Source organism: Misgurnus anguillicaudatus, chromosome 12 (assembly GCF_027580225.2).
Source record: "Misgurnus anguillicaudatus chromosome 12, ASM2758022v2, whole genome shotgun sequence".
NCBI classification, from domain to species: Eukaryota; Metazoa; Chordata; class Actinopteri; order Cypriniformes; family Cobitidae; genus Misgurnus; species Misgurnus anguillicaudatus.
The window spans coordinates 3,801,076-3,945,254 of record NC_073348.2 but is presented as its reverse complement, the minus strand read 5'-3'; the positions used below and the strand labels follow the sequence as shown (position 1 = coordinate 3,945,254).

At 39.0% G+C, this 144,179-nt stretch overlaps 3 protein-coding genes, 3 long non-coding RNA genes and 1 pseudogene across 7 annotated transcripts; 4 read left to right on the top strand and 3 right to left on the bottom strand.

Moving 5' to 3' along the window:
• Nucleotides 1-823: 823 nt before the first annotated feature.
• LOC141368940 (uncharacterized) lies at nt 824-2,343 on the bottom strand. Its single transcript, XR_012372350.1, has 4 exons — nt 2,147-2,343; nt 1,849-1,899; nt 1,404-1,509; nt 824-1,267 (listed from the first exon to the last, which is right to left on the bottom strand). It is a non-coding gene; the product is annotated as an uncharacterized lncRNA (long non-coding RNA).
• Nucleotides 2,344-8,251: 5,908 nt separating this feature from the next.
• On the bottom strand, nt 8,252-10,133 carry LOC129438443 (uncharacterized). Its single transcript, XM_073873784.1, has 3 exons — nt 9,753-10,133; nt 9,366-9,421; nt 8,252-8,866 (listed from the first exon to the last, which is right to left on the bottom strand). The coding sequence occupies exons 1-3, from the start codon at nt 9,781-9,783 to the stop codon at nt 8,276-8,278; spliced, it is 678 nt and encodes a 225-aa protein (XP_073729885.1). The 5' UTR covers nt 9,784-10,133; the 3' UTR covers nt 8,252-8,275.
• Nucleotides 10,134-10,478: 345 nt separating this feature from the next.
• Nucleotides 10,479-11,790, top strand: LOC129447574 (uncharacterized). Of its 2 annotated transcripts, XR_012372352.1 has the most exons (5): nt 10,479-10,875; nt 10,966-11,019; nt 11,117-11,211; nt 11,304-11,422; nt 11,506-11,790. It is a non-coding gene; the product is annotated as an uncharacterized lncRNA (long non-coding RNA). The 2 variants fall into 2 exon arrangements; XR_012372351.1 differs by having other exon boundaries at nt 10,479-11,019; nt 11,506-11,788.
• Nucleotides 11,791-48,695: 36,905 nt separating this feature from the next.
• Nucleotides 48,696-52,939, bottom strand: LOC141349196 (uncharacterized). Its single transcript, XM_073873783.1, has 2 exons — nt 48,981-52,939; nt 48,696-48,861 (listed from the first exon to the last, which is right to left on the bottom strand). The coding sequence occupies exon 1, from the start codon at nt 50,459-50,461 to the stop codon at nt 49,400-49,402; it is 1,062 nt and encodes a 353-aa protein (XP_073729884.1). The 5' UTR covers nt 50,462-52,939; the 3' UTR covers nt 48,696-48,861; nt 48,981-49,399.
• A 4,942-nt stretch (nt 52,940-57,881) lies between these two features.
• LOC129446022 (NLR family CARD domain-containing protein 3-like) lies at nt 57,882-122,597 on the top strand. Its single transcript, XM_055206982.2, has 9 exons — nt 57,882-58,077; nt 59,140-60,889; nt 76,883-77,056; nt 79,609-79,782; nt 104,815-104,988; nt 108,016-108,189; nt 108,522-108,695; nt 121,624-121,797; nt 122,142-122,597. Exons 1-9 carry the CDS (start codon nt 58,041-58,043, stop codon nt 122,161-122,163), a joined length of 2,853 nt encoding a protein of 950 aa, XP_055062957.2. The 5' UTR covers nt 57,882-58,040; the 3' UTR covers nt 122,164-122,597.
• Nucleotides 122,598-128,513: 5,916 nt separating this feature from the next.
• On the top strand, nt 128,514-130,614 carry LOC141369130 (uncharacterized). Its single transcript, XR_012372691.1, has 3 exons — nt 128,514-128,707; nt 128,966-129,125; nt 129,892-130,614. It is a non-coding gene; the product is annotated as an uncharacterized lncRNA (long non-coding RNA).
• A 9,750-nt stretch (nt 130,615-140,364) lies between these two features.
• LOC141369112 (uncharacterized) lies at nt 140,365-141,287 on the top strand (annotated as a pseudogene).
• Nucleotides 141,288-144,179: the final 2,892 nt, after the last annotated feature.

Genomic DNA, 144,179 nt, shown 5'->3' with positions numbered 1-144,179 from the left:
GCAACGTGTGGGTTGTGAACTAATCTAAATGATCGATAACACTTTACAACAAGGTTGTATTTGTTTAGATTAGTTAATGCATTAGCTAACATGAACTATCAAATAACAATACTTCTACAGCATTTATGAATCTTAGTTCATGTTAATTTCAGCATTTACTAATAAATTTATAAAATCAAGTGTTGTAACTGTTAACGTTAATGCATGAACTAAATAATTGTATTGACATTAACTAACATTAACAAAAATTAAAACTTGCTGAAAAGCTTTATTTTTAATGTTAATGCATTTACTAATGTTTAATATGACCTTGTTGTATTACGAAATCATCTGATTAATTCAATAAATAAATAAATAAATACATATAATAATAATAATAATAATAATAATAATAAATAAGACTAGGTTACCTGCCCTTATTGTATGTAAATGTGAAAGCATATGGTGTAAAAATGATATTGCAAATTTAAATGGAATATTGACTGTAACTTTGAAAAGATTCAACCTTTATGTGATAGGCTATGCATTATGCTATTTTTAATGAATAAGCAGACAAGTAGTCTAAAACCAACCATGTGACTTACCACAGTAGAGGATATACAATGTGCTTTGACATTAGTGAAGCATTCGCCTCAACTACATTTTTGTAGAAGATAAATGTAATTTAATAGTCACATCTCAGGTGTACAAGTGTTGTACTCCACTGTCCTACAAGTGTATTTATTGGTTTCTATTAACCCAAATTTAGCAAAATATGCATCTAACATAAAAGAAATCTATATAAAATGTTATAATAAGAAGATATAAAATAATATCATGAATATTTCAAGAACACAAGACTTTAATGGTATAATAAGATACAATAATAAATATTATAAATTTATTTTAAGAACACAACACTTTACAGTTCACACAAACGTTTAATGGTATTTTACAAAACCAATCAAAAAAATCAATATTTACATTAGTCTATCCCCACTAGTAGATTCACAAGACAGGGTTTTTTGTGTAAACAAAACCCACGAATAACTCTTTTGTCTCATATATTTCCTGCTCTTCTCTAAAATATAAAAGGGAAGGGAGTCGACATTTTTTCTTCATTCCTTTCACCCTCATAAAACATGGTGTTTATAAACAAGTCCAACATTGTTATAGCCAACAGGGCATCATCCTTTAGATCTTTTGAAGCTCATCTTCCCAGCAAGTGGTCTCCTTTAGCCACTCACAGGTCAGCTGAATGTTTCTCATCACCGCTGAGTCCTGTGTGCTATATAAGAATTCCAATAATAATATAATTAAAAATGATGTATTGCTCATAAACAAATTCATGAAAGAGGAAAGGTTAATACACACATTAACAAGTTAAACAAGTCAATCAGTACATAAACATTCCTGCTACATACATCTTCCTCTGGTGTCTGGATGATCTCCATGACATCTGACTCAGGTGGAGTGAATTTCATGTTATCTGCATATGTTACTTTCTGGGTGAGTAGTTGTGGGACTTGACTGTATGAAGAGACAAACATTAGAATGTTTTTAGGCATGCATTGCTTTATTTATATATATTGTCTGCATACTGGAAATGCACAGAATGGAGGTTTTATCATAAGTATAGTTATTAATATCATACTTTGTCAGAGGAAATGTCTAAATTAACTGAGCACCACCACTTCATGATTATTGGTGTGTCAGACTGGCAAAAGATAGCAATCGAAAATCTTTATTGTTCATTTTTATGTTTTCTTACAGTCATAACATAGAGTGCATACAAAAAACAAAACAATATTAACAAATGCTGTGTTTAGTACACAGAGACAGGTGTACAGCAAATAAAAGACCACTTACGATCAACATAAATACCCCACAATCAATTCCTCCTAGCTGTAGAGGGGCACCCTGTTAATTATAGACAATACAATTAGACTATATACAATTAATACAGTATATAGCTTTCACATCTAGGGATTTTTTTTTTAAGTTAAGTCTTTCTGTTTGTTTACAGTTTTGTTAAAAATGTGTACTTGGTTTACTTAACTGACCCTCAGTGGGTTATTTGTGACAACTGTGTACTTTGTTCTTTCTTAATACTCCACTCAAGATATCTAAACAAGTTTACAAGCAGCAAGAAGTTAAAAAGCTGTACCTCAAAATCAGTACAGACATGTTCCAATGTCGAGGGGAAGTAAAGGTGGGGATGCTGATGCTGGGGATGAAGGTGGTGCTGCAGCCAATGGAAGGTTGTCCAGAGGCTGGATTTTTACACATTTTAAAATGTTGATGTACGGTAACAGCAGTGAAAGTGTGGGATCGTCTGGACTTGAGAACACGCTTGATGATGATAAAATCCAAAACATAGAAAGAACAAATCAGCATCATTGTCTTGTTTACATGTTTTGTACAGTGCATTGCATATATTGCAAGGGGTTATCCTTGAAACAAAGAAAGAAACAAAACAGCTTTTGTGATGAATCACCTTGCTCAAGAGCACAACATAAAGAGTATTTATATACATGTTTTTAACTTGTCATAAGTAATGCTACGTAGAAAAACTATTATAACAACTGAAATAAAGTAGTTTAAATTCAGACATCCCAAAGGTTTCACAACACAAGAAAATATTAAATGAACAGTATGTTTTTAGTTTTAAATGCAAGAAAGAAATTACTATGACATGCACACACAGAAAGGTTCAACAAACATGATGTTTATCACACACAGTATAATTAAAATATTTAATTCACACACACATACCTTTTTGTTGAACTGCATGATTTTGATTTCAGAGCTCGTGTAAATGTTTATTTACATTAGGCACCGTGATATAGACAGCAGAAGATCCTGTCCTCGCATAAGTATTGTCTGGTGCACCTGTGCAGGTTCAACAAATATTTGAATACAAAAAATAAAAACTACAATAAAAACACTACGTACCACTTGTGGTGGACGGGAGAATGTTAGCACATTAGCTATCTAGTGTTTAACGCGAAACTCAACATACTCCCGAAAATCACGTCGAGACAGTGATAATTGTAAGATTAAGATTTAATATACATATTAAAGCTCAGTTTATCTTTAAATTACCGTTTTCTTCCCGTGCAATACTCCGGAGTACTTGATACAGGCTGTACAGGAAGTTTAAACAAACTCTATCTGCGCCTGCGCACTTGATGCTGCCACGCCCACTAGATCCAGCGAGGGTGCCACGCCTCGCTAGAGCTCCAGCTCCGCCCATTTGGCTATGCAGCGGGCACCACTTGCAATAAACGAAAAACGAATTGACTGAAGTTCAAAGACACTCTTCATTTTTTGTTCAAACAGGAATAACGATAAAATGATCGCCAAAAAACGAAAAACGGGACGTTTTTAATTGGTTTTTCGTTTTTTGATTCTGACACCAAAAACGGTTATTTGGTTTTTCGTTTTGAAACAAAAAACAGAAAAGCGGTATTTTCGTTTTTTAATTACAAACGAATTACGGATTATCCAGAGATCCCCTGACCGCTTTCACACCGGCTGCGTTTGCAGCGCATACTGTCCAGTTTAATAACAGTATAAAAATATCAAGTTCACATTATTTTACATGCATTTATGAGCAAAAACTCTTCAAGATGCTTTTTGACGGTCAGTGTAATTTATATAACTGTGATCTGTATAACCCACATTGTTTTCGTGCTGTTCTGGTCAGTGTAATGACAGATATAGACACAATACACAATTATAGACATTAAAAGCCCATGGCAAATTATTACATCTGTTTCTCTTAAAGTTTTACGATAAAATAAAAAATTCACTCACGATTGACAGCATGAAGCAGTCGATCGTGTTTCCCTTTAACAGTTTAAGATTTATATTTATAGAGGTATCTGTTTCTCTGAAGATTATTAAGCTATATGAGGAGTCATTTGCTGGGCAAAGAGTGAATGACAGAGCAGTCTTCTGGTGTTTTTAAATATTTCAAATATTTCATATTTTCTTTCAAATTGCTCAAAGTTATGACTGTGTTTGAAACACACTTGGAGTCACATTCATGTGTTATGGTAAAATTACACTTTTTCGCGTCAATCCACGACCATTGAAAGCATAAACAATGCACTGTCACACTTTAATTGAGCGTGCTCACGCTTGCGGTGTGAAGAATGTAAGCACATAACTGTTACCAGAAAACATTAGCACGTTATGCCATTCAATAGAGTGGTAGAGTTAGCATGTTAGCACATACCAGGCATGTCGATGGCTTCGGCAATATCGGTCCACTTCTTTTCTTTTTCCACTCTGTCGTGGTATGAATGGCAGTTTACATCAAAAAGACACGGCTGCTCTGCCCACCGCTCGACAAGGCGCTCTTCTTTCTCCACGGTCCATTTTCGCCTACTTGGCGCTCGTGTTTCCACGTCCGTCGACATGTTTGTTATGACTGATGGCTTCCTGTTTCCGGTTTTCGGAGAACGAATTTATTGGTTGTTGGTTGTTTTACGTCATGAGACTACGCTGGGACTTGCAATAATATCAAACATGTTTGATATGAAAGACTGCCATAAATCGGGTCGCCGACTGCAGATTATCACCTCACAGTTAACGATCGAGACAACGGGAGCGCGCCGAGACTCCAGTTAGATTCCTAAAGACTGCCGGTCTTTAGTCTGGGACTGTGAAAATCCTTTGGTGTACGCTAGGCATAAGTGGTAGAAAAATCCTTTTTGTGGCCTACATGGTAACAAAAAATCTGTTTGTGGCCTACGTGGTAACAAAAAGTCCTAACATCTGAGGCCGCATTTACACAAAAAATCGGATTTGGTGCTCACATCTGACACAGATCGGATATTGCTGCACGTGTGTAAACACAGAAAACTTACCGAGATCCGATTTTTTCATATCCGATCTGAGCCACTTCCAAATGTGGATTTTTATCGGATATATATCCGATATCCAGACATCCAAACTGCGTCTAAACACACATATCCGATTCAGCTTGATGATGACGTCAGTGTCGCACGACTTTTTGCGCTGACCGTCATCATTTCGCACCTGAAGTAAGGAGGAGTTACACACCCCGGTACAGTAAAACCAGAAAGAGTGTGTAGTTACAGAAGAAGACAGACGCGCGATTTTCCGAAAACATTTCAGGAGGTAATGGATGGAAGTCAGTGGAGCCAGGAGGAGGTTTCACGCCTTATAAGTTTGTGGGGAGAGGCATCAACCCAGGCAAAAATGAATGGATCATACCGAAATCGGGCTGTATATGAGGAGATATCGAGGGCCATGCATGATAATGGCTACAACCGAACCTGGCTGCAATGCCAGCGTAAAATTAAGAGTGTTTAAGGCAGTGCTTTAAGTGGGCCGGAACGCGCCGGTACTCAGTACCGCCACTTCTAAAAATAGCTCTTGAGCGTACCACCACCTCTCCCTGAGCCCAGAACGTTCTTTTAGCGTACAGGAACGCTCATTTGCACATCTGTTTAAATAAGAGGTTTTAATTCTTTGGCTGCGCTGCCGCTTTTCAGAGCGCTCTTCACAATGTACACTTCCTAATTCGTCCCACCGAGAGCAGAGACTACATTACCCATACACCCTTGAGTTTACAAGTTAAAAGCGTATGCGTCGCCTTTGCTGTCCGTCAGCCTCAAAGTGGTGTGGAGAGATGTGACTCATACCCGTCAAGTATCCCGTTTTGGCAGGGAAAGTCCCGTATTTTACCCTTCTTTCCCGCCGTCCTCCTGTATTAGTATTTTCCCCTAAATCTCCCGTATTTTATCTTCCGTAATTTCGCACGCAAAGGTTGTGATCTATAAAAAGATCCTAAAGATCGCTAAAGATCCACTGATTCCGCTAATCCACTTTGTGTCTTCCCGCCCGCTCCGCAGCATCTCTGTGTGCACTCTCTGCCTGGACGACAGTTTCTGAAGTTCGTTGCATTAACAGGTAGATTTATTACATTATATCAGCTGTTAAACCGCAGAATTACTCATTTGGAAGTTTGTTTATGTATTTGTAAAATGTAAAAGTGCTAACAACTTAGCAAGCAAACAACAACAAAATATCCACATTCTTATCGCTTGTCTAATTGATTTAATGTTCCCGATCAGATCTAAGTTAATATAAACACTAAATTTGCTGTTGTTGGCACACTTTGTAGGCAAAAATACAAAAAACACAAATGCCTTCACAAAACAAAGACAGAGAACGGAAAGGGAGGCTGCTTCTAAAGGCAGTTCAACATTGCAAACATGGATTCAAAGATCCATCAAGCCAGCAGGTAAATCATATTGAATATTTTTTGTCACACTTTAATTCTTGTTATTATATTTCCCATTATAATCACTTGTCTAAGTTGATGCTAGTAATTTAACTAATAGTACCACCCCCTTTGGTGCCCTTTTTGGTTTGGGACACTGCCCAACGAAAATTCAATGAATTTGAACGACGTGCACAGTAGTTTTACCACCCTCAAAATGGAAAACAATGGGAAAAAATAAAGTGCTGACTTTCTAGTTTTAAATTGCCAGTATTTTGTTATTCTTGAACCCATAGACATGGTCTTGGTGTCATTTTAAAGTTTTTGTTTTTAAGCTCTTTCTATATGAACAACTAGTTTTAGCATTTGACCATGCTGAAAATTTTACTTATATATCTACCTTTTGCACATTTTATGTATGTTCAATAGCTATTTTTAGCTCAAGCAAATCCACAAACTTATATAAGGATTTATTATTTTTTACAAGCTCGTCTGTTGACTACTGAATATAAAACCCCTTCAATATAGAAGTCCAGTCAGCAAAAAAAAAAGAAAAATAGAGTACCGGCACTTCTTTTGGGCCACTTAAAGCACTGGTTAAAGGCAATAATTTTTTATATAAGTCCTAACCATTTGCCAATAGATAATAGTGTGGATTTTAGCTATTTCTGTGTTAAATAGTTGGAAAAGACTGCATTAAAATGGTTCACAATACAAATCGAATCATATTTTAGAAATTAAATTGAAATAAAAGCTTTTACTGAGTTTAACACTGCATGAAAAGTGGAATTTTCGTCAGAATGTGGCACTGTAGATTGCTGTGAAACTCCAAGTTTACGACTGCGCACGACAATTTGCAGCCAACACCGAAAACTGCCGTAAGTTGTCAGAAGTTGACGTGGGTCTAGCTTGGAAGTTGTCCCCCCTTCCCCTAATTCTAGGGGAGGCTTTAACATGTAAATGAACATGCTGTGAGCTATACAAATGCAAATCAGGGTAGCAGCTGGGGGAGTTTTACTCAGGTAACATTCTGAGAGGTTTTAATCTTTGATTTTAAGAAAATCTTTGGTATCAGTAAAGCCAAATTACAGACTCTTAAATTTTAGTTTGAATTTATTTATTTTTAAAGTATGCTACACGGTTAACACATTGTCTTCATGATGTAAACATCACTTAATATTTTGAGTTATGGACATTTACTTAAAAATCTTAGTTCATTTAACTTTTAAGTGTATAAAATTAATCAAACTAAAACATTCAAGTGAATGAATTTTAGCAGGACATGTTGTAAGGAACACCCATAATCCTTTGTCTCAGAATATTACGATTATTTAAGCTTTTTTACAGAATTAAGAACTAATAAGAACTTTAACTACTTAAATATTTGTTAAAATGTCATAGAGGTTTATGCTCTAATATTATTCATGTTGTTTAGTTTAAAATGATAAATTACCATTTTTGTAAATGAAAGTCCCCGTTCAGGTGATCAGTGTTTATTGACATAAACAACACATTGTATTGTATTGTGTTTCAGTGGAGAATCAAGTTTATTTAATGACTGACTAAGTCATGAGTTTTGTGTTATAATACCATTTATAACACTAAGAGAATTATAATTATACATTAATTAAAAATATAATTTTTTTCAACTCAGTTAACTAAGTGGAGATGTTGGACAGAGTAATTCAAAATCAACTTTAAGTTTAATGACAATCATTTATCAAACTTTTCTTCACCATTTATCACAATACTTTCAAAATATTTTTTCCTAATAATTTTTAAACTATCCCTTTAAGTAGATTCAATTTCTCCAGGCTAACAGTGTATATTAATTACTCTGTATGTAATTAGCAATAACCAATGTTAGGTAAAAAAGATACACCAAACTATTTATTTCAACAATTTTAATTGTTTTAACAGTTTTAATCAGGCTCAATTTGTGCATTCTATGCAAACACCATCAAACAACATGTTAAACAACAAAATGTCTGTCCGGATGGGAATAAGGCAAGGTAACTTGTGCAATTACATCACAGCTCAAATACTGTGCATAGTGGCATGACTACAGTTTATTGAATTCACATACTGGTAATCCTGCCATACTTGTCCATCATTTACATCTCCTAACACACCCTTTGGCAGTTCCCGCTTTCGCCTTTCATCTAATTTCTCTTCAAATCCAAGTCTTTTAACAAGTCCTCCCAGAGACTGCACAACACTCTTGTAACAGTAAGAATGTATTGGATGGACATACTCTTCACCGCTCGAATATGTAGCCTTTCTTAGCAAGGCAGAGCCATATTTCTTCCTTAATGCAGACCTCTGCTTTGGGTGATTGTAGAACGGGATGTGACCACAAGTCCTGCAAACCTTTGTACCATCCCGTCTGCGCTCATAGGTTTCAGTAAGCATGTACACTGTCATACATTTTGGACAAACCACATACTGTAAGAAGTCGTCACGGAGGATACCAGTCAATTTCATCATGGCCAAAAGTTTCATCAACAAGTGTTCTGTTTTTTCACTTCTGGACTGATCACTTCCATGCTCCTCCCCATCTTGTATGTAAGGATAGGCTTCAGTCTGCTCCTCAGCAAGGATTTCCCCCTCTTCATCCACATAGTCATCCTATGGAAATTTAAAGGACATATTTAAAACACATGCAATGCACATACTCAGCACCACCATTAGACCATTAGAGATTGAAAAGTCCATCATGAATATGGCCATTTGAGATTGAAAACCCCATCGTTAATATGGTCATTTGAGATTTAAAAAGAACTTAATTAATATGGTAATTTCTCATCAATATGGCCATTTGAGTATGAAAAGATTTGAAAACTGTAGTTGGAAAAGATCATGTGCATCTCAAACAGCTAGCTTTATCTTAGTGCAATGAACCAGTTAAGTTCTTTGTGGGAACTTCATCCACTTCAACTTCATTTTAGTTTTTTTTATACTTTATAAAGTGTGTTTATACTTTAGTTGCTTTCATTAGTTAACTAACAGAAATTTGAGAGTGGAAAACAATAATGTGGGTGAAACATGTTAGGTTTTCCCATTTTAGCTCTGGATTAGCATGTAATGAACTTTATACTGGTATATCCAAATGTAATTTCATGCTTACCACACAACAGGAGATGTCCAGGAAAAGATGAATGCTTTGTTCATCTGCTGTTTCGTCTGAAAAACAACAAACAGAAGATACCGTTATGCATTATAACGCGATATTCCTATTTAATTATAAATTAATTTATACTATTAAAATAACAACAACAGTGATAATCAACCACATTTAACTAGACCAGGGGTCTCCAACCTTTTTGTGAGCAAGGGCTGCCACAATGGATAAAACATGCTGGATGGCTACTTTTTGATATAGCGTACTCAAAACGTTTTTGTTTAACTTGTTGATTTTATTTTATTTTACTTGTTGATATGTTTTAGTATTGTTTAAAATGTTAACATACGTAAAGCAAGCCAAGCTTATATAAAAATATGTAATTATGCTCACCGTTGTCTGAACTGCAATTCGCTGGGTGCATTTCTTCAAATTCTTCAATCACTTTTTTTTCTGGGTCCTCGGATTGCACTTTCAGATTCACTTTCACCAATCTCTCTAACTCCAGTAAAGTTATCCTCCGGGTCTTTACACATGACAGGACATCACTCACAGCGAGTTCATGACTGGATAGCAGCAGGCTCTGTACGTTATCTGACCTGACGTAGTCCTTTTGGATTTTTTCTCCCAAACTCCATTTTTGAAATAGCGCTTTCTGTGGTCAAAATACTGTGTATGACACAGTTCAGTGTTGCAATGTTCACAGAAGCGCCCATAGATATGTATATAAAGGCTAGATGGCTCAAGGCGGAGTCCCTAACGGCATCACCTGGCGGCCATCTTGCGGCGGGGCGCTCGTTCACTCGTGGCATTGAGTTTGATGGTGCGGGTGCTTTTGGATGACCATGGCTTGCTCAATTTTCTACCGATTTTCAAACGGTTTGGGTCTTTACAAACGTTATTAACGTGGCTATAATTCTGGATGCTTTAACATGTTTCATAAATTTATTTTTTATTTTTAGTATAGGTATGCAGTGTCATAGGTACATCTTTGACGTTTATAACAAACCAAACCGTTTGAAAATCGGCAAAAAATTAAGCAAGTCACGGCCATCCAAAAGTACCCTCATCACCAAAACTCAATGCCACGAGCGAGCGAGCGCCCCGTCGCAAGATGGCCGCCAAAATGCGGACGTTGCACTCAATTGGCCAGCAGCGCGGACGAGCCATCTAGCCTTTATATACATATCTATGGAAGCGCCAAGGTCGTTTCTTCAGTCTTGGGACTTCCATCTTTCAACTGACAGCACACTGTGTTGATATCACACAGAGCTCCCGGCACATCGCGTTTGTTGTTTATATCATACGCATGCGCGCACGTCTCACAAGATTTTCCTTATATCAATAACCTCGCGTGTGATTGGAGGAGCCCGACAGGCTTCTCGCCTTCGTCCAATCGCGTGCGAGGTCATGGCCACGGCTCACACAGCAGTACAAGAGGAACATTAAGCGATGTTTGGTTGGGTGTTTGTAACTCTCCAAGAAGAGAAGACGGGTGCACAATCCCAAGATTGCGGTAAGAATGATTTTATGTAAAAGCATATTTTTAAGTAGCCCAAGCTGTGTGTTTTATTGCTTAGAGGTGTTTTTGTATTGTAATTTTTAGGAGGCTGTACGGCGTCTCTGAGGTACACTGCAGGCGCTTTGAACCAGAGCAAAGGTAACGTTACGATTTAAAGAATATGCTTTTATTCTTGTATAAGGAAATAGGTACGTTAATAGATCCGATCTTAAACCCGCACATCTTGTTTTCACAGACTAACGTCGCCTCATAACGAAGCCGTGACCTCCTATTTGGTTGGGGCTATTTTAGCAAGTCCACATTTAACTGCTGAGAAAGACGACATTGTTTGTAAGTATAACTTCTAATGTTTTTCCTCATTTCTTGTTTAATTGTACCGTGACTCTGTTTATTAATACCAGTCTCATTTAATTGTTTTCCAGCTGCCTGTAAGACGTATTATGAGTCGGTTCGCCGGAGCTTCAGATACAAACAACCTGAACTCGCATCGCGGGCGGAAAATGCGAAAAGTTTAGCTCGGAGTCGACCCAGAAGAAAAAGTGTAAGATTTATTATATTAGATCAGTTTTTTGTCAATGTGAGTATTTTTCTGGTCACTTATTGTCTTTATTGATTATATTACAGTTGCTGGAAGCGAGACGAAGTGTGCTGGCTGAGGGTGAGATGGACATTTGAAAGTGCGCCACCATAGATCTCATGTCTGATGAAGACGGCATTGTTGGCGGGGTGTCTGGATGGATTGTGCGGCCACCGCCCTCTCGCAGCCTGGAACTTTCCGAGCTCTGTGCCACGCTGCAATTCAGATTAGAGGCGATACCAAAGTACAGGGCAACTCACCATATACGCCTGAAAAAGTGACTTTTTTTTACAACGTTTTTGAGTTTTTTTTTCTTTTTTCAACACTTGATAACTTTGAAAAAGATTTTTAGAGATCTTTCCCGAATGTCTTGGGCACTTTTTGACGTGTTTGGAGGACAACATAAGAGACATTATGCTGCTTTGTACATAGTTGTGTGTTTCTAATTAAAGCTCTTTCTTTGAATAAACAGCTGTGTGTTTATAAATAAACCTCTTTGTTTTCTCTTATATTTCTTGATGGTGTGAATAATGAAGTACATAGCACAATGACATTATTATATAAAAAATTAATATCACATAAATTATATATTTATTATTATTATTATTGGGGTTTACATTTATAATGAGCCAGGGTGCCCAATAACCCCCCTCTTTAGAGTAACGGCCCGACTTGAATTTACTCACTCGGTATTGGCTGAAGCCACTTCTTTTAAACAAGAAAAATCCCTTGTGATTGGTTTGAAGTGATCTGCCAACCATTCACGGGAGATTTTACTTGTTTAAAAGTAGTGGCTTCAGCCAATACTGAGTGAGTACATTCAAGTGGGCAGTTACTCTAGTTTTGCTGCTATTCACATGCTAATTAGACTAGAGACGCTCTACCTGGCCGGCAGAGGTTTCGCTGCTATTCATATGCTAATTAGAGGCATCGTACCCCCGCGGGGCTCTCCACCTGCGTCATGGTTCGTTTACGACAATTTGTGACACAGACGAACGCGACGCTCGCTGCCTGTAAATTGAGGAAAGCTGCCGAAAATTAGGGAAATTTTCGGGAGCCTACAGGCGCTTACGGGGACGAAAATCCCACTTTTCATGCAGTGTAAATGCCTGAGATTAGAGTCTTTACCATTATTTTATACAATTCTATTATGCTTTCCTTCTGATAAAAGTTCCTTCCAAAAAAGTTCTTAAAATCTAATGAATACTGGTCTCTGTAAAATGTATAACTGCAGATAACAGCAGCTTTGATTCAGTTTATCCATTGAGAAAGAGAAGCGTGAAGTGATGATTTGTGATTGGTGATAGAGAGACTGTCACAATCAAATAAACCAAACGAGTAGTTTATATTAAACTTAAGCAACAGATAATGTGTACAGTGGGGCAAAAAAGTATTTAGTCAGCTACCAATTGTTCAAGTTCTCACACTTAAAAAGATGAGAGAGGCCTGTAATTTTTGTCAAAGGTACACGTCAACTATGAGAGACAAAATGAGAAAAAAAAGCCAGAGAATCACATTGTCTGATTTTTTTGGGAATTTATTTGTAAATTATGGTGAAAAATAAGTATTTGGTCAATAACAAAAGTTTATGTCAATACTTTGTTATATACCCTTTGTTGGCAATGACAGAGATCAAACGTTTTCTGTAAGTCTCCACAAGGTTTTTACATATTGTTGCTGGTAGTTTGGCCCATTCCTCCATGCAGATCTCCTCTAGAGCAGTGATGTTTTGGGGCTGTCGCTGGGCAACACGGAATTTCAACTCCCTCCAAAGATTTTCTATGGGGTTGAGATCTGGAGACTGGCTAGGCCACTCCAGGACCTTGAAATTATTCTTACGAAACCACTCCTTCTTTGCCCGGGCGGTATGTTTGGGATCACTGCCATACTGAAAGATCCAGCCACGTTTCATCTTCAATGCCCATGCTGACAAAAGAAGCATTTGAGACAAAATCTCACGATACATGGCCCCATTCATTCTTTCCTTAACTCGGATCAGTTGTCCTGGTCCCTTTGCAAAAAAACAGACCCAAAGCATGAGGTTTCCACCCCCATGCTTCACAGTAGGTATGGTGTTCTTTGAATGCAACTCAGCATCTTTCTCCTCCAAACACAAGAAGTTGAGTTTCTACCTAAAAGTTATGTTTTGGTTTCATCTGACCATATGACATTCTCCCACTCTTCTTCTGGATCATCCAAATGCTCTCTAGCAAACTTCAGACGGGTCCGAACATGTACTGGCTTAAGCAGGTGGACACATCTGGCACTGCAGGAATTGAGTCCCTGGCTGCATAGTGTGTTACTGATGGTAGCCTTTGTTACTTTGGTCCCAGCTCTCTGCAGGTCATTCACTAGGTTCCCCCATGTGGTTCTGGGATTTTTGCTCACCATTCTGGTGATAATTTTTACCCTACGGGATGAGATCTTGCGTGGAGCCCCAGATCGAGGGACATTATCAGTGTTCTTGTATGTCTTTCATTTTCTAATAATTGCTCTCACAGTTGATTTCTTCACACCAAGCTGCTTACCTATTGCAGATTCAGTCTTCCCAGCCTGGTGCAGGTCTACAATTTTGTTTCTGGTGTCCTTTGACAGCTCTTTGGTCTTGGCCATAGTTGAGTTTGCATTCTGACTGTTTTAGGTTGTGGACAGGTGTCTTTTATACTGCTAACAAGTTCAAACAGGTGCCAATAATACAGGTAACAAGTGGAGGACAGAGGATCCTCTTAAAGAAGAAGTTACAGGTCTGTGAGAGAAAGAAATCTTGCTTTTTTGTTATTGACCAAATACTTATTTTCCACCATAAATTGCAAATAAATTCTTAAAAAATCAGACAATGTGATTTTCTGGATTTTTTTCCTCATTTTGTCTCTCATAGTTGAAGTGTACCTATGATGAAAATTACAGGCCTCTCTCATCTTTTTAAGTGGGAGAACTTGCACAATTGGTGGTTGACTAAATACTTTTTTGCCCCACTGTATGTCAAGACCATATAATTATATTTCGTATATATTATTGTTTATAGATGTCAAATATCAATTGACTTTTTTCTCTTTTATTAAAACCTGTCACAGCAAACATCACGCAGGCTTGTACTGCTTGCAAACATGCACACGCGAGTGATGGTTGATTAAAATTGCTGTTTTCTGAGGGTATCTGCGTGCGTGGAATCCGGGCAATTCTCTGCTTTTCATCCAGACCTTGACGCTTTGTGTGTTCGACTGGTGCGGAGCTGACTGATCGGCGTATGACATCAGAGTAACGCGAGAGCAAAGGTAAAGGCGGACCCTTTTGTAACATTTCGCATTGCTCTCGCGGTACTCTGATGTCCTCGCTGCCGAACTTCCTGCGCAGCGCCACATAAAGTGAAATGCTCTTTGACTCTTTGCAGCAAAGTACCAGCAACATGAGAAGTGGTGGCACCTAAGACAGTGAAGGTACGCTAAAATATAAAAGTGTCAGTACTGCGAGCACTGGTTTAGCTACTTACATCGTGCTTTGCGCTTTCACCATCGCGCAGCCGCGCACTCGCTCTCTGTGGTTTGTAGCTGGCGCTGCATCTGTAAACGATAACTCCACCTTCTTTGATGCGTGAGAGTTGGCAGCTATGCAATTGCAACGATTTTTAAGTATTGAAATTTTTATTGCTTACATGGTAAATCTAGGTTTTAGACTTATTTACATCATACAATAGTAAAAACTCCTCTTCTGACAAAAGATTGTCATTTAATGCTAAAAGCAATCCTTCTCTTGCTTTCTTAAATGACTTTTTTTGTATCTCAGTAAATGAATTAATGCCGCGTTGCGCTGCCTAATGTAAACACGGACATCGGATATATGAGGCGTGTGTAAACAGGCAGGACAAAAAATCGGATATGGTCAAAAGATCGGATCTGTGCATTAAGATTTGAAGTGTAAATGCAGCCTGAGAGTGCAAAGGCCAAAGTAAATGTGGTTAAATGTGAATGAAACCTGCAAAACACACAAGCACATAGCTACAATGCAAAGGCCAAAGGTCAAAGTCAGCTCACATGGATGCAAGGCCTACAACAGATGGTGTAAAAGACTTTTACTGTGACTTCATGATCACTTCCGGTTGGAGAGCACGCTGGCACGGTTTGGTTGCCGCTTCTCCTCCCGTGACTAACTTATTTAAATACTGTTGGACTTAATAATTAATCGCTACTGGATTATTTTTACAACTTTTTAATTGTTAACGTTTATTTGCGCTAGCCAGGAAAGTAGTGCAAATAAGCTACATTGATTGGCATCTTGTATTTGATGCGGTCTGCCTGTTGGCTCTGGTTGAAACGTCTTCATTCAGTCGGGATATCCTGTCATTGGTACAGTTTGTCTCTGTTGTATATACTCGCCCTGAAGGGCCTGCTCATAACCGGGCTCTCTACGAAGTGGATCTAAGAGTCATCTGTGCAGCTGTGGTGCTCTACCCTGGATGGCCTGCCTGTTTTTGGGCTAACTGCGAGGCTAATCATTGTTGTGTTTACCATGGTGCGCTTTTACACCCGCACATACACACACAACTATCTACAGTGACACGCGGATACCTTCCAGCATCTATAATTATTAAACTCTGGAATTCAACCTATCAAGGAGCTTTTTTTTAAAACACTGCTGTTAATATGAGGATTAACATGTATCTATGGTGAATCCTTCTATGCTCTACTGTCAGTGCCACTTCAGCACTTAAATACTCGGCAGCGGAACTATTGCGTTTGAATTCAATGAATTTCCGACCTCCTCTGGCTCTGTTTACCCACCGTGACATTGTTTCCAGGCCGAGATACATCCACCGCGGATCGGGACGATCATATACATCCAGTAAGTCATCCTCCGCTATTAGTTCGATCTGGTCAAAAGTTTGTTCAGTTTCCTCCACCGGTCGTGGAGTTCATTTTATTCATTTGTTTTCAGTTACTAAAGCAACACCAAATATTAGCCCTATTGACTGTTTTAAATGTGGACTTACCAACAAAGGGCTACTAATAAGTGAGTTTATTAGTGATTGTAAACTGGACATATTGTGCCTCACTGAAACTTGGCAACAGCCTAATGACTATTTTCATCTTAATCAGACTACCCCAAATGGTTATTCTTACATCAGCCAACCTCGCTCTATTGGGCGTGGGGTTGCTGTTGTCTATTGTGACACTATTAGGGCCCTATTTTAACGATCTGAAACGCAAGTGCGAAGCGCAGAGCGCAAGTGACATTGTAGGCGGATTTTCACGGCGGGAGAAATAAGTCTTGCGCCGGGCGCAAATCAATAAGGGGTTGGTCTGAAGTAGGTTCATTATTCATAGGTGTGGTTTGGGCGTAACGTTAAATAAACCAATCAGAACTTTATCCAACATTCCCTTTAAATGCAAGGGCGCAAGTTCCATGGCGGGTTGCTATTATTATGACGGATTTACCAGGCGCACGCCAGGAGCGGTTCACAGCCGAGGAGACCCACGTTCTTGTAAGAGCAGTCAAAGACAGAGAAGTTGTTTTGTATGAGGATGGGAGAAACCCGCCCAAATCAGCGTCGGTTAAACAGGCGTGAGAGGAAATAGCCGCAATTGTCTCATCAGCTGCGCCAAGCACTACAATGATGTCAGGAGACGGGGGGATCCCAAGTTGCCAGCATAAATCGGGCACGCCGGGCACACAGGAGGACATCGCTGCGTCCACCCTCACAGCTGAAGGGGTTTGGGGGCTTTGAAATCGGACACAAGAAACGCAAGGTCCAACCCCAAAGTACACTTACAAATCAAGTTCATATACATAAAGGTTTCTTATGAAAACATTTTAATTATTATTTACATAAAATAAACGTAATACAGTCACACAACAAACTTATGAAAATATTTTAATCGTTATTTGCATGATAATTGTTTAACGCTGCCACACAAAATAAATAAAAACTATCACCACAATGCTCACCACTATGATTTCCCTTATCTCATGTATTAATATTTTTTATTGTAACAATTTATGATTTGCAAAAATAACTGTTGCATCTGTGTAGATTAGATAAGCAATGCGCGTTGTGCACGCTATACATTATGGTCAAGCATGCGCCCTTAAAATAGCATAATGAACCACGCGCAACAGTTTCCAGGTTAAAACCTCTACGCACCATGACCTATAGAAACATTAAACATATTAATCCTATGGACCTTATGAGTCTTAAACACATGCTCGAATACTGACTCCTTTTGTCCCCTCAGCCTCATCACTCATTACAATGACTGTTTATCTTCTTCTCTTGATGCTCTTGCTCCCATTCAAACTCGTTCTGTTTCCTTCAACTACTCGGCTCCGTGGCATACACCTGAGCTTCGCCAGTTGAAAAGATGTGGGAGACGACTTGAGCGCCTGTATAGACGGACGGGCCTTGTCTCTCATGCACAGGACTACAAAGATCATCTTTTGCTATATAATAACAACATTTCTGCTGCTAGGACATCTTATTACTCGAACATTATAAACTCTGGTAATAATAATCCAAAGCTCCTGTTTTCAACTGTGAACCGGCTCCTTAAGCCGCCTGACAACATTTCCTCTGACCCCTCAACAGATCTCTGCGATAAGTTTCTAAACTTTTTCCATGAAAAATATTCAAGAAATACATTGCCATCTACTCAATTTGCCTAGCATTGCAGCTCAAAACCTGACCTATATTACTGCCCTACAGGGCTGTGCATTTACCACCGCCCTCTCAACCTTGGCTACCGAGAACCAGATCAATGAATTTGTTAGCAAATCAAAAGCATCTACCTGCCAATTAGATCCTCTGCCTACCAGTCTTCTAAAAGCATGCCTATCCTCCATTTCTCCCTTACTCACTAGATTAGTTAATTCCTCCCTTTCCACTGGCATTGTACCACCCACCCTTAAGATTGCTGCTGTCACTCCGGTCCTTAAAAAGCCCAATGCTGACCCAGATGATTTGAACAACTACCGTCCCATCTCCAATCTTCCTTTTGTATCCAAGATTTTGGAGCGGGTCGTGGCCCATCAACTACATCACCATCTTATCCACAATGATATGTATGAAAGTTTCCAGTCTGGTTTCCATGCTAAACATAGCACGGAAACAGCATTAGTCCGAATCACCAACGACTTACTCTGTGCTGCTGATGCTGGTCTATTGCCCATCCTGATCTTACTTGACTTGAGTGCTGCCTTCGACACCATCTCGCATCCCCTTCTCATTGAGCGTCTGGCCAGTATTGGTATCATAGGGGATGCACTATCCTGGTTAAATCGGCCTGTGTGTCCCTGCCTCAGGGTGTTCCCCAGGGGTCAGTATTGGGTCCACTCCTCTTTGTCATCTATTTGCTTCCCCTGGGTAAGATCATGAGACACCACAAAATAAGTTTCCACTGCTATGCTGATGATACTCAGCTTCATATTTCATCCAAACCTACATCTCCCTTTTCCTACCTCCCTCACCAACTGTCTTCAAGACATTCAAATTTGGATGAATACAAACGTTTTGAAACTTAATGCCAACAAAACAGAAGTTCTGCTCATCGGCTCCAGATCTACTCTGTCAAAACAGCAAAACCTCAATATAATCATCAATGATACCTTGACCTCTCTTACAACTCAAGTCAAAAGCCTTGGTGTTATTTTGGACAGTTCCCTATCATTCAAATCCCAGATTTCATCACTTACACGGACCTCATTTTTTCATCTCCGGAATATTTCCAGGCTCAGACCATCATTGACACAAGCCAGCACTGAAACCCTAATCCATGCCCTTGTCACGTCACGTCTGGATTATTGTAATTCCCTTTACATAGGTCTCCCTTCTAAGATGATAAACAGACTTCAACTTATTCAGAACTCTGCTGCTCGAATCCTCACTGGTACCAGATCATTTGAACATATCACGCCTATCCTTATCACACTACACTGGCTCCTTGTTCATTTCCGTATTGATTTTAAGGTCCTTATCATTACCTACAAAGCACTCCATAATCTCGCACCCATCTACATCTCTGACCTCCTATCTGAATATGTCCCAGCACGATCCCTACGCTCATCTTCGACTGGCCTCCTTGTTACACCCAATTTCAGTCTCTCTACAATGGGAGCCAGGGCCTTCAGTCGTGCTGCTCCAAGACTTTGGAACGCCCTCCCCTCCCACATTCGACAGGCAGACACAGTCAATTCTTTTAAAAAATTGTTGAAGACATATTTTTTTAAGAAAGCATTTAATCTTTAAATATTTTCTTGTATTACACTGTTTTTAACACATATTACCATGAATTTAATGCATTTTAATGTTTTACCTTTTTTAATGTCCTCTGTAATATGTAAGATGTCCTTGAGTGTCTAGAAAGGCGTCGGCCAAATAAAATGTATTATTATTATTATTATTAAGACAAGAGTGAATCTGCAAACACACATGCTTCAACATCTGAGAGTGTTAAAGGGAAACTTCACCCATTTGCATTAAGCTTTGTACCGTTAGAACCCCAGTCAATTTTTTAAATGGTCGTGCATCATTCCCTCAGTTTCCCCTGAGAGGGGAGAAATACTGATTTCAGTGAGGCACTTCCTTCTTTCAATGATGTAAAAATCGTCATTTTGCGTCATTGAAAGAAGGAAATCCTGTATCTCTGTTGAGTGTGAAAGACTACAGACACTCATTCCTCATTTTTCCAAGGTGGAGGTTATGGGTGGGACCCACTCACTCTTCAGACCAATTACAGATCAGTGGGTGGGACTTACGAAAATATACGAACACAGACGGAAAAAAACGATCAGCAGCCATCTTTATGCTAAGCTAAGCTAAACAGAAGTTGTGGAGCGAGTCAGACTTCATGTTACAATAACAGTGGAAGTTAATCAATATGATATAGAAGAAGGTGCGGAGAGAGCTTTCAAAATGACACCAACCGCACGTCTCTACGACGTTCTTTGGCCGAGTTGCTGTTTACCACTTTAGAAAATTTGTGAAAAACGCTTGTATTCTGAGCTCATTTTCTCGACCAAGGAAGGTCGGAGAGACTTACGTTTGGATTCGTTAGAAAGGCCCTAACCAGACCTTTCCAACAACTCCAAGGTCTAGGACGTGGGCCTCTCGGGGGCGGAGCTACGGGCATTGAAAATAGTGAAAAAGTAAACTATTCAGGGCTTTATATCTTGGCCCACCAAGATCGTAGAGACTTACACTTGGGTTCGTTGGAAAGCCCCGAACCAGACCTTTCCAACAAGCCTGACGGGTATTTGAATATATAAGCTCATTTGTTATATCTCCGGAAGGGGAGGTCCTAGAGACCTGGAGGTGGGGATGTTTTAAAGGGGGCCCAGAGTGCTCTCAAATGACACCAACCGCACGTCTCTACGACGTTCCTTGGCCGAGTTGGTGTTTTCCGAGTTGGACGTGGGCTTAAAACTAGGGTCAGGGCTAGGGTTGGCAACTCGGCTCGGGTAAACCTCCCTGCGATGCAATTTTGACACGTAGACAGTGGCGGGACACGTAATGGGAGGACGGAGTTTCGGAGTCGAGCGCCTTTCTAGCCTGCGCGGGAGATCGCCCAACTCAGATTTATCACAGTGTGCCTTCGCGGTCTTTGCCAATCTTTTCGGCCATAGCGGTGCCTAAACAATGTCGCAGGGTACCGCCGTCACATGGGGCGCATCAGGAACTATTGACGACAAACATACTCAAAAATCGTAACGATCGGGACACGTCAGCGTAGCCGCTACGGAAAAGAATTTCCATAAATTGAACATGGGCTTCAATTTGGATTCATGGGGTTCTGCAGGCCCCAAATCGCATGAGTCGGCACGTCCCGGGCCACCGGGCGACATATTGACACCGGGTGCCGAAAAGGGGATCTTGCGACATTTGAGGCAAAAACCTCTTCAAACCTTCTGGTGCACTTACGCCTCTAGGCCGTATCGGTGAGGCTCCGAAACGGAACAACATGTGGTTCCGAATCACGCGGGACTGCGGAACGTCGCGCACCGACAGTGCCTCGCTAGCCGTGCATCATACTGAAAGTTCAGGCCAATCTGACTTTTCCTCACCGCGTCGGTTGCGCCGCTATTCTGCCCGATCGCAATTTAGTCCATGCAACTAATCGCAATAAACACACCCCAAACTATGTCCGTCGCATGCCGGGACAGAGGCGGTACTCATACGTCGTGCTCGGCCTGACAGAACCCCCCTGAGCGGCACGGGGCACCACCCACGCGCAATTGGAATAAAATGCCATTGAAATTTATTGAGTGCCATTGGAGTACGCCACCAAAAAGATGAACGGGCATAAACTGAACACGGGCATTTCCCCGTAAGGCCTTAGAAAGTCCCCAGGATCCCAAAAATGAACACCGTCAGGCCCCTGGGTCCCCCGATTCATACCCCTGAAGCACAAATGCGTGCGTCGCAAGGCTGGTTTCAGAGACCTCCCCAAATAAACTCCTCTTTTTTGCCATGCATGGACTATGCCAAAATTGCATTTTCACCAAAAATCTGATTTCTATGTTAAATTGCAATTGACTTTAGAGCGTAACAGTTTCGGGTGCCGCACCACAGGCCGGTGACGTGCCAGCTTCTGCGATTTCGTACAAGTACCACCAAGCAGACCCGTACAGGAGATGTCCCATTCCCCCATTAAACAATGTATTTTTCAAAATGAGTAGGCCACAAAAAGGACAAAATGATAAATTGGACGTGGACTTAAAACTAGGGTTAGGGCTAGGGTTTGCAACTCAGCTCGGGTAAACCCTGCACCGATGCAATTTTGACACGTGGACGGTGGCGTGCCACATTACGGGAGCCAGGAGTTTCGTAGTCGAGCGTCCTTTCTCGCCCTGTGCGGGAGATCGCCCGACTCCGATTTATCGCAGTATGCCTTCGCGGTCTTTGCCAATCTTTTCGGCCATAGCGGCACCTAAACAAGGTCGCAGGATAACGCCATCGCATGGGGCGCATCAGGGACCATTGACGATAAACATACAAAAAAATCGCAACGATCGGAGCGCGTCAGCGTAACCACTACGGAAAAGAATGGCCGTAAATTGAACACGCTCTTTTTCCGGGAAGGTTCCGCAGGCCCCAAATCGCACGACTCAGCACGTCCCGGGTCACCGGGTGACATATTGACACCAGGTGCCGAAAAGGGGATGTTGCGACATTTGAGGCAAAAAACCTCTTCAAAGCTGTCTTGTGCTCTTACACCCCTAGACCCTTTCGACGAGGCTCCGAATCGGAGAGTTGCACGCTTTCGAATCATGTGGGAGTGCGGAACTTCACGCGCCGACCCTTCCTCGCTCCCCTTCCCGGGCACCGAAAACGGACGCAGAGGTAACGTTCGGGCCCTCGAACGACCATCCGGAGGCGTATGAGATCCAGGGCCGCGTCCTGCCAAACTTGGCCCCAAAAAGACCCAGAGGCCACGAAAAGCAAAGTCCCGAACACGGGGCACATTCCCAGGGTGTACGGGAGATCGAACAGTTTCCCATTAAATCAATGTTATTTTTGTACAGGCCCCGCACGAGTACGTTTCAGGCCCCCGAAAGACCCACCAGAGGCGTTCGGCACCGAGGCAGGCTCCTGCCAAACTTGGCCGTGTATAGACCCAGATGCCCGTGCTCCGTGGCGACAAAAGCCGAGGCTCGGCACGTTGCGAAAAGCAAAGTCCCGGCCCCTGATGACGTTACCGCGGCGTACGGGAGATCAAACAGTTTACCATTAAATCAATGTTATTTTTGTACAGGCCCCGCGGCCGTCGCCAGAACGGGCGCACCGCGCCGTTGCACAGGCCGCCGAGTAAGGTTAAATGGCAACAGGGTGGAACACTTGCTCTGTGGGAATGATGAAGACTACTAATGGGTCAGTGGGCATTATAGTGGCTCTGTGGGCGATGAGGAAGACTATGAAGAAGGTTTAATTGGCATCTGGGCATAATAGGGCTTTTACGGCCTCAATGAACAACAATAATAGGTAAGTGGGTAAAATAATGCTTTGGTGGGCAGGGAGACAAGACCCCCAATGCAAATAAAGCCCCCATGGACAAAAAAGGGCTTGGTGGTCTGCCACTACGTAGCCCACGGCTCAAGGGTGCCCCTGGTGGTGTCCATTTCCCCAATAGTGGGGGTCTTGGGGTCCTTCCTGGCGGGTAAGGGAAAAATGACACGTAGCCATCAAGTTAAAGGGCAAACGGGTGACCACGAAAGGGGAGCAAGCCAACGGACCCACTAAGTAGACAATGGCAATTTATTTGAATGGGCGAAAATCCCACAAACCCCCTAAATTCCCTACATGCCAAACTATTATTTGAATTGCATTGGTGGTATTTGAATATTTAGTAAATTTAAAAGAATGTACAGTTAACGTTTTACCTTTTCAATCAGGGTATCTTCAGTTCATTCCAAATAAAAAAAAGAAAAATCAGTTTTTTTATTATCATATTGTAATGCTGGGTTTGCAGATAGGCAGAGGACCCAAGTGCAGTACATTTATTAAAGTAAATCCAAATCACAAACAAACATAATCCAAAACAGGAACAGGCAGAAACGGAACAGGCAGAAACAGAACAGGGAACAGGCAGAAACAACAGAACAGGAACCAACACGTTACATTAGATTTACATTTAACAACCGACATCTGACTAAGCAAACCCTGGGGTTAAATACACAAAATAATAAAGGAGAACAAGACACACCCGGGGAACAATCAGCACACAGACCAATAAACACAATAACTACTCAGGACTACAAAAATGGAATACACAGATTAGGATCATGAGACATATCCATCATAAAAAATATGGATTAAAAAATGAATTAATAAATGTTTCTAGATTTTGTTTCTCAATCTTACTTCTCTAAAACTAAATTGTGAAAAATTAAATAATCAAAATCTTAAGCAAGGCACCAGATGTGATCATCAACATGACCTATCCCAAATGGGCGTACAAAAATGCTCTGCAAGGAGTGTTCACAGATTTGGCAAAGAACACAATGTGAAAAGATGCAGCAACGTTGATGATAGTCATTTAGATTTGGCAGTGGCCAGCGCAATAAATTAGGTAAGTTTATAGACTATTTTTGAAGTTTATTATACATGTTTGTTAATGTAATCAATGTAAGGAAAATTTCAGCCTGCAAAAACAAATATTTGTGATTACCGGTACTGATAATGATGTCTCCCTATGCATTTGCATTTATCATGGATCTTCTCATTAATGACAAGATCTGACATGACATGGAATCTCAGATGTATAGACCTTTTGCGTGTTTGCAAACCTTTTGCGTGTTTGCAGAAAGTGACTGTTCTGCAATAGCGGTGTGAAGTGTTTTAGCGTTAAACTGTGATTTATATGGATCCGGTGTTCTGTAGAAGTCTGTTTCCCCTAAATTTCTCTTAAGCGTGATGTTTCTTATAACGTTTTTACCAAGTTACGTTTATTTTTTAAATACATGAAAAGTTTAAATTGCTTGGCTACTGATATGTGTGCATGTATGTAACGTTGTTCTTTATTGGTAAATCAATTATTTTTACAGTATAAATCGCTGAAGTACTTATAAGAGCAATACTATCATGTATTCTGTATAATATTATTTATTAAATATTTCATAATTTTCCTGTTTTATATTTCTTCCTTATATTTATAGCCTAAGTGTATGTTCTAAAACTATTATGTTTACATACAAATTAATTTGTATAGGCCTGTTTATATATTATTAACACTTTACATTGTGTGTGTGTGTGTGTGTGTGTGTGTGTGTGTGTGTGCTATGTTTATATATTTATTAGTAAACACCATAATTTAGAACAAACAGGAAGAAGACATAGGCTAAGATATAAGGTAAAAAGAAGTAATAGAAAACGAAAACATATGAAAACTTTAATAAATGGTAATATTATTGATATTATGAACAAATTCAAATCTTTAATCTTTCTAAATAAATTATAAACGTAATGTGATGAAAACGCTATAAGAAACACATAGAGGGATCAGACTTCGACAGAACACCGGATATCTTCTCTACTTATTTTCTATTCTAATTATTAAAAGATTTCCAAATGATTTCATCACTCCAGTCTGTCCGGTTGAGGGCTTATTGCAACCATTAACACCTACATTTATCTTCAAATGGTGTCTTCGACGACGGTATACTATAAAAATGGTCATTTATTTTGGCATTACTATTCTGACACTCAACTGCACAACAAAACATTTTCTAGTGAGTTATATTGTTTGTTTCACTCGTGTCTCATTCATTTCCACTGTTTTTCTGCCACCACATTGCGTGCATGACGTAACTGTGATGTTGACTCGCAAAAAGTCTATAAGTAACACTCTTTGTAAATACATGCACGCACACACATGCACACTGGGGGCACCAAAGACTTATTTTACTTCTAGTAAACAGTGCCAGAATAGTTCTCATTTAATATTCATTACAACATAATGAACACCTTTACCATAACTTGGTTACTTTTACTGAAAAATGTCAAGATACTAACAAGTACAATTATGTAAAATGACATACATTTGTTAAAATATTTATTCTAATAGGTAAAGTTTATATAATGCATGAAAAAATGCTATCAAGCAGATGCAGAACAAAATAAACACACAGTTTCATAACAAAGTGATATAACAAAATTAGTTTTTACAACTATAACATATTTTGTAATGTATAAAAAGGAATGCATGGATAAACAGAAGAAATGCCCTTGAATCAAAATCATCGTAGATCTACGAGTGCTCTGGAGTAATCGTTCATTCATAAGTACATTGTAAGACAACAGAGTTACAAGATCACCTAAAGGACATCCAGCAAATTGCACTCCTGCAATGACGATAATGTAATGTTTTAAATGTTTATTTATTTATTGGGTTCTTCTTTGTTTATTTTATATTAAAATATAATATAATATATTTAAAATTCAAATGAGAAATCAAATTTAAATGAGTAAACATAAATTAATAAAGAAGGAAAACGTATTTTGTACAAGTTGGTAAAAGTTTTTTGTATTTTGGTCAAAGTTGGGAGCAAATTGATAAATGGTTCATTTCGATTGCTGTTATAATTCATCTAAAAATTGTTTTTAAGTGAAAATTGCATTTAATTAAAGAAACCAAATAAATATTTACGGTACAATGCAATAATCCATTATAATAAATAAGCATAGATAATAAACAACAAATACTAATACTAATCTAACTGTAATAGAAACGCAGAAGGCATTTCGCAGTGGGACGAGTCCTAACTAAATACGGAAAAGAATATTTAATTATGCACAAATTATTAAAACATTTAAAAAGTCATTAAACAATAATGAAAAATATTATAAAAAATATAAGTGCACATCAACTGATGATCATTAGACTAAACAAGCTTCTGCTACAAATTCGAGTCATTCTATTGGTCACATTTCAGCACCTGACAAATGGATAGCGACTCGTAAGTAGCACTTAAAACCCAGCTGCGAGTGATCGTTTTACGTGCATCTTTGGGAAACGCACGTAAATGAACAACGAATGTTCATTAAGTAACTCATAGAAAGCGCTCTTAAGTGCTAAGTTCAATCATTATCGCGAAACCCAGCACAGATTAGGTGAATTAAAGTAACCAATTGCTCTTAGGTGTTTGTCTGTGATAAATTTCTTGAACCACCAATATATCAGTTTAGGCAGTCATTCTGGGTAGACCTGTACTTAATCTTTAATAAACCGATCACAATCATGAACTGTTAGCCATAACTACATAATCTTTCCATTGTAATGTAGTTACATTCTGGTATTACGGTTTGGTTTATTCACGTATTACCAATCCCTGTTAAAAGTTAATTTGCATTTAAATTAGAATCGGTAGTGAAATACAAGAGATTGTGTACAAAAACAAAGATTAAAACATGCTCACCTTTTCCCAACTTTGTGGCGTTTGGTACGGTTAAGACCATCTGCACCCAAACAATAAGTCTCTGACGTACCTCCTTGAGCAAACAAGATCCTGAGAGACACTGATGTTGACAGAGTCAGGAGATTTTATAACCAGTAATTCCAGTTTGTTCACTTAATTATTTTGTTTGACAGAAGTGAGATTTGATGAGGAAAAGCTGCAGACATATTTTAAATCTTGTGTGACTCAGAAGAGTTGTTTGTCGTTGGTACATAAAACAAATTTTATTTACTTGTGTACTTGGTGTGCGCGTGTGTGGGTATGTGCATGTACGTTTGTGTGTATTGTGTTTATTTACAGATAGAAACAGCAACATTTGAATTTCTGTCATGACCTCCAAAAACACAACAAGCCTCTCTGGAGAAACAGACACAAACACAATGAACAGGTGAGAGAAATTTTCAAGACATTGTTTTAGATTTAACAGAAGTGAGTGAATTCTGTAGCTCAGTTGTTTCAGTGTTGTGCTAGCAGTTCAAAGGTCATCTGTACGATCCTCAGGCAGCACATACTGATAAAATTTACTTTATAGCTTGAATTATTCAAATTGGTGCTTGTCAAGAACTGTAACATTAATGTCTTAATATTTCTACCTGAATTTAATAAATATTTAATTGTAAACTACTCTCCCATATTCTCTATTTCATTCTTCAAATCATTTATTTCAACTATATTTTCCCTACAGTACATTATAGCATGTTTAACTGTTTCCCTAACATACTGGTCTCGAATAACCACTCCATTGCCTTTATTGTCCGGTTTGATGATGATGGTGTTTTTTCTGAAGATCTCTAATAGCTTTACTTTCACCCATGGTGAGAGGTGAGAGTACTAGTCCAGTTAAGATGTTTAAACGCATACTAATCAGCTCTAATAACCGAGGTAATATTTTTAAGGTAGACTTGACAATCCCGGTGTCCAATCCGATCCGTGGGTGAAAGGTAGCTTTTCTTTGCAGCTTTTCTTTCCTTCAAAAAAATTCTCTAATTTTAATCTTCTATGATAGGTTTTAATGCTTTGAGGAGTTGGCATGAAGGAAAAGCCTTTAGAGAGTACAGAATTTTTTCTGGTGTGAGTGTAAATAAATTGGAAATATTAACAATGAGGCTGGGCGATTATGCGGTTTCCTATGCTAGCAAGTTTAAATGCTTTGCCCAATGTTCAAGCATAGCTCTGGCTGTTGACTGCTTCCAGTGAACCTGATCACTCTCAACTATAAAGTGTGTATCTGACAGTGGAGGAATTAATCTTGCTTTTTTAATATGTAAGTTCAGTTGCTCAAGAGAAGTCTGTTCATCTAAAAGAAGTGTCCTAGAAAAGTTCACCATTGGAAGTTCACCTTTGGAATATCCTAGCTACATTAGAGTCCCCAATAATAAGAAATTTATTTTTGATTGTGGGGCTCCAGTCTGAGAGTTTCCTGTTAGTGTTAACATGTCTGGTCGGTCTATTGGAAGATTTCGGAGTAGACGGTTTTGTTTTAATTTGGATTATTAAAACCAGGGTGGAGGGTTCTGTTCTTTCTTCCTCTGCCATCGTCATTCTAGCTATTGGCATTTCTGATTCCCGTAAAGGCATTAACTCCAAACGGGTTGTGATTGTAGCTCTTACTCTATCTAACAGGGGAGCCCCACCCACTCGTGACGTAGTTGCCACTTCGTTATCTAACGTACAAAGCCTGGGTGGTTTACCTGTAGGTACTGTTTTCATGGTTCCCTTGGTTGTGTGACCGTTGGGAGGACCCAGCAGAGTAGCTTCACAAAGTAAGACAACAGTGAAGGTGGGCCTGAATTTTCCCTGCCCCTTTTACTCGAGTGGTCAGAGAATACAAGTATACTCAAAGTCTGTGAGGGTGTGTGCCCAGCTGGAAAGCCATCACTATCATTATCTAATGGTGATTCATTAGGTTGAGGGGTTGCATCTCCCTCACCTCGTTCACTATTGACTTTGGGCTGCAGAGATGTGGGTAAAACAGTGTAACGCAAGGTAGGGAAGCGCCGGACACTGACCTCGGTTGCTACATCCTCATGGGATATCTCTGCACTCCTAGGTGGACCTAGCAGTCCATGCGCATCGTCACTCACAGCCTTATTGTCACAAATATCAATAAGGGAAACTGTATGGACCAATACCAAGTACTTAAACAAGGGGTCCTCTGCTCTAAAGGGGGTTGGGCCTGTATGGGCCAAGCCTGTGGTGAAGGTGTTGGGGGCAAAGTGGAAGCAGGACGCCCCCAATCACCATCAGTTATGTTAACAGGAGATGTTTTGTGGATGCATTCTCAACTGAAAACGGCACAGTTACGGCTTTAGTGTACGATATCTGTTGCGGGGAGGGAGGCACTGGTTGCGTGCAAGTATTTGTAACGTTCACATTCGTTGATACCGTGGGCATTTTTTTTAATAGATATTAAATCACCATCACCTGTTGTTTTGGCAATCAAAAGTGAATCCACCATATCAATAACGTTATCAGATACTCTGCCTCTAAAATTACATTTTACACTCAAAAAATAATTAATTGGATTAACATGATTTTATCAAGTCACCTATATTGCCTATAAACAAACCAAGTTAAGTAAACAAACCTTCATCATGTTTTTTGAACACAGTATACATGTGTTGGTTAAACATAATATTAGTATTTGCATTCAACTCATTTACATGTAGTTTAATTTACATGTTTTTTCTGAGTTAATTTAGTTAAATGAATTTGAGTTTATTCTACACTGGTCATATTCTTCAGTAGAACAAAATTCCACCTTGACATATCAACTCATATAGGTTTTGTCAGTTATAGTAATGTCAATGCTGTTGAATGAACTGATGTCAATCTTGCTTAGTGTTGTTTTCATTCCTAGAACAAGAATGTAAAATAACATGCAAATCCATTTTACATTTTATTAATGCAGCTGCTTTTTTATAAAACATTTTGTCTGCAATACACATGCAGCCAATTGTAGCCAGTGTTCGAATTGAGGGGTCTTGAAGGACCCCCTATAAAGCACAAAAATATAAATTAGGGGGTCCCCTGTTTTTTTTAAATTAAAATTAAAATGCTACATGAATTTGAAATTGCGGTGGCACAGAGCGATAGTGTCCATTGTTTGTCCCAATTTCTTAATAAACTAATCCAAAAGATTGTAAATGTAAACTCTCAAGTGCGGAGGAATTGACAGACGAGTTAATGTCTGTGTATGGATTATTTTCTCCTCGTTTACGGTAAGAATCTTTAGGGTTAGTTTTTTTATTCTTCTCAAACTTATTTCACAACAGTGGCAATGCTACCCACTCAGTTTGACGGCTGGTCCATCCAGTCAGAAGAGACACAAATATTTTATTGGGAAAGCAGAATCTCTAAATACCACAGTCTTGGCACGTATTCTTATAAAAACAGTCAGTTATGTCTTGAAGTTAGAGCAAACAGTTAAAAAAAGAAATATAAAGGCTGTGTCAGTGGTCTTAAAGTGGCAGTGCTTATCCGCTTATGTTTGTGTCATTAAAACACTTAATAAACACACAATAAAGAAGTTAGTTAACCAACTAACTTAGGACTAAAACACTAAATAAAACTTTTAGTAAAACAGGGCTAAATGCAAAAACAAGTCTTACCTTTTGTTGATGTGCAGTTATTGCACAAGTAGCCATATTCAAAAATTTGTGCAAATAATTAATACAATTCACTTCGACTGCGCTACAATTTCCCAGTGAAAGAGAACATGTATGTTTATTCACAGAGAACAAATCATATTACTTCTGGAATAATGTATGCAATATGCATAGCTCGAGTGTGTGAGAGAACCGGGAGTCTGTTTGAATGTTAAAATAAAAAGGATTTTACTTGCTAAAACAGGAGTCTTCAACGTTTTTTGGGTCAGGGACCCCTTAGATGAGAGAGGCATGGAGCAGGGACCCCCTGATACTAAATGTGTAAACAGATATTTAAGTAAGCAGTGAGGTATGAGAGGCTGCTTTTTTGTATTAGGCACAACTCAAAGTGGGGTAAAGTATAACTATTGACCAATCAGAATCAAGGACTAGAACTGTTTTACAAATAGAAACAAACCATATTGCCACACAGCCATAAAGACAGTACAATTACACTATTATGCTGTTGTTGTACATGCATATTTTTTTGTTAAAGTAGATTTAGTTTTTATATTAAAATAATACTATTTTAAGGTATTTGCATTGTAATAGATTTTCATTTTACTGTGAATTAGACAAGGGCTTTCACAGGCGCGGAGCTATGGGCGAGCCTGTGCGGGCCATATTGACAGCTGGCCTGCCCAATCAGAAATTAAAACAAAAAAAAAAACTACTCTGTATAGTTAAACATGAATACTACTTTGTGTGGTGTATTTTATCTATAGCATGTTATGTTATAAACAGTAAAATTATAAGTAAGCCTGATGATATATTCAAAAACTATTATAAAGGAGTTGATTGTTGCGTTACATTATGGTTCTAATGAGAAAAATATTCCCGAGCGGCTTTCAGCCTTGATCACATTGAGAACTTTTCTTGCAAGCAAGTGGAAAACGTATTTTGAATAACACCACGTTATAAATATGTGCTGCGCGCTTTACTCTCAATAACATAAACACGCAAAAAATATGACAGCGGGGTAAAAAACTAGAAAGAAAGCATCTGATCACAGTGATGTTGTTTGATATATAAGCTCTCCTATAAGTCACGCCAGGTTTGGTACTGCTAAACTTTATACAATATAGCCTATTGCTTTTAAGCAACAAATCTATTTGAAACTATCCTAACTTTCTATAAGCCTAATGTGTAATTGAGACATTAATTCAAGAAATGCATTAAAAACAGAAAGACGTATGCCGCAGAAATATATAGTGGGTTCACTTCAATACACCACACCCGACGTTCTTGGTTTGCTTCTTATTTATTAAATCGAGGCAATTGTTTGATTAAACATTGATTAAAATTAAGATACAATTTATACAAATTTTAAAAAAAAAATCACTTTAAAAAAAGTCTTTCTACAAAACAAACCTATCAGGGCTCACAAAATCGCTAGCCCGACGTCCCGGGGCTATTGCGAATTCCTGTCGGGCTACCAAAAATGTATCTGCGCCCTGCCTGTCGGGCGGAGGAAAAAATATTGTAATGTGTTTGCATTCTCTCAGATTTAGTTAGGTAATTATATTGTATGTAATTCGGCGTCGTCTTGTCAGTCATTACTATCCTCACTAACAAGTGAGACTGTCAGGAAATGAAGTGAAAGCATAATTAAACCCATTATTCCTTTCGTGTATGCGCGCTCCTCGGCTCCGCTCTTCACCTGTAGGCTACCCGCTTGCTCTTATGTGAACTTAAGTCATTTAATGAAATAACTGTAATTTAGTTTTCAGAGACTATTGTTTTAGCGTGTCATTTTTCACTTTCTTTATTTAGTCACTTAAGAGAAGGAATATATATTTGAGTGATTTCCGATCGATTTGACAAATCTATATATGAGGAGTAGGGGTGTAAATCGGCGCTTTTGAGTCACTCTTAATAACTCTTTTAACATCAATCAGGTCCAAAACTTTATCTCTTTTAATAATTATTCTAACATCAAGCAATGTATTTTCTGTAATTTCTGCATGCTTTAAAAACGAAACCGAAAGTGAATGAAGACGCATCTTTGCTTTAGATTATGGATTTGGGACAGTATACACTTCTCATGAAACGTACAGATAAGGATTATTTTAGATGTTTAATGACCATTTAGAGCATTCGCTAGACGAGAGCTTAATGTTCTTATTTTTATGAAAACTTCCTACTCATCGAGACAGCGCGGGTCACTTGCTGCGTCTCAATTCATCCAGCTGTGGGCTAGACAAAGGCTCAAACAAGAAATTGCGTGTTGCGCTGACGGTTCCATCGCTTTTAAAAGACTTTGCAATGCACGCTGGGAGAGCTGAGACTGCGTCTGCTGCCTTTGCCTTTACCTGCCAAATGCTCCTTCACGGCTACTTCCTGTAAACACATAATGGACATTAAAAAAGAGTCTTAAAGGGATAGTTCACCCCCAGAATGAAAATTATGTCATTATTTACCCACCCTCATGTTGTTCTAAACCTGTATAAATACACAAAGGAAGAAATTTTGAGCAATGTTTGTAATCCAAACTGTTTTTGACTTCCATAATATTTTTCTTTCCTACTATAGAACTCAATGGTGCTCCTGTTTCCTACTTGCTGATTACATATATCTTGCAATGCATTCAGCAAAACCAAGAAATATATATAGTTTAGAAACAACTTGAGGGTGAGTAAATAAAGACAGAATTGTATTTTTTTTTTTTTTTTTGGGTGAACTATGTCTTTAATGGAGGTGAGAAAATCTGATTATAGTGAATTGATTCATTGCAATACTCATTTAACTCTTTCCCCACCATTGATGAGTTATCTCGTCAATTAAGAGAAAACATTTGCATAAAAAATGTGTTCCTGATGAATTTTTATGTTAATCTGCAGTACCGCGATTATCCACTTACCCAATTTATGAAAAAACTGAAGCCAAAACGTTATTTACTCATTTTAAACTGTGCATGTTTTGATAATCGTTCTGAATCTGATCTCTAACAAAATTCCTTCACAAAAAAATAATGCAATTATTTCAGCTTTTTGCTAAAAAATATTTTTGAAAAAGAAAAATACCCACGGGTTTATAAGAAGAGAAAAAATATAAATAGGACGAACGTTTTTTTTTCCCCGTTTTGTTTGTTTGGAAGCAGAGGTTCTGTTCTTTCATTGGATATATTTGCATGTTTATATAGTTTTACTGGACAAATTTTACTGGAAGGCATTTTGTGAAAATCACAAAAATGCTGGCGGGCAACTTTTCAAAAAATGGCTGGCAGGGAATGAGTTAATAAAGAATAAAGTGACACTGTGAAACGTAAATAACGCGTGTGAAGCGGTGTGACATAGAAGATAACAATAAGGTTAGTGAGCGCCACGCGCAGCTTAATAGTTGGTTGTACGCCAGGGTTCCCGCGGGGTCTTAAAAAGTCTTAAAAAGTCTGAAATTTAGAAAGTTAAATTTAAGGCCATAAAAAGTCTTAAAAATGGCCAGATTTTCACCCTAGGTCTTAAATTTAATTAACCCAAGTCTTAAATTTCTTACCTCCATTTATAAAAAATAAAATGGTAAATTAAAATGCTGTAGATCTAATCAGTGACGGAGGAAGAATGTATTTAATGGGTGGGCCTCTAAAAAGAAAAGTTCTGCACTTTGCGTTTCACTGAATGTCTCTTCAATCCAGTTTTTAATCATTATTTTTTAAAGAGGATACAAATGTAGGCTATTATAATCCACGCAATTCATGCCATAAGCTTTATTTCAGGTGTTGTGATCCGACTGTATACTGTAGGTTTGGCGAGAAACAAACCTTAAATGCAGTTTTTTATAAGCAAAAATCTTTTCTGTGTTAATTTAACCAACTAGCCCGTGGGTTACCAGACCATTTGCAAGGTTCTGAAACAGAGGACCCAGAAGCGAAAAAATCAACACTGCTTTATTGAAAATCAACTTAACAGTCAGGCCGTCAAGTCCCGCGCCATCAACAATGAGTCAACTTTAGTGTTACACAGTTTTCATATGCAGCCTACAAATGCGACCTCTGGCGGCTACAGCTTTCGGATTTAGAAACGGCCTTGTTTGCAACACACAACAAACCACGAATAGCCTTTTAATAGTAAATTTCCTTTTCATTTCATTATTGTGTAATTAGAGAGGGGAATAAATGCGATGGCGGTATAGCGCATATTTATGCATATAATGTATGGGTGGAGAAAGTGTAAAACATGTTAACAAGCCACATATCAGCAGCTGACCATACTGATCTTCCCATATTAGTGGATTTTATTTGTCAAAAAAAACCAAAACAATAAACAAAGATATAATAAAAATATAATGTTTTGAGAATTTCTGAGATCATTGTGCCGCCTTGGTCTTAAATTTCACTCATAATGGTCTTAAAAAGGTCTTAAAAAGTCTTAAATTTGACTTGGTGAAACCTGCAGGAACCCTGGTACGCATATGTCTGAGCGAATGCTGAAAATAGACAGGCGGCAAAATAAACACATTAATCATCGATTCTCTTGCGGACGCATCGATGCATCGAATCGGCGCCTGTATAATCGATGCATCGATACGAATCGATTAATCTTTACACCCCTAATGAGGAGAATGTTAAAAGCTTTTGATTGTTGTATAGGCGACTAAAATGCAGTGGTAGGATCTGTTAACCTAAAGTTAATTAAATGTTTATTTATTTATCATTTCGTTCAACGTCAGAGTCTAACATTATTTTAGCAATTCCTTTTTTCTTTCTTCATTTAGTAAGTTAACTTAAATATGTGAGAACGAAAATATATTTTTTGTGATTTTCATGAAGAGAATATGATATTAGAAGCTTCATTTTAAGCATTTAGTAGCCTAATTTATTTGGAATAAACACTTTAATAGGCTATTTAAAAAGTTTTAGTTTTTTTTGTGTTCATTTATATTTTTTGTCACTGTGTGCAGTTTCTTTTTTGTATGCTATATGACAGCCCAATAACTTTTTTACCAAAAAGGCTTAATTAATGTCATGTTGTATTACGATGTGACGTGCAGTCAAGTTCGGGTGTGTGTATGTGTATGCTGTTTAAATTAGTGTTTTCACCAATACGCTTGTGATTCGTGAAGTTTTGGCGAGTTTTATAGACTTGTTATAGTTTCTTATTCAAAAGTGACAACCATAGATTCAGTCCCACCCCGACTTAATCCATGCCCACCCATATGTCACGTTCTGCATCCGCCACTGGGCTTTCAGTTTATAAAGATGACTGATCATGGTGAAAGGCACAAAGACTGTCTATTCTGGTGGGGATGGAGGCTGAGCTACTTTATAATTAAGAGGTTTGTTGCCTTTCTCGTGTATCATCATTGTCACGAGTTTGAGTAACGAAGGTTTATTTTCTGCATAGTTTAATATCAGACTCAGGAGAACAACATGCAACGAGTTCACGCACATTTCTTTGGGGCAACTTTTGAAAGGGGATTTCAACCTGACTATTACTCTTGTACAAAGCACCATCACGGAGCACGTTTCATTCATTTTTAAATGTGAGCGATAGTTTTGTCACAACTTATCAGGCAGACGCGATGTGGTGTCATTTGCCTGTTGAATTAGCGCTTTTTAAATCTGAACCGCGTGAAACGCCTTTCAAGTTCAGAAATATAGATGAGACAACATGTTGCGCTGATTTTAAAATAACATTCTGAAAGAACGACACACGTGCCTATAAGATTAACCTGTTTTATGATGCATTTTCTGTTGCTACTACTGCTGCCCAAGGGATTGTCATTATTTATGGAAGGGGCCACCGTTGGAAAATAGAGGAGGTTCATGTCTTTTTTTCTTTGTTAAGGGGAGGATCATCCAACTTTTTTTAGTCTATGGGGAGGGTCACTCATCTTTTGTATTCATGAAAACATAAAAATTTCAAAGTGTTCAGTGCATATTTTCAATGTAGCGCCACGTAGCTCCCTCAGTCCCCCCTCCACCGCTAGCAAATGGGTCTGACCCAACAATCGCACCAACCCAAGATGCACAATGATTGATAATATTATTAAACTTTAAATATAATTACACTGAAAAATATTTTAAATACATGCAAAATAAATACTTCATATGTCAGATGACCCACGTACAACGAATAAGCTGGTAAAAAAGTCGCTCTAGAAAATTTTTTGAAAACTATTGAGAAGCAGCAATTAAATAGCGAATGTATGTAGGCAAATCTTCAAATATATTTTCGGTCCTGGTGATTGGAAATTGTGCAAACGACAGCATTTTCAAGGCATTTGAAAATGCAGGAGTGGATGCAAGCTCCCAAATTTACGCTCGTCTGAGAAATTGAGTTTTGGATCATGTTCAGACCCGGCAGCATGGGCGGACCGTGTGTTAAGGCTGACAGCCTTCCCCTTGATACGTGATTAAGATTCGATTTTTTCCCCATGCATATAACTATCTGAAAGGCAGCTGTTTCTGCTGCTTTTACATAAAAATGCTCACAACTGCTCAAAACAGTTTTCTCTGTTCCAAAATCCAAACAGCGGCCGTTTCTCAAACAGAAGGCTGCATCCTTCGTAGGTCACATATGCATGCTGCATACATCACCAAGCCTGGTTTATTTCAGTTAACTGAGCATTGTATTCGCAGGTCATACACATATTACAACAATTTATGATTAATTAAGTATAATAGTAAACTTTATAGTTGATAATATTCTGAAATAAGTATGCAGCCTGTAAATGCGAGGATGCAGCCCTCCGTTTGAGAAACGGCCAATCAGAAATCCTGTCATCAGCAACAGAGCAGCTGTGGGAATGCTGTGAGCAAGCCCAAAAATTAAGTTATTTTTTTATATTCTTTCATAGACAAAGGCTATACAAGTAATACATTACAGTGTTTTTAAATCTAATTGTGATTACGTTAATTAAAAATTAATTCATATTAAATCTAATGCATATTTTTTGACACATATCAGGTACGTGCTTAAAAAACACGAGGTGATGAGCGTAAAGTTAGGTTAATATTAGGCTTGTTCGACTTAATGCGGCGCCGCAAGAATCGACAGCCGGGTGATGTCAAACTACCGTGATTCGCGAAGTCATACGGAGGAGTTTGCTTTTAAATTTTGACATCATCCGGCTGCCGGTTCTTGTGGTGCCGCATGAAGTGGAACAAGCCTATAAACTCTTACAGGCAGCCAACATTTACAAACATGGACATATACTCTACGCACATATTTTAAGACCAAGACAGATCAGAACAACAACAATGCGTCAAATTCAAGTTTGCAGTCGACATAACAACAGCATTAAACTTTGAAGACATCATTAACACATATGATGATCCAGTAGGGCCAAACGCAGGATTTTGCTTCATGAGGTAAGGCAATGGCTATTTATTATTATTGGCTGCCATGCCAAATCACTCATACACTATACCTGCTTTATTTCAATTTTAAGTTTAATTAAGTTTACGTCTTAAATGTAAGAGCACTTGCGAATTGTTTTTAAAGCGCAGCACAAAATGCGAGGATGCCTGAAAGAAAACACTAGTTAACGTAAGATGAGTAGTAACTGCAGGAAGTTTGGCTTTATATTGTGTCTCCACAACCATGTTAGTGAGTAAATCTACTGAAATGGCCACCATAGGAGTCTGATAAAGTACACAGGGTTGTCGTTTGTCATAGTTGTAAAAAAACAATGACTTCTGAACATCTTTGCCAAACGCGAACCAGTACAGAAATCAATAAATTGTCGGGGAGGGTTATGCATTTTTTCACAATCATTTTGGAGGGTCACAGAAAATTTATTGCAGGCGAAGGGAGGGTCATGTCTTTTTTGTCAACAGATCTCAAAACTCCTCCGGTGGCCCCTCAAATAAACCAGGAACAGTCCCTAAATGGAGATTAATAATCTTCAGATTTTATTTTGGTCTGTTGGCTAAACTGAATGCGCGGATATGCGGGCACGCACGATTATTACAGCAGCGGTCATCATGAGACCTCCTACAGGCAGAACCCCTCTATTATAGATTGTGTTCGCCTTCAAGCTGCGCTGCAAGAATGACAGGCTGATGACATCAAAGTACCGCGAGGGTGAGATAAGAAATTATCGAAAGAGTTTGCTTTCAAACCACTCTCGCGTAAAGCCCTGCACGGGCCTGAAATCTAGGCTCTGACCCGGCCCTGGCCCGAGACGCCTAAGCCCTAGCCCGGCCCATGTCCGACAGCTTATCAGAATTCTCAGCCCGAGTCCGACCTTTTTAATTCTCCCCATTAGGAATCTGTGTCCGCAGATATAGTCACTGCATCGCGTGTGTTTGTGAAAAGAAGTCTGTGCTGTCTGCTGTGAGGTTTTTATGAGAGAAAGCACAAACTTTTTAATAGCCTATTTAATGTAAAACTTAAATTTGATATAAAACTTAATGCGGAGAAGTTAATTAGATCTGTATTGTCTCTCTTGCTACGTGACGCGACAATTATTTATTATTTCAAATCCGTTTTACAAGATCAATAATATATATATATATATAGTCTTTTCTTTTTACTGTTGGACAGTAATATATGTATTTTATATAAAACATGTTGGTCCAGTTTTATTCAGGGTAATCCTTTAATAATATAGGCCTAGTTATAAAATATTTTATTGTTTTGTAATATTCACAGTGCACATTCTCTCGGATCGTTTTAAAACATTTTAAATCATTCTGCAAAATTCTGCATAGATTTTGCGAAGAAATCCGCAGAAATAGCAAAAAATAACTCCTTAAGGCCGGGGTATACCTTTTTTCCGCGTCCGGCTCTTTCGGGTATACTCCCCGCGGCTACACGCGGATGGCCGCATTCGACACTATACGCAATACAAATTATTTCTTATTCAAATTATTAGTCTAACAGGGCAGCACTGATTTCGCGACATTTACAGTACATTAAAACATTAAGATAGGTGAAGAAAAGTAACTGATCCACCATTGCAAACACAGTTTAGAACAAACAACAAGACAACAAAGAACAGGAATCAAACAAACATGCTCCAGGGCTTTCTGTTCTAAGAAGAAGTAAAAGTTAAAGAAGAAAAACGATAGTGTGTGTGCAAATGCTGTCTATTTCCTTTGTATAATTGTTTATAGTGTAGTGCCCTGTCTAAATATTTTCACGTGCCTGCGCTGTTGTACGCGGACTGTACCCGCATACGCGGACGTCCCTAGTATACTTTCGGCTTTACACAGCTTGTACAGCTGTACTCTTGCAGCAATTAAAGCAGTTCAGTTTTGTTTTAAATGGCAAAATTTCTTTTTTATTTACATTTTAGAGCATTTTTTGTTTGTTAAAGTTTTTTATGATAACCAAGCGGTTAGCACCCAAAAGCAAGTTGACGACATGTTTGATGAATTGAGCCTCTCAAATCAACACTTCACTTGCCTATAATAACAACTATATAAATATATATTTTCAGCATATCACAATTTTAGTTTAAACGTTTATTATCAACAAACACTATTTTAAAAAAGCGAAGGGAGGTTGCTCTGCTGCTCGCAGTTGCAATGGGTGCAGAAATAAAAAAATGAAAAAGGCTATTTTGTGTATTGGCCACCAGTTGTGTGATTGCAGTACCAGTTTTAGCTACAAGTTTTGTGATTGCAATACAAGTTTTGGCCACAATCCTACATACTGTTCCTTTAACTGTTGGATGGATACATGAATAGCCATGTTCTGTGGTAAGTCCTTACATTTAAAACAAATTTATATGCATAGCAAAGTTGTAAGATAAGGCAACATGCATGTTTATTCGGTTTCATGTTTATTTCGATTCGTTTCGTCTGTTGATTTTTGGTGTTTTGTCTGAATGTATGCAAGTGCCATACCCTTCCAGACGCAAACGCCAGCCCTGCGACAACCTCTGCCCATCCAGATTCATGAGAATCTTCTGCATCACTTTAAAGGTGCATTTGAGGTCTGCTGGGTAACTCAGGTTCAGACAGTATATTAGTTCAAATAACAAAGCACAGGCGTCCCCAATGTTTCCTTACTCACAGAGGACCTCCACACCTTTGCTCAGAACACCAATGAACACCAAATATTTTTTTAGGCTCCGCACCCTCCTTCTGTATGACATAGACCCCCATCACAGTTTGCTCCATCAAAGCACTGGCCTCGAGGTCTGTGTTCTGCGGGAGGTAATGAGTAAAATGTTTTATGTGTGCTTAAGTCCAAACTAACATACACACTAATAAAACACACCTACGAATATTATAATTTATACTATGTCTGTTCTGAAAAAACTGCACCTTAAATACCTCACATTTATCACCATTAATTTCTCCTCTGTAGTTATACCAAGTAGGGATGCAACAATACTCTCAACTTACAAATTGACTATTTAAAGTTAACAATAAAAAAGAGGAGCTACATTTTATGGCGTAATAGCACTTTTGGTAGTACTTCGACTCGGCGCAGTAACACCCTCCTTCTCCCATTATGAGAGGGAGAAGGGGAGCAGACTTTTCCGGCGAGTCGAAGTACTCCCAAAAGTGCTATTACGCCGTAAAATATAGTTCCTCTTTTAAATCCGCTTAGAAAAGCGCTACGTTTTATTTTGTACCACCAAACTTGCTCGTATAACTACTCGTCTTAAATAGGAAAAACGTTGATGTGTTTGGTCACTTCTAACTTTATCTCTAAATGGTACCATTGAATGAATGGGGCTAAGCTAAATGCTATCGAAGCGTCGCAGCGCGCTCCAGCGCTTACGTGCACGCACACAGATGATAGAGGGATGTATCAACAACTCTTAGTTAAGGTAATAACATGTTTTAGTTTTGAAAATGAGTAGACTATTCCTTTAATGCAAGGTGTAAACAGGGTTCAAAACGTTTTGAGCTTGTCCACTTTCGATCACTTTCAACAACATTCAGAGGTAGTCAAAAACACTTTCGATCAGATTGCTTCGTAGGCAGTTCTTCTACAAATCTTCAACAAGCAGGTGTATGACGAAGAACACAGAAAATGCAGATGACATCAAAGTAACGCGAGAGCATTTCGAAAGCAGAATCCTTATGACTTCTCGATTCACTCTCGTGGTACTTTAATGTCACCTGCCTGTCATTTTTTTGCAGCGCGGCATGAACTCACACAAACCTAATGTCTTGAATACATGTTTAATGACGGCGAAGTGCGCATATACAAACAATGCGCGCATACCCCCCTCCAAAACATTTTTTCTCATCGAATCTACTTGATTCCCGTGGGTCACCTGTTTGGCTTCAAAACGGCAAATTTCGCCGAAAGGTGAGGGATTTTCATGCCTGTAACTCACCTTATAATCCATTACAAGTTTTTATGTGGTCTTTGTTCAAGTAGATGCACAAGCACTTGAGGACACATGCTCGTCTCGTTTGAATTGTGTTGTCCTAAGGGGGGGAAGGAAAGTCCTTTAGGCAATATACTTTATTTTTCAGAGCATTTTTAAAAGGCAACACATGGTGCTTTGCGATTTCTACCCAAAAAGGTTTACCATGTGATATTATCTTTTACATTAAGATCTCTGCTGACGCAATATAACAGCTTGCGTCCAAATATCCACACTTGCGGTCTTGGCCACTGGAGAGCACGTGCACACGACATGAAGTAAGTGCGCAGGACTGTTCCATGTCTTAAAACTGGCAAAGTGCAGTGCCCTAAACCCACACTACCGCTTCGAAACGGTATTCAAGGCTAAGCGTATCCCGTCATGCATCATGTTCTGAATATAAATCATGAAACTTTTTCCCAAAACTCGTGAGATGTCATGGAAACTTTTAACTGTAAGTAAATAAATGGATTTTACATATTTTGGTAGTAAAACAGAAAGTGTTCCACATTTTATTAGTGCAAACATTGTTATGTATTTTGTAAAACATCTGTTACTTTTATAACGTTAAAACAACATTAATGGTTTTACAGGTGCAAAGAATTCTGCTTCTGAAAGTTTTAGATAAGTGTATATATTCTTTTAAGTCTAACAAATGTTTATTTCATAGTGATTATGTGTTCATTTTATTTAAATAAAAACTTTAAAGTATATATTTTAAGTAGCCTAAATAAAAAACGAATATTTTTTGGTGCAAATTGCTGCCACTACCTGGATTGACATTTTAACACATTTAACACTTGCTAACAGATGTAACTCAACTGCAGAAGATCTTTTTTTTATGAAAAAAAAAGTTAAACCTAGAGAAAACAAGGGCCAATGACTATTATCACTCACCAAGTTCAATTAAATTAACGATATTTAAATATATGTAATAGTCATCCGTGTCTGCTGTGTTCGACTCCTGAATCCTGTTAGTCCAAAGTCAGCGTCACGTCCATGCTTCAAGGGAGCAGCTGTGCAATGCATTCTGGTAGCGTTGCGAGAAGTGAAGCATCGATTCGCCCGCTTATTCTTATGTTAGTTGAATTAGTTGAATCAAACTAACTGTATTGAAATGAGTAACGGCCGGCTCGTTTCCCACCTCTCAAAATCTGACGAAAATCTTTTAAACTTACCTTTGTGGATCTGTAATGAAGAAATACGAGATTGTAAACTCCGAACGAGCCGTCATTATGCTTTTGAAATTCAGGAGCATACCTAGACCCACGTGATGCGTTTGTCCAATCAGCTGCCAGTCAAGGCTGTAGTACAGACGGTCGTTGTTTTGATAAATCCACTTCTCATTGCATTGATCTGTATGTTATTAATTCATCTGAATTTACTTTAAATCATGTTTCACAGACAAGAATGAATAATTTAAAGAAGATAAACAAACTCCTAATTTGCTAATCCAACACCTGTCCAAGTTTATTTTTTGAGCGTATCCAGGGCTCTGCTACCTTATGCGTCTGCAACCTGTCATCCTTATCAGTGTTTTTTGTTTTGTTCCGTTACCGTCTTTATACCTTTGCATACTGCATTTTCTACAGTACCGCAAGTTTGCTATGCTATGCCAGTTTAACAAAGGTGGCAAAAGTGTCAAGAGCATACAAGCATAAAGAGAAGGGGTCCCGCAAAAGGGGATGTATACATGCGCTTGCATAATTTTAATATTACAATTTAGATTGTTTAAATTACGGGTCCCCAGGCAATTGTCTGCCTTGCCTGCCATATTGCTATCCTCTGAGGGTAGTATGTTTTTCAAAATTCAGCAGCTTTCTTTATGAATGGGTCATTGAATTATTAATTTATTCAATTAGTTAAAACAGTGGATTTTACTAAATAGAAGTAATAGAAGTGATTAATAATCACTATTGTAAAGAATGAATGAACAGGTTATTTAAACACACTTCAATTTAGGGAATTGATGATTTAGCTTAAAGGGAAAAACATAATTCATTCATCAACCATAATATTTCATATTATTTGATCAGCAGGAGCTTTGATGACAATCCTCTTATGCACTTATCCAGTGAATACACAGATGATCTTATATCAAGTCTAAGTAATGTTATTTTCCTGGCCATTCTGTTAACAATTGTATTTATGTATTCTGTCCAAGAAAGACTATTATCAATAACCAAACCCAACAGTTTAGCCTTCTCTACTTGTTGCATTCTTTGCCTGGCTATATATAACTTTAATATTGTTTTGATCTAATAATCATAATTTTAGTTTTAGATATATTTAATACTCATTTGTTTCCACTAACCCACTAAAAACACAAAATCTAATTGTCTAGACAGAACATGGTTAATTTTGTCACATGAGTCTGAAGCATAGTAAACAGTTGAGTCATCTGCAAAAATTGTCTTTGATGCTTTTTTGCCAGTTAAGGTCAAGTCAATAATGAAAAAAGAAAACAAAAGAGGACCCAAACAACTTCCTTGTGGGAAACCATATACTATTTATACTGCCTTTATAATAAGATAAAGAACCATTACAAAAAAAACACTGAGGTCTGTGGGAAAGAGTGCAACAGCAGAAGGAGTGAAGCCGTAGCTCTTCAATTTCTCAATTAAAATATTGTTGTCTATTACATCAAAAGCGGCACAAACTAATTCAGAATTATCCATACTTCTAACCCATCCATTGGGCATCTGTGTGAAACCTGTACAGGTAAATGTGCCTTTCTGTGTGCATGCTGAAACATTAATCAAATTATTTTTCTGGAAATAATTAGAAATGAGGATCGGATCATCAGAACACAGCACGTTTACACTTGGCAACATCAACTGACTATTCTATCTAGGTAACCGATCGGATCGCTTTTTTCCCGCACAATATTTAAATAAGTCTGCAGAGAATGGTCTGTTGCAATGTCAACCTGAAATTAGGGCTGTGTTGAAAAAAAAAACCCGATTCACCAATTCTGAATCGATTTTCATACTAATTTCTAAAGATCAATCCGTAACTCAGAGGATCGATTTAATAATTAATAACTTAAACTTGCTGCGTCATTGAATTAGGCTTGCCGCGATAGTCCGTGATAACCAGTGCTTCAGCCTCTCACCGGTTAGATCACTTGCCTACCGCGACACCGTTTTTCACCGTCGTTTTGATATTTTCTTGTTTTTAAATCATTTAATTTCGTTAGAGAGAGCAAAAAATAACAACTGAATGTGTCTGCTGCCTGAATTCAGCGGAGCTGAACGCGCGTCACAGAGCAGCAGGGGTCAGATTTCATTTATTTCTGTCAGAGTGTGCGAGGCAAGCTGACTGACCAGACGATGGCAGAAGCCGTGTGCTTACTCTTTTTGTTATAATATACATGTATGATGTTTAATATAAATAAGATCGTTTTGTTGTTGTGTTTATCATCAAGAAAAACAATAAACACATATCATTCAAGCAGCGCTTTATGGAGACGTAGCGGGTTGCTCTGCTTGGGACTGGTGGGTTCTGTTAGAATTTCCTGCGCACATTGTCTCAAGCACTTAATTAAACCAGCTGTTGCACTCGCACTGCAAGCAGATTCAAACAGTTGTGTAAAAGTGAAAGTAAAATGCGCACATCTGCATGCGCATTTATAAGCCTACCGGTGGAAAAATTATGTCACCACAGCAACCCTACAATGTATTCACGCATGCGTGCGAGGTGGAAGGACTTTATAGTAATGAACATGCCGATCAGTAACATTAAGCAAGCGATTGTTTTGAAAACTCCAGAAATGCAAATAGTATCAATATGTTGCATAACTACAGTCCTGTAATTCAGGTAACAGCTGGAAAAAAAGCTTTTTTCAAAAACACTTATCTAAATCTCGAATAAAATCGAATAATGATAATCGATTAAAGATCTTGAGAATCTGAATCAAATCGATTCTTGAAATTTGAATCGAAACCCAGCCCTACCTGAAATGGTGGGTTTTCTTTTGAAATGCATTTTCAGTTAAGGGACAATTTACAAATCAATGATAAGGGTAAGAGTCTTAATAGTCTCTATACAGGGGTTCTTTGTCTTTTTTCTGACTGTTCGCAAGAGAGGGTGCTGCATTTTGCATGAAGTAGATGACACGATGGCTGGAATGTGTTTACATTACACTGAAATTTGATCACAATGCGTCCTCATGACATGTCCTCATTTCAATCAGACGTGCATTTACACTTGTCTTTTCAATATGTATGTGGACAACATCCGGATACAGGTTGCATGTTAATGCCAAGTATAAATGCAGCCTATTTTACCAAATTACAAGTTAATCAGATTATACCACTTACTGTCGTCACACATGAAACATGTCTGGGCTCAAACCATGGTTTTTCTACTACTATAACCTTACTTACTTATTCATTCATTTAGCTGACGCTTTTATCCAAAGCGACTTACAATTGCTATATATGCCAGAGGCCTCTGGAGCAACTAGGGGTTAAAGGGGTCATATTATGATATATTTTTAAGATTTAAAATAAATCTTTGATGTCCCCAGAGTGTGTGTGTGAAGTTTTAGCTCACAGATACTCCACAGATAATTTATTATAACATGTTAAAATCGCACATTTGTAGGCCTGAGAAAAAGTGTGCCGTTTTTGGGTGAGTCGTTTAAAATGCAAATGAGCCGATGAAATGCAAACACTGATCACAATGATGGTGGTTTGTTGTAATTGAAACTCAATTGTGCTGTTTTCTCCTCCTTTCTCTCTGCACTAAATGGCAGTGCTGTGGTTGGATAGTGCAGATAAAGGGGGCGGTATTGTTATAATCAGTGCTTTAAGTGGCCCAAAAGAAGTGCCGGTACTCTATTTTTCTTTTCTTTTTTTTTTGCTGACTGGGCTTCTATATTGAAGGGGTTTTATATTCAGCAGTCAACAGACGACCCTATATGTAAAAAATAATAAATCCTTATATAAGTTTGTGGATTTGCTTGGGCTAGAAATAGCTATTGAACATACATAAAATGTGCAAAAGGTAGATATATAAGTAAAATTTTCAGCATGATCAAATGCTAAAACTAGTTGTTCAGATTAAAGCTTAAAAACAAAAACTTTAAAATGACACCAAGACCATGTCTATGGGTTCAAGAATAACAAAATACTGACAATTTAAAACTAGAAAGTCGTCACTTTATTTTTTCCCATTGTTTTCCATTTTGCGGGTGGTAAAACTACTGTGCGCGTCGTTCAAATTCATTGAAATTTCGTTGGGCAGTGTCCCAAACCAAAAAGGGCACTAAGGGGGATGTTACTATTAGTATGGTTTTAATAAAGTATTATAAATATGTGTTATATTACTAGCATCAACTTAGACAAGTGATTATAATGGGAAATATAATAACAAGAATTAAAGTGTGACAAAAAAAATATGCAATATGATTTACCGGCTGGCTTGATGGATCTTTGAATCCATGTTTGCAATGTTGAACTGCCTTTAGAAGCAGCCTCCCTTTCCGTTCTCTGTCTTTATTTTGTGAAGGCATTTGTGCTTTTTGTATTTTTTGCCTACAAAGTGTGCCAACAACAGCAAATTTAGTGTTTATATTAACTTAGATCTGATCGGGAACATTAAATCCTTTAGACATGCGATAATAGTAAGAATGTGGATATTTTGTTGTTGTTTGCTTGCTAAGTTGTTAGCACTTTTACATTTTACAAATACATAAACAAACTTCCAAATGAGTAATTCTGCGGTTTAACAGCTGATATAATGTAATTAATCTACCTGTTAATGCAACAAACTTCAGAAACTGTCCTCCAGGCAGAGAGTGCACACAGAGATGCTGCGGGGCGGGCGGGAAAACACGAAGTGGATTAGCGGAATCAGTGGACCTTTAGCGATCTTTAGGATCTTTTTATAGATCACAACCTTTGTGTGCGAAATTACAGAGGATAGAATACGGGAGATTTAAGGGAAAATACTAATACGGGAGGACGGCGGGAAAGAAGGGTAAAATACGGGACTTTCCCGGCCAAAACGGGATACTTGACGGGTATGGTGAGTCACACCTCTCCACACCACGTTGAGGCTGACTGACAGCAAAGGCGACGCATGCGCTTTTAACTTGTAAACTCAAGGGTGTATGGGTAATGTAGTCTCTGCTCTCGGTGGGACGAATTAGGAAGTGTACATTGTGAGGATCGCTCTGAAAAGCGGCAGCGCAGCCAAAGGATTAAAACCTCTGATTTAAACAGAGGTGCAAATGAGCATTCCGGTACGCTAAAAGCACGTTCTACCATAAAGACTCAGAAGGCAAGTGAACGTTTGAATGACATTTATTCCATGTTAAATTAAAAGACAGAAATTCGAATCAGTAACAAAATAAAAGAGATGCTTGAGTCTCATAAGATTTTGGCATATGCCCCGCCTTTCGTCCGGGTCTAGCTGTAGTCCGGCAGATCCTGCCTGATGTTGAAGGCAGGGGCGGAGCCTACCCCCGGTCAAAAGAACAGGGAACAACCTGGTGGTGGTGGGGAGGATGGAGGTGAACTTCAGCTACGACACCTACGGGCAGCAGGAGAGAGTGTTAGTTCAGCGTTTAAATAGTCGGCTTTGAGCTGTGATTGGTAAGCCGATTTTATGAATGAATGACGTGGTATTAGAGTCTTCCTGGTAGAACTTACGCTGACGCTTTCATTTCTACCATAAAGACTCAGAAGGCAAGTGAACGTTTGAATGACATTTATTCCATGTTAAATTAAAAGACAGAAATTCGAATCAGTCTCAAAATAAAAGAGATGCTTGAGTCTCATAAGATTTTGGCATATGCCCCGCCTTTCGTCCGGGTCTAGCTGTAGTCCGGCAGATCCTGCCTGATGTTGAAGGCAGGGGCGGAGCCTACCCCCAAAAGTGAAATAGATCAACTGGCTTGATTGCTAGGATATCAAAGAGATGTCAATCCTGAAACAAAAGAAAATGTTAAGAAGGAATCAGACTTCTTAAGCTACAACAGCAATTTATTGTAACCCCCCAAAAATAAAGCCACGATAGGCATAGGCATTCACTTTAATGTCCGATTCACACAAAAGGAATAGGATAAGAATTACAATATGCTTCGTTGTAAAGTGCCACGGTAGGCTTTACATGGATAGGTAGCCCCAATAGGTGATATGTAAAGCCACGATCGGCCACAACGATCGATAGCACCGATAGGCAATGTGTAAAGCCACGATAGGCCAAAACGATCGATAGCCCAGGTAGGCGATGTGTAAAGCCACGTGGATTTATAGCCCCAAAAGGCGATATGTAAAGCCACAATAGGCCACAGCAATCGATAGCCCTGATAGGCGATGTGTAAAGCCACGTCGATCAATAGCCCCGATAGGCGATGTATAAAGCCACAATTGGCCACGATAGGCCACTTGATCGACAGCCTCGATAGGCAATGTGTAAAGCCACGATAGGCCACGTTGATTGATAGCCTCGATAGGCAATGTGTAAAGCCACGATAGGCCACGTTGATTGATAGCCCCGATAGGCAATGTGTAAAGCCACGATAGGCCACATCGATCAATAGCCCCGATAGCCGATATGTAAAGCCACGATTGGCCACTTGATCGACAGCCTCGATAGGCAATGTGTAAAGCCACGATAGGCCACGTTGATTGATAGCCTCGATAGGCAATGTGTAAAGCCACGATAGGCCACGTTGATTGATAGCCTCGATAGGCAATGTGTAAAGCCACGATAGGCCACGTTGATTGATAGCCCCGATAGGTGATGTGTAAAACCACGATAGGCGATATGTAAACCCACGTTGATCGATAGCCCCAATAGGCAATGTGTAAAGCCACGATTGGCCACGTCGATCGATAGCCTCGATAGGCGATATGTAAAGCCACGTCGATCGATAGCCCCTATAGGCGATACGTAAAGCCACGATAGGCCACTTGATCGACAGCCTCGATAGGCAATGTGTAAAGCCACAATAGACCACGTCGATTGATAGCCCCGATAGGTGATGTGTAAAACCATGATAGGCGATATGTAAAGCCACGTCGATCGATAGCCCCGTTAGGTGATGTGTAAAACCACGATAGGCGATATGTAAAGCCACGTCGATCGATAGCCCCGATAGGCAATGTGTAAAGCCACGATTGGCCATGTCGATCGATAGCCTCGATAGGCGATATGTAAAGCCACGTCGATCGATAGCCCCGATAGGCGATACGTAAAGCCACTTGATCGACAGCCTCGATAGGCAATGTGTAAAGCCATGATAGCCACGTCGATTGCTAGCCCCGATAGGCGATGTGTAAAGCCACGTCGATCGATAGCCCCGTTAAGTGATGTGTAAAACCACGATAGGCGATATGTAAAGCCACGTCGATCGATAGCCCCGATAGGCAATACGTAAAGCCACGATAGGCCACTTGATCGACAGCCTCGATAGGCAATGTGTAAAGCCACGATAGGCCACTTGATCGACAGCCTCGATAGGCGATGTGTAAAGCCACGTCGATCGATAGCCCCGATAGGTGATGTGTAAAACCACGATAAGCAATATGTAAAGCCACGTCGATCGATAGCCCCGATAGGCGATGTGTAAAGCCACATCGATCGATAGCCCCGATAGGCGAGAAGGCCGTGGAAAACACTTACAGGGCAACGTTTTGCAATTTAGTGCGAAGACCGGAAAGGGCAAGATACGGGGCAATGATATGCTGTATGCAACAAAGACGTTACGGGGCAACGACTTCCCATGTAGCGTGAAGACCGCGAAGGCAATGATGCGGGGCAACGATATGCTGAATCATAATAAAGGCTGCGGAGGATAGATGCGGGGCACCATAAGCAATGTAATAAGTCGGTTGTGGTATCCAGGACATAATGTAACCATATGCTGATTAGCGAGAAGGCCATGATACACATCAACAATTTGCAGTATAGCAGTATGACTGCGAATGCTGGATACAGGCAATGATATGCCACGCAGCAAGGAGGTCACGAGAGCCATGCAATGGGGCAACAATATACCCTATAGTGAGAAAGGCTGCGTATGCTATGTCGGAGGCTGTGATGGAAAGCGACAATATTCCTATAAAGCGCGCTATGCCACAGATAAGTTTAGCGAGAAATGAGACATGGTTGAGTAACCTACACCACCACCAGTATCTGCTGGATCGTACTTTGATCATTATGCAGCTTAAAGCTATAGAAACTGATGAAACGTTGCATTTCAAGTGTATTACTTTTCAAAGTATTTATGTAGTAAAAGATGCGATTTTTGGCTATGGCTTTAAATTTCAAGTGTATTGATGGCAGAGAAAAAGAAAAAAAAAAAAAATTACCTAGGAAAACAGAATCATAACATTAACATGAAATTGATAAAACAAAGAAATTAAGGTTATTGAATTTTAAGATTAATAATTATAGACTAGAAAGATTAGAAAATATGGAAGTAAATTAATCTAAACTGTATGAACTAAATGTGAACGAACAATACGCAATTGAATGCTTAGTGTCTTGACTGGAGTGTTATTAAAATCCTGAAACTACTAGAAGGTGCGGGATCAGGTTATGTCAATAGACCACGATCAATGATAGCCGACACCATCAATTGCCCTTCTCACGCAGAGATTATGAATACTACACAGAAAATGCTTCCAGGATTTGTCCGGAATCATTAGACTTTTGGGTCATTTATTCTGCCGATTATTTTTCGGAATCATGCTTACTGCGAAAACCCGTAAAGACATGTGATACATGTAAAGTCCTGCACATGCTTGACTTTTAAGCGCTTCAGAAGTTCACCAGTTATTCGTAACTCGTATTTTAAATGAGATCATGAGGAGCGCGTGATGCGCTGCTCTGTCATGCAGGTGAATGATCTCAGCTTTAGCAGCACGTATAGTGAGCACGCATCGTTTCACACAGAGAACTTTAAACGTGCATCTTTCGGCAATTTTACTAGGTTCTCTTTACGGGAGCGATCCCAGAACATTACGGGATGTGATTGTGTTGACACGGTAGCCTCAAATAATTTTAGAGAACATATTTTAGACCATACTGCGAGTCAGACTTCACCTAAAGTCTCTGAAAATGTTCAGCATAATTAAGTTAAACTTTAATGGATAAACAAGTCAATCGCATGTTGTCACATACCATTCTTACATAACCTGCAGTTGCAACACCAATATGCATAGCATGATTTGCCTCATAAGAAACTTTTCAATAAACGAGTAATGCTTTGACTTCGTTGCACCTGAACTTGTAATGCATGTAGCGTGGACTTCGCACTAGGGTGGTTAAAATGCACGCTGGGTTTAAAATCAATGAGAGAGAGTTCCATTCCCTGTTACAAGGTAATTTTCAGACCGCTAAGATATCAGTGATGTGCAACAAAGTTTTAAGAGGTTTGCAGACGAAAAATCCGTTGAAGATTGAGAAAGTTATGATATTTTTATTATTAGAAATCAGAGGAAAGTTATATGGATGTCTATGGAATGTGTGTGACCGAAATGCTGCTTATTTACATGTTTTTGCTTATAACTTCTCATTTTATCAGATATGTTCATGAAATTTTAACAGAAGGTATAACTTGTTAGTACTTTCAAATTAAATTATAAACATTTGCTGTTTTAGTCAGAATGGGCATCAGACCCATGTTAACCATTATTTTTAGAAGAATGCCTGCAGTGAACGTTCTGACATGACGTTCACTGTTGTCTAAAACAAGAAACGTAATATGCAAATTTTCGCGATTTATTTAAATACAATCTCCTCCATACCATTACCATGTTTCAGCACCAAGATAAAAGATATATATTGTGGTCCATTTACGTTTCATTATTGTCCAGAGTTTAGTGGAAGCACATCGACCGGTTGAAAGTGACACTCAGTTTTAAACCGTTGCTGTGAACTAAAAACACCTCCGAATTGAATACTCAAAATATCAAACGCTTCCGGTGTTCGGACTAGACGTATTTATTGTCGTATTTAGTGAAAACATACTACAACCTTGCGACGATGACTGAATATTGCATGAGACGCATTGTAAAAGTACCGCGCGGCCGGAAGCAGATTTTATTCGATGCGCATACCCGCGATGTCAGCATTGCTATATTAAATAGAAGAAATAAATTGTCACATTCCCAGTACTATCGTGTCGGCAATCTCACGGGCTGCGATATAATGATAAAAAAAAATAATAATTAATGTAACTTACCTCACACCAAATTAAAATGACAGTACATTTAATGCCACAATTCTTATGAAATGCAATCAATTGATTTCAACTGTGTGACAGCGTTTCCGACGGTCGTCGGACGAAACATTGATAATTGTACATTTGACCGACATAACCAGACAATCACTCGCAATTTGCGCAAGAAATGCAAGTTGAGCGTTACGACTGCGTGCTTATTCCCGTGTTAGTATGCCAATGTGGCCCATCGTCAGTATTGAGCAGGCTGCATAGTGATGTTAACAGTGACATTAACAATGACATTAACAACTAAAATAAGACATCCCGTATATTTTGGTCAAAGACTGCAATAACTGACAAATATAGTAGGTAACATTTAATATGTCCCGTAAATTGGTAGGAACAGGTAGGCACATATCGGGAAGGTTGTATAGATTAGACATATTCAGGAAAATTATGAAAAGCAGTGACCTTACCTTGTTTCTTAGGCAGACACATATGATTTTACACCATTTTGTCGTTTACACGTTTTACACCATTTGTTTACAACAAACACGCACAGAAAACAGACAGTTGGATTGGGGTCTTTTTGACGTTAACTTACTCACGCGTTAATGCCGTGCTGTTGAAACGCGATCGCCTTTCAGGAGGAATAATGCCGTAAAAAATATATATATTTGCTTTAAAGAGCCTTCGTGTGGGGACTCTCGTTTAGATGAGAAGACAAAGATATTTTAGTTAGGAAGACATCACCCTTCGGTGTTTACCATGAACCGTAACTCCTCAGGCAATCAATATGATAAGTGACACCTGTTGCGGCCGAACTTCTCAGGCAATCATCAGTGACACCTGTGCTGTGAGTTGCTATGGTCGATTACAGTTTACGCTTAACAGGACTGCATTGTATTTTAATCTGTTCATTGAAATGAAACGCGGCCTCATTCCTTGCGTTTTTGTGCCAAGTTTTGCGAGCTTCCCTAAATAAGGGTCTTTGGCAAAGATGAGTTGCGTTCGAAGGGACTGGTCAAACACGCCTACCGTAACCTTGTGTTGCAGTCTGTGAGAACGAGCGGCAAATGAGACGAGTAGCATATCGTGGATGAGAGATCCTGGGAAAGGTTAAATTGACACGAAAACATTGCGGGCCGAGTAAACATACTGAATTCACAAATAAGCAGAGGAAGGGCGAGCGTTTTGACATCCGATTCTGCGTGGACGAGTAACAATCGCTTTGGAAACGTTTGGTTTGCACTAAGCATCGAGCAAACGAACTTCAGCTACGACACCTACGGGCAGCAGGAGAGAGTGTTAGTTCAGCGTTTAAATAGTCGGCATTGAGCTGTGATTGGTAAGCCGATTTTATGAATGAATGACGTGGTATTAGAGTCTTCCTGGTAGAACTTACGCTGACGCTTTCATTTCTGGGCTCAGGGAGAGGTGGTGGTACGCTCAAGAGCTATTTTTAGAAGTGGCGGTACTGAGTACCGGCGCGTTCCGGCCCACTTAAAGCACTGGTTATAATTCGCCTTGCTACCTAACTCACAAATCAGGCGAAATCTGAACAACCTAATTTTTCACATGCTTGCAGAAAATGGCTTACTCAAATTAAGTTACTGGGTTGATCTTTATCACGTTTTCTAGGTTGATAGAAGCACTGGGGACCCAATTATAGCACTTACACATAAAAAAGTCTAATTTTCACACTATGACCCCTTTAAGTGTCTTGCTCAGGCACACAATGGTGTGTCACAGTGGATTCGAACCCCGGGTCTTTCACACCAAAGGCGTTGTCTTATCCACTGCGCCATCACCACCCCTAAAACCATGGTTATTTTGTGGTTACCATGATTTTACTACAGTAACCATGTTTTTTGTTTTAACTGTAGTAAGACCATGGGTAAGACCTTGTAAGGGTACACAGTTCATTACTAAATATAAAATCTCTTAAAAATTTTTTTGGTGTTACTTTAAGACACTTAAAGGGATACTTCACCGATTTAGCATTCAGCTTTGTATCTGTAGAAACCTGGCAGTATTACTGAACAGTGTTGGGAGTAACGCATTACAAAATATAATATATTACAGTAATATATTAGTTTTTGCTGTAACGCAGTAATGTAACGCATTACTAATAAAATTTTGTTAATATTTTACTCGTTACAGTCTTAGTAACGAGCGCGTTACAACAATGCATTTCAAAATTAGACCGTGTTATTTTTATTTTTGACCAATGCGCGCGACCAGCATCCACACATGAAAAAGCTGCGACTGCGTGTCTGCGTCCCAAACCGCCTACTTCCATACTATGTGGTGGGCGAAAAGCACTACTTCTCGTGCTCTTTGCCTACTATATAGTGTGGAGGAGGGCGGTTTGGGACGCAGCGTATGTCTGTTTCCACGTGCTGTATGCAACATGTTCATTTTTACTTTAATGTTGTATTTGAAATGCGATTTGGACGCGGTGCGCGTCAAATAGACATGTTTCTTAAAGAGCCGAATCTGGGAAGTCCTTTATAAGCATTGACTAAAGTGGTCGCAATCAGGTCCAGTAGCGCGCACACGCATAATTTTGCGAATAAGAGCACTAAGTAAAAGCAAAAGAACGTTTCTATCGGGCTCCTGTGCTGCTTGAACCTCAGAAGTAAATATACTTTTACAAATCTTGCCAGTAAAATCCATATCACACCAGCAATGACAAGGTAAGCTTTGCTATGATTACAGTCCATATACATAATAGATTGCTAGGCTATTCCTATGCTATCTACAGTTTTATTACAAACAGCAACCTAAACAACAACATAACATCAGTGAAGACTTAAACATGGTTATCTAAATAATACATTTAAACATCACAGTTTAAAGTTTTTACCAGCCTTTGTATGGGAGCCTATATTCATTGTTTGGCAAAAAGCAGTGTTCCTCTGTTTGGCTGTGTTTTATATGTTAGTCTACATGTAATCCTTATATTGTACTGAAATGAGCTGTATTCCTTGAGGCCTGATCCTCCAATAGCAATTTTTGATAAGTTGTGTCAACCCAGTGCATGCCAGGTTTGTGCTGTGAATCTGAATTAAAAGTGAATTAAAGAATAGAAATGAAAAGAGGTTGCGTGTCTTGCCATGTTATTAGGCTATATGTTGCATTATAGTGGGCTCTATTGTGTTTGGTATGTGTACCATAATTTACCAGACTTTTACCAGATCATTTGTCTATGTTTATGATTCTGACAGTGATTGTTACTGTATTTTGCCATAAGTCTTCAGTGCCTATTCAAAGCTCGAGGGCCAACACATAACTAGATTTATAAGCAGCAACAAACTACATTTTAAAATTTTATAATGCCTAGTCATACTTCTGTTATTTTGATGAAAGTAACTCAAAAGTAACGCAAAAGTAGTGTAACTCATTACAGTTCAGAGACAGTAATATTGTAATGTAACTAATTACTTTCAAATGACAGTAATTTGTAATATATAATGTATTACACTTTGGAAGTAACTTTCCCAACACTGTTAGTGAATGACCATGTTTCCCTCCATCATTTCCCCCTGAGAGGAGAGATATCTGCATTTTGGTTCTGCAAATAAGTCCTCCGATGATGTAATATGACGATTTTTGCATCATCGGAGGACTTTTTTGCAGAACCAAAATGCAGATATCTCTCCTCTCAGGGGGAAATGATGGAGGGAAACATGGTCATTCAGTAATACTGCCGGGTTTCTACAGATACAAAGCTGAATGCTAAATCGGTGAAGTATCCCTTTAACACATTAATTAATGTTAACAATTTTAATGTTATTGAACCAAGAGGGACTAGTCTACTATTATTTTTTTATTTTATTTTATGTTTAATTACGTTTAATTTAGAGAATCTGCTGAACCCAGCTGTGTATCTATAAAGAGTGATGCATCAATAGATCGACCACTTAACTTCAGTTCAGGAGACTTTGGTGTAGATGTGAGGTGAGGATCAGTCTAGTGGTTAGAGGAGTAAATCACTTCATCAGTCTGTTTTCTCCTAACTGGATTAGTCTGTGATTCTGGGGAGATGTGTAAATATTCACCTTTTCACTGAGTATGCTAAACTTTTCAATACTGACAAATACACAAATTCATCTGTGTTTACTGTGGGGTATTACATGTTGGAATTTTCTTACATGTACATATTTATTGTATTTTAAATTACAGTAACACAACAGATGAAACAAAAACCGTCAAAGGGAAACACAAAGACTCTGTTTTCCAGGTAGGATTATTTGTGTATGTGTGTGCGTACGTGCGTGTGTGCACCTGTTGTGAATCCAGCTGAATATTTAGCAACAACATTTTCTGCACACATGTAATAGAATAAAACTCTGTGTTTGAACAATGAATTCAGGATCTTGAATACAACATCATCTCTCTGATAAAGAAAGAGCTGAAGATCTTCAAGAGACTACTGAGCTCAGATTATCCAACATGCTCTGAGAGAGAGGAGGATGAAGATAAGATCAGAGGAGAGGAGCTTCTGAAGATCACACTGCACGTCCTGAAGAAGATGAACCAGACAAGCCTCGCTGATAAACTACAGACCAGTAAGAGTCATAACTCGTTCAGTTCAGTTTATTTCTATAGGACATTAAAACATGGTTCCAGGCCAACCAAAGTCCTACACAGATATAAGAAACAAATAAATACAAAATAAAAACATAGGAGAGAGAAACTTAAAGGTCTATTAAGAATATCCTTGATGTGTTTTGAGACATGATTTTCAGACAAGGAGGAAGCCGATCTAATATGAAATGGGAGCCTGTTCCATAAGGTTGGGCCTGCCACTTAAAATGCTTGATTCCCCCTAGTTTTTAGTTGAGTACAGGGAAGTTCAGTTTTGAATCTGAGACTTCTGAAAGGAGAGTATACCCTACTGAAAAATCCAGCTTAGACCAGCATAAGCTGGTAGCTGGTTTAAGGTGGAACTAGCTGGTTTACGCTGGTCCTCCCAGCCTGACAAAGCTGGTCATGCTGGTCTGCCAGCTGGTCTTCCAGCCTGACCAGCTAAGTCCAGCTAGACCAGCTTAAAAAGTGAACAAAACACAGCTAGACCAGCTTGCTACATCAGCAAATCCAGCTACCTACACCAGCAAAACCAGCTAAAACCAAGCTGGGAGACCAGCTAAAACCAGCTCACCAGGTTATGCTGGTCTTAGCTGGATTTTTCATCAGGGTATATGTAAGAGCTCAGACAGATAGGAAGCTGCCAGGTTATTTAGAGATTTATACACCAGTAGGAGAATTTTAAACTCAATCCTAAAATTTATAGAAAGCCAATGTAGAGATTTCAGAAAAGGGCTGACATACTCATATTTCCTCTTTCCTGTCAGGAATCTAGCTGCAGCATTTTGAGCGATCTGTAGACGAGGATCTTGGGATTGCAAAATTCCAAAGTTAAGGGAGTTACAGTAGTCTAGGCATGACATGATGAGGTGCATGGACAGCTGTTTCCAAAGAAAGCTTGGGTAGACATTATTTACTTTTCGATAGAGACCGGAGAATAAAAAAGCTAGAGCAAACAAACACATTCCTGTACATTACCTTCATTTACTTCGATTTGACATATTTTATGCATTCACATCCATTTCTCTTCATTTACACAACAGAACTTGCACCTTTGTGTGTGAAAAAACACAAATCCAGACTAAAGGAGAAATTCCAGAGAATAAATGAAGGAATATCAAGTCAAGGAAACTCAAGACTTGTGAATGAGATCTACACAGAGCTGTACATCACAGAGGGAGGGGGTGAAGACCTCAATAATGAACATGAGGTGAGACAGATTGAGACAACATCCAGAAGATCAGAGACACAAGAAACACCAATCAAATGTAATGACATCTTTAAAGCTTTACCTGGACAAGACAAACACATCAGAACTGTGCTGACTAAAGGAGTTGCTGGAATTGGAAAAACCGTCTCTGTACAGAAGTTCATTCTGGACTGGAGTGAAGGAAAAGCAAATCAGGATCTTCACTTCATATTTCCACTTCCATTCAGAGAACTGAATCTGATAAAGAACACAAATATCAGTCTGATGGATCTTCTTCATCAGTTCTTCATAGATACAAAAGAACTGAGATCAAGAGACTTTGATGTCTATAAAGTTGTGTTTATCTTTGATGGTCTGGATGAGTGTCGACTTCCTCTAGATTTCTCAAACAATCAGAGTTTGTTTGATGTAAGAGACACAGCGTCAGTGGATGTGCTGTTGACAAACCTCATCAAGGGGAATCTGCTTCCTTCTGCTCTGATCTGGATAACATCACGACCAGCGGCAGCCAATCAGATTCCTCCTGACTGTATACATCAGATCACTGATATACGAGGATTCAATGATCCTCAGAAGGATGAGTATTTTATCAAGAGAATAAATGATGAGAGTTTGTCCAACAGAATCATCAAACACATCAAATCATCCAGGAGTTTGTACATCATGTGTCACATCCCAGTCTTCTGTTGGATTACAGCCACTGTTCTAGAGAGAATGTTGAGTGAATCAGAGAGTCAAGCAGAGATCCCCAAGACTCTCACTCAAATGTTTGCACACTTCCTGATCTTTCAGACCAAACTGAAGAGCCAGAAATATGATGAGAAATGTGAGGTAGATCTTCAACAGGTTAGCAAGAGTCTTTTGTCACTGGGAAAACTTGCTTTTCAACAGCTGGAAAAAGGAAATCTGATCTTCTATGAGGAGGATCTGAGAGAGTGTGACATTGATGTCAGAGAAGCTTCAGTGTACTCAGGAGTTTGTACTCAGATCTTCAGAGAGGAGTTTGGACTGAACCTGGGGAAGGTCTACAGCTTTGTGCATCTGAGCATTCAGGAGTTTCTCGCTGCTTTATTTGTCTTTCTTTCATTTTCTCCAGATTTATCAAGATCAACTATGACTGTTTTACTGAAGAGTGAAGTGGACAAAGCCTTACAGAGTGAGAACGGACACCTGGACCTTTACCTCCGATTCCTTCTGGGTCTCTCACTGGAGTCCAATCAGATGATCTTACGAGATCTACTGACACAGACAGGAAGAAGATCTGACAGCAGACAGGAAATAGTTGAGTACATTAAGATGAAGATCAGAGAGAATCAATCTCCAGAGAAATCCATCAATCTGTTTCACTGTCTGAATGAACTGAATGATCAAACTCTAGTGAACGAGGTACAAACATATCTGAGCAAAAGACAGCTGTGGTGTCTCTTTGGAGTAAGTCTCTCTCCCTCTCAGTGGTCAGCTGTGGTGTTTGTGTTACTGAACTCAGATCAGAAGCTGGATAAGTTTGAACTGAATAAATATGATAGATCAGATGAATGTCTTCAGAGGCTGTTGCCAGTAATCAAATCATCCAGAAAAGCTCAGTGAGTAATTTAATATTTAAACTAAATAATAGAGATGAGTTTATGAAGAGAGTTTGTATGTCAGATGATAATCAGTGTGTTGTTGCTATGTTGGTGTAAGTTTGTGTAGTGTAATGTGTCTGTATATTTAGTGTTAAGGAGTGAAGACAGACACAGATTTAGTCAGAAGTGTTTCCCATACATTGACCAGATTATGGCATGAAGTCATTGGAGGAATGAGCGAGTCAGATGACGTCACGATATTTGACAGCACTGTTTGGATATTATGTATTATACTCCCGCCTACTTTTACAAACAAGTTTGACCGCCAGTGTAATCTCCTATACAAGTGTTACAATGTAAATAGTCCTCAGATTGTATGTTATAATCTATTTTAAGACGTGCATGTGAAATCTGATGTAAACAATGGACAATATATCTATATATCTATATTTCACGGATTATACGCATTTGTGGACAAAAATGGTCATTGGATGTACTTTATTGGAGAGTTTTTATGGGTTATTCACACATCTGAAACAGACTGGATTCGATTCGTGATCGTTATACCAACCGAAACGTAAGGAGTCCCATTTATATTTTGCATGTTGTCATCTGGACTTCTGTAACAAAATACTATATTTATGATGCTAGAGCATCTGTATCTCAAAACAGAGATCATACACTGATGCTAAACCCGTAGACCTTTTAAACGATGTTTAGTAATGTTAATATTATTATTGTTTGTAGAGAGTAGGCTATATAAATATATATATATTGTTAGCAGCTTTAAAAAAAACTGACGTCTTTCCGCCCCTGAGCTAGTGCGCGTCAAGAGGTTTAAACGTGGCAAATAATTTTTCTTTAGAACAACATCAATATTTCAAACGTTGAATTCTGCACCATGGTTTTGTTATTTTGCCATAGTTCACAGCTAGATATAATCCATCCCCCTCTCTGTTGCTTCAGCACAATGTGTATGCTCGCTCGCAAACCCTCACCCCCCTGCCTTACCATGTCCAACAAGCTACGGTATCAGCCATGGCGGTCACAGCGTCAATTTATGCTCTCCCTGGGGAAATAGTGAAAAGCCATATTCAGACGGAATTAGTTTTACGGGGGTAGATGGCGTAATGTAATTTTACCACAGGACGTCTGTAATATTAATGGTCAATTCGCACTGGATTAGAATTCTCAGTAAAATATTCAGAAGTGGTAGGGGTAACTCGATTACACAGCGCGTCAACTTTTTCGTGGTCATGTTCACATTACCTTGCTTCCTGATATCACATGTGCAAACAACATGACACAGATGAGAAAAATGCTTAGGTTACTCACGTAACCCTGGTTCCCTGAAATAACGGGAACGAAGCCTTGCCTCAGTTGCTGACGCTATGAGGGAAACTCCTGTTTACTCCGCGATTGAAGCCTATTGGTAAACGCCTGTAAAAAATACAGACTAATGACGTTTGAGCCCACGCGCGGGATGGCACATGTCCTTATATAAGCACGGGATCAAGCGTCAAGAGCTCGTTATTATTTGACTGAAGCGCGCAGCCAAATAACACTTGCTGCGTAGACGTTTGTAGCACGGCCAGAGACGCAATGCTTCGTTCCCGTTATTTCAGGGAACCGGGGTTAGGTGAGTAACCTAAGCGTTTCCTTTCAATACGGTTCACTTCACATTATGTCAGTTTCTGACGCTATGGGGGAACGTAATCCCATCACGCCGTGCATACACAACATACTGAGGTGCCTTACCGGAGAGACACTGTATGGGGCCCTATATCCAGCATATTCACAGCTTTAAAACAAAACTGTAAGGACCATATAAAATGTTAACACGCATACGGTGGGGTATTAAACGCACCGGGAAGCACATTACATAGCACAAGACGGCGAGATCACACAGCGCGCTGCTGGTGTGCGAGAATAAGTAAGTCCAGATTCAGGTTGGTGAGCTCGCTGAGCGCACCCCGATGTACACATAAAGTGCATGAATGCGCGTGCATGGTTAAGCTGAGAGAACCTGCGCTCATAGGGCAGGGACGTCTAAGCTGTAAAATCTGAAAAGCCGGCCACGTTCCAGATATCAAGAATAGATACTCCTGTAAACCAAGCCCATGATGAAGCCAACTTCGCAGAGGGTGGGTTCTAACATCATAGCTTATTGAGGAAGGCGTGAGCCAGCACGATGGCTTCAACGATCCATCCAAATAGCCACTGTAGTAACCGGCATACTTAGTGAGTGATCTGCGAGGCTTACGAATAGCCAATCTGACTATAATATGCTGCAGAACGCTCGTAGCGTGGGATTATACAGATACCACAATAGTGTGAACCCAGGTGAGGCCTCGAGCGCATCTGGGATGCATATACAGTAGGTAATATTATTTTGCACAGGTCAGTGAGCTTCCAAGCGCACCGTAAATACGTTACATTTATATAGCGCTTTTTCTCAGTGCTCAAAGCGCTTTACATATGAATCGGGGAATCTCCTCAACCACCACCAATGTGCAGCATCCACCTGGATGATGCGACGGCAGCCATATTGCACCAGAACACCCACCACACACCAGCTTACTAGTGGTGAGGAGATAGAGTGATATAGCCAATTAGTATGAGGGATGATTAGTAGGCCAATGGGCAAGTTTGGCCAGGATGCCGGGGCACACCCCTACTCTTTTTCGAAGGACATCTTGGGATTCTTAATGACCACAGAGAGTCAGGACCTCGGTTTAACGTCTTATCCGAAGGACGGTGCTTTTTTGACAGTATAGTGTCCCTGTCACTATACTGGGGTGTTAGGACCCACACAGACCACAGGGTGAGCACCCCCTGCTGGTCTCACTAACACCTCTACCAGCAGCAACCTGGTTTTCCCAGGTGGTCTCCCATCCAAGTGCGCAAGCTGTCTTGGGCTACAGGGTGATATGGCTGCTGGCCATAAATGTGTACTGACCATAAATTGCACGGGCACAGGTGAACACTTGAGTACATTGTGAATGCATATAGATGAACAGAGTGTTAGTGCACAGGCCGGCAAGATTCTAGAGCGCGCCGGCATGTGTTCTGATAATAAATTGTGTGCACACGGGTGAACCCTTCAGTGCACAGTGAATGCGCATAGATAAATCAGTGCACAGAATTAGTGGGTGGGTACCCAACGCACCGTGAACGTACACAGATAAACAACAATGTATGTGTCACAAAGGATAACACAGCCGTGTATACAGCTGAGCTTCTCCAAGCGCATCTTTAGTGTATACCGAAATCTTATAGCGTGCATATGTGAGCTTCTCTAAGCGCACGGTGGATGCATATAATTAAAAACCATATCATGCATACAGGTGAGCTTACGCACCTTTAATGCAACAAACCCCAGTAGTGCGCAAGGTAGGGATGTTGAAGCTGTAAAATTGACAACGTGGATGGCAGGGACCAGCCGGCCATGTCACAAATGTCAAATGAGAAACCTCTAAGACCATGCACGGGGTAGAGCTAATCCATACATGGAGTAGATTAACCACGAGTGAGCATCATTGTTACGGGAGGTGATAACTTCAACGATCCATAGATACCCTGTATTGACAGGTGCGCTAGTGAGTGATCTGTGACGCAGACGAACAGCTGATCATCTGATGTACGTCAGACGTGTCTATCATACAGGACCTTGGATGGACAGTTCCAAAGCGTTGCGCCTCGAGCACCATCCGCATCTGAGAAATGACAGGCTTATGAATTAATGAATGGCCAGCCATAAAAGTGTGGTTCCCTGTTATCGCCGCCGTCCGCATCTGAGAGATTACAGGTTTGTGAATTAAATGAATGGTCGGTCATAAAAGCGTGGTTCGCTGTTATCGCTGCCACATAGATATAGCGTAGGGGGAGAGCCGTCGTGCACGAGCCTCTGTAGTGAGGAGAAAGCGTTCCACACCACAATTCGTGGGGGTTTAGACTTTCGCTGTCACTGGACAGAAATAGATCAGACTTTGCATAAGGACGCCTCGCGATAGGGGTCCTAGCAGCTCATGTCAGTGTCAACGTGTCATAAGGCATGTAGGTCGTGTCTCACGGATGCAATCTCCACATGCTCGTCGTAACGGATTAGTATGTCTGCACCTTGGTGGTTTAAGCACAAGATGCGTATCACTCTGATTGAACATAGCTATAAAGCGATGCAATGAGTTTATAAGGAGATGACTCGTCAGCTTGTACAGGGGGCGAGATCTCAACCTGGCTCGGTGAATAATCAAAACGTCTCGGTTACGTATGTAACCCACGTTCCCTGAAGGAAGGGAACGGAGATGTCACGTCGTGACCGACGAATTGGGAACTCGCTTAGAGAGACCAATCTGCTTCGTAAACTACTAAAACGCCAATGAACTTGGCATTGAGATATTTGCATAATGCTGGCGCCACCCCGCCAGGTGCGTATATAAGCCGCAGGTGCAAATATGGAAATTAGCTTCACTTCGCTGCGAAAGCCGGAAAGTGTGACCAAAACCGAGACGTTCCCTTTCAGTGGGTCACTACGACTACGACGGTAGGGATTCCCAATTCGTGACCGACGAATTGGGAATCCCTACCAAAACGCCACTGAGGGCTGACCTCTTCCAGTGTCTGCGTAAAGCCCTCCGGTTCCACTTAAGGATAAGGAGAATTAGGTTTTAAGGCAGAAGGCCGGGCACTAGATGTTCCTTTAACCCCACAGTAGTGCCAGCGACTGGGAAGTGCACTATCTGAGTGGTATAGGACTGCTGCTGAAGCCACCGCCCCGTGAAGGGCTATTGGTCTGGCGAAAGTCAACCGTAGTTGAGGTATAAATGACAGCCGTAGCTGTGTAAGCAAAGCAGTGCTCTGCTGAGGGAAAAATGGGCTAGTAGGATTAACCCCACGGAAAAATACTCACAAAGGAACCCGGTGGGACGCAATGTGGATGCCCAAGCTAAACACAGGTTCGCGAGGATGCAGCTAGTGAGAGGCTGGCAGCGGATGCTCCGCAACATCAGGCTGCCAAGGCAGCGGAGGAAGACAAAACAATTATTACGCATTTTTGCCTTGATGGCCTTCCATACTGAGCTCAGTTTGGAGCAGCAGTCGGAGGCTGCAAGCCGACCAGCGAGCCTGTTCTCAGTGCTTCCCCTAACGAGGAAAGAACACGAGAGGAGACAGGCTCGACACGAACACTGTAAAATCTAATGAACGTATTAGGTGTCGCCCAACCAGCAGCTCTGCAGATGTCTGTTAGTGAGGAACCACGAGCGAGTGCCCAAAATGAGGCAACACTTCTAGTAAAGTGAGCTCTCAAATTAAATAGACAAGGAATGCCCTGCAGATTATAAGCAAGGGCGATAGTATCAACTATCCAATGAGACATCCTCTGCTTAGTGACAGCTTTCCCTCTCTGCTGACCACCGTAACAAACAAAGAGGTGATCTGAAGTCCTGAGGCTTTGTGTGCGATCCACGTAGAGGCGTTCCTCAGGGAGGAATAGAGGGAGGGCGCGAGGGGTTTAGCCTGCGAGCGCCTCTTAAAATCTAATAACCAAATCATGCTGGCCACTGATCTGCCGTTGATAAGTGAGTGATGAGCAGAAATAGCGGCGATATCAACTTTATTGGTGTAGGGACAGCCTACGCTCCAAACGGTGTTGAAGATATGAAAGCACAATGTTAATAAGGCATTCTCGGGGGTCCTTGCGTTGCGAAGAACACCAGGTGACGAAAAGGTTCCATTTAAGCACGTAAGCCCGTCTTGTGGACGGTGGTCGTGCCGCGTCGATGGTGTTAGATACCGCTTGCGATAAGTCACCTAAACCTTGCGCGTGCTCATTGACCATACATGGAGATTCCACCGGTCGGGGCGCGGGTGCCTAATGTGCCCCCTCCTTGAGAAAGAAAGTCCTTCCTCAGGGGAATCCGCCAGGGAGGGCTGTCGAGAGGAGCATTAACTCTAAAAACCAATTCCTGATCGTCCGGTAAGGCGCGACCAGTAAAAGGCTCTACTCATCCTGCCTGCAACCTGATCTCACGAATTTCCGTGGCATAGTCACGGAATTTTGTGCTCATTTTTCCGTGGCATTCTCACGGATCTCCGCATTTTTCCATGGCCCTGCTACGGACTGTCTTTTTCTGTGGAATTCTCACGGATTGGTTACTCAACTGTTTTGACCTATTTTCTTACCATTTTTGCTTCGGTTTAGGGTTAGATTTACATGAAATGACATCCCTACCCAAACCCAACTCTAACCCCAACGCCAGGCAACAATTGTTTAAAGTTTAGAAATATAAGAATAAATAAGAAAAAATAGTATAAACCAATATTTAAAGTGACATACTAACGCAAACACCAAATCTAACCCTAAACCGAAGCGAAAATGGTTTGAAAATAGGAAAAAGCAGTTGAGTAACCAATCCGTGAGAATGCCACGGAAAAAGACAGTCCGTAGCAGGGCCACGGAAAAATGCGGAGATCCGTGAGAATGCCACGGAAAAATGAGCACAAAATTCCGTGACTATCCCACGGAACTTTGTGAGATCATGTTGCTGCCTGACCTACACAGCGTCTGTGCGATAAAGCTCACTGGAGGGAATGCGTATTTGCGCATCCCCCGTGGCCAGCTGTGTGCTGACGCATCCACGCCGAGGCTGCCCTCGGTTAGTGAATATAAACCGGCAACAGTGGGTATCGTCCGGCGACGCAAACAGATACAGTATATCTGCGCATGACCGAACTTCTTCCAAATTAGCTGGACCGTCTGGGGGTGGAGTCGCCATTCGCTGAGGCGCGCAGCTCGGGAAGCGCGTCTGCCGCTGTATTGAGTGTACCCGGGATATAAATGGCATGAAGGGACCTCAGATGCTTCTGACTCCAAAGGAGGAGATGACGAGCAAGATGCAAAAGGTGACGAGAGCGCAAAAATGCCTTAACGGTAAATAACGCAACAGTCGCAATGTTGTCGGTGTCGGCTAATACATCCTTCCCTCGCATCTCCATAGCGGAGCGTACAAGTCACAGATATACAGCGCACCGCTCGCGGCAGTTGGGGTGCTATGCACACCCCTGAGACTGCAAGCCCGTCATACGTGGCTGCTCATCCCGTGCTGGGGGCATCGCATGCTACAGAATGCCAGGAGACCCGACTCAGGGGCATATCTTGCTATCAGAAATGCTGGGTCTGACCACAAGTTAAAATAGAAATGACTCTCCTCGAGACTCGATCGTAAAACCAACGCTGAAGCGGTCTCGAGCAGTGTCACAGCTGGAGCTTCTGAAATTGTTTCAGAGGGACCGCGTTCTTCCCTCGAACTAAACAGAGGCAAGTCAGAATTGACTGGGTGTGCCCTCTTATAAAACACACCAATAAATCGATCGAGTCTATTTCCATACTGAGAAAAGGATCCTCTGCACGTGGCAAAGTTGCTCTCTTCCCAGTTGACCTGATGACTAAAATCACCGTCTCCTGAAGAGTGATCCTCTGCCACTCCGGGTCGCCCGTCTCTGGCCACTTAAACTCCCGATTTTCACAGGAAGCAGCTAAGCGGGCGGGGCGAGCTGCTGACGACCAGTTCCCCTGCGCTGCCGAGATGGGGTCCGAGAAGGGGAACGGAGGTGGCCGCCGCAGGACGCCGATGGCGAGAGGCAGACTGAGAAGCCGCATTGGAGGACCAAGGGCAGCTCTCTTCTGCCGGGGCACGACCTAGGAGATCGCCTCAGTCTGCGCAACGGAGCTGTACGACTCCCCGGGCTCGCCGAAGAGGCCGGTCTGTGAGACAGGAGCATTCAGGAAGTTGTTCTCGTCTGCGTCCGTCATGTAAGCCAGACACAGCCAAAGGTGGCGATCTTGAACCACTGTGGTGGACATCGCACGACTGAAGGTCGCGGCCTTCCTCGTAAATCCTAAAGCCTTTGCTTGGTGAACCTGCAGCAACGTTATTGTGTGCAGGGCTGAAGCCGCGTCTCCGCATGCCTGATGGGCAGCGCCCGTAACTGGACGACTGTCTATACAACCCCTCCAACTCTACCATTTCCGCCGCTCGAGCGGGCACGGCCGCCATCTCCGGGACGACTCCGCCTCAGAGGGAAAAAATTGGGCACCCCCCTGATGCTGCAGAAGTGACGGGACCAGAAGGAGGTTCAATGGGTTTGGCAGAAATCGTAGAACACGACTCTGCAGTCTCCACCAGAGCCTCAACCGGCTGAGAATGAGAAGGCTGGTAGGTGGCGGCGTCAACACTGCAAAGGCGCGGACATCGTTCCCGTTGAAACGACAGTCGTCTCCGCAATCCAAGAAGGGTTATGCTCTCATAGAGAGAACCAAAAACTCTCCACAAACGCAGCCTTGGAGTGCTCGATGCCCAAGCACGAAGACAGCGCTTGTGACCGTCACTGGATCCCTTATACTTCTCGCATCCAAGATCGCACGGATGAAAAGCTATCCTGAAAAGGACGATCTCCAAATATACGAAAGAGTGGCTGTCTTTAAAAAGACACAGAGCTCTCACGTATTACTCTTTAGGGAAATCACTCTTTAGGTGCTCAGCTGATGATGCGCACAGGGAGAGGCAACGCACACACTAAACTCAAAACAAAAAAGATGCAAAGCAGTGGAATACTGCGAGCGTCCGCTGTGTCAGTACTGCTTGTCAATCAACTTCAGCAACCGTTCCCAGAAGAGCAACAGACCTGCAAACTCCTCAGAGTAAAAAGGTGACAGTGTCGTGCGCATGGGCGGGGGGTGTATTTGTGAGGGGGGTTACCCGCAGCTCTATTTTTTGTGATTTTCTGACAGACAGAAATGAAAATATATATATATATATTTTGCCGATTTTCGGGAAAGCTTCTTGCGACAGAGCCACTTTGTCCTCAGCCGGCGTCTGTGCAAGGTTGACGACAGGGCTCGACATTAAGGCTTGTCCGCTTGTCCGGGACAAGTGGATTTTTTGTAGGATAAGTGTAAGAGAAAATTAGTTGTCCGACTGGACAAGTTAAATTTCAAACAATGCTACTTCACGTTATGTGCCATTAACGACAGAGCAGAACGCGCAGCGCAAACACCGAGCGGAATATTGAACAGAGAGCGCGGCACGCCGACACACGTTTACATGTACTGTTATTGTCACTAAACAAGCTGTGCGCGCATTAAACCTGATCGCCGAACACGGAGGGGCGGGAGTGGAGAGTGATGTTTCTTCAGGCTCCGGCATGAATATAAATGACTTCACTGTGTGTCAAAAAAGCCGTATTTTTTCTCTTCTAACGTTCGGTAAAAACACATAATGGGCTTAAAATCTTGTTTAAGAATCTGTTTTATAACGAGAATCTCTCTTTCAGCCCGACTATGTGTGTGTGCACTGTGCTGATTTGAATCTGACAGAGTTCGTCACTGTACATTAAAAATCCCACACGAACATTACAGCGTAAATGCTAGGTTTAAGATTGAATTTATATATAACAGATAATCTAGATACATTTATTCTAATACGTTTTTTAAAACATGTAATGTTTTAATGTTTTGCTTTAGTGTTTTAATGTCAGACAATCATTGAAAAATCTTCTATTATTTTGCTTTAATTGCTAGTCCGTGTTTGGTTGAAGGCTACAGTTTGTCCGGTTAGAACAAATATGTCTCACTCAAAGTATTCAAATCGTTGACTTTATTAAATGTGCATAGATGTGTGGTTAGTATAATGCGCGCACACGCACAGTCCACAAAACCTCCTTTGATTTGAATCAATCCTGGTTATTTAAACTATAACAATTTACACTATTCAGCCGATCTCCTTTCCCGTTATCATTCACCTGCTCTATTCTCCGACACTGCACAGACTCTAGCGGAAAGTTTTGGAACAGTCCATTTCGTACTTAATAACAGGGGTGACCGGATTAGTCCATTTATTAAAGGTGACACTTTTCTACAATCATTGAAATGTGAGAAAAATGAAGAGAAAGGCAGCAGATATAGCATCATTCTTCAGAAAGAGTAGCAAGAAGCAGCCAAATGAATCTTAGTAAAATACATTTCAGTGGCCTAAATTCACATCATTTTCTGGTCTCTATAGTATTTTCAGCAATGGGAGATATAAATCCTGGTTTCAAAGTAAATTTCAAGTTTTATTTGATTAAATAGTTAAAAAAAAACATGAGGTTAAATTATGATTATAAATTGTATATGTTATTCTCAATTCATTTTAATTAAAATTTAAGTATTGTAGCAATTGTATGTTATACATTATTCTGATTAACACACCTATAATACTTAAAAGTATTTTAAGGTTGGATGATGGAGATTTTATGTGCTTGGCCACCCCTATGAAAAATCCCTTGCTCCGCCACTGATTAGCAAAAACACAAAAAATACATTATATTATAAATCTTTACCCGTAAATCTTTAAGTGACTTTTGTGCATGGACAAGTGGAACACCAATTTACTTGTCCAAATGACAAGTTGCTCAAAAAGTTAATGTCAAGCCCTGGACGATGACGGGCCATGGGGAATGGCAGTGAGTGCTCCACCAAAGTGCCCAGAACCATTGCCTGAAAGTAAATTAAAATCATTAAAATATAACCTTGCAAACTATCATATATAGGACTAGTATGATAAAACAATGTGTCTCCATACTGTATGGCTGATATGCAGTGAATATCAACATACATTTCTGTTCAATAATTATAATAATAAAGCATTTTATATGTAGGGCTCCTAACATTGAATAAACAATCTCAAAGTGCTAGTGTTCATAATGTAAATTCAACTAACAACACAATGTAAAGATTTCATTGACAGACTTTGATGCAAAATGTAGCCCTTTATTATACATAAATTTGCTGTTGGTGTATTAGCCTAGGACAACACACTCGCCAGATTGTTTTGTCTAAACAGCCCTATGTTGTTAAAAATGACTGTTTACCAGGTATACAGCCACAAGGAATGAATGGGAATAGGCTAAATCCTAACATATTCACAACGCGATGTACAAAGATTAAGTGCATGCATTGAAAAAAGATAGGTATGTATTAATTAGTTTAAGTTGAGGTAAGAACATAGTAAAATATTGAAAAACGATGGGTTTTCCTTTAACATTACTCTCGCATCAGCTATTGTGTAAACAGTCACATTAACCCACATCACGAATGACTGTCTGCGCAAGCGCGCACCACAGCCACCGTAATGAAGTTACTCAGGGTAACGTTAGCTCAGAATTCGAGTAGTAGCCGTATATCTCGGAACTCAGGGCAGAGCACCCGGGTAACGATAAGCCTAGCTAACAATTGTCCTGCTAAGTTAGCTAACATTAGTCATTTTGCTCGAAGCATAGGCAAACTTTATGCAAGGTCTACGTTTGTGCATTACTCTGCGTTGACTCGTTCCTAAAATACAATACAAGCGGTAGCTAACGCTAATTTAAATCAAGCAAACAAATAGTTGTTGTTTTTGCTCCAAAAAAGTTGACTTACCTTGAATAAGATGGTTCCTTCACGTTAAAAGTGTTCATCAGACTCGCGTGGTAGCCAGGTGTGCTTCTCATCCAAAGGACCGCGCTGTCTTCAAGATTCTGAAGGAAGTGCTAAGATTCAGCAAATGCTAAGATTCCGATTGGCCCAGAGAAATGTCAATTATAAGAATTATCCAATAATGTTTGGAAATTCTAGCCCGCATGGCATTCAGATAGAGGCAGCCTCCTGACCCAACCCCCCCACCACCTCAAAAAAAATAATGCCGGCTTTCGAAGGGAAAAAGCTAATTTCCATATTTGCACCTGTGGCTTATATACACACCTGGCGGGGCGGTGCCAGCATTATGCAAATATCTCAATGCCAAGTTCATTGGCGTTATAGTAGTTTACGACGCAGATTGGTCTCTCTAAGCGAGTTCCCAATTCGTCGGTCACGACGTGACATCGTAGTGACCGACTGAAAGGGAACCACCGTAGTTTGCTCGACCACGTTATCACAATAGTGCTGCAGTGCTAAAATCATCCCCTTAACTCATTCACCGCCAGCCTTTTTGAGAAAAGTTGCCCACCTTCATTTTTGTGATTTTAACAAAATTTCCACAAAATTCCTTGCAGGAAAAATCATTTTCTATAAATATATAAACATACAAATTATATTAAATTAAAGAACACACCCTCTGCTTTCAAACAAACAAACAAAATGGGGAAAAAACGTTTCATTATATATATACTTTTTCTACTTAATTTAACCACTGAAATATGGATATTTCTCTTCAAAAATACAACATTTTGAGCAAAAAGCTTAAAAAATTGCGTTTTTGTAAAGGAATTTAGAGATCAGACTCAGAATGACTATCAAACATAAAGGCAGTTAAAATAACCATTAAATCTTTTTAACTTCCGTTTTTGATAAATTCGATTTGGTGCCATCTGGTGGATAAAAGCGATATTACACATTCACTTTGAAATTCGTCCAAAAAGGCATATTTATTAGTTAAATATGAACTCATAAATGACGAGATAACTCGTCAATGGCGGTGAATGAGTTAAATGGACTGTATGTACAGTACAAGGTGATTGATATGAGACAAACGTGCGTTTCACGCGCTGAAAGCTGATTGCCGTCGCAAGGAGTGACCAATTCCACAGCAGATGCTGGGCGAGCTCGTAACGATAGCACTTCATGCAGCCGCGTGTAACTTAAAGCATAAGCTTCCCGGCCATCAGCTCTGAAGTTTGACTGTGAGCGCGCTCTGGTGTTAGGCTCGCTTCCGAGCGTCATAAACGAAACTCATTGTGGCGGGTAGCAAGCTCGCTTGAGGTTGATATTACCCTTAATTTCTCTGATTATCAGAGTGGAGGTGTGAGTGTCTTCGGATCCACTGATATAAACCAGCCATCTGGCCGAAAAACGTCATGAACCGCTTGGCTGTAAGCTTTTGAGTGGCCGTCCGGAGAGGGTGCGATTCAAACGCTTGGAGCCATGAAAAAGTCTGAGGCTGGCGTCTCTCTAGGAAGAGAAAATAACAGCTGTAAGACCGTGCTCCCCTGCACCGTCAGTATCTTGGCGGAAAAACTGAGGCGGGCTGCGAGCGAATTTAAGCGAGAAACGTCTGAATTATTGTTTAGAATCCAGCCCAGTGTCCCGGGAGTGGATTGCAAAACCGGGGTTTTTCGGCAAGCGTCAATACAATTATGGACGGTGGGCCGTGTGTGCGTATATTGACTGCTTGTCGGTAAGGCAAAAAAGTGTTTAGAGACACCGTACAGCCGTGGGGTGTCAATACACAGTATAGTAAGCACGAAAATTGCTCTTAGAGAGGAATTTAATACCGTTCGCCACTACAGTGAGGTTGCATAACCAACAGTATTACATGTGAATGTTTCTGGATAAACAGAGCACACAAAAAACATTTCAAGGCAGTCCAGCCGAGGCGCGACTTAACCCCTCTTCTCCCAGACAGTCTGTTCTCTGTCGACGCAGCTATGCTGCGAGTAAGAACAGAGCTTGGCCGTTCAGGTGCAGGAGCCTCTGTAGTGACGGTGACCAGAGCGCCTCACAGCAGAGCAGTATGTCTAGGTGGTTTGATGTCAGACTGAACTCATACACAGCGAGGGAGTCTGCCGTGAGGCCCGCGGTTTTGCCATTTATTTAAAAGGATAGTTCACCCAAAAATGAAAATTCTGTCATTGTTTACTCGCTCACATGTTGTTACAAACTAACATAAATTTCTTTGTTCTAATTAACACAAATGAAGATATTTTGAGTAATGTTTGTAACCAAATCGTCGTGGACCCCATTCACTTCCATAGTAGGAAAAAATAATACTATGGAATTAAATGGGGTCCACGAATGCTTTGCTTACAAACATTTCTTGAAATATCTTCCTTTGTGTTCATCAGAACAAAGAAATGTATACAGGTTTGTAAAAACACGAGGGCGAAAAAATGAAAACAGAATTTTCATCTTTGGGTGAACTATCCCTTTAAAGGGCAGAAAAACCGGGGTATATAAGAATGTACCAATATTCAGCACACTGATATAGGACGGGACTGAATAAGGGGAGGTGTTCGGGCCTCAGCCTATTATCAAACAAATTCGTTCTGCCTCTGATTCCGTCTAAGCCAGAGAGAAATGACAGGGCAGACAAACATAATGAGCTCTACCGAAGTGAGACAGACTCAGGCCGGTTGTTAGGGTCTTATAATAAGTGTTCTTGGTGCTCCAATAGCGGCGTGTTTGCCCTATCGAGCAGACGAATGAGATGCACCGCTCCTAAAGGGGAGGGGCATGAAGCTCCGTAATCGTTAAACACTAGACAGCTGCACTTAGAGGCAAGGAGACGTAAGACCGCGCGCTGACTCTAAGAAGCCGCTAAGAGACCTTGCTACTGCGGGGAAAGGAGCGAGGGACTCCGCGAGCGTAGAGCACGAATGGCTGTGTTATGACAGAAAAACAGGGGTCAGACCTGCCCGTGTTTGCTTGTCCTATGCATCTATCTTAGTTCTACGGCTCCGCCCCTTGTTCATCTCAGCAAGAGAGGAACAGCAGAGGGGGGCATGTAACACGAATAGAACAGCCATGCATCGTATGAGCGGTCTTCACCCGGCGATGCACTCAGGGAATTCATATTAGGGTGCCAGAGATCTCGCGGCTGACTGTGTGAGGAGCGAGGGACTCTGTGAGTGTAAAGCATGAACGGTTGCGTTGTGACAGAACACAGGGGGGGTAGCCTGTGTGCGCTCGTCTATGCATCCATCTTAGTCTCACAGCTCGCCGTTTGCTCGTGGGCTCAAACGTCATTGGTCTGAATTTTTTACAGACGTTTACCAATAGGTTTCAATCGCGGAGTAAACAGGAGTTTCACCCCATAGCGTCAGCAACTGACGCAATGCGAAGTGAACCGTATTGAAAGGGAACTCAAAACACTGTGTTTGATTTCAGTTTGGGGAGAACGTCAGTTTCAGAAACAGTTCTGTGCCTTGGAGAAGTGATTTTGACTTTTTTTTTAAGTCTGTGTCGCTGTATTTAGGAACTGACTTGCCACTGACTTGTTTTTCTAGCAAGTAAATGTTTCTTTAAGCGCTTCTATATTTGAAAGAAACCTGCAAAATAACAGGAAATTATGTTTTATTAACGTAAGGCAAGCCCACATATAATCAGAGTCAAACTCACCTAAGGAGTCTCTGCAGTCTTCAGAATCCCTCCACCACTCATCTCCTCTCACTCACCAGTTTACTCCCTAAACCTGGGGGGGGATACTCTGTGTTCGGGCCCATTTCCAAGCGCAGAGCCCTCTTCCAGGACAGCACGCCAAATACTTTACAAATTTAATCTATCCAACTTATTTTTAAGTGTGAACTCGTAAAATGACGAATACGTGTATATTTACAGATGGTCTATTCACACTGGATTAGTATTACCTGAGGTAATTTCTCCGGACCTTTTTATAGAAGGTAAAGTCGCAGTAATCTCAACTGGCATTGTCCATAATGATTACTGACATGGAGCCTTCAGCCGGGACTAAGTAAGTTCTGATAAAATTGCTTTTTGTGCTGAAAAATATTTCAGTCAACCATTCAGGCATTTATGAAGCACCGAAAAGAGGCACCGAAATCGGCCCGGTAGTTTCGGTACCCAACTCTAGACAGGAGGAGACAGAACGTTCTGTGATTTTGCATTTAAGGGATATATTCAGGATGTGACGTAACTAGAAATGAAACTGAACTGAACTACTGCACCACCTTGCCATTGAGATGGAGAATAACAAATTAATGATCAACACTGTTCCTGAAAAGCTGGGTATATAGTTCTCTGTTCACTATAACAATCATAAAAGCAAAAACATCCTAGCTAGCATTAACTTATGGTTGTAGTAATAACTTGCTTACCTTGTGTTCATCTGACTGAACTGATCTGATGTTTATCATCTTCATTCACACTCAACTGATTCTCATTCTACATGCATTTACACTTGTTTTCTTTATATCTGACTGTGAGTGATAGTAAAAATTGTAGTTTAACACATTGTTATCTTGTTATTTCTCTCTCAGTCTGATGAGCTGTAATCTGACAGAGAAAAGTTGTTCATCATTGAGTTCAGTTCTCATCTCAAACTCCTCAAGTCTGACAGAACTGAACCTGAGTGGAAATAAACTGCAGGATTCAGGAGTGAAGCTTCTCTCTGATGGACTGAAGAATACAAACTGTAAACTCGAGATATTAAAGTAAGAAAATTCTTAAACCAATAAGATTAAACTTGTATGTACTTCTTTAGATGAAGATGATTGTCATTAACTTTTATGTGTTTTTCATCAAATACCCTATTCACACAGCAATTTAGGTCCCAAAAATTATGTAAAATTGGCTGACAGGGTTCTGTGTGAACACAAACACGTACGTTTCTGGGATGGCTCTGATAAAGAGGACTTATTATAAGTATATTGCCATAACATTCACGGAAAGCATCCTGTGTGAACAATTGGCAGAAACAATGTCATAAGGGGCATGCCGTAGTGTGGACGCATGTGTTATCGTTGTGGTCCAGCTCTTTGACACAGGGATTTTAACGCAGATCAACATTCACGACAAAAAATGTCGGTAAACTTGACTGAAGCAGGGATCAGGAAGCTTGTCACTATACACAATCGGATGTTAAAAGGAGGCCATTTGTAACTCTAAGCAGTGCTGTCTCTGTGCTATGATGGGGCCTGAATCCTGATTGGAACTTTTCATACATACTATTATTCACTAAGAATGTGCATAGCTGGCTTGCCACTACTTTTTCTAATATTTTAGAAAGAAAATGGAGATTTGAGATTGGTCTAAAATTATTAAGCTCTCCATGGTCGAGGTGTGGCTTTTTAATGATGGGTTTAAAGGAATAGTCTATCCTTTTCCCATATTAAACTACTGTATGTTATTACCTTAACTAAGAAGAGTTGATACATACCTCTATCATCTTAGTGTGTGCACGTAAGCGCTGTGGCACGCGGTGACACTTTGATAGCATTAAGCTTAGCCCCATTCTTTCAATGGTACCAAACAGAGATAAAGTTAGAAGTGACCAAACACATCAACGTTTTTCCTATTTAAGACGAATAGTTATACGAGCAAGTATGGTGGCACAAAATAAAATGTAGCGTTTTTCTAAGCGGATTTAAAAGGGTAACTATATTGTATGGCGGAATAGCACTTTTGGGAGTACTTCGACTCGGCGCAGTAACACTCTCCCTCTCATTATGAGAGAGAAGGGGAGTGGATTTTTCAGGCGAGTCGAAGTACTCCTAAAAGTGTTATTCCGCCATACAATATAGTTACCCTTTTAAATCTGCTTAGAAAAGCGCTACATTTTATTTTGTGCCACCATGCTTGCTCGTATAATTACTCGTCTTAAATAGGAAAAACGTTGGTGTGTTTGGTCACTTCTAACTTTATCTGTTTGGTACCATTGAATGTCGCCGCACGCCACAGCGCTTACATGCACGCACTAAGATGATAGAGGTATGTTTCAACTTTTCTTAGTTAAGGTTATAACATAGTTTAATATTAAAAAAGGATAGACTATTCCTTTAATAACTTCCAGTTTGAAAGCTGTTTGAACGTATCCTAGTTCTACAGTATTGATGAGTTAAAGATATTTAGTACTGGGTCTGACACTACAGGGAATACTTCTTTTAGTAATTTTGTGGGAACAGGATCTAATATACACAATGATGAATTGGATGATTTTATTAATTTTGAGAGCTCCTCTATTCTAGTAGCTTTAAAACACTGAAGTTGTTCATGTGGTTATCTAGTGTTCAGTGTACTATTTGGTAAAATAGTGGCAGCTTGCATAGCTTCGATATTATCCCTAATAACCACAATTTCGTTAGTGAAGAAGTTAATGAAGTCGTTACAACTGTGTTGAAGCTTGGTGTCTGTTTTTGTTTGTTCTTTGTTTTAGTCAGTTGTCGCAACTGTGTTAAAGAGAAAATGAGGGTTATTATGATTTTCTTCAATGAGCTTGCTAGATCTAGTGGTTTTTAGTGTTGAACACTCTCTTTCCATGCAGCACGCCATACCTCTTAACTTTGTGCTCCTCCAATTACGCTCCATTTTCTAGGTGTCTTTTAAAGGACTGCATGATAGTCATACCATGGTGCTGCTGTTTTTTCCTTGATTCTCTTTGATCTACTGGGAGAAACTGCTTCCAACGTGCTAGATCAAAGGCTGTTTAAGGTTTCTTTTACAACATCCAGATCTTCATGGTTATCTACTACATGTTTTATTTGGGACAGGTCTGGCGAAATCACTAATAAAGCTATCTTTAGTAGTGAAAATTGTTGTCTGCCTAATCGGTAGCATGACGTGGACCGAGCGATCCTATCTAGAAGATCTCTATTACAAGCGTGAATTGGGTTACTGCGTTGCAGCATATAGATTTGTGTTTTGCCGCGATTGTCAATTTAAATTAAAACAATGAAAATTAAAGTTATTGTTAAAACTGAAATTTAAGATTACTACTGGGGCACATCAGATTTACACTAGGGCACGTGCCCCAGTAAAAGTGGTTTTGAGCAGATGTTAGAATTCAGGAGAAGGCGTCCTCGGCTGGTGAGGAGGAGACAAAGCCGATATGAAATTAAAGAATCAACTGAACTCCTGCTTTTAATCTTTTCTATCTCTGTTTCTCTTTCTTTTCTGTATATGTTTTGATCATAATAGTCTCACACATATAATTATAATTTATGACTTCATTTACTGTAAGTGTCAGGAGTTTTTCTTCTCTCTTCAGTCTGTGGTCCTGCAGTATTGGAGATGAAGGTTTTGTTGCTTTGGCCTCAGCTCTGAGATCGAACCCATCACACCTGACTGAACTCAATCTGAGTTATAATAATTTCGGAGATTTAGGAGTGAAGCTGATGTCTGATCTACTGAAGGATCCACACTGTAAACTACACAAACTTCAGTGAGTATTGCTGTTATTATATTTGTAGCGATCTGTCTAAAGAAGCAAGGAAAGATAAAATGTTTAATCCAAACTGGAACAAATAATTCATGAAACAGAATATCACATTGAACATTACATTATAACAATACATTCAAACAATAACTGATCGGGAGGCACTGCATAAGCACATTATAAGAATGCTTAGCATTAAAGGAGCCGTGAATCAAAGAATAAATTGTAACTTGATTTTTGTTATATGAGAGGTCATTGTATTTAAAGCCACTCTATGCATTTGGCGTTTTTGTCAAACAGCGACCCCTAGAGTCGCTGGAGAATACTTGCAACTGTCGTAATTTCCCACTCTAGTACTCCAAAGATAATGACCAGGTAATGTTTCACAATTTCATACAAATATTAGGGTACTGCATAGTCTACTAAACTACAGATGATGGTAATAGGATAATAAGAAGTTTATTCCAAGTGTAGAGTGCATATAATAATAAAGTACCATGTTTGCTAGCTTATAACGTTTTTACATGAGTGCAGCTAAATCACAAGTAAACATTACAAAATGCCATGACAAAGTTAATTGTGTACGTTGCATTATTTCATAACATTGTTCGCTATAATGTCACTATATATGATTATTGCTATTTTTCATAATTGTGCATGTTTACACTATTTACAACCTCTAGGCTTATTTATGTCCTGATAATTATGTGAGATATTGACAACTGTTGTCATGATAATCGCATGACATACTACAAGCAAGCGCAACAACATACAACATAGACCGCAAACAAGTTTACAAATGAGAGATTTACTTACTAGTCCATCAACAAGATCGTCAGATCAGCATCCCATCCAGTGCTGTCTTTTAGCTCACGTCAACGAGTAAAAACCTGACCGAGTGAGACTCTTGTCCGCTTACTAACGCGATTAGATTCTCTTTTCCTTTTCCTACTCACTTCCGAACGCGCTTTCTTAACTTTTAAATCGTTTAGCATCAAGTCTCAAATTCGCGCGTGCAGTTGTTGTTATAGGCGTGATAGACTTCATGCAGCGCTGCAAGAACCGACAGCCAGATGACGTCAAAGTGCTGTCTTGGATCATTCTCGCGGTACTTTGACGTCATCCGGCGGTCGGTTCTTGCAGCGCCACACGAAGTGGAACAAGCCTAATGTGTGTGACATCGTTGTCGTAAAGCAAGTTGTGATTCTCGCGAGATTTGTCAGGGGCGGTTCTCTCAAGCTTGCATGGCTGGTTTTGGTAGCGGCGTCCTCCCCGAGCTTCAACAGGAGGATGATTTGCATTACTATGACTTTGATTACCACCGAAATAACTTTGAAGCTGTTATATTAAGGTAAAATAACTGCATAGTGTGTCTTTAAACAAACATCCTGCTTTCCGAACTGAAAACATCCTCGTTACTGAAATATAACAGTTTTTGGCACCAAGCCCAGAAAACGGCTGATCCAGGAATGTGCCAATGTGTGAAGTAGAGGTCTACACAGAAGACCCGGGACCCGACCCGAGACCCGTACGGGTTCGGGTCTATATTTTAAATGATTAGCCGGGTCCGGGTCGGGTCTCAATCTATTACTTCGGGTCCCGGGTCTGTTTAACATTGTGGGTAATACCCGAGGTCGATCGGACTCGGAGAAAACACACTCACATTTAAATACAATTTTTCAAAAACAGCAACAAAAACTTAGATGAAATGTCGCATACATTTTTTCTATGACGCTAAAATTTCATTAAAAAGTTTATATTTGGTTGCTCCAACCAGGCAGCTAATGCGCATGCGCTCTTGTAATGTTTCTCTGGCTACCAGTCAGGAGCTTCTGCAGTGAGACGCAATGACTTTACCTTTGACAATTGGCTCTTTTATTTAGAAGGCGGGACCTATTCCGCCGTACCGCGCATTTTGCACTGACTTCTCTCATTTTTATAATAATATTATAAATTGACCATCTTGCTGTTATATCTAAAGTTTTCGCGATCTGCTCAAAGAGCACAGAGATGATAGCAAAGAAGTAAAGCTAACGAAAGCAGCCATGGCACTGAACGAGCAATTGTTATTATAATCCAAATGAGCAAACATTATTAAGCAAGTTGACCCGATACACAACAAATGACTGTAAAGTGGACTTTTAAAGCTGGAATAAGCATTAAACATTTCAATCGTCAAGAGAGGAATAACATGATGGAACTTTCTTGGAAATAAGGATTGTGCATCATCACACAGTCAGGTACAAGGAGGGAGAAGACTAACTTCTATGGGTAAGACAAAAAGTTTAATTTTCGCTACTTGTTTATTGACTTATTAATAACATTTAGCTAAAGAATATTTGCCGGTCGGGTCTGTGTCTTCCTGGACGGGTTCGGGTCCAGATTTTAAATAATAAACGGGTCCGCGTCGGATCCGGGTCCAGCTTTTAAATAATAGACGGGTCCGGGTCGGTTCCGGGTCCAGCTTTCAAAACAACAGACGGGTCCGGGTCGGTTCAGTGTAGCACATTTACGGGTCTGATCGGGCTCGGGTAGGAATTTTTGGACCCGTGTAGACCTCTAGTGTGACGTTGTAGAGTTTTAAACACCACCTCCAAATGAAAGGGCAATGATTCGCATGTAGGGAAGTAACACAAGTGACATGCAAACCATATGCAGCCGATTCATTCACCCGAAAGGAAATCCTGTTTTTTTGTCATTAAGGGAAAATTTGTCTCAGTTACAAATGTGACTGGTAAATGATAAAGAACGAATCGCCTTTTGTATTTATTGCATTGCATGTTGTTGTATGTTAAGGCCAGGGATGACAGATTGATAAGCAGACATATTTATGACTGGATGTAACTTTTGATACTTTGCGGTAAAGTGGCTCTAGGGCTGTGACGGTGGCAGTTTTTTACCACTGCGGTGGTAATGCACAAATTCACCGTGGTGGTGCGGTGGTTATAGATTGATTGTGTGTGTATGTGGGGGGGTGCCACGTGCACATTGATGCATAAAGGACTTATACATAATGCATACATATATTTTGAAATATTAAAATGTAAACGATGATCAGGGCCCGTATGTATAAAATATCTCAGAAATGCTCTTAAGAATAGTCTTAAGCTATGATTTAAGTGTCAAAAAATTCTTAGTAAGGAGTAGGAGCAGTCTGAGAATAGAAGACATTTATAAAGAAGCTGAAAGCAACTTTCAGTAAAGTGTAAGACTCATTCTTAAGTGCTGACTTAAGTTCCACAAATTAAGAACTTAACCTCTAAATCAGCCAATAGAAAGCCGGCAATGTTGTAGAGTCACAGCAGCATGTGACAACATACATTTATGAATCATGAAGACATTCAAATTATATTAGTATTTAAATATTTAAATTAGCTTCACAAAATGTTTAACACTATTACAAATAAGTACATGCATTTATTTTACATGATTTTGCACCATTTTGATTAAGTTTCAACATGTTAATGAAATGGACAAACGTAATACTATTTAAAAAATTAAGATGATGACAAATCATTTTGATTTTACTCACAAGCTGTTTATAAAGAAAAGACTAAAGTTTGCAAACACTTAGATAAAAAATACTTTGATGATCGAGCCTAAACAAGATGATCAAGTTAAGTTGGATTTCTCCACTTAGACACATTTTTTTATAATAATTTATGCCATCTTTGTCACTTTCACCTTTGTCTTACTCACTGCTAACATTGCTAACATTATGTTTTGGGTCAGGGTTGTATACTCTATTAATATCACTTTACATTTAATAGTCACTGCAATCTTGTAGATACTTCACATTTTTTATTGTAGATTTTATGGTATTTTATTTATCTAAACTGTAAAATGTTAAAGAGGCTCTACTTAACTTTTTCACCGCCATTGACGAGTTATCTCGTCATTTATGAGTTCATATTTAACTAATAAATATGCCTTTCTGGACTAATTTCAAAGTGAAAGTGTAATAAAGTGTTTATCCACCAGATGGCGCCAAACCGAATGTATCAAAAACGGAAGTTAAAAAGATTTAATGATTTATTTTAACTGCCTTTATGTTTGATAGTCATTCTGAGTCTGATCTCTAAGATAAATTCCTTTACAAAAACGCAATTTTTTAAGCTTTTTGCTCAAAATGTTGTATTTTTGAAGAGAAATATCCATATTTCAGTGGTCAAATTAAGTAGAAAAATTAAATATATAATGAAACGTTTTTTCCACCGCAGTGGTGCAGTGGTAATTATAACCATCCCAGCCCTAAGTGGCTCTTCTATTGATTTTACCTATCAGTGTGGCTCTCATGAAAAAAAATTAAGACCACGCGGTAGCTGGGAACGCTGTGGAGCCACATCCCTTAGAGGTCTCTTATCAGTCCCTCCAGGATTTCGCGGGCCTTTTTTGTGATTGTTGCAGCCTAAAATGCATGATATTGCGGCCACTTTTCTAAAAAGTTGCACTGAAAGTTGCGATGTTTGTTTTTAATAGGTAAAACAGCAAAGGTATAGAGATTTTTACTTAAAGTGCTCAAAGTATGCTTTTTGGCCTTTTCCCTTTCCTTTATTGTGTTATATATTTTTTGTGTCCATGTTAAAAGTTTACAAAGTCAAAAACCCAAAATCCACCCCATAGAGACTTACCATATCCCACATAAAACACTGTTCACCATCTGCTCTATTGTACTCCAGCCTTTACTTCAAAGACAAACGTGCTCACTATGTAACACACAATCTAAAGACAACAAAACCACAAACCAACCTTTAAGCAACATTATAAAAAGGCAAAACAAATGATTTTGACACAGCAAAATCTAACAAACAAAGCTTTATTTTGAAACCAAATCTGCTCCTGCAAAAATGTAAATGTGCTGAACCTCACAAACACTTAGCAGCATTTATGTTAAAAGATTATATAAGTGCAAAAAAAGTTTTCAATTAGTTAAAAGCCTAAAGTTTAAGTGCACAGCCCTTTACAGTAAACACAGCACAGGCCTAGTACCATTTCTTAACCCTCTGGGGTCCGACCATTTTGGGACACTCTCAGAGGTTCTGACATGCTCTTACATTTGGTCTTTTTTCAGTTGCTTTAAAACATAATAATGGGAAGTGTCTCATACCACTGCTTTCAGCACAAACTGGGCTAAAATATTATATGAGCTACATTTTTCTTTAAAATGATGTGACAATCACCATGCCTACTTATTCACATAAAACAATGTATTCATTTAGAAATTGTAAGACACTTTTTGTTTAGACGGGCTGTATGCGAGAAGGATTGATTGACAGCAAGCAAACAAAGGCTCGCATAATGAGCTGCATAATGAGCTGCATAATGAGGCAGGAATTTGAGAGTGAACTACAGTAAAGAATGTGAGGACAAATGTATGTGTTTGTTTGAGGTTTATTAAGTTAACAATATAATCAAAATAGAAATGATGGTCAGTAGGACATTTTAAGTTTATTTGGAAACAAACCCTATTCAAAAACTTTGTATAAACTAAGAAACTGATACACAACAGAGCTGTAAACTTCATGTGGCTCATGTTACCATATAACTTTATGTCCAAAAAGTGTTTTTCCACTTCATAGTTTTGTACTGATGAGAGGGATGCAGACCTCTAAGAGAGTTATAAACAGCTGTTAGCATAAATTGTCCACAGAAATACCCTTACATACATAACTGATGGGTAAATATCACTGATACTACATTCATAAACTATCTTGTACATAAACTTAATCTCAGATAAACATCTGCAGCAATTAGTTATATAAAAAGCTGTTTTCAGATGACTGTTTTCAGATGCCCATCCCCTTATCGTCTAGCTTCTGTTTTAAACGTGTTTCTGTAAGGGCGTAAGAACTTTAAAAACACATTGCATGTGCATGAGCTCGCGTCTCCGTGTAACGCAGCGCTCATAAAAACGGTGTCGCGTGTAAAGCGCAATGTATGGAATTACCTTGCATGTAAACAATATGGAATCATTTTACAGCAAATCCGGCAGTGCAGCATTTACTCAAAGTTGCCATGACAGATACGAAAGTGAATAACTGTGTCTTAACACTGTACAACATGTAACAGATATCCGCCATTACGGGAGGTCATGCTTACTCATTTGTAAATAAGCATGTAAACATATAATCATATTACAGCACACACTTAAAAGATACAGCGTTCAGGCTTACTGAAAGTTTCCATGAAGGATATAAGTGAATAACTGTGTTTAACACTGTTACAGCATGCAACAGTGAAATCCGCCATTACGTGAGATCGCGTCCGTTTGTAAACAATGCAAAAGTTTTTCAATCCGAAGCGTGTAGTCTGCTAAGGTTGCTTAACGTTACTGTATGCAGGCTGAACTGCACAAGCCATGAGCATATTAAGTTACATGATAGCAAATATAAATGGTATAAATTAACTGTTAACGTTACTTACTTCTAATCCAGCAGTGCGTTCTCCATTGTTCTTCTTAGGTAACGTTAAAGATAAATGCTTCTCTTCCTCAATGTCCAGACATAAATGAAGATATTCCTCACGTGTGTGAATAAAGTTTATAATCCAAACATGTGGTAAAAAGTCTTTAAATCTGATCAAACTTTACGCTTTGCTTGTTATGGTTGAACAGCTCGTGTCTTCATTACCATGTCAACAGCTGTGGGCGTGACCAAATTAAAGATAATGTAGTCAGCCAGGAAAAACGGTACTCTCTTTACTTCAATGCAGATTACATAAACAGGCAATATTTTTTTTCGATTATATTTAGCTTGTTTAAAAGTAGACATTTCAGGCTTTCTTTGGATGTGTGTATCATGCTTGTGTGACGAGTATTCAATTGATTTTTGCAACGTGTTTAGAGAGACAGCTGGCGGAGACAGAAATGTCTGGATGCACACCCTGTTTATTTTCTTTATTTGACAAAAACACAAAGATCTGTTGTTATTGTGAATGAACACATATTAAAGAAGACCCTTTACCGTTTCAAATGATGTCAAACACGTAAGTGTATGATTATTAATGATGGAGTATTTTAAGTTGATTCTGCCATGATAAGGAAAAAACACGTCAAAACGCGGCCCCGCATTTTTGGACCCCAGGGGGTTAACTTTATAGTCAGACGTCTGTTTGTCCCTGCAGGCTTTGGCTGTCACTTCCAGTTGACCTTTGGTATTCTAAAATATGTATCCAGAATGCTGCTGTCCATATGCGGTCCGAAGCTTGGGTGGTTCACCACACAAATGTCCATATCCTCATCTGATGTAGAAATTTCATCCAGAAGAAACTGGCATTTTTGAAATTCTCTGCAGCAGACGGACTCCATTTCTGTGTCCATAGGCGCACAGCCAGAGTAGAGCCCTGCAAGCCCGTCGGGGCCCGACAGGCTAAGCCCATTTGGGCCGGGCTCGGGCCGTTCTTTTTTTTTACAGACCGGGCTCGGGTCGGGCTTATTTTAACGTCTCTCCTCATTGTGTGTGTGTTTGCGTGTGTAGCAGAGACAGCGCACATCTGAGGCTTACATTAATGGGTTTATCCTTTAAATGTTACTTTTGCTACGTTTACTCCTTTCATTTACACACCACCGTTTTCGACCCTCATAAAAGGATTCGTTCGCAAAAGCTGCAGACCTTGTTTTAGTTTGAGAACTCAGACGTTGCGCTTCAGTGTAAATGAACGTAGATGGAGTCTTATGTAAACGAACAGCTCATGTTAATGTGACAGGCGCTGTCAGTGACAGCGCATCATTTTCAAAGTAAAAATTATTTTTATTCAGGTAAATGGAGGTTTGCAACGGAGGTTTTGCCAAAATAGTAAACATCTATACCAACCAGGTATTATAAACGCATATCAGATTGTTTTAACATGTATCCTTATAGATAATGTCTGTTTTATATTTATGTTTGAGTATTGTTAGGTTTGAATATTGTTGTAATGTTGTTGTTGTTGTTGTTGTTGTTTTGTTTAAATTTATTTAGCTTATTACGAAAGATAGACCGTAATTTTAAACGCCATACGTGTTGTAAAGATTAATTTGAAGGGAGAATTGTAATGGGTCAGACATCATTTTCGAGTTTAATTTAAGTTTTCTTGCTACTTTAAAATGAATTTCGTTTCATATAATTTGTCTCTTAATTTTAATCGATGTTTTGTTGATAAGTTTTGTGAATATAAATGAATAAAAACAAAAATCAACGTCATATTAATATTTAATGCTCGTTTAGCCGATTGCGCTTTTTGCTATAGCGGAGGACGTGCACGGACCTCGCACACTTTTAAAAATTAACGTCATACTAATTTTTATTTATTAATTGCACACTGAACAGCGACAGGTAAGGGAAGATAAGTTATTTAGTGTTTTTCTGAAGAATACAGTCAGTTCGTACAAAAATGTTCAAATGGACTATAAGATCATAAATATGAACTGTGAACAATGAACTATTAACTCCCTACATTAAAGCAATAAGCATTTCTAATCTGTAGGCTAAAGCTATACTTCACCTCTTATTACGCATCCGAGAGAGAGAGAGAGCGCGCATCAAAGAGCGCGCGCGTCAGAGAGAGCTTAAAAGTGATTGATATTGGTCTCGGGTCAGGTCGGGTTCGGGCTGAAAAAATTGCAGGCCTTGTCGGGCTAGGGTCGGGTAGGGCTTGAACACTTCGGGCCAGGGCCGGGTTAGGGCTGAAATTTTTGGCCCGTGCAGGGCTCTAAGCCAGAGCACAGGCACAACCAGTCCCTCCCAGCTCGAGTCAGTCCAGGCTCCTCCCCTGCTACAGGCAGGTCTTCTACCTCGTCTTCTACCTTCTACAGGCAGGTCTTCTACCTCCTGTTCCTCCATCTGCCTCAGCTGCTCTTCCCTGTATTGTGGCTCATAAAGATAGCCATGAACATCCGATTCGAGCATCACGTTTTCGAAATCATCCTCTTCCATATCATATTGATAACCATCCACCATTGTTGAAAAACATCAAGCCTGGCTCCTCAGCATCTGTTAGCTTAGATTCCAAAATGATGGCAGCTGTATCATTTATTTTAGTGTATTAAGTCCCACCCACTGATCTGTAATAGGTCTGTAGCGTGAGTGGGTCCCATACATAGCCCTCCCTGGAAAAATGAGTGTTTGTAGTCTTAAACCCTCGACAAAGATATAGCAATTCCTTGTTTCAATGACGCAAAATGATGATTTTTACATCATTGAAAGAAGGAAGTGCAACCCTGAAATCTGTATTTCTCCCGTCTCAGGGGAAACTGAAAATGATGCATGACCATGACCTATAAGTCCTGTTAATGTCAAACGTAATGTATTAGATAGGAAATAAACAGCGACACAAGGTTTTGTAAAATTGTGTGATTACTTTACTTATAGACGTCTGTAACAGACCTAAATAATATTTGCTGCATAGTTGCATTTTTTCTAGTTACCGAATCTGTTACTGTAGTTAATGTAGTGATTACTTTTATTTCTGGCGCTATATTATATTATTATGTCTCTAATAAGATCGGTCACAAACATAATTCCTGTACAATCTAATTTGTTGTTATTAACTTACTGTCGTGCATTGTGTGCAACATTTTTGTCTCCCTCTTCGTGTTTTGTCCACTTTCCCGGTTGCTAAAAAACTCTTAAGCCTCAAAAGTCCTCGTCCGTGCTCCTAACAATTATGACCTTAAGACCTCTTTTAAGGGTTAAGATGCTTTCTGAATTACTTTTTTCTTTACTAGAATTTTTTCTTTAATTTTAAGAGTAAACGCCCACATTTCTAAGAATTTTCTTAGAATTGCGTTACTAGGAGCTACTCTTTGCATTAAGATTCTTTATGAATACGGGCCCTGGTGTCTTGTTTTGAAAAACCAAATTAAATTTATTTAAGCACTGTGTGACATTGTAGAGAAAACAAGTGTAAAGTTTCATAGTGGGGTCTGTCAACCCCTTCTGAATGTCACAGGACTTCTGATTCTCACTATGTGACTCAAAATAAGAACTAAATGCTGGCCATTGGTTGAGCAGATGGTCCAAAGCTTTTCCCAAAGAAAGCCAACCTGTTGGTTAATAAAAATATAGCTGTCCATGGTTTGTTCATGTTAGTTCACACTGCATTAACCAATGTTAACAATATTTGAATAATGTATTAATAAATGTTTAAATTAACATTAACAAAGATTTTAAAAAATGCTATATAAGTGCAATTCATTATTAGTTCATGTTAACTTATGTAGTAAACTAATGTTAACGAATGAACCTTATTGTAGTGTTATCCTGTTATCTGTTAATTATATTAAAATAAGTAGATCACTTTTTACTGTTTATATTTATATTCCATTGCAACTTTAAACAGGTCTAAGGAGTTTGTTGTTTTCATGTAGCCTTGGCACCCAAGTCTGCTGAAAAATATGCACATGAAATTAAACTTGTTGAACTCACCTCAACATGTCTTTTGCAATCATTTAACAAAAACCACCATGGGCAATGCTAAAGTCACTGTTACATACTGTACAGCTTGCAAGGTTGACATTATTTTTTACTCTTAAAGCAACACTATGTAGTTTCCATGTAAAAATTACTTACAGCTCCCCTATGTGGTTGAAAAGCGCAACAGTGCCTGGTATCACACACTCTTCTGCAGGCAGGGGGAGGGGCGGGGCTGTGTGCTCTACCCTCCACCGCCACTTTCAGGGTGTGCTTGTAGCAGCTACGAGGCTGCTCAGGTTGCAGCAACAGTACAATTTGTCCAGTTAAAAGTTGTTCTATCACTGAAATAATTTTAGAGACATTATTTAAAGGTAAAAATACTACATAGTGTTGCTTTAATAAACAGGGGTAAACTTTTGTGTAGTCGTAAAATGCGTTTTATATTTTCATTTTTTGGGGCACTCTCCCTCTGCCATTGTGCTCCTGTTTCTAGATACACAGTAGTGGTGTGTCGTTCATGAACGTTCAGAGAGTGATTCGTTCATTTTGTGTTGACCGCGCATGCGCATTGCGCAACATATTGGTTCTGAATCTGAAACAGAAATGATTAGTTCATCATTCTCTTGAGCCGCGAGTTCGGGACAGGTTTCGAGTCTTTTGTTCTTCCTGTCAGTCCCATAGAGGCTATGCTACCACTACCGGAAAGAGAAATGATTAGTTCACCTTTCAAGTTCGGGTTCGGTCGGGTCCGAGTCTTTCGTTCTTAAATAAGATGGAACTTTTATTTTTCAAATAATGTTTTTGCACATATTTTGTATTTTAATTACTAAATATATAGGGCTGTGTTCAAAAAATCGATTCACGAATTCTGAATCGATTTTCATGTTAATTTCTAAAGATTGATCCGTAACCCAGAGGATCGATTTAAAGGGATACTTCACCGATTTAGCATTCAGCTTTGTATCTGTAGAAATCCGGCAGTATTACTGAATGACCATGTTTCCCTCCATCATTTCCCCCTGAGAGGAGAGATATCTGCATTTTGGTTCTGCAAAAAAGTCCTCCGATGATGCAAAAATCGTCATATTACATCATCGGAGGACTTTTTTGCAGAACCAAAATGCAGATATCTCTCCTCTCAGGGGGAAATGAGGGAGGGAAACATGGTCATTCAGTAATACTGCCGGGTTTCTACAGATACAAAGCTGAATGCTAAATCGGTGAAGTATCCCTTTAATAATTAATAACTTAAACTTACCACGTCATTGAATTCACGCATGCGCGCGAGGTGGAAGGACATTAAAACAACGAACATAGCGGTCAGTAATGTTAAGCAAGTGGTTAAATGTTCAAATGGACTATAAGATCATAAATATGAACTGTGAACAATGAACTATTAACTCCCTACATTAAAGCAATAAGCATTTCTAATCTGTAGGCTAAAGCTATACTTCACCTCTTATTACGCATCCGAGAGAGAGAGAGAGCGCGCGCATCAAAGAGCGCGCGCGTCAGAGAGAGCTTAAAAGTGATTGATATTGGTCTCGGGTCAGGTCGGGTTCGGGCTGAAAAAAGAGACATAGCGGTCAGTAATGTTAAGCAAGTGGTTGTTTTGAAAACTCTAGAAACGCTCAAAGCTCCGATCTATATGTAAAATAATCCACTCATAACAAATTAACGAGTTATTTGTGTAATTTTTATAATAAGCGCCACTGAATCCACCGGGGGTCTCCAGCAAAAATCTCTCTCTCTCTCTCCCCCTCTGTGCTCATGCAGCCGGTCTCTGACGGGCAGAGGTTTCTTGAAGCGCGCGACGGGTCGCCAAATTAAGAGTTCTTCTTGCACATAATGCTAATAGTTGTAAAGTTTTCTGAACTTTAAGCAAGCTAAGACAATTCTCTTGTTTATATCAGTGACACGTGCGCTGCTGGAGCGATGTAGTTCGCTAATTAGACGCCTAATTCGCTTATAGTACAAACATCTTTGATCAGAAAGACGAGAAAGACGCAAATGTTATAGAAAGTAAAGAGCGCCAAGACCTTAACAGACTTCATCACATCATAGCACCCGTCATTATATCTAGAGCTCTGTCTCTCATATACAGGTATTTATCCTGTCTGTAGGTTTGTGCATATACCTGTTCATTTTACATACTGCCTATTTTTAATGTAATGTATGCATAAATACAAAATACAATGAAGGCATACTATAGCTTCAATAGTCTATAAATTAATAACTCAATTAAAAACAAGATTCTGTCTATCAAGACTTAATCTGTTGTTATCCTCTGGGCATTTTCACTTTAACATTATTTTCTTTAAATTGTCCATATTTTAAAACTGTGGTGAGCAGTTAAAAGCTATAGTGAGTGACAAATAACTGCACATTTTTATAATCCAAAAACAATATAAACTGAAAAACATGTATACCATGAAATATACTGTTACTGTGAAATAAAATGACTCATTCTGTGGAATAGATTTTTGGTCATTCCGCTATCTAGCACCATTGCAGGCTTTTTTTCAAAAACACTTATCTAAATCTCGAAGATCGGATCAGATCGAACAATGATAATCGATTCAAGATCTTGAGAATCGGAATCGAATCGATTCTTGAAATTTGAATTGAAACCCAGCCCTATAAATATAAAACAATATAGGATACATTCAGATGCAATCAATAATACGAATGTTGTATTTAATGTAATATACCACCGATCACGTGACATAAGACTCGGACCCAGCCGAACTCTTTTTTCGTTACTGACAGCATAGCCTCTATGGGACTGACAGGAAGAACAAAAGACTCGGAACCGGCTGAACTCGAGACTCGAAAGATGAACTAATCATTTATCTTTCCGGTACTGACAGCATAGCATCTATGAGGCTGACAGGAAGAACGAAAGACTCGAACCCGTCCCGAACTCGAGAGAATGATGAACTAATCATTTCTCTTTCCGGTCCTGTGCTGTATATCACACGGCACAGCCTGGCCGAACACAGAGAGTCAGTAAGACAGTGACGAGTTGACAACTAACATCTGTATACACAGATTAAATTGCTTCGGGAGAAGAGATAAAACCCGCCCACACTGAAAATTGATTGGTTGATTTACCGAAACAGGCCAATCAGGATGCTCTCTGTCTTACATGCGCTTAATGAGGCACACTAGCACACACATGCAAGGTCTCCCCCTCCCTCTCTGCCGTGTGCGCGGTCCACCTTTTGGAGCACAGTCTCGCATGCATGCTCTTGCTCGCGCGCTCTAGATTCCGGGAGATTTTAACTAATTTGTGGGCATCAGGGAGCCTCTATCAAAATGTGGGACACTCCAGGAACTAGAGAAGTAGAGAAAATGAAGTCAGCCAGCATAAACAGTACTCTCTTTACTTCAATAAAGATTATATAAACAGTCAATATTTGTTTTACATTACATTTAGTTTGTTCAAAAGTAGACATTTCATGCTTTCTTTGGATATGTGTATCATGTTTGTGTGACGCGTATTCACAGACTTTCAATAGATTTTTATAACGTGTTTTGAGAGACAGCTTGCGGAGTCAGAGATGTCTGAATGCGCACCCAGTTTATCTTCTTTATTTGACAAAAACACAAAGATCTGTTGTTTTTGTAAATGTGCACAAATAAAAAGAAGACCCTTCACAGTTTCAAATGATGTCAAACACGTAAATGTATGATTATTAATGATGGAGTATTTTAAGTTAATTCTGCTATGATAAGGAGAAAACACGTCAAAACATGGCGCCGCGTTTTTGGACCCCAGGGAGTTAAAGCAGCAAAAACAGTGATATCATAAAATCCGAATGTCATAGAGACATGGTGGTTGGTTGGTTTCTGTCAGTGAAACTGGCAAGCAGCCTATAGATAATCATCATTGGTCACTGCCAACCCATTTCTTATCAACTAAATACAGTACCCTCTCAATGGCGCTGTAATGGCGACAGGTAGCAGCAGTGGAGTGAATACGTGGTTGTGTGTGCGTACGTCCTAAACTTCTGTCTTGCATCGTTTAACTTACATTTCATTTTTTTGTTTTTGATCTGATTGATTTATATACGGTTGCAAACAATGGCTTACCGGGGTGTGACAATCCTGCTGCTTTTTATGCTTTTTTTGCACTTTTTGAGCGGACTTGGTGAATGCAGTGGGCCTCTCCAGTATGGAAGGGAGTTTCTCCTGCTTCTGCGGAACAGTGCTGCGGGCGCCGTGGATCCCTCAGCTTCCTTCCCCGCTGAGATTATTTCTCATGGGTCTCCCGCAGAAGACTTTTGCGGTGCATACAGGTCGTCGGGGGTAAGGAAGAGAGGGAGACGGGGCGGCGTGCGCCAGAGGCTTAAGAGGCGAGGTCTCCGTCGGATACCTCTACCTACGGTCATCCTAGCCAATGTCCAGTCACTCCGCAACAAAATCGACGAGCTCCAGGCAAATGTCAAGTTCGTGGCGGAGTATAAAAATGCATGCATTCTTGCTTTAACGGAGACATGGCTCAAAGAGCAAGATCTTCAGTCCGATCTGGAATTAGATGGCTTCGGGCAGCCCCTTCGTCTGGATAGAGACCCCCATGTGACAGGCAAATCACTTGGGGGCGGCGTATGTTTATATGTCAACAGTAACTGGTGCAATACAGTGATTGTCAGGGAGACACTGTGCACCTCGAACTATTAGCCGTGTCTCTTCGACCCTTTTATTTACCTCGGGAATTTCCGCAGTTATTCATAATACTTGTGTATATTCACCCAAGGGCTAATGCCGAGGCAGCTACCCGGGATCTAGCCAAATCGGTGCAGCGGCTGCAGGGGATGTCCCCTGATGCACCGATCCTAGTTATGGGGGATTTCAACCACTGTCAACCAGGAAAGACATTGTGCAATTTTTCGCAATATGTGACTTGCCCGACCCGGAATGGTAAATGTCTGGATCTCTGTTTTGGCTCAGTAAAGGGTGGTTATAAATCGGTTTGTCGAGCTCCACTCGGTTGGTCGGATCATAACACTGTTTATCTTTTTCCTTCCTACAAACCGGTCCTGAAGAAACAAAAGCCGTTGCGACGTTTGGTTCCGGTTTGGTCAGAGGAGGCTATTTACTGTTTGCAGGACTGTTTCAGTTGCACGGACTGGGATTTATTTAAGGAAGCTTGTAGCGACCTAGACGATCTCACAGAGTCAGTTTCAGGGTACATTTCTTTCTGTGAGGATTTGGTCATCCCCCGTAAACTTATCTCTATCTATCCCAATAATAAACCTTGGGTGTCTAAATCACTCAAAAACACAATAAACCAGCGTAATATCTGTTATAATCAAGGCAATATTATTAGGTATAGAGAGCTACAGAAACAAGTTAAGAAGGAACTTAAGCTTGCTAAATGTAGCTACAAAGAGAAAGTGCAGTCAATGCTTTGTTCTAATAACTCCTGTACAGCATGGGATGGGGTTAAAAAAATGATGGGAATTCAGTCCAGGAGGACCCCAATCTCCCTGGGCAAAAAGTCTGACCATGAACTTTCTAATGAATTAAATAGTTTTTATAATCGTTTTAATATTCATGATTTTAGTAAAGAACAGGCTTTTTTCAAAGTTGAGACATCGGAGCAGAGCACTATAAACATTGACGAGATCATGGTTCAGAGGGTTTTCAGGGCCACAAAGGATAGGAAAAGCCCTGGCCCCGATGGCATTGGTGGTCGCATCCTTAAGAACTGTGCCAGTCAGTTGGCAGAGATTTTCTCTTTTATTTTTAATTGTTCACTTAATCTCCACAAGGTCCCGTGCCTATGGAAAGAATCCATAATTGTACCAGTACCAAAGGTAAATGCTCCCAAACAGTTAAATGACTATAGACCTGTTGCACTTACTTCGCTAGTTATGAAGTCTTTTGAAAGGATTATGAAAAACGCTCTGTTAAATACTGTAAAAGCAGATCTGGACCCACTCCAGTTTGCGTATACGTCAGGCAGAGGGGTTGATGATGCACTATGCACTTTATTAAATATGGTATATGCCCATTTAGAGGGGGCTAAGACGTTTGTACGTCTTGTTTTTATTGACTTCTCTTCTGCTTTTAATTGTATCCAGCCACACATCTTAGCGGAAAGGTTAAAAGAAACACATAACATTGACCCGGGAATTTTATGTTGGTTGATGGACTTTTTAACTGTCAGATCCCAACGTGTAAAGGTCAATGATGTTTTATCTGATGCTCTTATCTCTTCCACTGGCTCACCACAGGGCTGTGTCCTTTCACCTCTTTTATTTGTTTTATATACAAATACAAATATGTGCCAAAGTCAACATCCAAAACGACATGTTAAGTTTGCTGACGACTCCGGCATTGTGTCTCTTAAATTCAGATGATCAGGACCACGGCCCTGTGGTGTCAGATTTTATTAGCTGGTGTATTTCATCTTTTTTAAATATCAATGTCTGTAAGACCAAAGAGATGATTATTGATTTTAGGACGGGACATGATGTTATTTTCCCTGTTTTTATAAATGGTCAGGCTGTGGAGACTGTTCAGAATTACAAATATCTTGGGAATGTGATTGACAACAAACTTACATTTGAGCTTCAGGTTGATAATGTGTGTAAGAAAGCCCACCAATGTATGTATTTTTTTTCGTAAACTTAGACATTTTAATGTGGACAGCACTTTTATGAAGATGTTTTATAGTTGTTTTATTGAATCTGTTGTTACTTTTTCTTTTATTTGCTGGTATGGGTCTTTATCTCTGAAGAACAAAAACCGTCTCCAAGGCATAGTTAATGAATGCAGTAAGATTGCTGGGGCTACTCTAGCTAACATTCCTTCCCTGCACAGGAATAGAGCAATTAAAAAAGCCCAGACGATTCTAGACGATTCTAGTCATCCCTTGTATTCAGAGTTTGCACTGCTTCCATCTGGCCGTAGATTTGTGTCCAAGAGATGTAAGACAAATAGATACAAGAGCTCTTTTATACCTGTTGTGATCAGTTTTTTAAACACTTCTACTTGAATGTATGATTAACTTACTATTATTGTTTGGTGTGCTTTTATGGTGTTTGTTATGTCTATGTATTGTTTTTTACTCTATCTGCTGGCTGCATAAAAAATTGCCCCTCGGGGATAATAAAGAATACCTTGACCTTGACCCTAGCAACTGTAACTTATCCAATGAGAGGCAAAAAAGTTGAGAACCCAAGTGCAGTTTATTAAACATAAGACAAGAACAAAAGCACGGCATGACATCTTGCCACCAGTTAAATAAATTACATTCACAAACAAAGCTTGACAAAGGACAATGGGAACATGAGGGCTAAATAGGAACCAATCAGAACATGACACAACAGAATGGGGAAAGAAGAGACGACCATGACAATGAACACTATCAAAATAAAAGACATGAACGTAAAACAGAATTTCAAAATAAGACATGAAAAATAAACAAGACAAGAACACCTGACAGAACCGTAACAGAACCCCCCTCTAAAGGGCAGCTCCTGACACCCAAACAAATAATCAAAAATATCAAAAAGTCCATGGGTGGGTGGTCCAGGACCATGAGGCAGAGGCGGTCTCGGCTGTGGAGCAATGGTGGGCCTTGGCCATGAAGCAATGGGGTCCCTCGTCCCTTCTTACCCTCCCCTAATAAATACTTAAGGGATCGACCATCTTGGTTGTGACGTTAACCAATCAGGATCCTGCTTGCTGCTGAGGAGGCAGTCCCTTCCGGAGTCACTCATTCAACCTGAAGGAACGCTTGATATTGTCCGTGAACAGTCACCAGGAGCTATACAACAAAAGTTCTTATTTCTATAGAAACAGGAATAAAAAGGACCTCACTTGGAAGAGTGTCAGTGAAGATATCAGGCAACCTGGTTAGTTGTAATACACATTTCACTTTTGAGTCACGTGACATTTATCAACCCGCACCGTTTATTTTCCCCCTATAGTAAGGTTACCAAATACAAACCGGTAAGTTTTTAAATAAATGCACAATCGACATCAGTCATCTTGCAAACAGACAACCGCATAGCACTTGCCCCTCCCACAAGAAGCGGATTTTGCCTCTGATGCGCGTCAAATGCTTGCTTTTTCCGCACGTCTACTTTGCTGTACACGCGTGAATGCATTCAAACTGTTCAAGCGGCAAACTAAGTGCGGTAGACGAGATTTTGACGCCTGAAACGCGGCTGGTGTAAACGCACCATTAAACATCTCACCTCCTTTTGCCAGTTTGTGGCCCTATGACCATTAGTGTCCATTGGCATGTAGATGTGTTCAGTCTAGGACTTATCAATCATGTGAAGTTTGGGACATAAAGGACATTGCATAATCAGTGTAAAATATGTCACTCCCTGTTGCCAGCTGGTGGTGCTATTACAATTTATCATCACAAAGGCCTTAAGATGAGACCCGACAAATATATAATAGTCGGACAAAATCTCTAGGAGGAGTTTGTTAAAGGAACATGCCCAGATTTTGGGACTATATTCTCAGAAGGCTAAGCACTGCTACTTGGGCAGAGTAGCAGTGCTTCGCCTTCTGAGAATATAGTTTCCAGTATGTATATTGTTAAAAGATCACTGTGTCTCATATGATCTTCTTATTTGTACACGGTGTGACTATACAAATCACAACACATAAATAGGAAAATGTTCGAGTTATTTTGTCACTTATTGGGAGCAGCAGTATGGTAGCTAAAGCCATTCACTTCTGGTTTTTGTGCTAAGCTAAGCCAGGGGGGGCTGCGTCAGACAGAGTTACAGCACGCACAGAGATGAGAAAGGTATGTATGGACTTATCTAACTCTGGGGGATACAGTGAATAAGCTAAATTCCCAAAATCTGGGCATGTTCCTTTAAAGTATGACACCTGGAAATTACAAAAACTGAGCAAAAATCTGAGAAATTAAAAAAAAAACTGACTTCCTGTTTGGTTTAGGCCATCGCCATCATCACCATCATCAAATGAATATTGACATTTGGATGTGTTCATGTCAGGACTCTTATCACTCATGTGAAGTTTGGAACAGATCGGACACTGTATGCCTGAGTTCCAGCCACTTCCTGTTTCATGGCAAAACATCAAACTTTGTCGGGCCAGAACTGTGGAGTCAATCTTTAGGAATTTTGCATCACAAAGGCCTTAAGATGACACTCAAATACGATGATTATCCAATGAAAACTATCGGAGACGTTTGTTAAAGTATAACACCTGGAAATTACACAAACTGTGCAAAAAACACAGAAATAACTTGAAATAGCAAACTTTCTGTTTGGTTTACAGCTTTGCTCCAGTAGAGTTTTTTGTAGGATTGCCATGATAGAGAAGCATACTGAATATCGCACATTTACATCAAACACAGTCCAAGGGCTGCTTTGTTAAAAATTTTAGGTGGCTCATTTGTCTGTGCAAAGTTTTATACCTTTTCAAGCATGTTTAGGCTCTCTAAAGTCCTGAATTCAGAGAATAATAATAATAAATATAGCTGCAAGCAGTGATGGCAAACCCTCGCATGTCTTTTTATTGCAGGACTTTGCAGCTGTAACATGGCTGCAGGAGGCACAATGATATTACGCAGTGCCCAAAAATAGTCCCCTTACTAACTTTCAATGGCAGGGGACTATTTTTGGGTAGTGGTAATATTACACTATGCCTGCTGCAGCTATGTTACGGCTGGAAAGTCCTGCGATAAAAAGACATGTGAGGGCCAGCCATCGCTGCTTGCAGCTATATTTATTATTATTATTCCTTGATTACTATGCCAGAATGAGAGTATAGTTCCTAGCCATATCTGCCTAGAAAATCACAACTTTTAATGTTCTGTCAGTCTTAGTACACGTTGTAACTACAGAAGTTTTAAATACGAAAAATATCGAAACACTTTAGTTATTTTTGATCGCAATGCTAATAGTCTAATCAGATTCAATGGATTATGCTATGGTAAAAGTGATAGTGCCAGACCCGGAGATCAGCTGAATGGATTCCAAAACGGTAAAAAATCAAATGTTTAACTCTAGTGGAGCTGAAAAATGAGTATATTTTAAAAAAAGTGGAATGTCTCTTTAACCAAAATCCAGTCCCAATGTAGTGCACCCTCTTCCAAGGCAGTTGGGGGGCTAAAATATTTGTTATTTGCTGTTCCAGGGGTGCTAGTGAGCCACTAAAGAGACAAGCCTTTGTCTGAACTTTTTGTCCACACTTAACAGCCGACAACTTTGATGTGTGTGCCAAATTTCAAGTTAATCTAGGCACGGCAGGAGCCTTGAAGATGTCTGCAGGAAAGGGCAACTTTGACGCGATGCTATGGCAACAGCGTTCGGATTCATGCGATTCACACTAGACTTGGCCAACATGATGGTAAGACACTGGACTTCCTTAATTGCGACACATCAGCGTTGTCGACTGTTAAGCTTGAGGTAAAGCCCAGACATGAGCGTGGCCCTATAGATGCTCTGTAGTGCCTCCTTTCGTCTAAAATCTGCAATTAGTTTTACCTACAATCCTGAAACTTGTAAATACATTGCTCTCATCAAAATAAAAACTTTCAGATTTACAGTTATTAGCTCCGCCCAACAGGAAGTTAGCCATTTTGGATTCAATGCTGATTTTTGGACATTTGAATGCCCTGAACTTTTTAATACTCCTCCTAGGGGATTCATGCGATTGACACTGAAAGTGGTTAACTTATTGTCAAGACATTGGAGATGCTAAATTGCGAACAGATTTTTGATATCTAGAACGCTGTTGCCATGGCAAGTTGAAAAATTTATGGCGAACAGGAAAGTCTCATATCCAAGGTATATAATATCTGATCGCGATTGAACGCTGTGTATTTTTGGACCAGAAGTCCTGTCACATTGTTGTAGCTACTGTGAGACCCGGGCATAGCACCACCATCAGGCGCCAGGAATTGTGTCAGTCACAATTGTGCGATTGTCACCAGACTTAGTGAAAATGATGGCAAGACACTGAACTTGCTAAATTGCGAACAGATTTTTTATATTTCGAAATGCTGTTGCCATGGCATCGCGTCAAAATTAATTTTTTATTTCAGGCATATTTAAGGTTCTTGGCTTAGATTAACTTAAAATTTGGCACATACATTACATCTGTCGGCTGTTAAAGGAACAGTATGTAGGATTGTGGCCAAAACTGGTATTGCAATCACAAAACTTGTGGCTAAAACTGGTACTGCAGTCACACAACTGGTGGCCAATACACAAAATGACAACATAAACATAAGTTGAGGGCTGCAACTCCACTTTTTAAATGACAATATCCTGGCTAGACCACTGTTGTCAGTGATATAAGTATTTGAAATGAAAATGATTTCTTAATGTCTAGTGAGATATCAGGACCATTTTATGATTAATTGATATAAATTTCTTACATACTGTTCCTTTAAGTATGGACAAAAAGGTCAGACAAAGGCCTGTCTCTTTAGTGGATCACTAGCACCCCCTTTCATCTAAAATCTGTTACTTTTACCTTCAGTCCCGAAACAGGTCAGTAACAACATAAGATAGTCCACTGATGTTTACCCACTTGTACACGTGCTCACCATGCATTGTTTTCAGGGAGGCATTGTGTCATGAGGTGACTTTCTGAGGGCGGAACTAAGATGTTGAAGATTGGTTCCGACCAGACCATAAAGTGCAAACACCGGCACTTCCGGGAACTCCAGGAGGGAAAAATTAGGCTTGATCAGACACAGGTGTGCTAAGCGAATGTGGCGATCACGGATTGGACAACAGAGAGAAGAGGAGGAGGATATAAAGGACTTCAGAAGTTGCAAACGGGAAAGTTTATTCTAGCCGGACTGGTGAGCGGAAGTGGAGTGTCTGAGCGAGCGCAGTATTGTGAAGGTGGAGAAATAACGAGTGACTGGGTGAAGAAGGATATAGGGGCACAAGAGACTTGGCTGAGTATTTTGTACTTTTCAATGATGATGTGTGAAACAGCGTATACAAACAAGTGATATGTTCTGAGTGTGTGAAACAGGAATACTCACCAAAAGCATCATTGAAGGAGGATTTCTGGCATCAGGAAATCGGAGAGAAGAGGATTCGGCTGACCACTGGAAGGAGAAAAGAGGCAAAGGAGAGTATAAGCGTTTGCTTGTGAGTACCTTTGGACATTTTTGAAAGCTACATCTTATTGGAGAGTAATCACGCAGCGAATATTGTGAGTTCTAGTCCTCGCAGGTGGACGGCCCCACCGTGGAAGAGAGTTGTGGGTGAGCCGTAAGTCGCGGGTAGAGGAAGAGACGGGTGTCAAGACGGCATCGGCTGTATCTCTACTTCATCAACGTCAGCGGCCATTGAATCCCAGGACCTTATTTCACTAAAGTGTGTGGAGTGCAGTGGGTGAGTCCATGTCCTTGTCGTGAGTGTGTACACTTGAGAAGGTTTGCAGTGCTATGCTGTGCTTGTGTCGTCAGTGACCGCCTCTAGGCTGAAGTGAGTCTTGGGAGAGTAAGTGGACGTTGAAGTCTGTGTGGTAACATCTTTATCTATATGCCCTATCTGACCCCCTGTATGGACACCTGGTAAGGACGATCTGAATCGGAGCTCAGTATTGACATCCCGGGCTGACATCGGGAAAAACCTCCTGGCCTTAGAGAGGTGGTGGAGAACCAGCAAGGCAAGTAAGACTTTTGTGAGTGAGGTGGAAAATAGGAAAGTTGACTGTGGAGAGAGGACAATAGCTGTGTGGGTAACCACGTCTGTCGTGGAGCCCTTTAAAGTTCGCCCCTGTCTAGATCTCTGATCTCGTCAGTCGGAAGAGAGGAGAGGGAAGCGTTCGGCCCACCGCAGCAATCTCCAGCTTTACCATCTTCCATCGGAGCCTTAAAGCCGACCAACACTAGGACGTCAACCACCGCTTAATGTCTGAAATTTCCTTTTTATTCACTGTTCTGTAGTCTCACTTGCCACAAGACTATCAGCCCGGATGAAATTATTCTACGTGAGTCCCCACCTGTCAAAGTAAAAGTAAAGCCCCCGTCACCTGTACAGCAATTACCTTCGTCTATAGTTAGGAACCACCAGAATGTGTTGCATGTTGCCCCAGTGAAAGTAAAACCCCAGCCACCTGTGAAAGTACTTACCTCCTGTCGATAGCTAAGAGCTACCATACTGTGTTGCACGCTGTCCAAGTGAAAGTAAATCCCCAGTCACCTGTGAAAGTACTTACCTCCTGTCGATAGCTAAGAGCTACCAAACTGTGTTGCACACTGCACCAGTGAAAGTAAGGCCCCAGTCACCAGTAAAAGTATTTACCTCCTGTTTATAGCTAAGAGCTTCTTGCTTGTGTTGCACGTCGTCTATGTGAAAGTAAAGTCCCAGCCACCTGTGAATACTTACCTTCTGCTTATAGCTACGAGCCATCAGATCTGTGCTGTTGGGGAAACAAGGCAAAGGCCTCTGTTAGCTGTACAGTGTCTGTCATCTGGAAAGAATTAGGAACTAATATACTGTGTTGCACCCCTGCTCGCCGGCCGAAGAACACTCTGTGTCTGTCGCTTACATCTAACTTTTTGATACTTACCTGTGTTTTTACCACAGCTGGAGTGCCCTGCCTCCTGCAGTACTTACCTGTGCCTCCATCTCGGAAACCGGCGAAATACTTACCTCAGTGTCCCTCTGATGGGCAGAGCTGAGCTGGCAGCCAGACGAACAGAAGTCCAGGTATCGAACTCCCTCTTTCAGACTACTCACCCTTGTTCTCTTTACGCCTAGGAGAAGGCGAGAGCCCCAGAATTGGCGCCCTGTAGAAAGAACACAGCAGAAGACCCCTGAATGAACTACTGAAGTCGCAAGGAAAGAAGAGGCAATAGGAACGGACCCACCTGAGGCCGACCTGCGACTGGGTCGTCGAGACTCAAGACTGTGCCCATCCAATCCATTAGATTTTAGCTCCCCTTTTCCCCTTTCCTTATTTGTTTTAAGTAAATTAATAAAGCTTGTTTTAAATTATACCTACCTTCTCTCGTCTGTCTGGTCATTGGGGTGTCTTTGGGAACTCTTTGAGGTGAAACTAGAAAGGGGCGTGACTCGCAACATCTGTGGTCTGCTTCGACCTGTGACAATTGTATAACAATAAAAAGACGTACGAGGGCCCATCATCACTGCTTGCAGCTATATTTTTCAAATGGAGACATGCAGGAAGCAGAAGAGAGAACAAAAGAAGTTTAAAGAACCAAGCAGCACTTATCACGTAAACAACATGCTGCAGTTACAAGGGCATACCTCCATAAATGGCGACCCCCACATAGAATAACACCCGTCACAGATCAGGGCACTCGTTTATTACACACCCTGCATTACCTCTGTCCAGTATAATGAAGAGAACTCATACCATCCTCGCTTAAAATAAATGTCAACAAACCACTGTTTGTTTAGAAGCTTACAGCTATTACCTGATAATTTAACTCTGTAAGCAATCACTGCATACTGCTACACCTGAATTGTATTACTGCTTTGGATTGTCTCTGATATTGGTGTTTCCCTGGATTTAGACCTGTGCCTGTTTTGTTGATTTCCTTTATAAACTGAGTTTAGATCTTACCCTTTCCTCTGCAAAATTACAATATGATTATATTCTCATTCTACATTCATTTACACCTGTTTTCTTTATATTTCTCTTTCAGCCTAAGGTTCTGTAATCTGACAGAGAAAAGTTGTTCATCATTGAGTTCAGTTCTCAGCTCAAATTCCTCAAGTCTGACAGAACTAAAGCTGAGTGAAAATACACTGCAGGATTCAGGAGTGAAGCTTCTCTCTGATGGACTGAAGAATACAAACTGTAAACTGAAGATATTACAGTAAGTGAAGTGATATGAATCTGTAATGTGTTTAACAGATATGAATCCACTTCATACTGTAGCTGTGCAGTTACTGAACATAACACACGTGTGTGTGTGTTTGTGTGTGTGTGTTCAGGGTCCGAAATTAACACCCGCCAAGCGCCAAATGCGGGTAGATTTTCCGTTTGGCGACTAAATTCAAAAGGCTACCCGCCACACTGGCGGGTGATTTTCATACCAAAATATTAATGCAATATAATGTGTTTGCCAGTAACTAATCTAGGAACGAGGTGAGCTAGCCACTGAACGTCTCTACGCTCCAAGTCTCGCACTAGAGACGGTCTGTTTCTAGCTAGTACTGCAGGTAACTTGCGGTCTGCAGCTATCTGCTGCATATTAGCTATCAAAATGCATTCCCACCCTGCCCGTCGGGCTATCTTGACCTATAGGGAGGAAAAAATATATTTAAATGCTTATGCATTCTTTCACAGATTTGGATGGGTAATAATGGTGTATGAAATTCAGGCATTGGGCATTTAAATTACGTTTGAGCGCGCGCTCGAGTTTTACTTTCACTTTCGCGCGAAAAGACGCAGTACAGGAAGCAATCCGTAATGATTTGTCATGGATTTGTTGGGCAAATCCTCCAACTTCGTCCTGTCAGTCATTACTATCCTCACGTAAGAAAATTAAATCTCTCGCAGCAAGCTTTAAAGTGATGTAGATTGTACGGGCAGTGAAGAGAGTGACTCTGTGCACAATCGCTCTTAAAGCGACAGTAACCCCTGTTTTGCTGATCGAAAAAAGATCCAATCTCTAACTGGATGATCCAAACTGTGAGTTTTGTGACCCACTAAACCACTTTTAAATGGTGAGGATATCTGTTGTGGGGATGAGCAGGAAAAGTTGGTTTACATGGAAATCCAGTCTTTTTGTTTGTTAAAAAACAACAGCATCAAAACAACAAGAATAGCAGATTAAACATTGTGGTTAGAGGCCCTATTGGCTTTGTATTGGCAAATTTTGGCCTGTGGTAAAACTAATTGAATAAGCCTGTGCTATGCCCACAAAGTCAAGTGGCATTTTCTTATCTGTGACTTCAGTTAATATTTCAGATTCAGAATCTGATAAATAGATATTTCACTTAGGTTAGAAGAAAAATTTGTACTGATGATTGATATGTACTGAAAATTGATATGTGTTATTTGTGTTTTGATAGATGTTTTGTCTTAATATTCTACATTAAAAGTAATGTATTTTTTATTCGGGCTACCAAAAACTAAAGAGTGCCTGCCTGAAGGGCTACCAGGGATTTTGAAATTTTGCGATCCCTGCCATGAATACAGCAAATGAAATTAATGTACTTGTGACAAAAAAAGGCTGTTTATTATTCTGGCCGGTAAAAAATATGCTTGGCTGGTGGATTTTTTCATCTACCAGTCCCTGTGGCAGGTGAGCCAAAAAGTTAATTTGGGACCCTGTGTGTGTTCCTACACAGTATGCAGTTTTTTGATCATGATATCATATTGCATTGTGAGGGTAAGATTAATAAGTTTACAGACTATTCATATTTAAAATATAAATATATCCTAATCCTGTTCTGAAATGTTTTTTTATTGATTTAATTAATAATAAAAACAGCAATTATTGAGGATAATTCAGATGATAAGAGAATTAGTATGAGCCTGTTTACCAGTGTTCTGAAATCTATTTTTATGGTACTCTACTATTTTTAATTAAAACTGTTATTAGTAGGCTAATTCAAAGTATGAATAGTTTTTATGTTTATTTAAATAATGTGTAACCTTGAATCCTCTTAATCTTTTCTCCCCACAAACAGCAATAGCGAAGTGAGTGAACATGCATGCACCATTGTTTATGATGTGTGTTTAGCTGCTGTAGCTAAACGTTACTTCTATTGTTACTAACATTCTAGAGTGCATGCTCTCTTCATGTCGTTCTTGTAAAAAAATATGTAACAAGCATATCGCTTTACTTAATGTCGCAATGCCGACTCGAGGGGATCCTCACTCTACTGTACACTGTGCATTAGTAAGAGCATGTGAGCGCGCTTGCGCTGCGTGATCCAAGGATCATTGCGGATGAGATTGTCCGGTGAAAGGTCAATAGGTCATCATGTGACTCTTTTTATTTACAGCTGAATTATTATTATTCATTAATCTTACTAATATCTAGATTAGGTAGGACTTTACAAGAGCATTTAATTACAAAATTATGCCTTAATAAAAGGGCACCTTGGCCATCTTCCACATTTGCCTGTTAGTTTTAACTCATTCACCGCCATTGACGAGTTATCTCGTCATTTATGAGTTCATATTTAAGTAATAAAAATGCCTTTCTGGACGAATTTCAAAGTGAAAGTGTAATACCGCTTTTATCCACCAGATGGCGCCAAAACGAATTTATCAAAAACGGATGTTAATAAGATTTTAATTTAAATGCCTTTATGTTTGATAGTCATTCTGAGTCTGATCTCTAACATAAATTCCTTTAAAAAAACGCAATTTTTTAAGCTTTTTGCTCAAAATGTTGTATTTTTGAAGAGAAATATCCATATTTCAGTGGTTAAATTAAGTGGAAAAAGTAAATATATAATGAAACGTTTTTTCCCCATTTTGTTTGTTTGTTTATTGTTTGTTTGAAAGCAGAGGGTGTGTTCTTTAATTTGATATAATTTGTATGTTTAAATATTTATAGAAAATAATTTTTCCTGCAAGGAATTTTGTGAAAAATGTGTTAAAATCACAAAAATGCAGGTGGGCAACTTTTCTCAAAAAGGCTGGTGGTGAATGAGTTAATAGATGAATAGTTTGTATGATGTGATGTTTGATCTGCTGATGTATGAGTGTAAAAGTCCTCTTGTGTTCATCATTCTCACTGAACTGATCTGATGTTTCTCATCTTCATTCACACACAACTGATTCTCATTCTACATTCATTTACACTTGTTTTCTTTATATCTGACTCTGAGTGATAGTAAAAGTTGTAGTTTAACACACTGTTATCTTGTTATTTCTCTCTCAGTCTGAGGTTCTGTAATCTGACAGAGAAAAGTTGTTCATCATTGAGTTCGGTTCTCAGCTCAGACTCCTCAAGTCTGACAGAACTTAACCTGAGTCGCAATGAACTGCAGGATTCAGGAGTAAAGCTTCTCTCTGATGGACTAAAGAATACAAACTGTAAACTGAAGATATTACAGTAAGAAAATCCTTAAACCAATAAGATTAAACTTATGTGTGCTGGTTGCTATTATCTACATTCACATTGTAACATGTGGCATATGCCAGGCAACAGGATTCAAATGCAGTGACTTTTATTCAAAACATAAACAAGGTGATACAAATCTATGAGATTGGTGGTGCAAAATAGAATTAAACATAAATCCAAATCATATAATCCACATACAAGACTGACAAAAGACAATGGAAACATTAAGGCTATACAGTAACCAGGTATAACAAGACCTATATGACTGTGAGTGATACTAAAAATTGTAGTTTAACACACTGTTATCTGTATTTCTCACTCAGTCTGAGTTGGTGTAATCTTACAGAGAAAAGTTGTTCATCATTGAGTTCAGTTATCAGCTCAAACTCCTCAAGTCTGACAGAACTGAACCTGAGTGACAATGATCTGCAGGACTCAGGAGCGAAGCTTCTCTCTGATGGACTGAAGAATACAAACTGTAAACTCAAGATATTACAGTAAGAAAATCCCTAAACCAATAAAAAATGAATTCTATGAATTCTTCATCTTTTTCTCAATGAGAGACAGAACACACAATTATTTTTTTTATAATCCAATGTACTTGTCTCACAAAACTGTTCCATCACTTCCTGGGGCCCGTTCTTTGTACATTGCTTACGTAATCTGAAATCAAATGACACCAGTAGGGGTGCCAACCGTTCCGTATAATACAGTGTGTATAATAAGTGTATTTCCATTAGAAATGGCAATGCAATTCAATTATACTGTAAGTGTGCGCTTTATTTGCTCAAGAATCTTGATTTTCAGTAGTGTGTTTTAATTCAATTCAATTTATTTATTTATTTTTATATAGCGCTTTTCACAATTGTTAATTGTTGCAAAGCAGCTTTACATGAGTAGATGTAAAAGAGAACACAGAAAATCAATAGATAATATAAGAAGTAGAATATAACGGCTAAGGTTAAACCGTACAAGCTAGCTTATTAATAATGTAACGTATACAGTAAAGTGCTAAGTTAAGCCAAAGTTGGCTGACTCTCCCTGGGACGAAAAAACCCCCTAGGAGAAAACCTGGTGGGAAAAACTCCTAGAAGGACAAAAACCCTTGGGAGAAATTAATATATTTATATATATAGATACGGTAGGGATAGGAAGCGGGTAAGCGGATTAAACTGGTGCAGCCAGTGGTCGTTGGTCGCGCATCGACTAGGCATCACGTTGAAGGACAGCCAGTAGATCAGTGGTGCAATGACCTTCACAGCAACAGGAACTGGGTCTGTTTGTCTCATTGTCCTCGGGGTCGATGACGAGACAGGGAGACAAAAACAGAGTTCTATTAGCGTAGGGGCCGTTCGCATGTAATGCAAGTGTCATATATTATAGTGGTTTAAGTCAGCTCGGTTCCAGACGGCTAGCTATTGCGGCACTAGTATATTACCCATATGAAATTTGTGAGTGCTTTGTTCTAGACAAACTAACTACTGCGGGAAAAGTACATTTACTGGACACATTTTATGTGAATGCTTTGTTAAAGAAGAATGTCTTAAATTTAGATTTAAATTGATCGACTGTGTCTGATACTCGAACATTATTTGGTAAATCATTCCAGAGCTTAGGGGCCAAGTAGGAAAGGATCTACCACCTTTCGACACTTTTGATATTCTAGGGATTAATTAAGTGACCAGAATTTTGTGAGCGCAGTTTACGTGATGGATTGTATTCTGATAGTTGTTCTTTAATATACGAGGGTGCTAGGCCATTTAAGGCTTTGTAGGTGATTAGTAATATTTTAAATTGTATGTGATATTTAACTGGTAGCCAATGTAAAGATTCCGGAATTGGACTAATGTGGTCATACTTTTTAGATCGAGTAAGCACTCTTGCGGCTGCGTTTTGAACCAGCTGTAGCTTGTTTACCTGATTTGAATGGCAACCCCCGAGTAACGAGTTACAATAGTCTATTCTAGAGGTCATAAAAGCATGGATAAGCTTTTCTGCATCTGATGCAGACAGCATATTGCGTATTTTTGAGATATTTCTAAAATGGAAGAATGCTGTGCGGCAGACGTTGGAGATATGACTATCGAAAGATAGATTGCTGTCGAACATTACGCCTAAATTCTTGACCGTGGAAGAGGGCACCACCGTGCAGCCATCTATGGACAACTTGTAATCTGACATATTATGTTTGTAGTGATTTGGTTCAATAATAAGTATCTCAGTCTTATTGGAGTTTAGCATAAGAAAGTTATGTGCCATCCAGTCCCTAATATCACTAATGCAGTCTGTTAGCTTAGCAAACAGGTGGGTTTTGCTAGGATGTGACGAGATGTAAAGCTGGGTATCATCCGCATAGCAGTGAAAACTTATGTTATGTTTCCTGATAATGTCTCCTAGAGGTAACATATATAACGAGAATAGGATAGGGCCTAAAACTAATCCCTGTGGTACGCCGTATTTAACCGGGGAGTGATATGACTCTTCCTAATTTACATAAACAAAGTGATAGCGATTGGTAAGATAAGACCTAAACCAGGCTAGCGCCTGACCACTGATACCAACATAGTTTTCTAGTCTATTGAGTAAGATTGTGTGATCTATTGTGTCAAAGGCTGCACTAAGGTCTAGTAATATAAGGATTGAGATTTCACCATGATCAGATGTTAATAAGAGGTCATTTGTAACTCTAAGCAGCACTGTCTCTATGCTATGGTGGGGCCTGAATCCTGATTGGAACTTTTCATATGTATTATTATTCGCTATGAATGTGCGTAGCTGGCTTGCCACTACTTTTTCTAATATTTTAGAAAGAAAAGGTAGGTTTGAGATAGGTCTAAAGCAGTAATTCTCAAAGTGTGGTCCGCCAAACCCCCCCAGTGGTCCGCCAAAAGATGACCTAAACTAGGCAAGTGTTTATACAATTGTCACTTATTTAAGTAGATTTTTAATGCACTTGTGAAACTGTGATATCAGTTCTTGCCATTCTGTTTACGTAATAACGTAAAAATGTATCAGTGGCTAAACCAAAGAGGAGTCAAAAGAAAAGATCAAGCATCAACTGAAAGTAGCTAAAATCCACAGATCTATTAGTTTTGTAATGTAGTTTTTGTTTCATGTGTAAAATTCGTGTAATTTCAGTGATTTTGGACATTAAGGAGAACATTTTATTTTCAGCATTTTATTGTTACCATAGTTACAACTTAGACCATAGACTTCATATACCCACCACCTCAGTTTTAAACTATTGGCTCTTTGGAATGACATTAAGTGGAACCTAGGCTGTTATGGTTTGTTTAATTGCAGTTTTTTTTCACATGTGCAGTTTGTTGTTCATATTAAGCTGCAACTCATTTCACATTTACTTTTTCAAATGAAATAAAATTCATATAATAATTTCTGAACATGGCATTGCATTTGTGTTTAAAGAATTCGTTTTTGACTTGAAAGAGTTGCATATTAAACTTAAATTTAAATTAAGCTTATCCTTCGTATTATGTTGTTTTTTGGGGGCATGTTAGAGTGAGATTTTGTTAGGTGGTCCTCAGAAAACAATTGGAAGATAAAATGGTCCTTGGGCTGAAAAAGTTTGAGAAACACTGGTCTAAAGTTATTAAGATCTCCCTGGTCAAGGTTTGGTTTTTTAATGAGCAGTCTAATAACTGCTAGTTTGAAAGCTGTTGGAACGTATCCTAATTCTAGAGATGAGTTAAAGATATTTAGTACCGCGTCTGACACTACATGAAATACCTCTTTTAGTAATTTTGTGGGAACGGGGTCTAGTATACAGGACGATGATTTGGATGACGTTACTAATTTAGAGAGCTCTTCTATTGTAGTAGGTTTAAATGATTCAAGATGTTCGTATGGTAATCTAGTGGTAAATGTACTATTGGGTAGAGTGGTGGCTACTTGCGTAGTTTCTATGTTTTCCCTAATAAATATAATTTTGTTAGTAAAGAAGTTCATGAAGTCATTACTATTGTGTTGGAGTTTACTATTGGTTTCTGTTTGTTCTTTGTTTCTAGTCAGTTTCGCAACTGTGCTAAATAGGAAACGAGGGTTGTTATGATTTTCTTTAATAAGCGTACTGAGATAGATAGATCTGGCGGTTTTAATAGCCTGTCTGTAGTATTGAACACTCTCTTTCCATGCTGAACGCCATACCTCTAATTTTGTGCTTCTGTAGTTTCTTTCCATTTTTCTGGCTACTTTTTTAAGGGCTGCAGTATGATGGTCATACCATGGAGCTGGCGTTTTTTCTTTGATTCTCTTTTTTTGAATGGGAGCAACGGCATCCAACGTGCTAGAGCAAACGTTCAGGTTTTCTATTACAATATCCAGATCTTTATGGTTATCTGCTACATGTTTCATTTGAGACAGGTCTGGAAGAGTGCTAATAAAGCTATCTTTAGTGGTGGAGATTATTGTTCTGGCTAATCTGTAGCATGTTGTAGACTGAGCGGTCCTATCTAGAAGCATTGTGTATGACACAAGGCAATGGTCTGAAACGTCATCGCTGACTCTGTGAAGGCCGGGCACCAGCTCCTTCACAGCTTCCCGATCTGGTGTGGACAGATCAGAAAAGCAAACATCGGATGAATCCGCCATTAGATCGCCAACAAAGGGAGGTTTAAGTAAACAGACGGTAAGAAATGCTAGCTTTAGCCGGCACCGACTGGTGATGCTAGCGGGCTATATGCTAACACTGGGTGTTACTAGTGATAAAATTGTATCGCTTAGTAATACAATTCAGTAATCGCCAAGGTAAAGTATTCCTAAGATAAACTAATAAGTTATATTATATAGATAGGAATAAGATAGTGAAAAAATAGGATTTAGCTGATAAGGTCAACGGAGCTCCGGGCTTGCGACTCCTCGTCTCTCTGGGTTGTTGCGATAATTATACAGCAAAACCTTTTATATTCCCTAATTATTATAGACACAGATAAAAAGGCAAGCGTTTATGAAATATTTCATTGCTTTTTTACACATTCATGAAAAACTTGCTCTACAGTCACATGTGATTGGCTGTGATGATAATTGCAAAAACAGTGAATAAAAAACATTTGATGCAAGATTTTAATGGAATCAGGTATTGCTTTGGAATGGGGGATTATCACGCTGATACGCAGTGCTTCCGCTTTCAGCGATCTTTGTGCACGTGCACTTCCGGTTAATGACTCAATTGATGAAATATAGATTAACTTAGGGTTTAGTAATTTCTGTTAATATAGCTTTTATTGCTATAGACCTTTTGCGTGTTTGCAAACAGAGATGACGTTTTTTTGTGGGTGGAGCCCAACTGGTGGCAGAAATTGAATTCTTCATAAAAGCTGTGTGAAGTGTTTTAGCATTAACCCTCTGGGGTCCGACCATTTTGGGACACTGTCAGAGGTTTTGACATGCTCTTACATTTGGTCTTTTTTCAGTTGCTTTAAAACATAATAATGGGAAGTGTCTCATACCACTGCGTTCAGCACAAACTGGGCTAAAATATTATATGAGCTACATGTATGTACATGTTTGTATTTTTGAGAGAAAAATGTTTATGTGTGGTTTTTAAAAAAGCAAAATTTTTAAGTCACTGATATAAGTCCACAAAACCCATACTAAACATGTTTTAACAAGACTTTCCTAAACATAATCTAGTAGTCTAGAGTTTTTTCTTTAAAATGATGTGACAATCACCATGCCTACTTATTCACATAAAACAATGTATTCATTTAGAAATTGTAAGACACTTTTTGTTTAGACGGGCTGTATGCGAGAAGGATTGATTGACAGCAAGCAAACAAAGGCTCGCATAATGAGCTGCATAATGAGCTGCATAATGAGGCAGGAATGTGAGAATGAACTACAGTAAAGAATGTGAGGACAAATGTATACATGTTTGTTTGAGGTTTATTAAGTTAACAATATAATCAAAATAGAAATGATGGTTAGTAGAACATTTTAAGTTTATTTGGAAACATACCCTATTCCTAAAACTAAGAAACTGATACACAACAGAGCTGTAAACTTCATGTGGCTCATGTTACCATATAACTTTATGTCCAAAAAGTGTTTTTCCACTTCATAGTTTTGTACTGATGAGAGAGATGCAGACCTATAAGAGAGTTATAAACAGCTGTTAGCATAAATTGTCCACAGAAATACCCTTACTTATATAACTGATGGGTAAATGTCACTGATACTACATTCATATACTATCTTGTACATAAACTTAATCTCATATAAACATCTGCAGCAATTAATATAAAAAGCTGTTTTCAGATGACTGTTTTCAGATGCCCATCCCCTTATCGTCTAGCTTCTGTTTTAAACGTGTTTCTGTAAGCGAGTATGAACTTTAAAAACACATCGCAAATGGATGTGCGCGAGCTCGCGTCTCCGTGTAAACAACGCGGAGCTCATAATAAACGGTGTTGCGTGTAAAGCGCAATGTATGGAATTACCTTGCATGTAAACAATATGGAATCATTTTACAGCAAATCCCCCAGTGCAGCATTTACTCAACATTAATTTGGCATTTGCAAGTTTACCTAGCATGATGGCTAATTAGCGATTAGCAAGCTAATAATATAATACACATTCATTCATGAATAAGAGTACCCCTTTTTATTTTTTTAATGTTTAATCTTCAGTGCTGTGAACTTGCTCAGCCAGCTATCCATCGAGTTGTGTGTCATCATCTTACTCAAACATTAGAGTGTCCGTGCTCAACTAAAAGCAGAGACGGCATCTATCTAGGTGAACCGAACAACGGTGTAATGATTCAGATCGATTCCCAAGACAAGACGATGCTTACCCGACTGGCCAATAGGAACGTGGCCCGCCCATGACACAATTTTCACAGAGAAAGCAAAATCCCGACACGAGAGCAAGAAACCGCACCGAGAGCAAAGAAAAGCGTTTTGATAGAAACACGTTTTTTTAGAGAGAAAATGTTTTCACACTAATAGCATAAACATATACTTGAGAGATTTTTTTTCTCAGAAATAATTTAAAAAAATTCAAATTTATATTTTTTATGTTCTATCATGAGAAAATACTTTCTCTCAAAACTTTTTTTTAGTCTCAAATATTATTATTTTTTGCTATTGGTATAAAAACTTTTTCTCTCAAATATTCTTTTTTTTCTCATGAAATGCTTTTTTGCTATAAGTGTGATAACTTTTTCTTTCAAATAGTTTTATTTCTCTCAGATCATTTAATTTATCGCATGTAATAAAGATAAATTAAATAAACATATCTCGCTTCATAGTCCTGTCAATCAAAGGGCAGGACAAATACCACACCAATCAACACTCTAAATTCTGTTAGGTTATTTAAGCTGGGTATATATAATATAAATATATAAATATACATGTTTGGTTATAAATAATCATATGCTGGGTTGTTGCTAACCCAAACATGAGTTAAAACAACGCAGCATTGCATTGAAACAACCCAGCATATGTTTATTTATAACCTTACGTGTGTTTTGTCCAATATTTTCCTTGTACAAACTTATGTCTGTGCACAATTGAAAATCAATGCAAAGTTTAATGTTCTGTCTATGAGTGTCCATTTCTGTACCAGAAGACATCGTTGTACTAACAATTATTTGTTGACTTAATATTAATATATAATATTATTTGTTGATTATCCGCAAAAGCATATAAAATTTCAGATAAGTTCAGCGGACATTCTTTATCATAGCAACCAAAAAGCGTCAGCTAACACTGCCAAGCAAGCGGTCGCCGTCAGCGTTTTCAGCCATGTTTAACATTTAAATGATTCCGTGTACAGTACATTGATATAATTAAACCTTCTTCAGTTATTTTAATGGTTTGCCAGCAGAAGACAGGTTGTCTTAATAAACTAGCCGCCATACATATTACATGATGCTGCTGTGCAGGTCAGGAGTTCTAATAGAAATTCATCTGCCACCTATTGGTAATTAATGATTCACTAACATCTGCTGAACATTTGCTTATGATGCGGTAATATGAGTGACTCCGTGTTCAACTGCTGATCCAATAACATTTAAAAAACGCAAGTTTTGTTTTCCAAAATTTTAGTTAGTTTTAGTTAGTTTTGCAGGTTAGTTATAGTTTAGTTTTAGTTTTTTTTACAAACCTTCGTTTTTATTTGATTTCAGTTAACTAAAATGTTTTTTCACTAATAGTTTCAGTTTTCGTGATAGTTTTCATTTACTATAATAACCCTGACGTCGACTCGCAAACGGTCTATAGCAAGGGTCTCCAACCTTTTTTCATGGGAGAGCTACTTTCTAAAAAATAAAAGTGGTCGAGAGCTACTTGTGTCACGTAATACCTAAATTAGTGAGTTAATAGACAACGATCTATTAACTCACTGTGATTTGAACTCTTTCCCCTACAGCATTTTTTTTAAGTTGCCAGCCAGTGCCAGCATTTTTAATAAACCCACGAGCGAGCTACCTGCAATTAAGACACAAGCTACCAGTAGAGCGGTGACGCGTTGGAGACCCCTCTAGATGGTGAACCAGACGACTCTGGTGAATCAGGTGAACCAGACGACTCAGGTGAACCAGACGACTCAGGTGAATCAGGTGAACCAGACGACTCAGGTGAACCAGACGACTCAGGTGAATTAGGCGGTTCAGGTAAGCCAGGGGATTCAGGGTCTTGATGAACACGGGGAACAAAAGAACAGAAGGCAGACCACACACACCACAGGGCCATGGCAAATTCAGGAAGTACAGTTTTAATGAGACATACCTCGGTCGTAGTAGGTTCAGGCGTGACGGCCATTTTGTGTCTTGGTTCAGATGCAGGTATGAAGGCTTTCTGGATGGCAGGTACGGGGTTAACAACAGCCCTCATTAAAGCAGGTGTGGTGGTGACGATGGCTCTCTGAAACACAAATGCAGGAATGGTGGTTGCTCTCTCATAAACTGGTGCAGAGACAGGCATAGTGGCGGCCATTTTAGGGTCAGGCATGGTTTGGACAGGCTTGGGCAGAACAGGCATGACATGGCTTGGTGTTTTGTGAATATTCTCTGGCTTGCTATCCACAACACCCCAGTTCCAGGGACCAGACAGACATATCACATGGCATATACAGACGTAAATGCTCATCCAGAGCATTTTAAAAAATTGGTTTCAACGTGTCCTCAAAAAATTGTACCTGATCACTTAACTCCAGGAAGTCCTTAACATATTCCTCGATGGAATCGAGCACTGTTGATCGGTCAGATGTCAATCTGCTGACCCTCACAAAGTATCACATTAAGTGATAATATATTTGTACAATCATGGCCCTGTGCTTATTTCTGTCAATGTTCTGCATGAAGATCTTTAAAAGTTTCTACTTCATGATTTGCGGTGCGGCCGGTCGCAATCTTTGTCAAACAATGGGTATCAAATAAATTGATGGTGATGTTGAATAACGGGTCAAGTGTTATTTTAAAGCTCCACTGTGTACTTTTTTGAGTTCATTCTTAGCAAAAACCCATGTTTTCTTTCAAAAGTATGTGCTCATTCATGTGTAATTACTTCCACCCCACTAATCAAAGTATTCTCGTAAGTGTAGAATCTGCTATTTAAAATACATATAGTCGAGTCGCTCGACTGGCGCATCCATGTTGTGCCTCCATCTTTGAAATACATTCGCCGACGAGGGACATTCCTTAAATTCAAGCTCCGTCTTTTGCGCTTTCAGACTACACTCACGCTGGCCGCTAGCTGAAGCCTCCGGAGGTTGCATGTGTAGGCGGTAAACGTCATCGAGACAGTCTTATTTCAGAATATTAACAATTATAAAGCTGACAATTATTCTAAGTTAATTGTAAATTGATGTAATATGCTTATGACTTGCGAATGTAATGCTCAGTTAATTTAAATAAACCAGGCTTGATGACGTATGCAGCCCGGATATGCGACCTGCGTAGACTGAATCCTTCGGATTTTACAACAGCCGCACACCGTGATGATCCCGTGATCTAATGCTTTGATTTGAGGCAGATTTGAAAGCCTGTTGAAGAACTATTCTCGAAGACATTAACTCATTCACCGCCATTGATGAGTTATCTCGTCATTTATAAGTTCATATTTAACTAATAAACGTGCCTTTCTGGACGAATTTCAAAATGAAAGTGTAATACCGCTTTTATCCACCAGATGGCCAAAACGAATTTATCAAAAACGGAAGTTAAAAAGAGATAATGATTTATTTTAACTGCCTTTATGTTTGATAGTCATTCTGAGTCTGATCTCTTACATAAATTTCTTTACAAAAACGCAATTTTTTAAGCTTTTTGGTCAAAATGTTGTATTTTTGAAGAGAAATATCCATATTTCAGTGGTAAATTAAGTAGAAAAAGTATAATGAAAACGTTTTTTCCCCATTTTGTTTGTTTGTTTGTTTGTTTGTTTATTGTTTGTTTGAAAGCAGAGGGTGTGTTCTTTAATTTGATATAATTTGTATGTTTATATATTTATAGAAAATAATTTTCCTGCAAGGAATTTTGTGAAAATTTTGTTAAAATCACAAAAATGCAGTTGGGCAACTTTTCTCAAAAAGGCTGGCGGTAAATGAGTTAAAACACGTCGCCAAGGAAGCTAAACAGGGATTTAAAACGACAACGTGACAGGAACACATCAAGACCAAAGTCAATATTGGAGTAAGTTAATGTTAGTTTACCAAGATCATGAGGCTCAGGGGACACATACTTTCTATCTTCTCCACAGGTAATTCAGAATATTCGTTTACATCTATATACAGTCTATGTTGTAAACTTGAAGTTTTATAGTTCTTTGGCTAACTATAGCATGGTTATGCATAACACTTGTTAGTGTTACCACGCATGTGGTTTAATGTGTTCGAACAGCCACACGCCGTCTCTCTGCCCATTTATATAATCTGAGGTACTGAGATAAATGTTTTTCATCTTTTCTGACCTCTAACACAAACACACGGTGTACAGCGCTATTTTTAGCCTTTCATTGATAAAAGCGTCTGATCTACGCGTCTTTCGTTTCATTTTACAAGCGTGTAAAAGTTGAGCGATTTTATTTCACCAATATCAGAGAAAGCTCTTACATATACGCGGACATGTAACGTTTACTTAAAACATAAGCATTGGACTCTGACATAATATTAGTTCGCATCCATTTAAACCCGTCATTACTCCCGCTCATGATTAACTCATTCACCGCCAGCCTTTTTGAGAAAAGTTGCCCACCTGCATTTTTGTGATTTTAACAAAAGTTTCACAAAATTCCTTGCAGGAATAATTATCTTCTATAAATATATAAACATACAAATTATATCAAATTAAAGAACACTTTCAAACAAACAACAAACAAACAAACAAACAAAATGGGGAAAATGGTTTCATTATATATTTACTTTTTCCACTTAAATTGACCACTGAAACATGGATATTTCTCTTCAAAAATACAACATTTTGAGCAAAAAGCTTTAAAAAATGCGTGTTTGTAAAGGAATTTATGTTAGAGATCAGAGTCAGAATGACTATCAAACATAAAGGCAGTTCAAATAAATCGTCAAATCATTTTAACTTCCGTTTTTGATAAATTGGTGGTTTGGCGCCATTTAGTGGATAAAAGCGGTATTACACTTTCACTTTGAAATTCGTCCAGAAAGGCACATTTGTATGTTAAATATTAACTCATAATTGACGAGATAACTCGTCAATGGCGGTGAATGAGTTAAATGACAGGAGAGGGACTCGTCCACAGACCATCCCCTCAGTAATCTGGAGAGAAGCAGTCGAAAATGGACAAAAAGAGACGGATTTAAACACCAAGTGTAAACGTAATGTGTCTCTCTCATCCACAAAAACACATCTTAATACCAAGTTTAACAGCCCCTGTGATATTTTTCCTTGCGTCGATGAAAAAGGAGTGTCTAAGCTACGTTTATGGTTGCTTTTTGTATGTGATTTTAAGTGGACATATCATGACAATCAGACTTTTTCCATGTTAAACATAAATGTGTGTGCTTTGATGGATCACAGGCAAAGGACATTGCAAATTGCTTTTGCTTTGTAGCTACTGGAAGCCATGTTAACCTTGGCATGACACTGCCGGGCCACTGTACGAGTTAAAACACGTTCCGAATGGGGGGGGGGGGTAGAAAGTAATATTCAGTTGGTTGTCATATAGACTTTCACCGCTAGATGGGAGTAGATCCTACACAGTGGAGATTTAATCGCGTGGATGTGGGTTATCAAACAGGACTGTGCATGACTCGTATAAGTAAAATGGAATGACAACATGAAAATTATAAAATAGCCTACATGTTTATATTCTGTATTAAACCACAATGGGTGCTAAACTTGCGGTGTTAAAGGGACAGTTCACCTAAAAATTAAGATTCTGTCATCATTAACAAACATTCCTCAAAATATTTCCATTCATGTTCACCAGAACAAAGACATTTATACAGGTTTGTAACAACATAAGAGTGAGTAAATTATGACAGAATTTTCATTTTTGGGTGAACTATAATCAAAAATTTGGGTGCACCTAACTTTTGTGCTGTTGCACCTAAGAAAAATGTTAGGCGCACCAGTGCAAAAAGTTAGTGTAGAGCCCTGAAGGGCCTAAAAAGTTTCCTTAAATTTTTTTCATATTACTGATTTCTGACTGCAACAATATTAGCAGGAGTCCACATTAACTAAAGCCCTACATCTGCTAAGTCTGCACAGAAAAGTGTAGTAAAAAAGATATGTGAAAATATGTGCTTAATTGACATTTTTTTGTCACATAGGCCTACTGTGAATTTATTAATCCAGAAAAGGGACAGGTGTGGTAACATCTTTGTAGACAGAGTTTTAAAGATAGAATAGATACAAATGACTGCGCAAACTTTTCATGCATGACATTGTATTAGACAATCTAAAGACAAAACTAAAATTGGAGATGAGTTGATTCAAAGGAAACTTATTTCACACTGAGTAATATTCTTAATTGTACATAACATCTATTACTGCTGGTTAAAGATGACGGATTGCTGTCTTTTATACAAGAAATAAGCTTAAAATGAATGTAGTCAAAAGTATGTTTGTCTTGTCGTTCGTTTAAGAATAATTATCAAAACACCTGCTCCACAAAAAACAAGTTGCACAGTACAGAATTTTTTTTTTATATTAAAAGCACATCAATCTATTATTTTGTGTTGAGTTTGAAAAGCTCTAAATATTAATTCTGCATCTTACGCAGATTGCGCTCGTATAATAAAGAAAACATGAAAAATTGTCAATCAACCCCAGTTAAGTAATCCACATACGAAGAATGGGCCTCCTGATTTCAATCTCTCTCTTTCTTTCTCTGTTTCATTTTCTTTTACTGTATATATTCCGATAACAGTCTCACTCATATAATTATATTTCATGACTTCAGTAAGTGTCAGGAGTTTTTCTTCTCTCTTCAGTCTGGAGCACTGCAGTATTGGAGATGAAGGTTTTGTTGATTTGGCTTCAGCTCTGAGATCAAACCCATCACACCTGACTGAACTCGATCTGAAGTTGAATAATCCAAGAGATTCAGGATTGAAGCTGATTTCTGATCTACTGAAGGATCCACACTGTAAACTACACAAACTAGAGTGAGTTATTCATTTACTGTTTGATTTATAGTTTTGTTATAAAATTCATGAATCATTATAACCTACAAGTGACTATCATGTCATTGTTTTACTCTCACACGTCTGCTGTAGTGTTGTTTTACTCTGTTATTTAATGTAAATGTGGTATGTTAGCACTACTTGAATTATTCTCATGTTTACGTCACTTTAGATAAGAGTTTGTTAAATGAATAAATGGTAAATGTATAATTATAAAAGTCAATTATAAAAATAATCATGTTTATATTTATCATCTTACATGATGTCTGTTGATAATGACTGTGAGTGTATATTAATGTTTGATATTTTTCTTCAATGTTTTACAGTATTAAGTCTCGACTGTTTTAGTTTCCTACAAGAGCATACATATGACAGATCAAACAACAGACTTCAGTTCTGCTTACTGCCTTCTACTGGACAAATAGCAGCAAGACATCAGAGGTTAACAAGAGGAACGTCTGTTATGGTGTTGTCATATGACAAGTTTTGAGCGGTGTCAACAGTGGCGGCTGGTGCAAAAATGGGAGGGCGCACAAACAAACTTAAAATCAAACTTTTACTGTAGTAATACATGACTGTAAAAAGCCATTTATCAGGTGACAATGTATCATTACTGCTTAGCTATAATGTTGAAAATGTTACTGTTGAAGTCAACTAAAGCATGAAAAAAATTACTATGTAAATTTGAGTATAATGTGGGTTTATCATCAGTAATGAACTAATCAAGGTAATAATTCAAACACACACACAGAGACAAACAAATACACCAGAGGTTGAGTTAAACTTTTCAATCTCCGTCATTTTTTTTTGTCATTTTTGATGAACAACGTTTTAAAGATTCCGTCATAGTCAATTATTATCTGTCGTTTCATGTTTTAATGATACTAATTGTTTTCGTTCACATTTCTTATCATGAACTTACAAGACGAGCATACAAGTTTAAATGTATTTATTTGTGAAAAACACAACGGATGAATGTGCATCACTTTTTCATGTTTAACATCATGATGCAGATGAATTAATGCTTTTATCTCACAATAGTCCCTTTCACACATACAGTCTTTACTGGTAATTTACTGGTAAATTGCAGTTAACATGTCATGTGTGAACAGAACCTTTCCGGTAAATCAGTGCTCCCAATTTACCAGTAAGACAGGTTGTAAGATTAACGGTAATTTACCGGTAAGCGCTGTGTGTGAACGAAAAATATAGCAATACCGGCATTTAGAACGGATGACGTCAGACCGCGCTGACAGATCGGGCGGGCCAATCAGAAAGTTTTTTATACAGGTGACGCGGTTTCCCCCAGACTGTTTACGGACGTTTCCACACACATGTTGCTTAAAAGTCGAGCACACCTGAAGTTAACATCCACATTTCTTCACCAAAGTTGTTTAAACAAACAGCTTACCATCTAATTGCCAAATTGCCGACGTCCTTTGCACACCATCTGTGAAGCCTAATGTGCAAACGCCCAGGTTCCGTTTGACGCCCCCTAACCCAATGTTGTTTGGTCACAAGCAACTTCGCGACCGTTTGCCACAGATGTGAAAACAACAAAATACGGACCGTGGATATTAAGTCATAACCCGCCGTTTACAAATACGACACGGACGGAGCTCGCCGGCCGCGCACCACAGGTAACTTCCGCTTTCTCTCCGAGTTTACCGGTATTTTGATACTGATGTGTGAATGATGTCTTACTGGTAAAAAGACGGAACGTCACTGCATGTGTGAACAGCACATTTTTGTATTTACTGGTAAATTCATTCTGGTAAATTCATGGTAATTTACCAGAATTACTTTGTTAAAGAGGATATTGACATCATAGGAGATAAAACACTCAACTTTGTGCTGAAGAAGTTAACTCATTAACAGACATCCTTTTTGAGAAAAGTTGCCCACCTGCATTTTTGTGATTTTAACAAAATTTTCACAAAATTCCTTGCACGAAAAATTATTTTCTATAAACATACAAATTATATCAAATTAAAGAACACACCCTCTGCTTTCAAACAAACAAACAAACAAAACGGGGAAAAACGTTTCATTATACATTTACTTTTTCTACTTAATTTAACCACTGAAATAAGGATATTTCTCTTCAAAAATACAACATTTTGAGCAAAAAGCTTAAAAAATTGCGTTTTTGTAAAGGAATTTATGTTAGATATCAGACTCGGAATGACTATCAAACATAAAGGCAGTTAAAATAAATCATTCAATCTTTTTAACTTCTGTTTTTGCTAAATTCGGTTTGGCGCCATCTGGTGGATAAAAGCTGTATTACACTTTCACTTTGAAATTCGTCCAGAAAGGCATATTTATTAGTTAAATATAAACTCATAAATGACGAGATAACTCGTCAATGGCGGTGAATGAGTTTATATAGTTTAAAAGTCTAAACAATTAGCTGGTTAATGTAACGTTAGAAAAAATGTCACTTAGCTTATATATGGTAATACGTTACCAGCGAAAATCGATTCCAATAACTCCAAAACAGAGCATGCCAGCACGTGCGTCTTCCATTGACACGATCTTCTTCTTCTTCGTTTGGTTTAATGGCCGGTTGCGAATCAACTTTAAAGGTGAATACCGCCACCTACTGTGATGGAGCGTGAATATATGATCTACCACTTCGATCGCCATTTAATAAGCTGGCTATAGAAAATTCATTGCATTCTACTGCTTGTAATTCTTCCTTTAAAATCCTTCTTTCTATTTCATATGCCTTACATATCTTTAAAACATGCTCTACATTTTCTTCTGTTAAACAAACATCACAATGGCCTGTTTTGTGTTTCCCTATAATGTCTAATGTATGATTTAGATTTCGTAGATGTGTAAAAAAGTTGTTTTTTATTTTGCATTTTTAACCTTCTAATAGTGTCTTCCAGTTTGACATGAATCCCAAACTGTTTGCCATTTCGTATTACATTACATCTATTGCTTCTAAAATTAAAAGTTTTCCTTCTGATCTACTGAGTGTAATATTTATATTTGGTTCTGCCATATGAATTGATGCTTTGGCAATGTTGTCTGCTTCCTCATTACCCTGTTTACCCACAAGTTTTAAATTTTAATTTTAAATTTAAGTTTATATTCATCTGTTGTATTATATTCAAACTGTTTAACCTAATCATGATTTCAATAAAATGTTGGTTCAAATAAAATCCATTGATTGGAAACTCAAAAGGACATTGAATTAGAACATATGAGTACTTTATCAGGTCTAACTTCATACACCCACTCTAGTGCCATTAAAATAGCTTTCATTTCTGCGGTGTATACTGATGCACCATCTTTTATCATACTGTATCTGCTTTTCTCACATCAGTCTCTGGAACAAACAGTGCAGCCCCTGTCCTTCAGTATTTAACTTTTTCATCCATCTGTATAAATTTGAAGAAATGAATAATATGCATTTTTAATATAATTATCTACATATGTAATTAAACTGGCCTTTTCATTCATTTCCCTTCTGTTCTCATGTTGTTTGTATGTTTCTGGCTGGTCTATTATCCAGGATGGAATTGGGGATAGTACCACTATTGGGCCAAATTATATTGATTCTATACCAACTTCATTAATCCATTCCTTTATCTTCCATGCAAAAAATTTTCCCACATTTCTCTTATATAACATCAATGTGGACTTTCCATGATGACTTGTCATCAAACCATAATTTTTTAACTTTTTCTAAGATAGACCCATAAAGTTTAAGCATTTTATTTCCTGGATTTTTCTTCCTTGAAAATATCTTGCAACATGTTTTAGTTGTTGTTAAAACCCCATTCTAACTACGTGATTCTTCTGTTCCAGGATAGTTTTGAATGATCTATGAGTCATTAAGACAGTTACATAGCACCACCTATTGATGTTTTTTCACATTTGTCAAAATGTCTGTTCTAGAAACTCAAACAGTTCTTGGATATCATGCAACACACACCAGATAGCTATCTTAAAATAAATATTGACCATTTTCAGTTTCTCACTGAATTGATAATTTGGAAAATTTCTGAAATATAAAAAAGTTTACATAACTTGTGAAAATAATTCCAACTTGCCTTAACATATCTTACAATATATATCCGTGCCATTGTTTTGTCTCAAGATGCACACTGTTTTTATTTTTATTTTGTATGGTATGTTTGTGAAAACTACTTAAATGTCTTAAAATAACTAAGGCCTAGTCCTGGATCAATCCAAACCATGTCTGGGAAACGGCACCATAGACCTTAGCTAAAACCAGAACTTAGTAAAATTAAGATGTTTAAACATCTTTAATAAACATACTTAGAAAAAGATATTCCTGGTGGGTACCTTGGGACAAATCAATGGCACTGACACTGTCTTAATCTAGGACTAGCCTTAAGCCTTGTATGTAAAACCTGGGATATTTTTTTGAGTAAAATTGTCATTTCAGATGCCAACATTTCCCTTTAATTGAAGAACAATAATGTTGTTTTAATTTGCATTTATTGAGACAGAACAATTTGGTCAAAATAACAAATTATATTTGTTAAAATACCACAAAGAAAACAAGTTCATATTAATCACCAAACAATGTTTTACATCTATTTTCAAATATCTGATGGAATTAACCAGATTTTTATTTACAGATTCTTTTGTTTAGGCAAGTTGTCAGTCTTTGACATTACATTTTGGTAACTCTTAAGTGTTACAGAATTTTAAAGACACTGGATTTTATTGACCTCAATACACTTAGAAATACAGTTTGAAGGCAAAACTGGAGTGATAATTTTTGTCATTAGGCCTATGTGAGAGGTTGAAAGTTAAGAAATATTTACAATTCTTAATCTGTAAAAATGTGATGATGAATGCAATCTTATTATAGTTTACAATCCTGAAATTTTGTGTATATTTCTTCTTCCGTAGAAGATTACGAAAAGGCCAGACAGAAGGCCAAAAAGGCTGAGACATCCTCTTGTTTCAATTCTGACAGTGACATGCTGGGAAAATTCCATCGAAAAAGGAAGTGAGTTTCCTTGTTTTTGTATTAATTATATATCTTGCAGGTGTGAGAATTAACCTACAGTAGTTCCTAGGAGTAAAGGTTCACTAATTAACAAACATTTTTTATAAACTTATATACACTTTTTCAATTCCAACATACATAAATGTAAGCAGGTACTCAAGGTGCTTTATCATGAATACAGATAAAGGGTGTTGATAGACATGAAGCCGTGCAAGTACTATTGCTTTTAGAAATCATTACCACACAATATTAAATATGTAGGCTATCAATGCAACTTTCTTGAAGTCACTTAAAGCCTTCTATCTGCTGTCCCTGACTGACTGTAAATGGCAACAGAATGTTTTGTTTATGTTGTTTTGTTTATATTATGTTTGTTTTGTATCATTTTCTTTTATTTACACCAGACCGAACTCAAAGTATCCAGATGAGTGGGAATCATCTGAAGAAGAGATCATTACACAACACAAAATTACCACCATCGCCACCATCACCACCATCTGCCCAACCAGTCCCACCAGCACCACCTGCCCCACGAGCACCAACTGCCCCACAGACTGACTCAAGAAGGCAGACCATTACACGTATGTATTGTTTTAGTTATTTTCCGTATAATGAAACGTTATTAGTTCCATGAGTAGTCAAAGTATACATTTTATTTTGCATAATAATTCCAAATTAATTAGTACAATTATCTTTTTTCATAGTTTCGTTTCTGTGTCTCACTACCTCCCTGTTTCTCTCTGTTGTATGTGACTCTCTCTATTGACACACCAGATATTAATTATAAATTAACTTTACTTTTCTTTAGATATTACTTAACTTTACCCAGAAGACAAAAGGTTTTGGTGATTATTTTTTACATTAAATTAAGGACTGTGATTAAAAGATACATGTTACAGCAAAAAAAAAAACATATTTAAGGATATTTATTTTTTAGCATGAGGACAAAATTAAATTGCTGGGTCTCAGAAGGGTATTGCATTTACTTTGAATACTAAATAGAGACAGAGCGCAGTTATGCAAATTTGAAAACCATGCCCACCTAGGGGGAAAACAATCCAACAGTTTTCATTGAATTTGTATTGCGTGAGGCCACCTCCTTGTCATTTCTGGCTTATAACAAAAAACAGAATAATGCCTAAAAGCTGCTGTGTGACAATATGTACAGCTAACAAGCCAAAAAACACAGAAATAAGTTTTTATAACCTGTCGAGCCGTAAAACTCAGCCTTTAAAGAGAATAAAGTGGATCGCCAACTACGTTTCCCCCTAGTGGACGCAGTTCTACTAATATGAGTACTATGAAAAGTTGCCTGTTTTCACTTTTGTGTCTTTAAACGCTTGTTTTTTGGGATTGACAGCTTATAAAAACTTATTTCTGGGTTCTTTGGCTTGTTAGCTGTACATATTGTCCCACAGCAGCTTCTAGGCATTACTCTGTCCTTGCCACAAGCCAGAAATGACAAGGAGGACGGCCTCTCGCAATACAAAATTCAATGAAGATGGTTGGATTGCCACCCACCCCGGTGAACGTGGTTTTCAGGTTATGACACGCTGCGCTCTGTCTCTATAGTATCTTTAAACATAGTATCTTTGTCTACCAAAGAGCCTACAAATGTGCATAATTGGAAATTCTGCTGTGACATTGGGGTTACATCTATATCATATAATATGTTATTTTTTACTTTCAACAGCAACAGAACGTTACATTAAAAGCCAGCTGGAAAATTTAAAGGAAGAGGTTGCGATCATCAAGCAACTGGTACTGGCACTAACAAATGAACATTCAGCAGCTATAGACCTTCCAGAGGGTGTCCATTTGCCTCTGAATTATAGATTGGACCTCGAAGGTCTGGAAAACAGACTTAAAGAGGAGGCCTGCTACAATTCTATGGTACAAGACCAAACACTTGTTTTGTAAATACTTTTGTGATCTAGGCTGTGAAATCCAGACCAAAATCTTAACAAGCATCAAAGACTGTTCTCAATCAATAATTTCAATATGCTTTTATTTTGTTACTTTTTTTAAATTACTTAATATTAAATATATCACGGGTTTATTTTCACAGACTGGGACACATTTTGTATTTGTTGGTTACAGTTTCATTGTAGTTGTCTAGTTAAAGCCTTGTGCATTACTGCCTTATTTTAGGTAAGGTATCTGGCAACAATTGGAGGTACAAACCCATCCTCCAATACAAGGCGCATCATGGTATGCCTGTTGACCACCCCACTAGCCCAACAACTGTGCTGGAGTGGCTCTGGCCAGAAGATGAGCTTTAAAAACATGCTGCTCTGCAAAGCAGTGATAGGTACGTACAGTATGTAATATTTATATGGGCTTTTATAAAAATAATAAAAAATGATATGATATTCAGGAGTTTTAGTTACTATAGATATAATTAATAGCATAATGACATTTAAACAAATAAAAGTATATTTTTAAAGATGGGTGGACAGTACTTCCAGGCACCACTGCTGAGTGTCATAGTATTTACAGTAATTGACTAATAGTTTTAGACAGAAAGTGCACTGATAAAAGTGCTATTCATCTGTTGTTGATATACTTCAGAAATTTGTATAATTATCAATACCAGCTAAGACAACATCTGCGGCCATACAAGCTAAAGATTGGCACAGTAAAAACTCGTAGTTTGCGTATTTGTTTATGCTTTATTAATTGCAAATGAAAAAAACTAATAACAAGAGTAAGTTCAGAGAAAAACAAAACACACTCATGCACACAACAAACTATATACACAGAAGTAATAAGTATAGACAAACATAACCAGGGATAAACAAATAAATATAAATAAAAATAGATTTTGTTACATTATAGTAGCTGTATTTTGTTTAAACATAAATATTAAAATAGTAAAACATTTATTTACTTAGTCAGTGTGTACCCTCAATGCTAATCCATTAATCTCATTGTGTAGCTCAGTCAACCTCAGCTTTCTCATTTTCTCATTCAATAAAGTTCATTGGGAAACATTCTGAGGTTAAAATCTCTTAACACTGCTTGAACAAAACTTGTTTTTTATGACATGTAATTCAATTGCTTTATTTCCTATTTAGATGCAGTGACCAAATGCAGCATGGCTACAGAATGTGAGGTGGAAGCATCCATTAAAATGTGGCTTCGCAATGCAAGGGATAGGGATGGGGGAAGGCAGGGAAGGGCCAGATCTAGAAACACTGTTGCCCCTGGCAGTGATTTTTAATTTTCATTTACAATTATTTTTACTCTTCTGTGACTCTGTTTTTGTGTGGTTCATTGTGGTTTATATGCAGTTTTATTGTTAGAAATAATTCTCTATATCTTCTTTTTCTTATAGAGAATTATTTCTAACAATAATATAATATCTTATTTTTCTTATTATATTCTTATATTATATATTCTTATATTATATATACTTCTATATTCTCTTATATTATATATTAATAATAGTATTGTTTTTGCTGTTAATAAATAATTTGTATCAATGATCCTGAGTTTATTACTGTTACCATTTACAAGTACAGTTGTTATGCATTAATGGTTATATAGTGGTGTCCTGTGGGTAGGAGAACCATACCACCCTTTGCCCAGTGTGCCCAAGGTATGCCCACTTTGCCCAGACTGCTCACAGTTTGCCCACACTTTCCCCACACTTCACCCAGTGTGCCCACACTTTGTCCAGAACTGCCCAGTATGCCCATACTTTGCCAAGAGTACCCAAAATCTTTCCCACACTAGCCAGAGTGCCCACAGTTAGCCTACACTTTCCCCATACTTTGCCCAATGTGCCCACAATAAGCCCCCACTTTACCCACACTTTGCCCAGAGTGCCCACAGTAAACCTCCACACCTCCACTTTACCCACACATTGCCCACAGTATGCCCACACTTTGTACAGTGTGCCCACAGTTAGCCCATGCTTTGTCCAGTGTACCCACCGTAAGCCCACACTTTGCCCACAGTAAGCCCACACTTTGCCAATGTGCCCACAGTAAGCCCACTCTTTGCCCAATGAGCCCACAGTAAGCCCACACTTTGCCCACACTTTGTCCAGTGAACCCACAGAAAGCCCACAGTAAGCCCACACTTTGCCCACAGAAAGCCCACACTTTGCCCAATGTGCCCACAGTAAACCCACACTTTGCCCAATGTGCCCACAGTAAGCCCACACTTTGCCCAAAGTAAGCCCACACTTTGCCCACTATAAGCCCACACTTTCAAGTGTGGGCAGAAAATTGGGGCCCACACAATGGGGCCCCAGTGGGACAGCCCACACCGAGCCCACACTTTAGGCTGTCCCACTGGGGCATTTCACGCCGGTAGCGGGGCCCACAGGGGCAGCACGCTGTGGGCCCCAATTTTTTGCCCGCAGTGGCCCCAATGGGACATGTTTGCTGGGTATAAACATAGCACACACACACACACACAAACATACACACGATGTAAAGTGTTAATAATATATAAACAGGCCTATGCAAATTAATTTGTATGTAAGAAACATAATAGTTTTAGAACAAACCCGAAGGCTAAAAATATAAGGAAGAAATTGAAAACAGGAAATGATGAAATATTTAATAAATGATATTATACAGAATACATGATAGTATTGCTCTTATAAGTACTTCAGTGATTCATACTGTAAAAATAATTGATTTACCAATAAAGATCAATACATATACATTACATACATGCACACATATCAGTAGCCAAGCCATTTAAACTTTTAATTTATTTAAAAAATAAACGTAACTTGGTGAAAACATTATAAGAAACATTACACGTAAGAGAAATATAGGGGAAACAGACTTCTACAGAACACCGGATCCATAAAAATCACATTTTAATGCTAAAACCCTTCACACCCCTATTGCAGAGCTGTCACTTTCTGCCACCAGTTGGGCTCCGCCCACAAAAAAGTCATCTCTGTTTGCAAACACACAAAAGGTCTATTAGATCAAGCTCTAATAAAGGTACTTTTGTGAATGATCTGCTGCTTGATCGTAAGTTCAATTTTCTCTGTCTTACTGAGACTTGGCAGAGAAGTGACAATTTTTACCATCTGAATAATTCTGTCCCTCTGGGATATGCTTTTATTTGTAAACCACGCACTATTGGCTGGGGCAGGGGGCTTGCAGTACTGTATAAAGAAAAAAGGAAAGTAACAACTCTTCCTGAAACTGAGTATACTTCCTTTGAATCTGTTGCTTTACAACTCAATGGTTTTGTACCTACTATTATTGCTATTGTATAAGGCTATTGTATAAGGCAAATTCTGTATTCCTACAGGAATTTTCAACATTTTTAACATCTCTTTGTTCATTGTCTCCAAACGTGGTGTTGATTGGTGATTTTAATATTCATGTGGATAACACAGAAAATTCATGTTCTAGAGATTTTTTATCATGTCTGGAGAGTTTTGGTCTACATCAATTTATTAACGTCCCGACTCATTCAAAAGGTCATACTCTTGATTTGGTCTGCTGTTCAGGTGTGATTCCTGAAAAATGCGCTACGTCTGATTTATCACTGTCTGACCACTTGCTGGTGTCTTTTAATGTTTTCTTATCTATTTTTAAGCCTAATCTGAGTCGTACTATTACATTTAGAAATATTAAGAACATTGATTGAAGACCCTCTATGTAATCCGGATGAACTAATCCAATATTACTATGACAATCTTCAAATGATACTTGACACTTGTGCCCCTCTGAAAACCAGGAATGTTTCGTTTGTCAACTCTGCACCCTGGTTTACATTGGAACTTCGCCAACTAAAGGTCAAGGGTCGTCGATTAGAACGGTTGTATTCTTGTAGTTCATAAAGAGTTGTATGCTAAACACATGCAAGTCTATAAGTCTGCACTTTCCATAGCTAAATCTGAATACTATGCAGGCTTAATTGGATCTGGTTCAGGAAATCAAAAATCTCTATTTTCTGTTGTTAACACCATTTTAAAGCAACCTGTTTGTTCTGCTGGGCACATAGATTTGTGTGAAGCATTTATGCTCTTTTTAGTAAGAAAATTTAACACATCCATCAGCAATTGGCTCCACCAAACCCTGATTGTAGCAAAGTTCATTTTAGCTTTGTGCCATTCCCCGTATCATCATTTTCTGTTTTAAAAATCCCAACAGTTGAGGAAATCTGTTCCATTGTACAAAAATCTAAACCCGTCACATGTCAACTGGACCCATTACCGACTAAATTGGTTAAAGATGGTTTATCATCTATTTCCTAATTAATTACTAATATTATTAATTCATCCCTTCTTTCTGGTACTGTCCATGCAGCACTTAAAACTGATGTTATAACACCTATTCTTAAGAAACCTGGGACAGACACAAAGAATTTTGATAACTTCCAACCTATTTCCAATTTACCATTTATGTCCAAAATTCTGGAAAAAATTGTTGCTTTACAGCTCCAGGAACATTTGTCTTCTAGTAGCTTGTATGAGCAGTTTCATTCATTCAATTCTTCTTGACCTTAGCGCAGCATTTGACATCATTTCACATCCAATACTTTTGCACAGACTTGAATCACTGTTTCAGCTTTAAACTGGTTTCATTCTCATCTCACAGATCGTATTCAATTTGTACAACTTAAACAGTTTAAATCAAAGCCTACTAATGTTGTCACTGGTGTTCCCCAGGGTTCGGTTTTAGGACCCCTTCTGTTTATTATTTATCTTCTACCAATTGGTAGCATTTTTAGGAAATATGATATTCAATTTCACTGCTATGCCAACGACACTCAACTTTACTTGTCTTCTAAATCTTCAAATCCAAATCCACTTTATTTATATAGCACATTTTATAAACACAAAGTTTCCAAAGTGCTGCACACAAAAATCAGAACATACAAAACAATTTATAAATATAAAATACAGAAGATAAAAATAACAAATACCACAAAAAGGACCTCACGACTCAAACGCAGTTAAAAGCTAACGAATAAAAGTGAGTCTTTAGACGAGACTTAAAACACTCAACTGTAGGAGCTGTTCGGACATGGAGGGGCAGAGCATTCCATAGTTTAGGTCCTATGACAGAAAAAGCCCTGTCCCCCCGAGTTTTAAGTCTTGTCTTAGGGACTGCAAGCTGTAGCTGGCCTTCTGACCTCAGTGTCCGCGCTGGCGTATAAATTTGAATGAGGTCCGAGATATACATTGGGGCAAGTCCATGTATAGCTTTAAAAACAAACAATAAAATCTTAAAATCGATTCTAAAATGAACAGGAAGCCAGTGCAATGAGGCAAGGATTGGAGTTATATGGGTGCGCTTTTTTGTTCCTGTTAAAAGACGTGCTGCAGAATTTTGGACTAACTGTAAGCGTGAAAGTGCATTTTGATTTATACCAGTATAAATAGCATTACAGTAGTCTAAACGAGAAGAAATAAAAGCATGAGTAACTTGTTCAAAATTGTTAAAAGACAAAAACGGTTTTACTTTGGCTAAAAGGCGAAGATGATAAAAACTACATTTCACTACTGCATTTATTTGTTTGTTTAGTTTAAAATCACTGTCAATTTTTACCCCAAGCTTAGTTACAACAGGATGCACAAAATCATTTAGGGAGCCCAAATCTATCATGGGGTTAGTGGGGCCAAACTACATAATCTCTGTTTTACTCTCATTTAGTTTTAAATTTTTTTGGGCCAACCATGCTTTGACATCATTTAAACATTCAAGAATGGGTGTCAGGGGGCTGCCTTCATGCTTTCTGATTGGCATGTAAATTTGACGGTCATCAGCATACAAATGATAGGAGATGCCATGCTTTTTAAAAATCATTCCAAGTGGAAGAAGGTACAATGAAAAAAGAATTGGACCGAGAATTGATCCCTGGGGAACCCCACAATTTAAAGGTGCAGTAGATGATGTATAGTCCCCCATTTTAACAAAAAAGCATCTCCCTGAAAGATAAGACTGAAACCACTTTAGGGCAGTCCCCTTGACACCCACACAGTTTTCCAACCGTGATAAAAGAATTTTGTGGTCAACTGTGTCAAAAGCAGCAGTGAGATCTAAAAGCACTAAAATGGCTGAATCACCAGAATCTGTCATTAAAAACAAATCATTAAAAACCTTTAAAAGTGCAGACTCAGTGCTATGATATGCTTTAAAACCTGACTGGAAAATATCTAGGATGCCATGTAAGTCCAGAAAAGACTGCAACTGCAAAAATACACATTTTCCCAAAATTTTCGATAAAAAATGAAGCTTTGAAATAGGACGATAATTTGAAACATTTGTTGAGTCAAGTCCAGCTTTCTTAATTAGTGGCTCAATCACAGCTTTTTTACAAAAAGCAGGCACAACTCCGGAAGACAGGCTACTATTTATAATCTCCTCAACATAAGAGCCAATCGTTTCCCATACATCCTTAAAAAAGTGTGGAGGGACAGGGTCTGTAAAGGATGTAGAGGGTTTAATTTGATTGATAATCTTTGTAAGAGATAACAATGAAACTGGCTGAAATTGACAAAGAGTAGTGGAACATTGCATGTTTAATGATAGGTTTAAAGGAAGGGGCAATATATTGTCTCTAATATTCAGAACTTTACTGTTAAAGAAGGCCAAAAAATTCTCACAAATATCGGGCGAAGATTCAATAGAAATGGCGTGTGGAGGGTTCAACACAGACCCAATAGTTTTAAAAAGAACACGTGGATTTTTTACATTTTGAGAAACTATTTCTGTAAAATATTTTATTTGTTGGACTTTAACAATTTTTTGATAGTTTCTCCAGCTGTCCTGTAAAATCTGATAGAACACCTGCAACCCTTCCTTTTTCCACCGACGCTCTGCCCTTCTACACTCTCGCCTGGCTGCGCGCGTGACTACACCGTGCCATGGCTCAGGCTTAGGTCTAGATCTGATTGCTCTTTTTGGAGCTACAGTGTCCAGGACCTCAGAACAGGTTGACAGAAAAACATTTGTTAATTGTTCTGTATCATAGGCAGCGGAGCTGTTGTTTCCTTGCACTTGAGCAGCAAAACAGGGAGAAAAGCATGAGAAGGTGTCGGACTTAAAGATGCGGCCATAACGCACAGGGGCAGGTGATTTTGTTAAATCGTTTAAAACAAAATCAAACATTACAGGACAGTGATCCGAAAAAATAGCATCAGACACTAATACATTATCAATAGGCAACCCATAGGACAATACAAGATCCAATAAATGGCCATGTATTTGTGTAGATTCTGCAACATGTTGAATTAAATTAAAACCATCAATCAAATCTAAAAACTCTTTCGCCATAGCTTTTGAAGGGCAACATACGTGCACATTAAAGTCACCGACAATTAAAATCTTATCATAATTTGTCCGTATAGCAGCAATAAAATCAGAAAATTCCTTAATAAAGTCCTGATTAGGCTTTGGCGGCCGATATATCACCGCGCACAGAACAGGATTTTGCATACCCAGTTCAAAACAACTTAGTTCAAATGAAGTAAAGGCCATTGACAATGGCTTACAGTGTAAGCGACTCTTTAACTCATTCACCACCATTGACGAGTTATCTCGTCATTTATGAGTTCATATTTAACTAATAAGTATGCCTTTCTGGACGAATTTCAAAGTGAAAGTGTAATACCGCTTTTACCGCTTTTGTAATACCAAAACGAATTTATCAAAAACGGAAGTTAAAAAAATATAACGTTTTATTTTAACTCTCTTTATGTTTGATAGTCATTCTGAGTCTGATCTCTAACATAAATTTCTTTACAAAAACGCAATTTTTAAGCTTTTTGCTCAAAATGTTGTATTTTTGAAGAGAAATATCCATATTTCAGTGGTTAAATTAAGTAGAAAAAGTAAATATATAATGAAACGTTTTTTCCCCATTTTGTTTGTTTGTTTGTTTGTTTATTGCTTGTTTGAAAGTAGAGAGTGTGTTCTTTAATTTGATATAATTTGTATGTTTATATATTTATAGAAAATAATTTTTCCTGCAAGGAATTTTATGAAAATTTTGTTAAAATCACAAAAATGCAGGTGGGCAACTTTTCTCAAAAAGGCTGGCGGTGAATGAGTTAATATTATGGCAGTTCCTCCTCCACGTCCAGTCTTACGCTGTGTATTTATAAAAGTACACTCGGGAGGTAACAGTTCCGAAAAGGCGTTGGACTCACCCAGATTAATCCATGTTTCCGTAATAAAAAATAAATCCAATGAATGCGTAGTGAAAAAATCCTTCAGAATAAACGACTTATTCATCAATGATCTTGCATTCACAAGTGCACACCTAGTTGAAACCTGGACGTGGTTAGCTGTCGAAATTACCCGGCTCAGCGGCTGGAGATGGCCTGGGTTCACTCCACATTGCCGAGATCGGCAATAGCGCACAGCAAGACACTCATCCAGTTTACCGACAGCAGGGACCAGATAGCTGCCAACGGGAGCAAAAAAACGCTGAGATATTAGGTGATAAAAACAACCCTCGTACTCTTGAGGGATACCTGCGTAAGACCATGCCAAATCTGGAGAAAGTGCTAACCAGGATTTTAACCTGACTAGCTTACTGCTGTGCACTCCTCTGCGCCGGCGTTTCCTAGGAGGCAGAGCCTTCACGTGGAGCAGGTGCTCTGGTATATCAGCCAGGTATAACGGGGGCGACTTTGAAGATCCCTTGTTGTTATATTCAGCACACGAATCCACCCAAACTTTGATATTTAAAAGCTCTATACGATCATACGTTAGCAGAGAGTCAGTGGTCTTAATGATATTCAATAAAAACAGTAGAAAACTTGCAACAGTCAGGAGAGCCAAACGGCGAGCCAGCCATGCCGGCTCCATTTTTGAAATGATGCTAAGATCTTCTTCTAAGTCTCCTTTTTCTGCTCTTGGTGAGTGCTTATGTGAATTAAAAAATTGGTTTACAAGTAATTTCCTAAAACTGAACAGCAGTAAAACAGAAATTCTTCTTGTCGGTTCAAAAAATACAACCAAGTTAAATATCTCCTCTATCATAGTGGATAACGACTCTGTCGCTCTATCGAATCAGGTCAAAAGTCTGGGTGTCATTCTTGACACAATGCTCTCGTTTGAATCTCACATAAATAAAGTTACCCGTTTTGCTTTCTTTTATATTCATAATATTAATCGTCTACGTCCGGTCGTCCTGTCCTATCTCCCAAGAGTACTGCTATGTTAGTGCATGCTCTTGGAACATCGCAAATTGACTACTGTAATGCTTTGTTTTATGGGCTCCCCTCTAAATCTCTGCATAAATTACAGTTAGTACAAAATGCTGCAGCTCGAGTCATTACTAAAACTCTGAATTTTGAACAAATTTCTCCTGTTTCACAGACGTTGCACTGGCTTCCTGTTAAATTTCATGTACATTTTAAAATTTTACTTTTAAACCAACACTATGTAGTTTTTTTACCTTTAAATAATGTCTCTAAAATTATTTCAGTGATAGAACAACTTTTAACTGGACAAATTGTACTGTTGCTGCAACCTGAGCAGCCTCCTAGCTGCTACAAGCACACTCTGAAAGTGGCGGTGGAGGGTAGGAAACACAGCCCCGCTCCTCCCCCTGCCTGCAGAAGAGTGTCTGATACCAGGCACTGTTGCGCTTTTCAACCACATGGGGGAGCTGTTAGTCATTTTTACATGGAAACTACATAGTGTTGCTTTAACTTACAAAGCACTTAACAATCTGGCTCCTTCATATCTCCAAGATCTTATTCATATATACACTCCTTCTCGCTCTCTAAGATCTGCTTCTGAACTTACACTTGTTCTGCCACGCACTCAGACAGCTTCTATGGGATCACAAGCTTTTAGCTATGCTGCCCCCCATCTATGGAATTCTCTTCCAGTAGATGTTTGTAACAGTTCTAGTCTTACAGTTTTTAAATCTCGTCTAAACGGCTTTAATGTGATTTTAGGTGATTTCATGTTTGTTGCTGTACTGGTTTTACTGTTTAATGTCTTTTTTATTGATTTTGTAAGGTGTCCTTGAGTGCCATGAAAGGCACCTTTAAATAAAATGTATTATTATTATTATTATTATTTAACCCTGTGGTCTATATTCATAATTCTTGTCGTTTTTGAAACTAGACACCTAAAATATTGTTGGCCGATAGTCATAATAACTCAGAGTAGTATAGAAACACAGTAAAACAAGGTAAAATATACATGAAAGTAACTTCCGTTTTCTTTTAGTACACTTCACTTAGCAAAAAATGTAGGTATTTGTCATGTATAACACCTGGGTACACCATATTGAGAATGAGGAGATGTCGTCACGACACAGTGCCCCGCCCCCAGAGACCGCGTCATCCTCCCCTTTCCACCATTTCGTTCATTGTTGTATTGGTAGTAGAGGAGGTTGTTGCGCTATTCTAGAATGCCTGGAAAACACTGCTGTGTAAAAATTGCTCCAGTGTCTCCCACGATTGTCGTGGAAAGTCTAGGAACCATTTGTTATGGTTTTTTCGTTTCCCTCAATGGAAAAAGTTTCAAGGAGAGCATGTCTCCGATGTGACAAGACGACGTCGGATTTCTTGGGTGGCTGCAGTTAGAAGAAAGGACATTACTTTTGACCGCATCTCCGAGTCAATGAGAGTCTGTTCTCTGCATTTTCATTTGGGTAAGTTTTCTACAAATTCTTTAAATGTGTTTATGTTTTCAGCTACGAGGTGCAACCGACGCTGTTGTCTATCCTGCTAACTTAGCTGAATACAGTGCTAAACATAAGTGAATACATCCATGCTAAAGTTGACTAAAAATAATAATATAAATGATCTTATTGCCTTATTTTTTTTTAAATCACCATAACTAGAGAGTGGCATGGGGTACTTTCTATGAGATCATCTTTCAATGCAAATCAAACCAACTAAGTTACTAGGCTAACTGAAATGAAACCATGCCAATATCTAGTTATGGTTAAGAGTATGTGATGATGTGGGGCTATTTTAATTCCAGAAGCCAAGGGAACTTCAGGATGCATAGTATCCTGGATCCATAAAATAACTGGCCTTTTAAAGTGAAAACCTGCCTGCCTCTATGTTTAACAGGTGTCCTGTTTTATGCACCCTGTATTTTAAGGAAGAACACCAATTTATTGACGATACATTATTCATTCACAAAGAAATGGGTGTTCTTAAAGGTTGGATTTTTTAAATTAAGGCATTTAGATACATTTCCAAAAGATGCTGCTTTGAAAAATACTTGATGGACAACCATCTATGTATACAAAACTAGATTCTGTTCATGATATTATGCTACCTTGTTGGTTAAATGTGCTCGCAGTAATGTGTTTGTCCCACACAGTGGTTCTCTGCCCTAACTTTCCCCACTTTAGAGGACATCACAAAGATGCATTGTCCCCTCATGTCCTAGCCTTAGCCTAAGATCTTTTCATGTAATGAGTTTTCTAGCTTAAAGCATTTATTAAATGTATGAGTTTTATTAATCAAATTATTCTGTTCTAGGTAAACCATATGAGATGTTGGAGAGCCACCCTGACTGGAAACCATCTTTGCGGTTAGGCCACAGCGATGTAAAGCAAACAGATGAAGCGAGATTTCTGAGATGAGTAAATCGCACAACCCAGCACCAGGAGCAGCCGCCATCCCCGGCACAGCACCAGGAGCAGCCGCCATCCCCGCACAGCACCAGGAGCAGCCACCATCCCCGGCACAGCACCAGGAGTAGCCGCCATCCCCGGCACAGGAATGTGCTCTCTGCACATCTAGACGGGATGTTATCAACTGTCTTTTGGAGGAAAACAGAAGGCTGAAGGAGGAGCTTGAATAGTACAAGATGAATGATAACTTTCTGAGTGGACATGATAACAGAGTGAAGTATTACACAGGACTTCCCAACTATGTAATGTTTTAGACACTACTACTCAGTCTCATGCCATATCTGCCTCAAGGTAATTTGAAGAAGCTCTCCCCCTTCCAGCTTGTCCTGATGACTCTAATGCGCCTCAGACTAGACCTGCCAATACAGCTCCTCGTCCGTCTGTTTCAGGTGCACCGGACAACAGCCAGTGAAGCCTTTCACCATACTCTTAGTGTGATGTACTCACGGCTGTCTCCATCGGTGTACTGGCCAAGCAGAGAAAGTTTATTGACTAGTATGCCACACCAGTTTGTGGAATCGTTTGGAAAACATGTGGCTGCAATTGTGGAGTGTTTTTATTAAAAAACCCTCAAATGTACTTGCAAGGGCACAGACTTTTTCTCAGTATAAACACTCATACACCATGAAATACCTAATTGTGATTACACCCCAGGGTGTCATTTCTTTCATATCTGAAGAATGGGGTGGGCGCGCTAGTGACAAACATATAACAGAGCAAAGTGGTTTCCTCAACAAACTGTTGCCAGGTGACATTGTGCTGGCAGATAGGGGATTTAATATCAGGGAAAGTGTGGTTATGATGTGTGCATGGCCGTAGCCAGGGTTTGAAAATTACCGAGGTCCAGGGTGGGGGGTTAAGAGTTAACAAATGCTATCCAAGGAGAAAAAAGTGCACTTAACTCATTCCCCGCCATTGACGAGTTATCTCGTCAATTATGAGTTAATATTTAACTAATAAATATGCCGTCTGGACGAATTTCAAAGTGAAAGTGTAATACCGCTTTTATCCACTGGATGGCGCCAAAACCGAATTTATCAAAAACGGAAGTTAAAAATAAGTAATAATTTATTTTAACTGCCTTTATGTTTGATAGTCATTCTAAGTCTGATATCTAACATAAATTCCTTTACAAAAACGCAATTTTTTAAAGCTTTTTCCTCAAAATGTTGTATTTTTGAAGAGAAATATCCATATTTCAGTGGTTAAATTAAGTGGAAAAAGTAAATATATAATGAAACGTTTTTTCCCCATTTTGTTTGTTTGTTTATTGTTTGTTTGAAAGCAAAGGGTGTGTTCTTTAATTTGATATAATTTGTATGTTTATATATTTATAGAAGATAATTTTTCCTGCAAGGAATTTTGTGAAACTTTTGTTAAAATCACAAAAATGCAGGTGGGCAACTTTTCTCAAAAAGGCTGGCGGTGAATGAGTTAAATAAAGTACACTTTTTAAGTACACTTAATAAATGTACTATTTTCGTGCACTCATTTTGTGGCTTATATATCACATTTGTTTTTGGTAATTCTTAAAATTAAGTTAAGAACATCTAAGTGTTATTTTGAGACATCATTTATTTCAATAAAAATCTAGTTGGTACTGGTATTCTTACTTTTTCAGGTAAACTGAAGTATTGCTCAAGAAGAACTTTACTTTTATTAAGTATATTTGTAGCATAACTTTACATAACTTACAAATGTACATGCTAGTATTTAAGTGGTTTAAGTACATTGAAGCATACTTTATTTTTACCTGGGATCTAACTTTTTTACACTTTGGGTACAGACTCTGTTTTGGGGAATGGACTGGGACTGCTGGATTATTTATTACTTTTTCATGCAACAATGTTTATTTTTGTAATCATTTTAATAAGAAATATTATATAACAAAAACGTTACAAGATTTTAAACAAGAGATTGTTTAGTGCTCTTATTGTTTTCAGCATGACTTTGTTAAAGGTTAACTTCTAAATTAAATGAAATAACAGAATTCTTAATGCTTATGTTTGGTTGAGATTAGCTTTACCATTTTCACTACGTGTTTTAGCATATTTGGCATATTTTATTTAAACCCAATTCTTCTACATCTTTGTACCAGAGTTATTTTCTGTTTTTCGATAGTGTTGTTGATACTGTTGATACTCTTACAGACACAATTATGATGATTACTGCTTCCTAATGTAGTATCAGCAATAACCTGCTCGCGCTGAGTAGTGCGTCTTATTTGATAACTTTCAGTTTCCATGTTGCCAGATATTAGTACGAAAATCAAGCAAAAATAATTGGCTTTAAAAAACAAAGTTCGTCCAAACCTTGTATTTCAGAAATAAATCAGAGAAATTGCTAATACTAACCTACATCTAACAATCACTTTAAAGATAACGTCAAAGTGTCACATTAATTGCTAAAAAACTATGTCTAAAGAGGATTTTTAACAATGAGATCTGGCAACACTGCAACTTCTGCAACGCGCTGTCGCAGCTTAAGTCAATGTTCGTCATTTTACACTAAACTATACAGTAAAGTGTCCAAACTTAATTATATATGCGGATTCGTTTTGAAAAACTAATTAGTCATTCAGAGAACTTCAAATTTTATTTATTTTTTATATGAAAAAATGACCGAGGTCCGGATCTCTGTGACCTCATAGCTGGCTACGGCCATGGATGTGTGCTGAGGTTAAGATACCTACTTTCACAAGGGGTCGTGCACAGCTGGAGGCAAAAGATGTGGAGGAGACTAGGGGCATAGCACATCTCAGGATTCATGTGGAGAGGGTGATTGGTGTTGTGCGGAACAAATTTAAATTCCTACACTCAACTGTACCTGTGAACATGCTTCTCAAATGTGAAGGTGAAAACATAATGGCATTGGACAAGATTGTCACTGTTGTGCCTTGACAAATATGTGCAAAAGTGTTGTCTGAATGCAGACTTTGTTTTGTTTAAAATAAAGTGTTATATATTCTACTGTGAAATTACTGTAAATTTGAAGTAAATTCTTTAAACACTTTTATGACTTGACTTAACACTCTGGGGTCGGCTGCGGTGCGGGCGCCGCAAAGTCTTTATTTTTCAATCACTCCGCAAAGAGACTTAGATAACTCTGCTGATTTTGGACATACAGATATGATTTATACATCATTTAAAACGTTAAAGTGTCTAGTTTTTTTCTGTCCACTCCCAATAAAAACAGAATGTTGTGCTTTTCGCAAAATTAAGAAAAAACATGATGCACGTTTTGTAGGGGTGGAACGGTACACAGAAGTCCCGGTTCGGTTTGTACCTCGGTTCAGGCGCCACGGTTCGATTCACTTTCAGTACAATGGAGGGAAAAGCAAAACAAAAATGAAGAAGGCATTTTTTTTAGTACTTAAAGGCGGAGTCCACGATGTTTGAAAAACGCGTTGGAAAAGGAGACGGGCCGACTACCAAAACACACTTATAGCCAATCAAATCAAATCAAATGCCGAGTTGCATGTGTGTGGGGCAGGTCTATCAACAGAAGGTCCAGATTCTATTGGGGTAGGGGCGTGTTTGTTTGGGTGATTTTAAATATCAACATTGGCTTTCAAACATCGTGGACTCCGCCTTTAAGCTAATCTTAAAAACATAGGTGTCCTTATCAGTGTTATTTTGAGATGTCATGAATATGAACTGAAATGCATTTAACATACTATCTCGTATTTCAAAAATGTATACCACTTTAAGTAATCTTGTACTCATCTTTCATACAAATATGGGTTCAAATGTATTACAAG

Coding starts and splice junctions, on each gene's coding strand:
- LOC141349196 (XM_073873783.1), bottom strand. CDS start 50,461: ATGGCCAATCGTGGCTTTACACATTGCCTATCGGGGCTATCGATCGAC.
- LOC129446022 (XM_055206982.2), top strand. CDS start 58,041: ATGAACCAGACAAGCCTCGCTGATAAACTACAGACCA. Junction 108,190..108,521: donor TGTAAACTGAAGATATTACA/GTAAGAAAATCC, acceptor TTTCTCACTCAG/TCTGAGTTGGTGTAATCTTA. Junction 108,696..121,623: donor TGTAAACTCAAGATATTACA/GTAAGAAAATCC, acceptor TTCTCTCTTCAG/TCTGGAGCACTGCAGTATTG.
- LOC129438443 (XM_073873784.1), bottom strand. CDS start 9,783: ATGCACCCAGCGAATTGCAGTTCAGACAACG. Junction 9,422..9,752: donor GAATTGCAGTTCAGACAACG/GTGAGCATAATT, acceptor GTTGTTTTTCAG/ACGAAACAGCAGATGAACAA. Junction 8,867..9,365: donor TGGACATCTCCTGTTGTGTG/GTAAGCATGAAA, acceptor AAATTTCCATAG/GATGACTATGTGGATGAAGA.